Here is a 144,179-nt window from a genome sequence, read left to right on the forward strand (position 1 = left end):
GTAAGATACTAAAGAGGCTAACCTTGAACCTTTGGTAACCACGAATTTAAAGCCTGCAATGGCAATAAGTACATATCTTTCAATAGTCACCCTAAATGTTAATGGGTTGAATGCACCAATCAAAAGACACAGAGTAACAGAATGGATAAAAAAGCAAGACCCATCTATATGCTGCTTACAAGAAACTCACCTCAAACCCAAAGACATGTACAGACTAAAAGTCAAGGGATGGAAAAACATATTTCAAGCAAACAACAGTGAGAAGAAAGCAGGGGTTGCAGTACTAATATCAGACAAAATAGACTTCAAAACAAAGAAAGTAACAAGAGATAAAGAAGGACACTACATAATGATAAAGGGCTCAGTCAAACAGGAGAATATAACCATTCTAAATATATATGCACCCAACACAGGAGCACCAGCATATGTGAAACAAATACTAACAGAACTAAAGGGGGATATAGACTGCAATGCATTCATTCTAGGAGACTTCAACACACCACTCACCCCAAAGGATAGATCCACTGGGCAGAAAATAAGTAAGGACACGGAAGCACTGAACAACACAGTAGAGCAGATGGACCTAATAGACATCTATAGAACTCTACATCCAAAAGCAGCGGGATATACATTCTTCTCAAGTGCACATGGAACATTCTCCAGAATAGACCACATACTAGGCCACAAAAAGAGCCTCAGAAAATTCCAAAAGATTGAAATCCTACCAACCAACTTTTCAGACCACAAAGGCATAAAACTAGAAATAAACTGTACAAAGAAAGCAAAGAGGCTCACGAACACATGGAGGCTTAACAACACGCTCCTAAATAATCAATGGATCAATGACCAAATCAAAATGGAGATCCAGCAATATATGGAAACAAATGACAACAACAACACTAAGCCCCAACTTCTGTGGGACACAGCAAAAGCAGTCTTAAGAGGAAAGTATATAGCAATCCAAGCATATTTAAAAAAGGAAGAGCAATCCCAAATGAATGGTCTAATGTCACAATTATCGAAATTGGAAAAAGAAGAACAGATGAGGCCTAAGGTCAGCAGAAGGAGGGACATAATAAAGATCAGAGAAGAAATAAATAAAATTGAGAAGAATAAAACAATAGCAAAAATCAATGAAACCAAGAGCTGGTTCTTCGAGAAAATAAACAAAATAGATAAGCCTCTAGCCAGACTTATTAAGAAGAAAAGAGAGTCAACACAAATCAACAGTATCAGAAACGAGAAAGGAAAAATCACGACGGACCCCACAGAAATGCAAAGAATTATTGGAGAATACTATGAAAACCTATATGCTAACAAGCTGGGAAACCTAGGAGAAATGGACAACTTCCTAGAAAAATATAACCTTCCAAGATTGACCCAGGAAGAAACAGAAAATCTAAACAGACCAATTACCAGCAACGAAATTGAAGAGGTAATCAAAAAACTACCAAAGAACAAAACCCCCGGGCCAGATGGATTTACCTCGGAATTTTATCAGACATACAGGGAAGACATAATACCCATTCTCCTTAAAGTTTTCCAAAAAATAGAGGAGGAGGGGATACTCAGAAACTCATTCTATGAAGCTAACATCACCCTAATACCAAAACCAGGCAAAGACCCCACCAAAAAAGAAAACTACAGACCAATATCCCTGATGAACGTAGATGCAAAAATACTCAACAAAATATTAGCAAACCGAATTCAAAAATACATCAAAAGGATCATACACCATGACCAAGTGGGATTCATTCCAGGGATGCAAGGATGGTACAACATTCGAAAGTCCATCAACATCATCCACCACATCAACAAAAAGAAAGACAAAAACCACATGATCATCTCCATAGATGCTGAAAAAGCATTTGACAAAGTTCAACATCCATTCATGTTAAAAACTCTCAGCAAAATGGGAATAGAGGGCAAGTACCTCAACATAATAAAGGCCATCTATGATAAACCCACAGCCAACATTATATTGAACAGCGAGAAGCTGAAAGCATTTCCTCTGAGATCGGGAACTAGACAGGGATGCCCACTCTCTCCACTGTTATTTAACATAGTACTGGAGGTCCTAGCCACGGCAATCAGACAAAATAAAGAAATACAAGGAATCCAGATTGGTAAAGAAGAAGTTAAACTGTCACTATTTGCAGATGACATGATACTGTACATAAAAAACCCTAAAGACTCCACCCCAAAACTACTAGAACTGATATCGGAATACAGCAAAGTTGCAGGATACAAAATCAACACACAGAAATCTGTGGCTTTCCTATATACTAACAATGAACCAACAGAGAGAGAAATCAGGAAAACAACTCCATTCACAATTGCATCAAAAAAATAAAATACCTAGGAATAAACCTAACCAAAGAAGTGAAAGACTTATACTCTGAAAACTACAAGTCACTCTTAAGAGAAATTAAAGGGGACACTAACAGATGGAAACTCATCCCATGCTCATGGCTAGGAAGAATTAATATCATTAAAATGGCCATCCTGCCCAAAGCAATATACAGATTTGATGCAATCCCTATGAAACTACCAGCAACATTCTTCAATGAACTGGAACAAATAATTCAAAAATTCATATGGAAACACCAAAGACCCCGAATAGCCAAAGCAATCCTGAGAAAGAAGAATAAAGTAGGGGGGATCTCACTCCCCAACTTCAAGCTCTACTATAAAGCCATAGTAATCAAGACAATTTGGTACTGGCACAAGAGCAGAGCCACAGACCAATGGAACAGACTAGAGAATCCAGACATTAACCCAGACATATATGGTCAATTAATATTTGATAAAGGAGCCATGGACATACAATGGCGAAATGACAGTCTCTTCAACAGGTGGTGCTGGCAAAACTGGACAGCTACATGTAGGAGAATGAAACTGGACCATTGTCTAACCCCATATACAAAAGTAAACTCAAAATGGATCAAAGACCTGAATGTAAGCCATGAAACCATTAAACTCCTGGAAGAAAACATAGGCGAAAACCTCTTAGACATAAACATGAGTGACCTCTTCTTGAACATATCTCCCCGGGCAAGGAAAACAACAGCAAAAATGAGTAAGTGGGACTATATTAAGCTGAAAAGCTTCTGTACAGCAAAAGACACCATCAATAGAACAAGAAGGATCCCTACAGTATGGGAGAATATATTTGAAAATGACACATCCGATAAAGGCTTGACGTCCAGAATATATAAGGAGCTCTCACGCCTCAACAAACAAAAAACAAATAACCCAATTAAAAAATGGGCAGAGGAACTGAAGAGACAGTTCTCCAAAAAAGAAATACAGATGGCCAACAGACACATGAAAAGATGCTCCACATCGCTAATTATCAGAGAAATGCAAATTAAAACTACAATGAGGTATCACCTCACACCAGTAAGGATGGCTGCCATCCAAAACACAAACAACAACAAATGTTGGCGAGGCTGTGGAGAAAGGGGAACCCTCCTACACTGCTGGTGGGAATGTAAGTTAGTTCAACTATTGTGGAAAGCAGTATGGAGGTACATCAAAATGCTCAAAACAGACTTACCATTTGACCCAGGAATTGCACTCCTAGGAATTTACCCTAAGAATGCAGCAATCAAGTTTGAGAAAGACAGATGCACCCCTGTGTTTATTGCAGCACTATTTACAATAGCCAAGAATTGGAAGCAACCTAAATGTCCATCAATAGATGAATGGATAAACAAGATGTGGTACATATACACAATGGAATACTACTCAGCTCTAAGAAAAGGGCAAATCCAATCATTTGCAGCAACATGGATGGAGCTGGAGGGTATTATGCTCAGTGAAACAAGCCAAGCGGAGAAAGAGAAATACCAAATGATTTCACTTATCTGTGGAATATAAGAACAAAGGAAAAACTGAAGGAACAAAACAGCAGCAGAATCACAGAACTCAAGAATGGACTAACAGGTACCAAAGGGAAAGGGACTGGGGAGGATGGGTGGGTAGGGAGGGATAAGGGGGGGAGAAGTAGGGGGGTATTAAGATTAACATGCATGGGGGGGTAGGAGAAAAGGGAGGGCTGTACAACACAGAGAAGGCAAGTAGTGATTCTACAACATTTTGCTATGCTGATGGACACTGACTGTAAAGGGGTTTATAGGGGAGACCTGGTATAGTGGAGAGCCTAGTAAACATAATATTCGTCATGTAAGTGTAGATTAGTGATAGCAAAAAAAAAAAAAAAAAAAAAAAAGGGCAGTTCCTGTGTGGTAACCTCCAACGAGTTCTACACAAGGGTATAAAGGGCATATAAAAGTGTAGGCAAAGGGTCTGTTTGTGTTTATACAGAGGATCAAAGCCTAATTGGGCTACCCCGAAAATGAACTAAGATATGATATGAAAAAGAACTTCCAACATCTGCACCCTCTGGAAGACTCATGCCAGAAGATGATCATCAAAAAACCCCAACAAAGATCCACGCACTGCTACAGCTGTAGATGCACTCATCCCACCAGTTCCTGGACCTGCCATGGGAATGAGGAAGGAGATATCTAAGCTGGCCTGTGCATACAGTAAAACAACAAAATTGGACTGGATCTATACTGTTGGAACTCAACCAAGAATTTGGAGAAGTGCAAATTGTAGCGCTCCAAAGTCTTACAACTACAAACTATTTATTGTTAAAAGAACATATGGCATGTGAACAGTCCCCAGGAATGGGTTGTTTTAATTTGTCTGATTTCTCTCAGACTGTTCAAGTTCATTTGGACAATATCCACCATATCATAGATAAGTTTTCACAAATGCCTAAGGTGCCTAACTGGTTTTCTTGGTTTCACTGCAGATGGCTGGTAATTACAGATATGCTTTGGTTATGTAACTATACTCCTATTATGTTAATGTGTGTGTGCAATTTAAGTAGTAGCTTAAAACCTATACATGCTGAAGTTACTCTACAAGAAGATATATCAAAGAAATAATCAATCTTCCCATGTTTTCTTCCGCCTGCTACTTCTATAGCTTTTCTTCTTCCTTCCTAATTACAACCCTTAAATAGAATTCGTGCCTCATATCAAATTTACCGAGTATCATAATTCTTCCAAGTGGTAAAGATACCTCAAGACAAATGCTGGGCATAGAAGCCACAGGGCATAAATATGCAAAGAAGTAAAAAGCTAACTTTTTCAAACAATAAGGCTTCTCTCTCACTTACCAACTTTACATTTCCCTGTATGGCCCCGGAAGATGACTGGTTAGCCAGAGACGGGTAAGATTCCTCAAGGGAGGAACAACCTAAGACAGGCACAGTCGCAGGGGGGCCATCAGGTGAGAAATTGGGGATCAACAGAGGTGAGGCTTAGAACCTCACCCCCCCATTCTGAGAGAAATCTTCTGCATACGTGGATGTTTTATTGCCCTGGTCTAGCTTGGATTAACACATAGTCTACAGGCACACACCTGATCATCTACATGTGCTCTCTTACAACACTAAACTATGTTTTCTACCTTTATCTTGTATCTACCTACCACTTCAGCATTTTATTAAAAATAATAATAATAAAGAGAGAAATGTGGTATCCACATATAAATCAAGTATAAAAACCAAATCAGTATTCATATTTGAACTAACTGTTTATAGTTCATAATGTATGAGCAAAACCGAAAGTTTCTGTGATGACTGCCCTTGTACTGTTCACTATGTAACTTATTCATTATGTAAGAATTTGTTCTACATGTAAAAACTTGTTTGTTATGCCTCAGAAGATTGGAGACTGACAAAAATTAGGCTTGGGGTGGAATAATGATTGTGCATTGAGCATTGACTCCCCTATACAGAATTTTATTGTCGTTAACAACCATTTGATCAATAAATATGAGAGATGCCCTCACAAAAAACAAAAAAAAAACAAAAAAAAACAAAAAAAAAGGACAGACTTCCAATGGTAAAATAAATTAGTAACCGGGATGTAATGTATAGCATAAGGAATATAGTCAAGATATTGTAACAGCCTGGAAGGGTGATAGCTGGAACCTAGAATTATGTATATAAATGTTCTACCACTGTGTTGTACACTTGAAACTCATGTAATGTAATACTGTGTGTCAACTACCCTTCAATAAAAAATAATTATTAAAAAAAAAAAAAAAAGAGTACAGAATATGACACTAAAATATAAAGAGTGGAAAAGAAAGAAAAAGAAGGGAGAGAAAAAAGAATCATCATACTCTGTTTATAATAGCAATAGCATAATAAGTGAGTTAAGTTAGACTGTTAGATAGTAAATAAGCTGTCCTTGAACGTTTGGTAACCATGAATCCAAAGCCTGTAATGGCAATAAGTACATATACATAAATAATCACCCTAAATGTAAATGGTATGAATGCACCAATCAAAAAACAATAGAGTCACTGAATGGATAAAAAAGCAAGAACCATCTACATGCTGCCTACAAGAGATTCACTTCAAACCCAAAGACATACACAGATGAAAATGGAAGGGATGGCAAAGATGTTTCATGCATCTTATAGGGAGAAAAAAGCAGAAGTTGCAGTACTTGTATCAGAAAAAATAGACTTTGAATCAAAGAAAGTCACAAGAGACAAAGAAGGACATTACATAATGATAAGGGGGTCAGTCTAACAAGAGGATATAATGATTATAAATATCTATGCACCCAACACAGGAGCAGCTACATATGTGAAACAGATATTAGCAGAATTAAAGAGGAATACAGAATGTAATGCATTCATTTTAGGAGACTTCATCACTCCACTCACTTCAAAGGACAGATCAACCAGACAGAAAATAAGTAAGGACACAGAGGCAGAGGCACTGAACAACACAGTAGAACAGATGCACCTAACAGACATCTACAGAACTCTACACCCAAATGCAGCAGAATAAACATTCTTCTCAAGTTCACATGGAATAATTTCAAGAATAGATCATATACTAGGCCATAAAAAGAGCCTCCGTAAATTCAAAAAGATTAATATTGTACACCAGTTTCTCAGATCACAAAGGTATGAAACTAGAAATAAATTATGCAAAGAAAATGAGAAATCCCACAAACACATGGAGGCTTCACAATATTCTCCTCAATTACCAATAGATCAAAGACCAAAAAAAAACAGAAATCAAGCAATATATGGAGACAAATGACAAAATTAATTCAACAAAGCAAAATCTGTGGGATGCAGTGAAGGCTGTGCTAAGAGGAAAGTATATTGCAATATGAGCCTACCTCAGGAAAGAATAACAATCCCATATGAGCAGGCTAAACTCACAATTAATGAAATTAGAAAAAGAAGAACAAATGAGCCCCAAAGCCAATAGAAAGAGGGACATAATAAAGATTAGAGCAGAAATAAATAAAATCGAGAAGAATAAAACAATAGAAAGAACTAATGAAAGCAAGAGCTGATAAACAAAATAGATAAACAACTAGCCAGACTTATCAAGAAAAAAGGAGGGTCTACACATCTAAACAGAATCAGAAATGAGAAAAGAAAAATTTACTATGGACACCACAGAAATACAAAGAATTATGAGAGAATACTATGAAAAATTATGCTAACAAACTGGACAACCTAGAAGAAATGGACAATTTTATAGAAAAAGACAATCTTTCAAGACTGACCCAGAAAGAAACAGAAAATCTGAACAGTCAATTACCAGCAATGAAATTGAACTGATAATCAAGAAACTACCCAAGAACAAAATCGCCAGACCAGATGGATTCACTGCTGAATTTTATCAGACATTTAGAGAAGACATAATACCCATCCTCCATAAAGTTTTCCAAAAAGTAGAAGAAAGAGGAATACTTCCAAACTCATTCTATGAGGCCAGCCAGCATTACTCTAATAACAAAACCATGCAAAGACACCACAAAAAGAGAAAATTACAGACCAATATCCCTGATGAACATAGATGCAAAAATACTCAACAAATATTAGCAAACTAAATTCAAAAATACATCAAAAAGATCACACACCATGACTAAATAGGATTTATTCCAGGGATGCAAGGATGGTATAATATTAGAAATCATATGATCATCTCCATAGATACTGAAAAAGCATGTGACAGTATTCAACACCCATTCATGATAAAAACTCTCAACAAAATGGGTATAGAGCACAAGTACCTCAACATAATAAAGGTCATATATGACAAATCCACAGCGAACATCATACATAACAGTGAAAAGCTAAAAGCTTTTCCCCTAAGATTGGGAACAAGACAGGGATGCCCACTCTCCCCATGGTTATTCAACATATTACTGGAGGTCCTAGCCATGGCAGTCAGGCAACACAAAGAAATAAAAGGCATCCAGATTGGTAAGCAAGAAGTCAAACTGTCCCTGTTTGCAGATGACATGATTTGTACATAAAAAACCCTAAATAATCCATTCCAAAATTACTAGAACTAATATCTGAATTCAGCAAAGTTGCAGGATACAAAATTAATACACAGAAATGTTGCATTCCTACACACTAACGATGAACTAGCAGAAAGAGAAATCAGATAAACAATTCCATTCTCAATTACATCAAAAAGAATAAAATACCTAGGAATAAACATAACCAAGGAAGTGAAAGACCGATACCCTGAAAACTACAAGACACTCTTGAGAGAAACTAAAGAGGACACTAATGAATGGAAATGCATCCCGTGCTCTTGGGTAGGAAGAATTAATATTGTCAAAATAGCTATCCTGCTTAAAGCAATCTACAGATTCAATGCAATCCCTATCAAAGTACCAACAGCATTCTTCAACAAACTGGAATAAATAGTTCTAAAATTCATATGGAGCCAAAAAAGACCCCAAGTAGCCAAAAGAGTCCTGAGAAGGAAAAATAAAGCAGGGGGGATCTCACTTCCCAACTTCAAGCTCTACTACAAAGCCACAGTAATCAAGACAGTTTGGAACTGGCACAAGAACAGAACCATACACCAGTGGAGCAGAATAGAGAGTCCAGATATTAACCCAAACATATATGGTCAATTAATGTATGATAAAGGAGCCATGGATATGCAATGGGGAAATGAGAGTCTCTTCAACAACTGCTGTTGGCAAAATTGGACAGCTACATGTAAGAGAATGAAACTGGATTACTGTCTAACTCCATACACACAAGTAAACTTGAAATGGATCAAAGACCTGAATGTAAGTTATGAAACCATAAAACTCTTAGAAGAAAACATAGGTAAAAATCTCCTGAATATAAACATGAGCAAATTCTTCCTGAACACATCTCCCCAGGCAAGGGAAACAAAAGCAACTATGAACAAGTGGGACTATATCAAACTCTAAAGCTTCTGTACAGCAAAGGACACCATCAGTAGAACAGAAAGGCATCCTATAGTATGGGAGAATATATTCATAAATGACATATACAATAAGCGGTTAACATCCAAAATATATAATAATTTCACACTTCTCAACAATCGAAAAGCAAATAAGCCAATTAAAAAATGGGCAGAGGATCTGAACAGACACTTCTCCAAAGAAGAAATCCAGATGGCCAAGAGGCACATGAAAAGATGCTTCACACCACTACTCATCAGAGAAATGCAAATTAAAACCACAATGAGATATCACCTCACATCAGTTAGGATGGCCAATGTCCAAAAGACAAACAACAACAAATGTTGGCGAGTATGTGGAGAAAGGGGAACCCTCCTACACTGCTGGTGGGAATGTAAATTAGTTCAACCATTGTGGAAAGCACTATGGAGGATCTTCAAAAAACTAAAAATAGAAATACCATTTGACCCAGGAATTCCACTCCTATGGATTTACCCTAAGAATGCAGGAGCCTAGATTCGAAGACATATGCACCCCTATGTTTATCTTGGCACTATTTACAATAGCCAAGAAATGGAAGCAACCTAAGTGTCCATCAGTAGATGAATGGATAAAGAAGATGTACATATACACAATGAATATTATTCAGCCATAAGAAGAAAATAAATCCTTCTGCAACAACATGGATGGAGCTAGAGGGTGTTACACTTAGTGAAACAAGCCAGGTGGAGGAAGACAAGTACAAATGATTTCTCTCATCTGTGGAGTATAAGAACAAAGCAAAAACTGAAGGAACAAAACAGCAGCAGACTCACAGAACCCAAGATGGACTAACAGTTACCAAAGGGAAAGGGACTGGGGAGGGTTGGGGGGAAGGGAGGGCTAAGGGACATTATGATTAGCACACGTACTGTAGTGGGAGAATGGGGAAGGCAGTATAGCACAGAGAAGACAAGTAGTAACTCTATAGCATCTTACTATGCTGGTGGACAGTGAGTGTAATGGGGCATGTTGCTGGACTTGGTAATGGGGGGAATCTAGTAACCACAATGTTGCTCATGTGATTGTATATTAATGATACCATAATAAAAAATAAATAAATAAAAAGGAAAAAGAATGTAATACAAGCATTCAGTCCTAACATTGCAATTCATAAGAGATATTTCATAAGGGGGTGATGAAGAAGGAGAGATAAAATAAAATCAACTGAAGGCTCTGCTTTCAGGACAGGCCCCGTGTTTGACATGGGGCAGGTACTCAGTGGGAATTTGCTGATGGCAAACTAGACAGTGGCGGCTACTGCTGGGGCTGACTCAGGGAGCATTGCTCCATCTTTTGTCTTAGGAAGAATTATTTACAATAGGCCACCTGGTAAATAAGATGGAAGATGTTGTGCAACTTAGGGATTACAAGATGTTTTCCAGCCAAAGACATTTTTGTACTTGGCTAATTCTATTTTCACATGTTTCCTTCAGGACTTGCTCCTTTAATCAGTTCATAGAGCATTGATGTTTTTCTTCATGACTTTGGATGGACCCTAGAAACAAAGTGTACTCTCATGCTCTGTAAGTTGTATCATCTTGCCAGTACTCAATATTGAGGAATCATCTCTTGGAACAATTTGATTTTCAGCAAATATTAATAGTAGTTACTGTGTCTGAATGTCTTCTAAGGTTGGAGGTTTTAGGGCAGCATAAAGCCAAGTGATTATGAAGAATTACTTGGTAGACCAGCAAATAAATATACATCAAGTGTAGAAATGCTTCTTGAGCCATTGATGTAGCTTGTTGGAAGCCAGGCTCAGAGGAACAGTGTGTCCTACCCTGCTGTGTCCCCACCATGAAATAACTGCTGTTTCCCGACCTCACTGTTTATTCAATGTGGTCTTAGCTATTAATAACTGCCAATTTTCTGAATGAGATGATATCGGGGATCACTAAGGACATCTGTATCTTTTCTGCTCACATGCGCTAAAAAGGAAAAGGTCTGCCTAGTGATAATATTAGCCAAGTGGTCATTTTGAACCACATGATCTGGAAAGAATCAGTTCTCCAGCTTCAGTTCTGCCTTTGTTGACCATGTGACCTTAGACTAGTAAGTAACCTCTCTAACCCTCGATTCCTCACTTATAAGCATGAGTGATGTGTTGCATGGGTATCCCACAAAATTATGAAAATGAAAGGAAGTGAAAGATTCAAAACTGCTTTGATGACTGTAAAGCCCTATACCAGTGTAAGGGTTCTTTTTCATCTTTTCTAATTACAGCTAATATTTATTATTCATTTGTAAAAGAAAAAAATCCAAAGATCAAAAGTGCATGAGGTTTAAAAACCCTGTCCCCAGTACAGTCTCCAGAATAGACCAAATTTGACAATTTGGTGCTATCTTTATATACTTTATGAAGGTGTATGTGTATGTGTTTATGTGTTTTCAACAAAAAAGGGATATCTTACTAATGAGGAGACTACAATACAATACTTTTTTATGGAGTAAATTATTGCGTGTGTATATATACATATATATATATACACATATTATATATATACATATTATATATATACACACACACACACATATACAGATCAATGATGTTTTGTGTGAAAAGTTGCAGAACCACATATATAGATTAAAATATTTGTGTGGACACAGTATATGGCTCCCTCTGGGAAGGAAATATTGCAAAGAAATGAGGTAATTTTACATTTTACTTCACACAGTTTCTACCATTATCATTTTTTATCTCAAAACTATATACATGAAAAGTAATTACTAAAGACTGTGTAAGAGAAAGTGGAGCGTAAGTCAATAAAATAGAGACAATAAGATACTAATGAAGGTGTAAGTATAATGATAGACTAGAAAAACATATTGAAAGGGACAAATATATAAAAGAAATTGGAAAATGAAATAAAGGATGCAAAAATGAAAGTAAGCATATGATTTTCAAAAATTTTGGGGGGGATAGAAAATACCTGAGCATGCAGTTTCTGTTGCCAACTTCTTTGTTACCTCAACAACAGGATATTCAGCCTACTGACTAATTCTCTTTAATTGCCTCTTGCCACAACGGGCAAAGTGAAGCTAGCACAGCAGTCTGCCAAAAGAGGAAGAAGGACTAAATATGATTGGTGCTCAATTTGTTTTACAGTTAAAAGTTTTCATATCTCATTTTAAAACAGCCATAAATTTGGGGGGTAGGCAAGAATGATAATCTAACATCCCCTGCAAAGTCCTGCTGTTACCAAGCAACAAAATAGGCATCATCGTCAAAAAATTCTTGCTTCCTTTCTGTCCACAGATTTTATGATGTCCATGGTCAAACCTACCTTGAATCTACTACTTCTATTTTTATCAGCACCAACCGGGTTCAAATGCACTCCCACCTATATCCACCACAGCGACCTCCTGATTAGTCTCTCCATTTCTACCTTGGCTCTCACTTTTTCCCCTGCCATTCCTTTTTACACTGAATAGGATCAATTTAAGGATTGATTTTTCCTAAAATGATTATGGGATGAAAAGCATGACTTCAAAGGGCTGCAAGATCTGTCCCTTGCTTATTTTGTCCAGTTGCCTTTAGGCTTCCTACTGTGGTAAGAACTTTCTCACCCGTCTTTGTACATACTGTTCTGCAAACTGAAATGCTCTTCTACTCTACAGACTTCAGTTTCTTACAGACTTTCCCACCTCCCTCTTCCCCTAATCTAAATCAGGTCACAATCTGTATTTCTGTATTTGTTTGTATGGTATAGGTTTCATCTGACTTCCCCACTCTGTTGAAGCTCTGTAATAACTACATGAGAGTTCGTAATACTACCCTCTCTACCTTTGTAAATATTTAAAATTTATTATAACTGCTATCAAATTTTCCCTCTGACACTATAAACTAAAAATAAGTTATGCATACAACTATCCTAGTTTTTCAACTTTTTTATTTTAAAAAATTTATTTTCTTTTGTGATTTTTTTTGTATTTTTGCTTGAAAGCCATAAAATGCCAGTATTTTAAAGTTCCAAGCAAGGTGTCATCTGTAAGAAAGTGAATTTGAAATTGACATCATATAACCTAATAGAAAGGTCTGAAGTTCAGTTGTCCCTTCACTCTTTCTGCTACTAAAGTCTTTTATTTGAAAGCAGCATTTCTATTTAGTTGAAAAGGATCCTAGACTATGAATATAAAACTTCTGATCTAGTTACAGTTTGTCACCTTGAATGAATCATTTAACCATGTGTCCTTTTTTAGGAATGCAACAGAGAGGTAAATTTAAAATTCTGTTTCCACAATTTGAAAGACCAAAAAAAAGGGGAGGGGAGGGGCAGTGATAAACAATACCAATGTTTATTTTTTGAAAGTGCAGCAGAACTTTTTTCCTATTCATAAATAAGGTCATAACTCAGCACTGGTGTTTATACCAGGTGAATCTACAAAGCCAAGGACAGGAACCACTACGTCTCCTTCAGAAGACCTGATACTTTGACTCTTTTCTTTTCTGTTAACATATTTGTGCAACAGACTGTAGTACTGGTCCTTTGGATTGAAAGTATATAGTGATGAAATTTGCTGCCAGTCTTTAATACTTGGTGTGTTGTACTCCTTTGGATGTGAGCGCTCAAAGAAACACTTAATGTTCTCTTTTGCCAATTGCGTTGCATGCTCTGTGGCTTGACTTTTAAGGATCTGCTGCTCCTGTTCCAAATAGATTTTCCAAAATTTCAGCTGCATGAAACTAACTGGAGATAGGCACCGGGTAACAGATGTAAAAATCAGAAGCAAGATGGTAACAGCTGCGATCAGGATCCAGCCCAGCACCTTAGGAAAAAATAACAAAATAGCAATTTAGTCACATTTTTTATCAGAAATTTTTAAATCCTTAGAGTTTCAACTACTCAAAGTTTTGTTGATGATCAAGCAAGTTTTAGGTCCTAATCCCTTAAAAGAAAGAAGTAGTAGTAATCTCCCAAACCCCTTAGTACAACTGCTTGTTTGACCCGGCATTTTCCAATTTCTGTCAAGGACCCAGGGAGCAGCCTATGTGTCGCCTAGAACGCAAAAAGTGGAATTTCGGCTAATCTATGAAAAAAGCATTTTAAAGAACCCCCGAACCTTATAAGCCGAGAAGCAGTGTGCCATAGTAGCTTTAGAGCCAGGCGCACCCCTAACAAGTCTTCTGCCTTCTTCTGGCTGGCTGATCAACCTGACCTAGACTCAGTGTATTTGCTATAAAGCCCTAATAAATGCAGGAGTCAAAGGACCTAGCGTAGTACCTGGCACGGAGTAGGTGCCTGATACCACATCCTCCTTTGCTTTCATTTTATGTAAACATTCGCCTGCCGGCTAATTAGAAGCCAAGAGCCACTCCAAGTTTGTCTTTGGGTGTCGCAGGTCTGTTAAAAGGGCACCGATTTCTGCTTCACCTTGTGAGCCCCACAGTAGCCCGCCTTTCTGGGATAGGATCCTCCCCACCGCTTCCAGCGCCAGCACCTGACCTGAGACTGGGCCTTGAGCTCTTTCAGGAGGTCCTGCACGTTGGACTCCTTGGCCTGGTGGCAGGGCACCAGTGGCAGCTGGACCTCGCAATCGGGGTCGCGGCCAGCGCACAGACACCTCGCCAGGAAGGCGCTCCCGCTGGCGGCGCACTCGTAGAAGGAGCCCCCGAGCAGCGCCACCGCCACCCAGGTGAGGGGCGCGACCGCGGCGGTCGCGCTGAGCTGCGCGCACACTAGAGCCCCGCGCAACGCCGAGCCGCAGCCCGTGCGCGCGCCGCGCGCGCAGCAGCCGGTCAGTAGGCGCCACGTGCGCGCGCTCAGCACGTATCCCAGGAGGAAGAGCGCCAGCGCCGGCACCAGCAGGAAGACCAGGCCGTAGGCCGCGTTCCAGGTGCCGCTGCAGGGGCACTGGAACACCGTGGTGGAGAACAGGCGCTCCCCGCCCGCGGTCAGCAGGGTCACCAGGCCGTAGCCCAGCGCGCTGTGGTACTTGAGGTGCAGGTCCAGCACGGCCCGAAATTTATCCATGGCCTTCTACCCAGGGCGCCGTGGGCGCTCGTACCCCAGGGCCCGGGAGCTTCTGCCTCTTAACTGCCCAGCTACTCAGGTCTTTTGGGTGGACCGAGGGCTGGGGCTTTCCACTCTAAAAGCAACCTCAGAAAAAGGAAGAGGACTTAGCCGGTTTCATGATCTTTCGCTTTCATATTTCAGCCAAACCAACCCTAACAAAGAATCCCAAGCACTGACACCCTTGTCCTCCCCAGTAGGCAGCTCTTTCCGGAGGCATTGTTGACCTCTCTCCTCCAGTTTCGGAACTCGGCACAGGATAGACTCTGTTCCTTCGTTACACTCAACCGACAGCAAACAAGAGACTTCCTTCATGACTTGGGAAAAACACCAGATTTGCCTTTATTGACACCAGCCCCCTAGTTCCTAAACCAACTCCCAGTAAGACCAAATAATGACAAAAAACCTGGTCATTTCTAGAAGACATTATTCAAAGACAGATTTCTGTTTTCTGTTTCATAAGCTTGGTACAGTAAAGCCCAGCCCAAGTTACAGTGCCACCATGGTGTTCTGTCCCCTTCATGCCCCTTCATGTCCCCTTTGTGGACAGAACTACCAGCCTAATTCACACTGACTATTCTCTATACCGGATCTCCCACAGGACATTAGACTGAATATACTGTGTTGACTACTGCCTCTTTTTTTTTTTTCCCAGGTATGTCCTAACACTCAGTATCCAGAGTAGTGTCACATTTTTACTCAGTGACCACCAAGTTGATTAGGAGGGGTGGTGGGGGTGGGACATGATTGCTCCAAAAACACTAGTTGAACCAAATATTTAATATTTCAAACTGCAGCGAACCACAGCTGACCCCCTGACCAATGGGTTTGAAGTACATAGTTCCGCTTATGTGCAGGGATTTTTACAATAAATATATTGGAAAATTTGAGGGAGATTTGTGACAATTTGAAAAAAACATTTTCCTTTCTCTAGATTTATTGTGAGAACACAGTACTTAATACACATGCAAAATGTGTGTTTATGTTATCAGTAAGGCTTCAAGTCAGCAGAAGGCTGCTCGTGTTTAAGTTTTTGGGGAATCAAAAAGTTATACACAGATTTTTGACTGTGGGGGTTGGTGCCCCTAACTCCAGTGTTACTCAAGTGTTAAGTGTAACGTGGTTTCCTCCACTTTGTTTTCTCAAAGCAGCGTTGCTCTGACACAAACTTGAACCACTTCTGTGAAACTGAGCCTTCTCTGAACTGAGGTGAGTATACTTGAAAGAAGGTGGGCTTTGGAGTCAGGTGCTTTGTGTCTGAATTCAATAAATTAGTCCCTCTAAGACTCAGCATCTTCATTTGTAAAAGCAAGATAATAGTGCTCACTTCTCAAGATTGTTGGGACAGGTGAACTGAGCAACCTGTGTAAAAGCACCTTTACGTTGTGCATATGCCTATTAAATTGATGCTCAATGTGAGGGTTTACATCTTATTTGCATCTTTGATAATAGACAGCAAGTTACTGTGCATACGTAATTAAAGAATCAAAGTGCTCAATCTTAGACCAAGGGTTCTATTCCATGATTCAACAATCCTCTATGACCTTAAGAGAATTGGTGTGTCCTTAGCTGTCCACCTCACTTCAAGGAGGATGTCTGGAATGGAGTATGGATGGGTAGGTCACAGCAAACTGGTCACTGTTGGCACCCATCCACTATGTTTATTTATTTTCCTGTGAATAATAAATAGCTTATGGAATTGAGTGAGTTGTTAAAAGGGGGCAAGAAACCTATTATGCTTTTCTTAGCCCAACTTTCTTTCTTAGCTACCTCCCACCACCAGTGCCTGGCACAAAACCACCATTCCATAGCATTTTTATGAAAAGTCGGTGTGTGTGTGTGTGTGTGTGTGTGTGTGTGTGTGTGTGTGTGTGTGTAAAAAAGCCATCCCCAAATCAGGGTACTTGTCATGTAGATCAGTTGAGGCCCTCATCTTTGAGATCAGACCGAGTACTGCCCGGCTCCCCGTAAACTTGCAGCAAAGGTGCACATTCGAGGCAAATCCCTTCTGCTATGGCTGTCATCTCTGTAATCCTACGTTTCCGAAAAAAGATCTTCCTTTCCTTCCAGGTAACTCTCCTCTTATTTCTGGACTGTTCTTCATCCCCCCTCCACTCCTCTAAGATGTTGCCTCCCCTCTACACTTTTCATATACCATCCTGAACAAATCCCCTATATCCACAACATTTGTGCAGATCACTTTATCCAAATCTCCCTTAACTGTAATCTAACTAAAATGTACTCTTCTGTCCTCTCGAGTGAAGTTTATTTATTCTCCCACAAAACAAGAGGGAAGGCTCCCATTCTCCCATTACTGCCTTGTCAAAACCATGGCTTTTCCACCATCCTCTAATGGTTTATTCTACTCCAAGGCTTAAGTTCTTCAGCACACCTCCTGCCATCTGTTTTCATTCCCTTCATTTATTAAGACTTTTGCAACTGGCAACAGGCTTCCTCTTCTCTCTTGCCCCTGTTATTTAGTCTATGATTTGATTTATAGATAGTTTTAGTTACAGAAACTTTTGTCAGTCCTTTATCCCAGCTAGAGTAATTCATTTGTTAACAATTTTTTTAATCAGCTCATTTGTTCATTCAGTCATTCACCAACATGTTTAGTAAGTACCAGAATATGCTAGATACCTATAAAAGTACCTGGTATTATCGGATACAAGAAGAAACAAGACAAGGAGATAGCCTGCTTTCATTGAGCTTATATTCTAGTGGGAATATAGTAAACCAGAGTAAGTCCTCAAGGCTATGCACATAATTAAAATGGAATCATGTGGTAGAGCGAGTCCTGAGAAAGTGTCTATGAGGAGAGGACATATAAGCAGAAATCTGAATGATCAAGGCTCTGGGTGCAAAGGAGCCTGATATTCTATGGTGGAAAGAAAGCCAGAGGAAAGGGAACATGGAGGGTGAGAAGGAGGGTAGGGCATCATGAGGGCAGAGCTGCAGGTGGAAGGTCATGTTTAAGGACTTTACAGACCAGATGCAGTTTACAATCCTGCCCCTGAAACTTGTCACAGGCTCCACTGCATCCTGACCTATTATCCTGTTAGCTTGTGTCTCCAAACACCACCTCTTGGGGTTGCCACTGTTCTTCCCAGTTACGGATCTCCCAGATACTGATAATCATTCTACTTATTACAGGTCTCCATAGCTTTGAGAGCGCAGGTTCTACCTGCCAGCCTGAATTTTCTCCCAGTACCTGCAATTAAGTCTAGTACCTTGACATCTACCCCCACCACCTGAGTGGGTGGTTCTAGTCTGTGTCTATTGAAAATTCCCTGGCCCTTTATATTCAGCTCTGTTCTGAGAAGACATGGCTCAGAAGTGGAAATAGAGTAACATACTAATGGTGTGGAGAGGATTTAAGGATTTCTCCAAGAGTAGACTAAAAAGTATGTGAAAGACCTTTACACTTTTGAAAACCTATAGTTTAACACCAGTTTACTTTAGCTTTTAAAGAATGAGAGAGATTCTCATGTTAAGTACACTGGAAAAGCAATGGTTGTGGGTTTTGTTTTGTTTTAACTGCTGCACTTTGTTATTTAGCACTGTCCTTATCAGTGTCAGGAATGGGTTTCAGAAAGCACAAAACATTTCTTGGAAAAGAAAGCAAGAGAAACTCTTGACAGGAAATACGCATTCAAACTGAATCTGAAAGTTCCTTACAGTTGTCTTCCAGTGAGCTAGTTCTCAAACATTATTCTCTGTGGTCTTCATGAGAACTCAGACTAATATTATGACCCACTTGGAATATGACTGCCAGATTCTAGGAGAGTATTAGTCCTGGTCCCAAAACCCACTCACAAGAATAAAATCAAATAAAGATACATCTTTTAAGCATACTCAATGCGCAAGACAATTTTAGGTGCCAAAGTTAGCAAGTAAATTGAGAAAGTCTGACACACTCTTAATCTTCAAGAGTATCTTTCTCCATGTTATAATATGTGAATATATTATCTATGTACTTGAAAACCTGAACCCATTACTATCTCCAGATTTTTTAACGTTTATAAAGGTTCTTCAGACCCTTTCCCTGACACAGGAGGGTCATTTGTTAAGTAACAATCTCAAGTCATTTCAAATAACCTTTTTACAAATTATTTCCCCTCTCTCGTAGCATGAATTTTTTAAACCTATACAAAATTTTAAGTATTCACAGATTCACACACTGAAAAAAACATTTTTTCTTACAAAAGATGATTATTTTAACTCAGAAAACCTAGCATCATCATCATCATTGTCATTGTCATCATCTGACACCAGAAGGCTGTTAGACATCCTAGTTTTCCTTCCATGGTTCTTAAAACCTATGTCTATTAGGAATTTTGGTAAACTAAATTATATTTTCCTATCAATTCAAAAAAATTTTAGTAGTGATTTTAATGTGTGATAAAGCTTCATCATCCATGGCCACTTATTCTTTGCTTCAACACAAGCCCCCAAGAAGGACATATTCCCATTAAGTATGTGGCCAAGGAAGATAGCAAAGCAGACCCCTGCAGAGGGTGAGGTCACAAGAATCAAGGGTTTTCCACTTTATAAGAAGGCTCCAGAGAGCCTTCCATCAAGTGAGGACACAGCAAGGAGGCACCAGATATGACCTAGGAAGAGGGCACTGGAAGTGGTCATATGGTTCCTTGATCTCAGACTTCCAGCCTCAGAACTCTTTCAAAACATGGTTTTCAGATCTACTATATTCTGTTGCTCATTATCTCTCTCTCATGTTACAGGTACCCTGAGTAAACATGAGATTGTTTTCCTATGAAAAAGCCACACCATTATTTTGATCTTGGTCCTGGCTCTTTATCCAATAGAATATCTTAATTTTTTTTTGCTGTGAAGTTCCTTAATTTATTGAGAGGTATTACCAATAAGTGTGAAGAACATATTTTTAATTTGACTTTTTCACCGGTTTATTTTAATGGACTTTGTCTTAAAGGCTTCCTCAATTTCTCAATGTTTGGACTCTAAAACCTGTAAGGTGTTCTAATTTTGAAATGTTCAGTTCTCTCAAGTATCTGTATTCTCTTTCATTTCTGCTTAAAAAACAATGAATTCTTTTCTGAGCTGCTAAATCCTTGCCAAAACATAGCCAGTAGTAACCAACACACACCAGAAACATTATTTTCTAATCTGTTCGCCTAAAACTATGTTTTCTGTAGCTATGGTAATCTTTTTTCCAAGTTAATGTAGGAGTCAGTTTTATCAGCAACCACACAAAAATTCCCATCTCTGCAGAATCCATTTAGCAATTTCCATGCTGTCCACCATTGCATTGCTAAGCTAATGACACGTTTTAGGAAAGGAATCACATCTTTGAGGAATCTAAAAAGAAAATACAGAAAAATAGTTATTTCCTTTTGGTTGCTGTCTATAGCTAAAGTAAAAAAGAAAAGTCCTTCCTGAAAGGAAGGAGCAACACACAGCAGCAATTCACCGGAGAATTCTGCTTTATTAGGGAAAGGTGCTGGGTTATATAGGAAGGGGCATGAGGTGATTGAGGTGTCACTTCTACGGGGCTGGTGGCTATTGGCTAGGTGTTGGGATTGGGAGGGGGGTGAAGGGTGATTGGGCTTCAGGTGGCGCCAGCAGGAACTGAGGACCTGGAAGAGAAGCAGGAAGTTCGCCATCTTATGGGTGGGGGCCCTTCATTCCCCCCTTTCTCCTCTATGGGGTTGTGGACGTTGCTTTCTCTCTGAATGCTTCCTGCTGAACAGGGGTGGAGAAGGGAGTGAGGGCTTGAGGACTGGGAGGAAAGGGTTAATAGGACTCCCCACAGTAAGGACGAGTAGATGTGGACTTCTTCAGGTTGGAAATCAGTGAAGGTTCCCTGTAACCATAGGTTGAGGACTTGTTGATTCCAATGGTGCCAGGAGGATACAGGTGTCAGAAGCCAGGCGTCTGCAGCCATTGTTTCCAGGAACAGTTTCCAGCGGAGAGAGGGGTCCATCTCAGCGTGTGGTGAGGAGGTTACGTGAGTGTGAGGGATCTTCTGTGGCTAAAAGCTGGTAGTTCCTGGGTAAAAGCTGGTTGAAAGTTTGATTAGAGATTTTACTGACTTGGGATTTGATAAACTTTATTATACAAGGCAAGAAGAGACAGGCGAGGAGAATGATTATTATGGGGCCTGCAATGGGCCAGAGCCAGGTAAGGAAGGGGTTTGTTAGTATTGAAGAGAATGGGTTGGAATTGGAAGCAGAGTGGAGGCTGGAGGCAAGATCGGTGAGTTTGGTAATGTCAGTTTCTACAATGCCGGATTCGTTGATGTAATAGCAGCACTCTTCCCGAAGGAAGACGCAGTTGCCACCCTTTTCAGCTGTAAGCAGATCTAAGGCCCGCCAGTTTTGAAGGGTGACCTTAGCTAGCGAAGTGACCTGTCTTTGGAGAGAGGCCAGGGAATTGGCAGTGGATGTCAGGGCTCCCTCAAGTTTGGCGTTGAGATCTCTAATTGCCCATAGAGAGTGACCCAAGGCTCCCCCTGAAAATCCTGCCCCAATGGCTGAGGTGGTCAAAGAGATACCGACCATGATGGGAAGGAAAGCAGCCCTTTTTGTGCGCGAGGGCAAGGGAGGTTGGAGCTCAAGAAATTCTGCCATGCTGTAAAGTGTAAGCTGTGGGATTAGGGTGACGAGAATGCAGGGTGTGCTGGAGTTGGGAGGCAGTGAGTTGAAAAGACTGCCATTACACCAAAAGAAGTGTTCAGGTTGCGTAAAAGTCTTAAGAGCCGGAGGTAGGGGTGTAGATAGAGAGACAGTGAAGTGCGCTGGAGGGGGAAGGGGTCGGGCCTACACAGTGGTGGATGGTGAGATTGTTTGCGTATTCTGGTTCCCATAGGGGTATGTCTGCCAGGGGACGGAAGGGTGGTCCTTCTGCGTGAAAGGAGTAATTGGAAATGTTAAGGGGCACGGCGGCCAGCAGCGGGCGCTGTAGTGATGCACACAGGAAACAATTGGCGGTGTTGAGGGTGTGGTTGAGAAAGATGGTGGTGTCCTGAATAAGCTGTAACCAAGAGTAGGAGAAATTGGAAGAGGGGCGGGGATAAGAAGATGAAGAGGCGCCGTCAAGAGTTTGGATAATGACTTTTTCAGAATATCTGATATCTGATGCAACTTGAGAGATCTGGGAATGAGAGGGAACATACTCTCGAGAGATATGAAGGGTACTGTGGGGGGTCAAGGACCCCCCCCGTAGTAAACTGAGGCTGTGACTCCGGCGGCCCATCGAGAGTCCCAGGGATCTGGGATTGATAAGGAGAATGAGCTGTTGGGATATTTTATGAAATGGTTGGAGGAGTAATACTGTGGGTACCGGGAGTTACCCATGTAGTGAATGGCACAAGACCAGTAGGGACATCCCCCATAGGTGTCTGGCCATTGCCTGCAATAGGCTTGTTTTTGGTCATAGAGGAAGCAGAGGTAGGGAGAATAAAGGTAGCTGCTAGTGAACACTTCGGTGGAGGGAGGAAAGTGGAGGTATAAAGTCTCAGAGCAGCCTTTCATAGGGCAGTCTGATGTGGCAATGAGGACAGTAATTTTTGTTTGATGCTGTGTGAAAGTCTGTCTGACTCTGAATCGCCATACAAAGGAGGCTTGGGTGGCAGGGAAGATAATAGGAATGAGGAAAAAAAGCGAGAGAGCAGTAAAGGAGGAAAAAGTCATGATTCGGGTATGGATGGCAAAGGGGGTGAATGGGAGATGCGGAGTTTCAAGGGATCAGAGGGATGAGGCGTGGTCGAGTAGACAGCATCTTGGGCTGTATCCAAAGGACTCTGGGTTGTGACCGATGGGTCTTGGGTGTCCAGAGAAGGTGGGTCCTGGGTGTTTGGTTTCAACCTGGAGATATGAATCCAAGGGGTGACAGAGTTATTAGGCAGTGAGAGCTTGGCGGCTGAGGGGGTGCAGAGAATAACTGGGTGTGGACCTTCCCATTTTGGGGTGAGAGAGGGCCGATCCTCTGGCGGCTTATAAAACACTAGTTGGCCAGGCTGTAAGACAGGAGGGTTTTGGGAGGTGGATGGATCAGGAAGGAGCTAATCCTGATATTTCCACAATTCAGTGCGGAGGAGAGAGAGTAGCGGAAGGGCCATATTGGGAGGAATTGGTCTTTTGTGGGAAGGGAGCCCTGGGGGTAGAATTGGGTGGCCGTACATGATCTCAAAGGGTGACAAGAAGGAAGGTTTCTTTGGGAGGGCCCGAATGCGGAGTAGAGCTAAGGGAAGTATGCGAACCCAGTCAAGGTGTAGTTCTAGAGATAGTTTGGTCAGGATGTCTTTTAGAGTCCTATTGGCTCTTTCTACTTTTCCCAAAGCCTGTGGTCGATAAGGACAGTGTAGATGCCAGGGGAGTGAGAGCGACTTGGAGAGGTTCTGAATGATTTGGGCAGTGAACTCAGGGCCATTATCTGATTGGAGGGAAGTGGGCATCCCGAACCTAGGAAAGATCTGGGTGAGGAAGATAGAGGCAACTGCAGACATTCGTTTGTTAGTGGTGGGGAAAGCTTCGACTCATCCTGAAAATGTATCTACTAACACGAGTAGGTATCTGGTGTGCCATACAGGGGGCATGTCAGTGAAGTCTATTTGCCAATCTGCGGCAGGGACATTACCCCTTGCTTGACGAGCCGGGAAGGGTCAGGTCTTGAGGGGGGTATTAGGATTAGTGCGTTGGCAGATGGTGCACTTGCGGGTGATTTGGTTAAGTAGGGTTTTGTCTTCAGGAGAGAGAGAAAAAAAGGATTGTAAAAAATGGATCAAGGTTTGGGGGCTAGGATGGAACAGATCATGTAAGAGGCAGAAGAGAGACTCTCTGTCCTGGGAACAGAGGGTGTCTTGTGATAAGGCTAAAACCGCAAGGGCAGACGGATTGTTGTCTGGTGCTTCCTCTGATAGGGCAATCGACCAGGCTACTCTGTCAGCTTTATTGTTACCTCTTGTAACGGGGGAGTCATCCTTTTGATGTGATTTGCAGTGGACTATGCCCAGTCGGTGTGGGAGTTGTGAAGCCTCTAGAAGTTTAGTAATTAAGGCTGAATTAGTGATGGAATTTCCTTTTGTGGTGAGGAGGCCTCGTTCTTTCCATACTGCCGCATGAGACAAGAGAATGTGGGATACGTATTTGGAGTCAGTGCAAGCTCTGGTGGCTGCAATGAGTTCGGCTTGTTGATTGGTTGTACCGGGGGGTAGGGCTCATGCCTCGATGACGTCTTCGAGGGAGACTACTGCGTATCCTGTGTAATGGGTGTCCTCATGTTTAAAGGAGGACCCATCAGTAAACCAGATGAGGTCAGAGTGTGAGAGGGCTCCTTCGGAGATCGTGGAGTGGCACGGAAGGAAGATGTGAAGGGCTTCCAGGCAATCATGCGAGGGAGTATGAGGAGAGTAGGGTAGAAGAAGAAGAGTGGCCGGATTCAGGGGCTGGCAGGGGAGGAAAGAAATGTCTGGATTTTGGAGGAAAGAGGACAGTAAGGTCAGGAGTCTGGAGGGAGGGAGAGTCTGTAAACTTTTGTAGGTTAAGAGATCCTTTAGGTGATGTGGGGACAGAATGGTAAGGGGCGCCCCGAATGTCAGTTTATGAGCTTCCTTCTGCAAGAGCTGTCCAGCGGCTAATGCCCGTAGGCAGGGGGCCCATCCCGGAACTGTGGGGTCTAATTGCTTGGAAAGATAAGCTACTGGGGCAAAGGATGGGCCATAATGTTGGCCTAGGACTCCTAGAGCTTGACTGGACCTCTCATGAATGTATAATGAGAAGGGCTTCGACAAATCAGGAAGATGGAGAGCTGGGGCTTCCACAAGGGCTTGACGGAGCTTAATGAAGGAGTGTTGGGGTGAGGAGGATAATGGTTCTCCAGGGGGGCCCTTGCTGAGGTCGTATAGGGGTCTTGCCAACAGGGAGAAGTTAGGGATCCACGCTCTAAAATACCCAGCCAGGCCTAGAAAGGAAAGGATTTCTGTCTTGGTTTTGGGAATGGGCAGGTCAGAGAGGAGCCGTTTTCTGTCTAAGGTAATGGACTTTCTTTGTTGAGATAGAAGGAATCCGAGGTTAAGTGACAGAAGGGGAAGAGATTTGAGCCTTGATGGGGGATACCTGGTACCCTCTGGAAGCTAGAAGGTTAAGTAGGGAGGCAGTGTCAAGTTGAGACTTTTCCCACGAGGGACTGCAGAGTAGAAGATCGTCCATGTATTGTAATAAGGTGGACTCGGAGTGATCATGATGAAACTGTTTGAGGTCCTGAGCTAGGACCTGTCCAAAAATATGGGGACTATCTCGGAAGCCTTGTGGCAAAACTGTCCAAGTGAGTTTTTCAGAATGTCTTGTGTATGGGTCTGTCCAGGTGAAGGCGAAAAAATCTTGGGAGGAGGGGTCCAGAGGGATAGAAAAAAATGTGTCCTTGAGATCTAGGACTGAGAAGTGGGAGGCCGAGGCAGGGATCTGCGATAAAAGAGTGCATGGATTTGGGACTAAGGGATGGATTGGGACAACGGCCATGTTGAAAAGCCGAAGGTCTTGGACGAGGCGGAAAGATCCATTGGTTTTTTTAACAGCTAATATGGGAGTATTAAAAGGGAAGTGAGTGGGTCTGAGGTAATTTTTGTTTAAAAGATCTTGAATGATGGGTTGGAGACCTATGAGGGCTGAAGTGGTTAGGGGGTATTGGGCCTGACAGATATACTGAGAAGGGTCATGTAATTTGATAGAGGCAGGAGGACAGAGAGCCACGGAGGGGCTTGTAATGTCCCAAACTTTGGGATTTACAGGGTGTATGAGGGCAGAACTGGAGCTTTCATTGGGTAGAGGGGGGTCGTCGGCTATGAGGGCCATCAGAAAGGGAGTACTGGGGGCTGTGGGAGTGGATATAGTTATGGAAACATGGAGGAGAGAAAGGATGTCCTGTCCTAGTAAAGGGATGGGACACTGGGGCATAACCAGGAAGGAGTGGGAGAAAGGTATGGGATTGTCTTGGATTGTGCATAGGAGGGGGTGGTTTAAAGGGAAAATCTGTTTACCTCCTACCCCGACTATAGGAGTAATGGCAGGCGTGGTAGGGCCCCGGTGTTCCCGCAAGACTTAGAAGGTGGCTCCTGTATCTAGGAGGAAGGAGATGGGGTGACCGTCTACTATTAAAGTAACCCTGGGCTCCTGTTTGGTGATGGAAATGGTCGGGTGAGAAGCCCCCGGGCCCCGTCAATCTTCTTCTGCCAGCCCCACTACGGCGGGCTTAGGATGGAGGTTGTTCGTCCAGCCTCCCCTTCAGGTGGTTGGGCAATCAGACCCCCAGTGGCCCTTTTTGTGGCATCTGGGGCATGGGGTGGTAGGAGATCTGGGGTAGGGGCATGCCCTTGACCAATGTCCATCTTTTCTGCACTTGAAACAAGCTCCTGGTGGGGGGCTTGTTTGTAGAGGGGCGCCCAGGTTGTGGTTTTATCAGCTGGGCCAATATTTGGAAATTGGCCTGATCAGCCTTTTGTTTACGGCGTTCTTTTCCTCCTCCTGGTTATGGAGGAAGACTTTAAAGGCCACTGTTAGGATCTCAGTCTGTGGGTAGCGGGGCCCTGTTCTAACTTTTTGAGTTTAGCTTTAATGTCGGGGTAGCTTTGAGCTAGGAAGTATGTCATAAGGACATGTCTCCCGTCAGGCGTTCCTGGGTCCAGGCTGGTATACTGTAATAGGGCTTGAGGGAGTCTGTCTAAGAACTCGGAGGGAGGCTCCTCCCTCCTTTGAATTATGTCTTGGAGCTTTTGAAAATTGACTACTTTACGAGCTGCCTTTTTCAGACCTGCTATTAAGCAGCAGGTGAAGATATCTCAAGAGCGGACACCCACAGCGGTGTTGTAATCCCAGTGTGGGTCTTGTTCGGGGTCAGCGGTGGGGCCAGGGGGGTAGGTGGGGTCAGTCCTGTGGGTTTCAGTGGCGTGCGTTTGCACAAAGTCCCAAACTCGTCTACGGTCTTCAGGAAGGAGGGTATTGGCCAGGAGCATGAAAATGTCATGATGTGTGAGGCTGTATGACTGGAGGGTCCATTGAAACTCCCTGATATATGTCATGGGATCAGTGGAAAAGGAACCTAGGCATTTCTCCAGTTGGGCTAAATCTCCTAAGGAGAAAGGGACGTGAACACGCATGATGCCTTCAGATTCTGCTACCTCCCAGAGGGGGGAGATAATTTTGGGAGGCCCTCGGGACCGAGTCTGAGGGGGACTGAAGGGTTCTGGCTCAGTCTGTGGGGAAGAAACAGGTGATGAGGGTAAAGACGGAGGAGGCTCCTGGAACTTAGTTAGAGGGGTCTGAAAGGCTCAGGCTCGATCTGCAGGGTGGGGGAATCTGCGGGGGAGGAGATGGAGGCGGCGGTGACTGCGGAAGAGGGCGGAGGGGTTGTAGGAGAGGGAGGGGCTGAAGGGGGGGAGGAGGTGGAGGTGGTGGCGATGGCAGAAGAGGGCAGAGGGGTTGTAGGAGGGGGAGGGCCTGAAGGGGGAAGCCTGTATGGCGGAGGTTCGTCAGCTGGGTCAAAGGTAATCGAAGAAGGACTGGGAGTGTGTGCAGGGGAGGGAGGCGGCTTGCAGGCTAGGAGAACTTGGGGCGGGGAACAGGTGGTGCAGAGGCTGGGATTTTGAGGTAGGAGGTGAAAAGCCTCTATATAGGGAATCTCCTTCCATTTTTTTCAGGCACTGGCAGTAGTTAAAGAGTCGTGAGTGATGTTCCCCCTGCGGGCCATTGGTTGTGATTGTCTAGGGGGTATGTCGGCCAATCTTGGGAGCAGTATTTACAGAGAAGTTTTGGTTTTATATCAGGCGTCAGGGAGAGGGTGGTTAGATGCTTGAGCAGGCATTCAAGAGGTGAGCTTCCAGGGAGGGATGAGGAGGCTCCCATGGCTAAAGGACAGAGAAGGAGACAAACAGGGGAAGACGAACGGAGATCCTCGGACTGGGAGCAGACCGCAAGGAGACAAAGGGCGTCCCCGATGATCCTTGGGGGTCTGCGGAAACTCGTATACGAGTCGGTTTCTTAGGAAGTGTGGGTCATCACCCAGACTCCTCTAAGAAGGCAGAGTGCCGGAGTCCGAGGAACCTAGTACTAGGAATTTTCGGCGGAAGGAACGGAAGGAGGTGGGGGGGAAGGGAGCGTTCTCATCCGCAAAGGAGTCACCTCATTTATGGCTGTTGGAGGAGGGGCCTGAGGGTCTGCTGCAGCTGTGAAGGACGGAGGCAGCAATTTATGGCTGTTGGAGGAGGGGCCTGAGGGTCTTCAGTAGCCGTGAAGGCCGGAGGTGGGGAGAGTTCCCTCCTCATCCCTGAGCATCAGGGCCTTGCCGGACGATCACGGTCAATGGCGCTGCGATAGCTCGGGGAAGAGTGGCCCACTCTGGGGGAAAACTTACCTAAAGGCCAGAGAGGAGTGGTGAGTGTGAGGAGCCAGCGCCGGAAAAAGAGGACGAGGGCAAGCTGCTGCTGGTGTCGGGGGGAAGAAGGGGCCCAGTTGGGGTGTCCCGTCTCCCGGGTTTCGGCACCAATGAAAGGAAGGAAGCGACACACAGCAGCAATTCACCAGAGAATTCCGCTTTATTAGGGAAAGGTGCTAGGTTATATAGGAAGGGGCATGGGGTGATTGTGGTGTCACTTCTACGGGGCTGGTGGCTATTGGCTAGGTGCTGGGATTAGGGGGGCGAGGGGTGATTGGGCTTCAGGTGGCGCCGGCGGGAACCGAGGACCCGGAAGAGAAGCAGGAAGTTCGCCATCTTATGGGTGGGGGCCCTTCACTTCCCTTAAGTGACTCAGTTTTAGGTGGATACGGGAAGATGGTGGAGAAATGGAACAGGTAGTGGGGAAGATGAGAGATGGTTTTTATTAAAGAAGTGCCTGCTTCAGCTGCCAGTATCCTGACTAGTCATAGGGCTCCACCTAACTGCCAGGAAAGAGGAAGTATGGTCCTCTCACATGCCTTAAAGGAAGAGAAACTGGACATGGGTGAACGTGGGAAATCTCTACCACATGTTCTGTAACCAGTCTTTCTAAATTTCCCCATGAACCCCTTAATCTCTTTTACCTCATATTTCTTTCCTTCCCATATTAGAGAACTTTAGAATCTTTTATTCAATATCCCTTCAATTATATGTTTCATGAAGACAAAGATCATGCTTGATTTGACTCCTTTTTGGTTACACAGATCTTAGCATAGTGCCCAGGACATTATTATAGGTGTTCAATAAATATCTGTGGGAATAAAAAGTGAATCAATCAATGAATGGATGGATGAATGGATGGGTGGATTTTCTCCTCTTTTACTTACAAAGTCAACACTGGGCCTGCTTTATTCAGCTCAGAACTTGAGCCCTTCTCCAGAGGTCATGCCTATCTGAGCATTCTACCCACCTCCAATAATATAAGGCCTCTTAAATTGTCCACCTTATGACAAACAGTAGGTAAGTCTACCTAGAGAGGAACAGGACTACACCAGGGAGATGGTAGGCCCATTGGGCAGGTTTCAGGTGTAGCCGAAGGGCCACCTGCACAGCCACTCCCACCCACTTTCATCATAGTCACGAAGCCATGGTGGGGAATGGTGGAGCTGCAGGCCATGACAGAGCGGGGGCTCTCCCTCCCAGCTTCCTCCTGCCCTGCTGCTGCCCAACTCAGCTTGTTTGCCCAGTGGACCTGTCTGGTACGTAGTGCTCATCTTCCCTATTACCTGCCCCATTTCTCCACCATTTTCCTATACACATAACTGAATCACTTAAGGGTGGGATTTTTCTTTTTACATTAGCCATAGACAGCAACCAAATGAAAATAACTGTTTCTCTGTTTTATCATGAGATTCCTTAAAGAGGTTTAGCTTACTTTCCTGAAAGCAATGAGCCAAGCCAGAATAGGTCTGTTGTCACCTAGACTCAGAGCCTGACTCTACCTGGCCTCCTCCAGTAGTGCCAGGACCTGCACTTACTTTATTAATTTAAGTTTGGCTATTAATGACACTCTCTTGGCTCTCCTCCTAATTTGATGACTGTTCATCTAAGTTTCCTTCCCAGTTTTCTGCTCATTTCAACCATTAATATTGGTACCACCAGAGTTCAGTCCTTTCTACATACACTTCCTGAATCATCTTCACTGAAGATGTGTGACCTTGGGCAAGCTAATTGACCTCTTTGTGCCTCAGTTCTCTCATCTGTAAGAGGAAAATAGTCATACTGCTTGCATCATTGGGTTATTGGGAAGATTAAGTGAGTTGATACATATAACATTCTTAGAATAGAGCCTGGCACTTAGTACATGTTCAAAACGTGTCCTCAGTTATGATTATTCTCCTTTCCCATGGCTTTGACAACAAACTGCACATTATGCTTTCCAAATCATCTCTACCCCTTCCTTTCCTAAATTCTATGTGGGCATTTCTAACTGTCTAGCAGGTATTTCCCCCTGTATGTCCAGCAGCCACCTCAAGAGTCATGTGTGGGACCGCTCCATTTCCTGTGCATCTTGATTCTAACGCAGCATTGCTTTCCAGAGTTCTGTTTCACCTACTAATCTGGGGGCTTCCAGAGGGTCAGGACCTCTTCTTATTTGCCATTGCACCCCTCAGTAAAGTCAGTCATTCCCTGTCCACAGCTCTCTTCTCTCCTCACTGCATTGCATATTAGCTTTATCTCCTCACAAAGCTGTCTCAACTGATGTCATACAATTTTTGTTAGAATTAAAGTGAGGTAATATAAACAACCCAGGACAGTAGAACATTTTAGTTTCAGTTACATTTTGGAAGATTTTTTAACAGTGGTGACTCAGAAATCTGCTAGAGGGCGCTACTTCACCACCGTAGCAGGCTACTGTGCTGTATGTGCATTAACACTTGGCTTGCTCATCTAACAGAGGACCAAAGAAAGAATCAGATGTTCAGTGAACAAAATATTAACTGTCTTTACTCAGTGAAATAAGTCAACATAATTCAATCATTTAAGTCCACAATTTACTTGAAATTAGATTGCAGGAGAACAATCCAACAGCCAGACTGGTGGGAACATAAATTTATTTTGTACCCTGTTTGTTTATTCCCCAACCTAGGTTTGGTCCAACTTACAGTGGGAACGTCAAAGCAGGCAACATTGAGTTTAGCTTTGGCAATGCCCTCACCTGCTCTAAAGTGAAGAAAAGCCAAGCAAGGTATTTCCTCAACTGTAAAATGGGAGGGTTGGACTAGATGATCTTCAGGGTCCCTTTCTATTGTAAGATTTTCTGATAAACAATTCTAGATCTAGAGAGAAACAGGTATGACCTCCAAAAATACATTCAGCCAAGAAGTGACAAAATTCAATGAAAAGTGAAAAACAAAAAAATGTTTAAAACCTGACAAAACAAGAAAACAAAAACTGTAGTTCCATTTTGTCCTTTCATACAATGCTGGGGCTTAAAAAGCAATATGAATGACAAGGGATTGGCTGTATGAAACATGCATGTATTGTGGAACATTTTATAGCCTCCTGTATATCTCCATACATGTTAATTATTTCAGATAAATCTTTGTCTTACTTAGGAGAGGGTAATAAAGTATGTTTATTTTATGTAAAATATTAGCCAGCCAATTGAAAGCATTGTAGTTTTACAATGACTTCATTCATTTCAACCACCTGAAAAACCACACCAATTTAAGACTAAGGGCAAAGTCCAGAGAGTAATTCTAAATTAACAGATAGATACAAAAAAATTAGTAAATAACTTGTTTTGTGTTTATGAAGCTCTTCTATTTTAAAGGACTCAAAGTGACTCACAGTTTGGGTTTAAGGTGAGACTAGAAACGAAAAGCAGAAGTCTGATTTTGCACTGGTGGTATATCTTATGCTCTCTGTAAGCCATGCTGCAGGATCCTAAACTATGATAAATAGTAGCAATTTCTAAAATATGGAGATATCGTTTAGTCTGTCTTATTTTTTAAAAATCTACTTTGACAAAAAAAAACAAACCTAGCTCTTGCAGTTTCACAAGATTAAAGGTAAAAAATTGGCAGTGGGACTTTAGTAGTTTTGATATTATTATGGTCATACACTTTAAATGATTATATTAATAGTTCAATGATTATAATGTGGAATTTTGAGCATTCCAAATAATTAAAAGTAAATATTAAAACATTGTCTTATTTTGACCTTCATGTACCCATAATTACTGGCTGTGTGTTTTTGGCCACATTTCTTAACCTCTGTGAGCCAAGCTTCCTAATTTATAAGATGAAGCTGTAGCTTGTATCTTCTGTATGTCCTTCTGGAATCCGTGTGCAGATGCCTACAAAGTTCTTGTTCTATAGGCCTCAGTAAGATAGTTATTATTATCATTGCTATACAAAACGGTCTAACATAATAATGATGTAAAATAAATATGAACTAGGTAATGTTTTCATGAATTTTAGCACATTATGAGCCTAGCATGTGGGCTCTTCATATTCTATTTAAAAAGCAAAAAACTTAAAAGATACTCTTTCATTCCCTGCTTCTTCCCATGGATCTAAACATTTTTTTAAAATAAAAAAATGACCTCTCCTCAGCAGTGAATTCATAAAGGTCCTCTCATCATCTGTAAGGCTCTTAAAACACCCACCAGGCAACACATAAAATCTATTTAGCAGTAGAGAAAATATGCAGTAACTTACATGAGATACTCCCCTTGCCAGCCTTTCTCAGGAGGCCGTGTACTCCAGGGTGCCACGGTGTGACTCTCCATGTGTGTGGGTGTGGCTGCAAAGTCTGCTGAATAACCAACCTTCTGCCCACATTCACACTACATTGTCCTATGTTGTCTAGGGAGTTGCTGAGCTGGTGAGGCCTTGCTGTATTACACAATTTCGTGAACTCAAGAGGTGTTCTTATGGGCAGTGCTGAAGCTTAGCCACAGTCTGTTGATCACTAGAGGTTTATAACATCCCCCACAAATGGTGTGCTATTTGCAGTTGTACTTTGGCATCTGGGCTTTCTATCCCACTCAGGACCACCGCACGTGTAACGGCCATTGAGCAGCTGCATGAGCACCTTGTTAGCATCTGTCTCTCGTGTACCCTGTTCTGGAGATTGAATTATAGGGCCACCACATAGCCCAGAGGTGACAATGTTGAAACAGCTCCAGGATCTAGTTGGATTATCTCTCAGAGTCAAAATCCACAGCTATGTGGGAGGTCAGTGGCATCACCGAGCTCACTGTAAGGTCTGGGGCTCTGTGTACTGATGTCTTCCAGGATCAGTTGTCTGTGCCCCTTGCACATGTTCATTCAGTCAGTGTGTCAAGTATTTTTAGAGGACCATGTATGTTCCAGTACTAGGTAAGAACTGTGGACATACAGTGAACAAAAGACACAATTTCTGCCCTCAGGGAATCTCTGCTTTCCTCACAGTCTAGTGAGGAAAGCAGATAGAGGAGCGATTTTTATTATCTCTGTGTCTTCTTAAGTGGGAGCTACAGAAGGGCAGTAGCATTCAGTAATGATGTTTTAAACTGTTATTGCAATTTCTATTTCAACTTTGATAAAACATTCTGTGAAATTATCTTTCAAATTAATCACATTCTCCTTTCAAACTTTAAATATATATAGTGCTCCAAGAATTCTCCTTAGAACTCCAATAAATGGCATGGATCCATCCTTCAGTCAGTAAAACAAATTCCTTAGTGGGTGAAAAGCTAAGAAATCAAGATTATCTGACAACCGATGGGAATTTCTTTTATTTTACTGTCTCTTATCCTGGTAAACATAAATATTAAAAAGTGGTAAACAATAAACATTGAAAAGTCAAAATTAGGAAAAACTGGAAGCATGTTCCCTTCACACAGAATGGTATTTCCAGTGTCCTGTCATTACTATTTCTTTGAAAGAAAAAGAAAGTGCCTAAGCCACTGAAAACGGTTTTGTTCAGAAAATAATTCCTAAATATGTACCAAAATCACTTTTCATTGCTTAATTTGGAAAGTGCTGGGATGACTGAAATGTTTTTAGAAGTTCTTGCCTTAAGAAAATCTGTTAAACCAAAACCTCAAGGACCCATCCCAAACCATGAGTGTTTGCTGGGGACTCCCCAGTGAAATCACCATGACCCTCCATGACAGACTTCCCAGGAACCAATTTCTAGAGCCATGCAGAAGGAGAATCACTTTTACTTTCCCCACTTAGAGGGTCCTCCAACTGTTGGAGTTAATCAGATTGCTCACATAGCTGAAACTATTTTTTTAAAATTAAATGGATGGGATGAGTATTCATATTTGAACTGACTGTTTATAGTTCATAACGTAGGAGCAAAACCGAAAGTTTCTGTGATGACTGCCCTTGTACGGTTCACTATGTAACTTATTCATTATGTAAGAATTTGTTCTACATGTAAGAACTTGTTTGTTATGCCTCAGAAGATTGGAGACTGACGAAAATTAGGCTTGGGGTGGATTAATGATTGTGCATTGAGCACTGACACCCCTATACAGAATTTTATTGTTGTTAACAACCATTTGATCAATAAATATGAGAGATGCCCTCACAAAAAAAAAAAAAAAAAAAAAAGGACAGACTTCCAATGGTAAAATAAATAAGTAACCGGGATGTAATGTATAGCATAAGGAATATAGTCAAGATATTGTAACAGCCTGGTAGGGTGATAGCTGGAACCTAGAATTATGTATATAAATGTTCTACCACCGTGTTGTACACTTGAAACTAATGTAATGTAATACTGTGCATCAACTACCCTTCAATAAAAAATAATTATTAAAAAAAAAAAATTAAATGGATGGGGAGAAAAGGGACATCCCTTTCACCCCCATCTACCTTTCCAGCCTCATTTTCCACCATCCTCCACTATTCACCCTATGCTCCAGATACACTGATGTAGGTGAAGACTCTGAAACAGGCATGCTGAAAATAAAAATGGCAGAAAGTTTTGGACAATTTCCTAAGTTTATTAAGGTACAGTATTGGGGTAGAACCACAAGGAGGCTCGGGAATTAGCAGGTGCCTCTGAAAGTGGGGATGCACCTGTGTGGTGCACAGCCAGCCTGTGCTCAGACTGCATCAGAATATGAGGCTTTGACTGCCCAGCAGTGAGAGGAGGGCTCCAGTTTCAAGATAGCACAGCTGAGAGTGGAGGTGCCCTTCTTTGTCAGAGGATAAGTGAGTGTGTACTTACCAAACAATGAGACCTCTAGCCTCATTGCTCTTTATTCTGAGAACAAAAGCAGTTAGGTCTATTAAGCTACTTTTTCTAGCATCCTGCCACCAAACTAACCAGGGAGAAGATAGGATATTTTCTTTCTTGTTAAAATTGCTCTGTCTGAGAGAAAACTAGTTAACAGAACTCTCAATGGCAACACCAGAAATTGGAAGATCTGGGAGCCATATCTCCACAATTCTGAGGAAAAATTATTTCCAACCTAGCTTTGTTGGCTAAGTAATCAAGTGAAGGAGAGAATAAACGTTTTTTTCAGACATGGAAGGGGGCAAAATATTTACTCCCCATACATTCTTTCTCAGGAATCTCGGGGAGGATATGCTTTATCAAAATGACACATTAATGAAGAAAAAGGAAAGCATGGGATTCAGGAAAAGATTGACACAGAAAAGAGGCACAGAGAATTCTCAGTGATGGAGAAATGAAATCTGAGGATAACTGACAAGCAAGGAGGGTTGGCCCAAAGAGAAAAACAAACTGCCAGGTTACAGATGTGATTGAACAGGGAGTGGGGAGATTCATACTTAAATTGGAATGTTTGGGGATGAAATGAGACTGCTTGACAACTAAACAAATGTGAAAAAGAAATAACCATTAACTCTTGGGAAACCACAGTTGTATAGGGAAGTAAGAAAGACAGCGCTCTATGTGGCTGACATGCCAGTCACCCTTACAAAGTACTGAGCACTGACTCGGTCAAAGTCACAGTAGCTTTGCCAGAAGGCTGGGGCAGATGAAACAGGCATGAGGAAAGGGGACACAGAGGAGAGCTGGATCTTCTTCAGGAGCAGGGAGTTTCAGACCTTATCACAAACAAGGACACACTGGATGCCACATCTAAGACAGCCAGAAATTGATTACTTCTAGGAAGCAACGAATCAGGTGAAAGAAGGGAGCAGGCAGGAGATTTTTAGAAATATAAGCCTTCTGGTACTATTTTGCTTTTCAAAAGTAAATGATATAACTTACACCGAAAAAACAAAACAAAAAAAGAAAAAAACCCAGAAACTGTACAACCAAGAAAAAGAACAAGTCATAATGCAACTTCACTTTTAATTGAAATATAGTTGATATACAATCTTATGCTAGTTTTAAGTGTGCAACATGTCTGTTCAATAGTTACCTACATTATTAAATCTTCCCCTCCACTACAGATTTACTCTTCACATGATGACTACATGTCTTTTTTAACAGAGTTTTAATCTGTCTATTAAAACAGATGACCAAAGTTAAATATGTAGACTATATAGTGGAATCTCTCATTTCCTGAAAACTTGTCGGTACTTCATTGACATTATGTAACATAAAGCAAATATCTAGCTGAAACATTGCTGGAAAAACATGTTATCTTTACCAATAAAGCCAAATAAGCTGCAGAAGCTGACTTCTTCTCAGTATAAACCTAAAGAGGAAAGAATCAAGCCAAAGGACTTTGCCAATAGAAACGAAATAAGCACAGCGCTGGGGGAGAGAGAGAGGATAGACCCCTTTGCCTGCTTCCTCATCTGCAGATTTTGGAGGCTTGATCAGATAACCTCAAGTTCATTTTTAAGCATTAAACTTCATGTTAGACTTTCATACACTTCCCTAGCCCCTTTCATTTCCTAAGTTAATCTGTGACATAAACAACCATGGGTCACAGTTTTCCTAGAAGAGTTTTGGTTTATATCTGTTATTTGCATTTCCTTTAACTCTCAAAAGTGCCTAGTTTAGAATAAATTGCATGGCCCTCCTACCCTGACCGTACCCATTTTAGTATTGTTTTTATATTTCCAAGGAAAAACATAAATTTTTTAACTTACAAATACATTTCGTAACTTGCTTTCTTTTAAAATTTTGGAGAAATTTTTCATTCCTTTGTCAGTGGTTTGTGAACTATCAAGAATTTTTAAAAAATAATAATCATAATGTAAATTTTTTAAAAACCCATATTTTCCAGTGAGCATATATTGTAACTACTTACTAATAACCTTAGCATATTTAGTACTTCCTTAAATTATGACTAAAATATTTGTGGAAGAATTAATTCAATATTCTAGGTGATATATTTTAATTATTAAAAGTTCCAAAATATGGTCTTCCACCTGACTTTATTAACAATTATAACAATGATCTCAAAAATGTTCTCAGCAGATGACAGGTCTCTATCCATCATTGTGGCTACTTTATAAGGTAATCAGGTGCCAACCATGGAATATGTTGCTTCCACTGCACAAACAAGCTGTGTGCTAAATCCCAAATCTTCTTTAAGGCTGGGATGAAAAGTCCTGCCAGTCCTGTGAACAACAGCTCACATATTATCCAATGAACTTGAAACACTCTAGTCACAGTGCACAGCACTGAAGCAGATCCCATAATTGATTACTCAGTTATAAGAGATATTTAACATTGCTTGGTTTTCTGAAGAATACACAATTCCATACTTTTCTTCAAATATGCACTTTTCCTGATATAAAACATGTCTCATTATAAAGAGAAGTGATTTGTTTCCGCAGTCTTTTCTATTTTCTTAACCACTTAAATCTCTGCCTGTGGAACTTATTTTAAAGTGAAATAAATGAGGTCCATTAGAAGGAAACAAAAACATTTAGTTAATTTTGTTTTAAAGATACATCATTACCATATTTTTAAAAATGAACTACTGTGTTAGACTGGGTCATTCTATGGCAACTAATTTATTGTCTGCCCTAAACTAATGCAAACAACAGTAACACTGGATTTGGCACTTGCACTTTTCATCTCTTCTAGAAAGTATGCCTGAGTTTTTGGTTCTGAGATTAGGTTTGCTTGGAAGCCTCAAACAGCAATTTTCCTTTTTTTTTCAAAATTTGCTTCTGATCATTTCTCATTCTTTTGAATAGGAAAGGGTAGAAGAGAAGAATGTCAAATAAGGTTAAGTAAACAGAGAATCTGTCACATAAAGCAAGTTTAAATCCCAGTAACAGCATCCATGCAGGAAAAACGGAAGCATTATTCTTTTGAAAACATTATTCTTTTAAACAGTATGTAATGACATCCTCCCTAGAGACTTTTTCCATGAAAGAAAAAAAAAAACTTCCTCAGAAGTCTTTTTCTGGATTCCAACTGTAACCAGTGAAAGCACAGCTGAAAGTCATACTTCTGTTTTCTTTATCTAAGGTTCAAAATTGGAACTGGAAAAAGGAGCTCATAAGAGTTTCTGCCTGTGCTTGTTTTCTGTTATATACGGGTACTGCCACGAACAAAAAGGCCAAGTAAAAGGAAATCATCACATTATTTCCATAAATCAGTGAGTGCATCTTTACTTAAAATTTCAGCCAAACATATATTCTGTTTTCAAGGGAGAAATACATAAAACTCAAATATGCTAAATGTTAGATACTTTACTCTTAAGTTCCTTTCCAGTATGTTATTTTCTTATGCTGAAGTATAAACTTGGGAACATGTTTCCAGTACTCTGGGCTGCTGTTACCACCTGAGGACTTGATCGAAAACAACAGTGGTAATTTTATGTTTTTAAGTTTGATATTCCTTGAATATCAGAAGTTAGCTTTTTGTTTTAAACATTTAAAGTATGTTCAAACAACAAAAAGGTAAATAAGCAGAGAAGTTTTTAAGGCAAATACCACTTCAAAAGTTAAATTAACACATATACAGATAGACATTTCTCTTCAATGATTTCAAAATTGTTGCATGCATGTTGAATGTAATGGAACAAAAGAAGAAAGACACCATAGAGAAATCACAATTATTATGTTTATTTAGCAAAATAAACTTAAAAGAAAAATTTCTATTAAAAAATGTAAGAATCATATCCAAATTTCAGCATCTCCCCATCTTCTTTGGTTTTGAAATTGATATTCAGGATATAAAATATTTTGTTCTGTAGTTTAGTCATTAAGTCTACAACCGTTTTCCATATAAGGAAAAGAGAGAATTAAATTATCTGTAACTAATTTATTGAACAACCAATAGCTACATTATGTGTGTGCAGACAACAACATCATCAAGGAAATACTCACTCACTGATATATGTTTTCTACTGGAAATAAATTTTAAACTTTTAATGATTTTTTGCCATCATAGATCCTGTTTCTCATTTAACTAATGAACTACTTTTCAGGAAAGTTGATGCCACCATACCAAGACTTTGCCATTTTTGTTTTTCAACATGACCACACCATTTTTAAAAATTTCTTTATTTCTCAGAATTGTGTGCTTCAGTCATTTACATAAGATAGTATCTGTAAACTGCTAATGGCATTAAATTAATAATAATAAAACCCAATTATACGTAAATCTTTTTGTTTCTATTAAAAACATTACTTAAAATCAGATTTTTTGTTTCTTCTAAGTGTGATATTATAAGGACTGCTAAATTAGCCAAGTCAAACATTTCCAGAAATACCATGGGACAACTGAACTGCTCTTATTTCTTTGATAAATTCTTTGTTCCAATTCTGATTTCCACGTCTCTGCTTTCTTGTGTGAAAATATCTTCCCCTTAATTTGTTAAAATGAATCTGAGGGGAAAAAATCCAATTAACAAACAAAGGCAATTAATTTTTTTTGTTTTGCACAGACTCTTGGGACTACAAAATGATCAAGTAATTTATAGCGCCAGTGCTAACACTGTGACTGGGAACAAGAAGAGTACAACCACAATAAAATACAGCCATCTATTAGAAGGACTGCATAAAGACATCTTTGGCCATGTAGGCTTTGGGCCCTCTGGAAATAAGTCAGTTGCATTGCCAGCATGACAAAGAAAATAGCAATGTTCAGAATCAGGAAGAGTCTGGTGTACGAAGCAGACAGTGACGGGGCTCTGTGAGTAGTTGTCACCATCCGCACCTGTCCAAACTGGCCTTTCATCATGCCACCATTTTTGTGTTTCTCATATGTTACATCTGCAAAATCTAAAAGGTCTTTCATTTCCTCATCTTCATCGATGGGCAGTTCTTTCTGTGCCAAAATCTGGGCTTTCTGTCTAATCTTTTTTTCATTGACTTCAATCTGTGCAAAAATATCAGGGACAGCGTCCACAAACTTGTAGTGCTTCCCTGGCCGTCGGCTTCTCTTCGACTTGCTGTGCTGCTGTTGCTGTGATATGGCAAAAATCCGGTCGATGGCCTCCTCAGTCTGTCTCTTATCTGAAAACCTCAGCAGGCGCTCAGCGGTCTTCCTGAAACTAGCTGTGTTCCGGACTCGGGACAGGATCTGCTTCTCCAGCAGCTGGAACACTGGTTTAAAATGCTGCAGGTTCTGTCCCACAATAGCACTATAGTCCTCCACCTCAGGGACAGTAGTGCTCTTGATGGCTGAACTCTGGTCGAACAGAATTTTCTGATGATCTGCAATGACCTGTGCAAAGGCGGACTGTCCCATGGCCTCTGCTGTCCAAAGGTAAGTGGCATAGGCGTGCTCACTGGTGGCAATGAACACATCCAGTTGCTGGGAGTCACCATGGATGCTGAAGCTCTGAACATCTACAGATGGCCCTATGAAGAGGTAAGCTGTCCTAGTGATGGGACTTCGGAGGTGCATGGTGACATTCACATAGTTTGTCCCATTGTAGGGATAACCCCGAGGGTATGTCACTGAAGCAAAGGTTGCTTTTTCACTGTAACCAGTATCATCCATCCAGTACATTTTGTAGAGACCATCTCGCTGCCTGATGAAAGCCCCATGGACCCCGTCTACCACTGTCTCCTCAAAAGGAACATCCACATTGTGGAAGAAGCTTGCTGCTGTCTCCAAGGGGCTCTCCTCCCCCAGGTGTATCTGGTCCACAAGGAGGAGAAGCTGTGGATGCAGGAGGATCAGATTCCTCTGAACGTTCTTCAGATGGAGCTGTGGGTTATAAGCTCCCACACCTTCTCCTCGGATGAAAACCACTCCATTTTTCTCCACTGCTGCAACCACTCTCCCCTGACAGCTAGCTGCCAGGTCGTGCTTGTATTTAGACCATTTTGATGAGCAGTCTTCTGTGACCTGACCCTCCCAGGGAGAAAAGCAGCTCTTTGAAACAGCTGGGGAAAACATCAAAACATTGTTGAAGAAGGTATACTTTGGCCCATAGAGAGCCTCAGTAATGAAAGGCACACCATTGGGAGCAAAAGTAAATGAGTTTTGATCAGGATGTTCATGCCCTGCATTAAAATTTCTCCATCCTTTGATCCAGTCTTTGTATTTGTTTCTGTGGACAATGTCATATATTGCACGTCCCCCAAGTTTTCCTGACTTGAAGGAGAGAAAAGATCTATTGATTTCTATAGGCAGTGCACTTCCATAAGTCACAACACCCCAGTCTTCAAAATAATGCAATGTAGGTGTGCCAAAATCTGGAGGAGGAACAGATCTCAAGCTGGCATCATACCTGGAAGGATTAATTTTTAAAAATTAAATGGTTTTATGATGGATGTAAAGTAATACATCAGAACTGTGATGGCACATGGTAATGTGGCTGGAGGAAGCAATGCTCAAATGCTGCCCAGAGCACTGGCCATGCAGACTGTATGAGGGACATTTCTGGAAACACCAGCCGATAATCAGCATGCCCTGGGGAATGGGACAGGAGTGCATCTTATACACCCTGTAATCCTTGGGTTTTACCCTGAAGTAATTGCTGGGGCTAATCATTACATTAACAACTTCAGAGCTGCCATCCAAACAACAGGGCTCACAGAATGAAGCATTTCATCTAACGTTCTAGTTCAGGGGCTCCTATTCTAAGGAAACTCCTGTTAGGATCTGGACTCTAACAAAAGCCTTTAGTTGTAATGAAGTTATTTTCAACAAGTAATATTATTCAAAGTTTGGTAGATACTTTTTAAACTCTAAAAATATTAATTTAAAGAGAGTTGAACTCCACGAATTAGATAAAATTTACTGCCAATACTACATCTAGAAATATAAATGCATGAGATTCAGGAAAGTATTAATACTGATGGATTAATGTGGCTACCACTGCCAAGTCCAGATCCAAAGGCTTTGTTTTAATCTGCAAATGCTGTCATGCATTTTGGACAACAAATGGCCTCTTATTTTTATTTATGATAAACATTTATTTTCAAAGTAATGTAGCAATTAACATTAAACTTCCACAGTGATTAAGAACACAGGTTTTTGATTCAGAAAAGCCCTCAAAATAATAATAAACATAACTGTCTTTGATGATTTGAAATAACTTGACGGGTTATGCTTTCCTGCTGATAGGAAGAAAAGCAGCCCTGTGTAATTAGCTCTTAAATACCTTCGCCATAACCTATGGTAGAGTTAATCTTATCGGTATTTGATTTTGCCTACTTCATTTGTTGTTCTAGAGTTTGTGTCAGGACATCAGGAATTGCTTAGGCCTACTATAATAATGCTGCCTTAATTATTGTGATTTAACAAATTCAGATACAAGATGAATTGGCTGTACTTCTCTCAGTTTTTGGTCAGTTTGCATATTCCTTTAGGCAGATTTTGAACCAAGTTAGATTTAGCATTAATCTGACTCCTATAGTCAGCTTTATAGAACTCTCTTGGTTGCTTATTTATGGGTAAGTGAAAACACTAGTAAATAATTACTTCAGACCCCTAACAAGGAGTCAAAAATGGTTGCATATGCATATATTTAGTTAATTTAGTTAATTTGTGAAACTAGTTTTAAAAATGCTGGTTAAATTATACAGTTACCCCTTTACTAATTGTTTAAATTTAAACAAATTAAAATTTTAAACAAGGTTAAATTTAAACCCCCTTATAATTGTTTAAATTTTTAAAAAATAATGAAAAGAAGAAATCAAACCATAGGAGCTTATTTTGGAGTTGAATACAAATTTTAATAGGTAGAAAAGACATCAGGCATTAATGACTAACTAGTTCCCTGTAATTTTAATTTATTGGATGCCAACAACATGCTTGGCAGTACTTTCAAAAGGAGACCCTGGCTTCTCCTTCTGAGCTTAAAAGATTAAGGCAAAAAAATTACATGGTTCTTTTATTATCAAAGTGAAAGTGCCAAATACTGTCAAATATTTTTAAATAGTTTTGAAAATTTAGTAACAGCTTTGTTATTAGGTTATAATGCTCCATTTAGCAGAACAAAACAAAATACTTTTATACCTTATTCTTTGTGATTATCAGAATAACATAGTCTAAATTTTGTGGGTTTTCTCTTGACACGATTTCAAAAATGATGAAAACCAAAATATGCTTATCTATGAAATAGTGTGAACCTAGGACATCACTATAAGAAAACCAAAATCTGCAAACAGTAATTAGATCTTAAATGTAAGGAAATGTTTCTACCAGAGTTTTAAATACTGTGATATGAACTGAAGCTGCAAGCACTTAGGTGGCATAAAGAAAGGATTAAAAAGTGCTTTAGATTAGTTTTTATTTTTTTAATGCAAAAAACAAGCACACTGTACCTCTGGATACAGTTTCTTTTTAAAGCCAGCCCAATGTGTCATACCAGAGAAATTCTGTGTGAAGAGTACACCAGCGCTGCCCTTTGGATGGTGTCCCTGGACCTTCCATCACACGGTTCCTTCTGATTTGGTCAGCCAGCCAATTACCACTGCCGTTACGCATAACAAATTTATCCAGGAACACTAACTGGCTTTCTGGACCATAAAACCAGTTGTAATTTGAGTCTGCAATAGCCACAGTTCTTTGAAACCCTGGGGAAAGAAGTTTGACAGAACTAAGGTAAGTTTAAAACTGCATACTCCCATAAAGGTCTAAGTAATGACTTTCAGTGTTGGTTGCAAATTAGAATCAATTGTGTATCTTGGAAAAATAATTAACAAGACCATGATGCCCGTGCCCCACTCAGAACAGTTAATCTGAACCCCTCTGAAGACCTCCCACAAATCATGTGTGCAAGTTTGCATTATCCTTTGGCAACTTGTCTCTGATAGTGGGAATGCCACAACTATTTATGTACACTGCCCACCTTTCTCATTTTCTCCAATGTCCATGCTATGTGCAACTATGTGTGCAGAGATACACAGACTGTTCTCTTGCGTGTGGTGAGTTCCTGAACCCGGAATGAGCACAAGCTCTACTACATCTATGCCAAGATGCTTCAAGTTAAGGTGCATCCAATAAAGTGGGTGTTACAGGTTTAGGAGAGAAACTGAGTTTCCATAGGAAGAAAATGTAAGGATTCCCATAGGAAACACTGCCAAATACATACCTCTGAAAGTTTAAGATAAAGAGAGTAAAGGCAAATATCATACTGGAATAGGTCAGAGACACAAAAGCAAGTGATACCAAATGTGCTCTAGGCATTCTTAAAAAAGAAGAATGGGGAAAATTCTGGGCTAGCCAGGAATAATCATTACAAGAATCACCACACAGAGAAAAAGAGAGAAATGTTGAGAGAAATTTGATCCATCATATTCCAAGTTTATACTGACAACACAGAACCCCTTCTGAAATGCTACCATGACCATATTTACATAATTTACAGATGTTTTTGCTTCTACCAGTTTGGTAAATGCTCTTCCAAGTAAATCTTATTATAAAATATGATTTTCTGCATCTTCTATCCATCTATGTGATCCTTGAAAGCAGATAATGTTTTACTCTTCTTGCAGTCCCTTGCCTAGTACCCTAGTCGGGTGCCTGGTATATAGATTTTCCTAAAGTTTGTTGGGTTAATTGTCATAAATACATGAATGTTCCTTTAAGAGGTGTTTATATTGTCTTTTTCAGCTTAGGAAGTAGCCACACACAGCTCACAGCAGATGCAAGCCCAATGTGGCTGGTCATTAGATCTCAGATCAAATTACAAAGCATGGAGAACTCTTAAATGTCCCTTGATTTAGATGACCTTTGTTTATCAAGATAAACTACAAAAAAAAAAAAAAATAAAGACTTCTCCTGCATGTCTAAGAATAAGCAATAAAACAGCAGGGTCATGAATGTAAGTGCAAACTAAATCTTAATATGGTTCTTTTGCTCTACAGTATTTTTGTATAAGTAGTCCAATAATGAAAATTCTATCCAACCCATGTGTATACAACCAGGGCAAAAAGATTTAAATACTGAGTTCTTTATTGTAGTTGTGGAACCGTTATCTAAAAATTTAATTTCACTGGGGAAAAAAAACCCATCCTGATGAAAATTTGCCTCCTAACCTTTTCTGACATCTTAGCCCTGCTTGGAAATAAGGAATTATAAAGCTTTCCTAGGAATGAATAAATTCTTAAATCATATATATCTTTTCTTTAGAGCCAGCTCCCTTAGAAGGCTAAGTTATGCAGCAACAAGAATTTAGAACTTTTATAGTAATTCATTTTTGGATTAGTTTTCTGTTTTATAATATTTAAATAAAATATTTAAAGACAATACTAAAACTCTTACTTAAATATATAGGTTTAAGCTTTCATTTTGAATCATGTCTATGTAGTTTGAAAGGAAAAATTAAAAACTGGAAAACAGGATCAATAAGAAACATATAAGGGAAAATTAACATGTAAACATAAATGTTCATATTCTGTTTAGATTCATGAAAATGAATTTGTATATGTATGCAAGTTTTACATATACAGAAATAAGAGCCTATGGATGCACAAATTATATTTTATCCATCATGCTTCAAGATTTACAATACTGAATCACAAATCCTTACATTAACTCCCTAAATATTCTTGAGTTCTTTGTGATTTAAAAGAAAAAACCCTTTAATTGCAATAGGACTCAAACCACACATTTCTTTGCTTGGTCTAACCCATTTTCATAATCAGAAAAAGTTACAGTAGCTCATGTTTTCCACTTCCCATTCCTCACTATACCTGGCAGGATGGTTCTATACATAAATGCAAAGTGTTGTTTAAGCCATGGATGGCCAAAGTGGTTGATATCAAAGTGCCTCTGAACCAGAAACATATACTGGAAGAGTGATCTAGTGGTGTAGCTGCCATATGCAACTCCTTCATAGAGGGAGCCATCTGTCACCTCCTGCAGCAAGACCAGAGACTTCTCCATGATGGTCAGGACTTGTTTAGTCCATAAGTAGGCTTCTTGAAGATACCCTGAAGGACAAAAACATGTGGGGACAATGACTAAAGCTGTAATGAAGCATAAACAAAAAAATGGCCACATAAGACCCTCTGAGTCATCTGACTAGTTAAAAACTGCATTTTATAAAACTGTCACTTATTAACATTATAAATAACATCCTGCTAATCCAGGTTTGTGATGGGCCTATTATGTAAGTGAAGTTCTTGAATACAGGTCATTTATTAATTAAATGGAGACAGACCTTTACGTGAGTACCAGTCATTTTCCAATCTTCAGTAAACTGAAATCACATCAATCTAAAATTATATAACTTTATGTCTGCCAGAAAAGAACTTTCAAGACTTTTATTCAACTTACTTTAAACTATTACTTGAAAATGTTTTTTGAAGTTTATCACTTTATGCAACATTTTTTATAGGAACTGTAGTAAGCTGCAAATACTATGAAGGCTAAGCAACAGTCATCAGTATGTTCTGTCATTAGAGGACAGTCTTTTATGTGCTTTCAGATTCCACAGGATCTGAAAGGACAGCAGAGCAGGGTGGAAAGACGACTGGAGGGCTATGTAGAAGAAAATCAACTGGGAGTCCCGAATCTGCCAAAAATGAGTGACCTGATTTTGTTTAAGCACTTCTTTAACCTGTCACATTTTTCAATTAACTCAACTGAAAATTCATCTAAAAATTTTTATAAAATCCTTTTGAATCAAAAATCCTAGCTTTGTATAATTCTTGAAAGACTAGCATTTAGGTAACTATAACAACTCCTCACATTTCTGTACATAATTTACAATGGCATTGAACAAAACCTTACTAAATCCTTTTAACAACTCAATTATGCATTACTACTCCAAAGTTACCAAAAGGTGGACTTGTTTATAACCTCTGGCACATGACTAAACATGAACAGAAATTTGATCTGAACCTGGGTGTTTAGATTTAAGGGTTGTTTTATTTGCTTGTATTTAAACATACAACCCATGAAGATAAAATTAAGCTCATTGCTTCCTAATGTGGATGGAGTCATATTGCTTCACTTCCACAGACATGTGTGTGATCATCAGTGATGAACACCCAGCCATGACCTAGATATGCTGGATGTGGGGGCTTCCAGAGGCCCAAGGACCACCAGCTCCCAGCCAAAATTCAAGTGGGAGCATGTACTAAGACTAGTCATAAAGCTGCTTTGCTCACAACAAGGCAACTATGATGTCAGCTTGGGTATCCCCTCAGCGTGATCCCCTCAGCTAGTCCACACCCACCTTGATTCATCAGAACTAGGCTTCCTGTAAGCAAGGCCAGACAGTTGGTGGGCTGGTGATTGTGCAGGTACTGAAATCCCCATCCTCTCCTGTATGATGTTTCATACATATACCCTGACACATTGGCAATCACTTCAAGAAACTTCTCCTGTTGCGTCTTGCTTAGGTGGTTGTACAAGAAGTCATAGGCAGTGGCAAAACCAACCAGGGAGTGAGCGAGTGGGACTTCATCCCAAGGAGCATCTCTCACCAGCCTGTAGGAGGAAATGAACCATGCAGATGAGTGCAACAAGGCTCAGAGCTTTCACCACGCTTTTTATGTGTCTATTTCTCAGAATTAAAAGACATAATTGCAGATAACATCCAAGGAATTTAATGACACTGAATTGACTTCCTTCCATATAGACACAGCATAAATTTGTGTAATGTGAAAATTACAGAGATAACATTTTTCTCTCTCCTGCGTCTGGCAACATCAAGATGCTGAGAATTTTTACTTTTGTTTCTTCTCATAAAAGAAACTGCGTTACCTTTAAGGCACTTTGAATATCTTCTGGAGATGCCTAAAAGCAGATCTGTAAAGTATCAAGCTGTCACTTCCTAGAAGCCAAATTTCTGCCTCACTTGCTACATTATTCTGCAAATATTTTAATAGTGTGTGGCCTGTGTTAAACAGGAAGCTAAAAAGGATCTTTCACAATCAGAACCCTATGGACTTACCCAGAAAACTCTTCCCATCTGGATATATGTGAGCAATCTCTGAAAGAGGGAAACAAATGAAGAGCTGGCTATGCTTGTGGAGTGGCAGAAGGAAGCTTTCAATCATGGATTAAAGCTTAACGTTTTTATGCCATGAACCTCTTTTGGCCATCTACTGAAGTCTTAGGTTCTTTCTTAATATGTTTTAAAGTTCATAAAGATACAATATGTAGGGATATAAGGAAATCCATTACTTTAAAATGTAACTATACAGGTATTTTTTGAAATTGTGATATATGTACTTTTTTAAGGCATTAAATGACATGATTTAAAAGCAGTGATAGTAACTACCATATTTATAAGTAGTGATGAGCATAAACAATATTTTGAGATGTCCATGATAACTGGAATGTGGTATGAAAATATCTGTGACAAAGTTACAGATCCTCCCAGTATTATTATAGTTGGTTATCTATATTCATGATTTGGAAGAAATACTAAATTTCAGTTGGAATTAGTGAAAATTAACATGCTGTATTTTCCCCATAGAAACCACCACCAACACCTGGTTAAGAATACTTAAAAGTGTTTTCAGGGACTACCTCTTCCAGACTATGTTTGCTCTTTAGGAGCTTATATTAGAGGCATAATCTTTGTGAGGCCTTCTCTGGTCACCCTATCAGAATTACAGCATCACTCTCCAACCAATATCTTACTTTTATTTTTCCTATTGGCATTTATGTATATATATATATATATATATGTGTGTGTGTGTGTGTGTGTGTATATCTGAGTTTGTGTACATGTGTATATGCATATGTAGATCCTACTAGAATTTAAATTATACAAGTGCAGGGTTCTATTTTATCTGTTGTATTCACTATTAGATTCCCAATCCTCCATATGATAGACTGTCAATAAACATTTTTGGAAAACAAAAATGAAGGAACAAGCCTATAAAACTAAGCCAACACTGTTGACAGTGAATGTGTTATCATTATGAAATCAGAAATTTGGAGGAATCCCTTTAATATTTAACAATAATTTCAGTGTGTGGTTAGCTATGTTGGTGATACAGCCTCGGGCTAACAAGACTAAGGTTGATAAGTTTCTTAACCCTTTGGCCACAGATAACAACCACCTTACCATCCAGCTTGCCAGTGTGTACTGGTTGTAAATAGACTGTGAAGAGTGTGAATTAATTCCCCACTTCTAAGGAAAAAAAAACAAAACTCATACTGCAAGCTCATGCCATGAAGTTAAGAATACCATCTTCCCTGTCCATGGTAATTGGTGAGCCGGGCAGAGAGAGACTCCAGCCTTAACATGTCTGATTAATCAATGAGTTTATTTTTATAGACGAAAGAACATTTAACATAATTCTCATCCTTCAGGAAATATCACTATGCAATTTCTGTGATAATTTCCAAGCTCCCACATACCGTGGCTACTCCAAGCAGTTTCCAATTCAACAAAATACTAGCACACTGACCAAAAAAAAAAAAAGCTTATGGTACCATCAGGTTCATCACTAATCATTATGAAACCTGGCCTGTGATAGCTGTTAATCTAAAAGGCTTATCTAAATCTAAATCTTTTATCAATACAATCTTACCCAGCTTCAGATACCAAGTGCAATCATGGAAAAGAGCATATTTCACTATCATGGAAACCAAAGGAAACTGCTTCTAGCTCATAGATGGCAGCGAAGAAACAATCTAATTCAATGTGATCCTGACTAGTGGCTAGTATATCTACTGGAAAATTTGGTTAAGCGGTGAATCCTTAAGAAAAGATATAAGCATTAACTATGGACTTTACTTCAGCCTAAAATATCTACACATAAACACATTCACTTATCTTTTGAAGGTGAGCTAAAACTTTTTCTTTGAGTATGGGTCTATGAATCAGTCTCATTGTCCTTTCTTGCAAAGACAACATGTAATACATCACCACAATTTCCAGCTCTAGTTTCTTTAAATATAGGAAGAAATTAAAGGTACTTGTGAAAAAATGTAGACTCATTCTAGATTTTTATGCTTTCTCTAAACTTTTACAACTCTCATCCACACTTAATTATGACAGCAGTTTTTTACAATAAGTCATTCGAAAGCATTTAAGTTGGTTTTAGACACATTCTTTTTTTTTTTTGAACTCACACTTAGTCTATTTACATGATACTATAAACATTTTGTAATTACATTTATTAGTGAAGATGGCATAAACTAGTTTGAGAGCAAATACAATGGACATTTTGCTAATAAACATGTAACTGTACTGGAGGAACAGAGATTAATGGACATAGGAAAGAGCAGCTGGCCAACTTTGACATTCAGCATCCCATGAGAGTAGCTGCCACATTACACAAGGCATGGAGGATAATTTCACTGGCAAGTCAGCTGAAAAGAGGTTAGGAGAATGTTTACTGTTTTCCTATTTTATATAAGTTACACTTTCTCCCCTTAGTGGGCTGTACTTAAAGTAAGGTTCACTGACCCCTGGGGTCTCTAACACTCTTTTAGGTAGTCCACAAGTAAAAATTATATTTATAATAATATAAAGATGGTATATGTTGACACTTGCACTAATAGTGCAAAAGCACTAACAGGTTAAAAATGTTGGCACCTTAACAAGGAGCCAGGCATGGGCACCAAAGTGATCTAGTAACCCTTGTGTGATACTGCAGGATGCCATGCACTTTAACAAAGAAACAAAAAACTTTTTTCACTTAAGAATATCCACAAAGACCAATATCCCTGATGAACATAGATGCAAAAATACTCAACAAAATATTAGCGAACTTAATTTAAAAATACATTAAAAAGATCATCCATCATGATCAAGTAGAATTTTATTACAGGGATGCAAGGATGGTACAACATTCGAAAATCCATCAACATCATCCACCACATCAACAAAAAGAAGGACAAAAACCACATAATCAAAAAACAGATGTTGAAAAAGAATTCAACAAAATTCAACATCCATTCATGATAAAAACTCTCAACAAAATGGGTACAGAGGTATAGAGGGCAAGTACCTCAACATAATAAAGGCCATATATGACAAACCCACAGCCAAGATCATAGTTAACAGCAAGAAGCTGAAAGCTTTTCCCCTAAGATCGAGAACAAGAGAAGGATGCCCATTTTCCCTACTTCTATTCAACATAGTACTGGAGGTCCTAGCCATGGCAATCAGACAATACAAAGAAATAAAAGGCATCCAGATTGGCAAGGAAGAAGTTAAACTGTCCCTGTTTGCAGATGACATGACATTGTACATAAAAAACCCTAAAGAATCCATTCCAAAACTACTAGATCTAATATCTTAATTCAGCAAAGTTGCAGGATACAAAATTAATACACAGAAATCTGTGGCATTCCTATACACTAACAAAGAACTAGCAGAGAGAGAAATCAGGAAAAAATTCCATTCACAGTTGCATCAAAAAGAATAAAATACCTAGGAATAAACCTAACCAAGGAACTGAAAGACCTATACCCGAAAACTACAAGACACTCTTAAGAGAAATTAAAGAAGATACCAATAAATGGAAACTCATCCCATGCTCAAGGATAGGAAGAATTAATATTGTCAAAATGGCCATGCTGCCTAAAGCAATCTATAGATTCAATGCAATCCCTATCAAAATACCAACAGCATTCTTCAATGAACTAGAGAAAATCGTTCTAAAATTCATATGGAACCACAAAAGACTTCAAATAGCCAAAGCAATTCTAAGAAGGAAGAATAAAACTGGGGGCATTACGCTCCTCAACTTCAAGCTCTACTACAAAGCCACAGTAATCAAGACAATTTGGTACTGGCACAAGAACAGACCCATAGACCAATGGAACAGACTAGAGAGCCCTGCTATAAACCCAACCATATATAGTCAATTAATATATGATAAAGGAGCCATAGACATATAATGGGGAAATGACAGCCTCTTCAACAGCTGGTGTTGGCAAAACTGGACAGCTACATGCAAGAGAATGAAACTGGATTATTGGTTAACTCCATACACAAAAGTAAACTCGAAATGGATTAAAGACTTGAATGTAACTCATGAAACCATAAAACTCTTAGAAGACAACATAGGCAAATATCTCCTGAATATAAGCATGAGCAACTTCTTCCTGAATGCACCTCCTCGAGAAAGGGAAATAAAAGCAAAAGTGAACTGATGGGACTACATCAAACTTAAAAGTTTCTGTATGGCAAAGGACACCATCAACAGAACAAAGAGGCATCCTACAGTATGGGAGAATACATTTGTAAATGACATATCTGACAAGGGGTTAACATCCAAAATATATAAAGAACTTACATGCCTCAACACCCAAAAAGCAAATAACCCAATTTAAAAATGGGCAGAGGATATGAAGAGACAATTCTCCAAAGAATAAATTCAGATGGCCAACAGACACATGAAAAGATGCTCCACATCACTAATCATCAGGGAAATGCAAATTAAAACCACAATGAGATATCCTTACCTCACACCAGTAAGGATGGCCAGCATCAAAAAGAATAAGAACAACAAATGCTGGTGAGGATACTGAGAAAAGGGAACCCTTCTACACTGCTGGTGGGAATGTAAGCTAGTACAACCATTGTGGAAAACAATATGGAGGTTCTTCAAAAAACTAAACATAGAAATACCATTTGACCTGGGATTCCCACTCCTTGGAATTTACTCAAAGAATACAACTTATCAGATTCAAAAAGACATATGCATCCCGATGTTTATCGCAGCACTTTTTACAATAGCCAAGATGTGGAAGCAACCTAAGTGTCCATCAGTAGATGAATGGATAAAGAAGATGTGGTACATATACACAGTGGAATACTATTTGGCCATAAGAAAGAAACAAATCCTACCATTTGCAACAACATGTATGGAACTGGAGGACATTGTGCTCAGTGATATAAGCCAGGCGGAGAAAGACAAATGCCAAATGATTTCCCTCATTTGTGGACTATAACAGTGAGGCAAAACTGAAGGAACAAAATGGCAGCAGACTCAGAGACTCCAAGAATGAACTAGTGGTTACCAAAGGGGAGTGGTGTGGGAGGGTGGGTGGGGAGGGAGGGAGAAGGGGATTGAGGGGTATTATGTTTAGTACACATGGTGTGAGGGGTCAGGGGGAGAACAGTGTAGCACAAAGAAGGCACATAGAGGATCTGTGGCATCTTGCTTCACTGATGGACAGTGACTGCATTGCGGTATGCATGGGGACTTGATAATATGAGTAAATGTAGTAACCACATTATTTTTTCATGTGAAACCTTCATAAGAGTGTATATCAATCATACCTTAATAAAAAAAAAAAGAATATCCATGATAAAGTGGTAATAATGATTAATTTTATAAAATCTTAAACCTTTAAGTATGCACCTTTTCAATATTCTATGGAAAGAAATGGAAAGTATGTAAAAGGCACAGTGGGTACCAAAGTGCAACAGTGGTCACAAGGAAAAGAAATTGTGCATTAAGAGCTGGACTAGCAGCATTTTTTCATGAAATGTCATTTTTATATGAGAGAATGACCAATAGACAAAATATAGTTATTTAGAATTCGGTATTTAAGTTGTCTTGAAAATGAAGAAGGAAGCCTGCCAGTTCAAAGAAAACTGAAAGCCTTAGTTGCCAATGATAACTTTTGAGCTTTCAAGTGAAAATAAGAATTTTGGAAAACTTGTACCTGCTACAATGAGGTTAAGAATTTACCAATACTGACAGGCTTAAACATGGTGGTGTGAGAGGTGAAATAGAAACCACCTCCCAAAAACAAATATAATATAAAAATATAGCAAAAACAACTAATCCTCAGATTCCTTTTCCTAAGAGCAAAAGGAAAGAAAGCTGCAGCAAACTGCCTACACCTGGGGAACAGAGCAGATTTCATGGAAAAGTGTAACATACCAAAGCCATGATCCTTGGGACCCAAGGCTTTTCCACACCACAGGTCACCAACAGGAGGAAGAGAAATGGATCAGGGAGGCAGTGAAGGCCTAGGACTGCTGAACACCCAGCCCTGGAAATCTGCTCTGAGAGCAAGAACCCTCATTACACGGTGCTCTGGAGAGTAATGGGGTTGGAAAGCTAAGACAGGCAGAATACTTGGAGAGACCTAGATTCCAGCTGCTTGTGGAGAACAGGTACCCACAACAGGCTGCTCTGGGACAAAAGAAAGGGGGGCACTCTGAGAGACTTCCTAACAGCGAGAGGGCTGCTAATGGAGCAATGATTGCACAGAGCTTGCTGCTCAAGAGAAAGGACAGGTGGACAAAACTGTCCCGGTGCACTGAGCCCAGCAGATTGGGAACTTTCAGGAGCTTCAGGTGCTCCATCCCCCTGTCTGGCAATGCAGCACTGAGGTCCCCACTGTGATATGCAGCCTGCAGTTTCTTCCTTCTAGCTGGCACCGGATCACAAATGTGCTGCTCCCACCATTGCACCAAGCAACCCAGAGGGTGGCTCCACCTATGGCAGCTACAAGTGCATAGCATAGTCTCCTCCCTGCAAGCTCGTCCCACTGGCCCTGGCAGTGGAGGCAGGCACTGCAGCTGAGAAAGAGGAAGCAGCTCTTACCCCCCAAGGCACCAGCGCCGCTCACCTGTGACCCCTGCCATTGCTCCAGGGGCTGAGTAGTTATATAAAGGAGAGCTTCTGGGCACTAGAGGGCACCACCTACAAATATGAAACATCAAAGGAACCTGGTTCAAACCAAAATACCACAAACAACAGAAAGAGGGCCAAGTGAAACTGAACTCACCAATCTTCCTGAAAGAGATTTCAAAATAAAAATCATAAACATGCTCATGGAGCTACATAAAAATATTCAACACCTTATGAAGGAATTCAAGAATGAGATACAAATTTTGAAAAATGGAGTATCCAAAATGAAACATACAACACAGGGATTTGAAAGCAGATTACATGAAGTAGAGAAGAGAGTAAATGAAATAAAAATTAGAGAACAAGAATACAAAGAAGCTGAGGTACAGAGAGAAAAAAAAAGGATCTCTAGGAATGAAAGAATATTGAGAGAACTGTGTGACCAATCCAAATGGAACAATATTTGCATTATGAGGGTACCAGAAGAAGGAGAGAGAAAAAGGGATAGAAAGTGTCTTTGAGAAGGTTATTGATGAAAACTTCCCCAATCTGGGGAGAGAGAAAGCCTTTCAGGCTGTGGAGATCCACAGATCTCCCAACACAAGGGAACCAAGGAAGACAACACTAAGACATATAATAATTAAAATGGAAAAGATCAAGGATAAGAACAGACAATTAAAAGCAGCCAGAGAGAAATAAGATCACATACAAAGAAAAGCCCATGAGGCTATCATCAGACTTCTCAGCAGAAACCTTACAGGCCAGAAGGGAGTGGCATGATGTATTTAATGCAATGAAGCAGAAGGGCCTCAAACCAAGAATACTTAACAGGCAAGATTATCATTTAAATTTGAAGGAGGGATTAAACAATTTCCAGATAAGCAAAAGCTGAGAGAATTTACCTCCCACAAACCATTTCTACAATGTATGTTGGAGGGACTTCTATAGATGGAAGTGTTTCTAAGGCTAACTAGTTGTCACCAGAGGTAATAAAATCACAGTAAAGAAAGTAGAACATTTAATTACTAACCAAATGCAAAATTAAATCAACTACCCCCAAAGTCAATCAAGGGATAGACAAAGAGTACAAAATATGATACCTATTATATAAAGAATGGGGGAGGAATAAAAACAAGGAGAAAAAAAATAACCTTTAGATTGTGTTTGTAATAGCATAGTAAGTGAATTAAGTTGGACTATTAGTTAATAAGGAAATTACCCTTGAACCTTTGATAACCATGAATCTAAAGCCTGCAATGGCAATAAGTACAAACCTATTGATAATCACCCCCAAATGTAAATGGTCTGAATGCACCAATCAAAAGACTTAGAGTCACTGACTGGATAAAAAACAAGACTCATCTATATGCTGCCAACAAGAGACCCACTTCAAACCCAAAAACATACACAGACAAAAAGTGAAGGGATAGAAAAAGATATTTCATGCAAATAATAGGGAGAAAAAAGCAGGAGTTGCAGTACTTGTATCAGACAGAATGGATTTCAAAACAAAGAAAGTCACAAGAGACAAAGAAGGGCGTTACATAATGATAAAGGGGTCAGTCCAACAAGAGGATATAACCATTATAACTATCAATGCACCCAACACAGGAGCACCTAGATATGTAAAACAAATACTAACAAAATTAAAAGGGGAAATAGAATGTGATGCATTCATTTTAGGAGACTTCAACACTCCACTCACTCCAAAGGACAGATCAACCAGACAGAAAATAAGGACACAGAGGCACTGAACAACACATTAGAACAAATGGAACTAACAGACATCTACAGAACTCTCCACCCAAAAATGGCAGGATACACATTCTTCTCAAGCACACATGGAACATTTTGAAGAATAGATCATATACTAGGCCACAAAAAAAGCCTCAGTAAATTCAGAAAGATGGAAATTGCACCCACCAGCTTCTCAGACCACAAAGGTATGAAACTACAAATTAATTATTCAAAGAAAATGAAAAATCTTAAACACATGGAGGCTAACAAGGTGCTCCTAAATAAACAATGGAAGAATGACCAAATAAAAACAGAGATCAAACAATTCATGGAGATAAATGACAAAAATAATTCAACACCAAAGAAATCTGAGGGACGCAGCAAAGGCCATGCTAAGAGAAAAGAATTGCAATACAGGCCTACCTCAAGAAAGAAAAACAATCCCATTTGAACAGGCTAACTGCATAATTAATGAAACTAATAAAAGAAGAATAAATGAGGCCCAAAGTCAGTAGAAGGAGGGACATAATAAGGATTAGAGCAGAAATAAATAAAATTGAGGAGAATAAAACAATAGAAAGAATCAATGAAAGCAGGAGCTGGTTCTTTGAGAAAATAAACAAAATACATAAACCCCTAGCCAGACTTATCAAGAAAATAAGAGTCCATACACATGAACAGATTAGAAATGAGAAAAGAAAACTCACTACAGACACCACAGAAATACAAAGAATTATTAGAGAATACTATGAAAAATTACATACTAACAAACTGGAAAACCTACAAGAAATAGGTAACTTTTTAGAAAAATAAAACCTTCCAAGGCTGACCCTGAAAGAAACAGAAAATCTAAATTGACCTATTACCAGCAACGAAATTGAATAGGTAATCAAAAAACTACCTAAGAACAAAAGTCCTGGACAGATGGCTTCACCGCTGAATTTTATTAAACACTTAGTGAAGACCTAATACCGATCCTCCTTAAAGTCTTCCAAATGTAGTAGACTGAATACTTACCAACTCATTCTACAGGGCCAGCATTACTCTACAGGGCCAGGCAAGGACACCACACAAAAAGAAAATTACAGACCAATATCCCTGATGAACATAGATGCAAAAATACTCAACAAAATATTAGCAAACTGAATTTAAAAATACATCAAAAGATCATCCATCATGATCAAGTAGGATTTATGCCAGGGATGCAAGGATGGTACAACATTTGAAAATCCATCAACATCATCTACCACATCAACAAAAAAGAAGGACAAAAACCACATGATTATATAAATAGATGCTGAAAAAGAATTCAACAAAATTCAACATCCATTCATGATAAAAACTCTCAACAAAATGGTTATAGAGGGAAGTACCTCAATATAATAAAGGCCATATATGACAAACCCACAGCCAACATTATACTTAACAGCAAGAAGTTGAAAGCTTTTCCTTTTGAACAAGACAAGGATGCCCACTTTCCCCACTTCTATTCAACATAGTACTGGAGGTCCTAGCCACAGCAATCAGACAACACTAAGAAATAAAAGGCATCTGATTGGTAAGGAAGAATTTAAATTGTCACTGTTTGCAAATGACATGATATTATACATAAAACCCTAAAGAATGCACTCCAAAACTACTAAATCTAATACCTTAATTCAGCAAAGTTGCAGGATACAAAATTAATACACAGAAATCTGTGGCATTCCTATACACTAATGATGAACTAGCAGGAAGGGAAATCAGGAAAGCAATTCCATTCACTATTGCATCAAAAAGAATAAAATACTTTGGAATAAACATAACCAAGGAAGTGAAAAACCTGTATTCTGAAAACTACAAGACACTCATGAGAGAAATTAAAGATACCAATAAATGAAACACATTCTGTGCTCGTGGATAGGAAGATTTAATATTGTTAAAATAGCTATCCTGCTTAAAGCAATCTACAGATTCAATGGAATTCCTATCAAAATACCAACAGCATTCTTCAGCAAACTATAGCAAACAGTTCTAAAATTCATATGGAACCACAAAAGATTCTGAATAGCCAAAACAATCTTGAGATGGAAGAATAAAGCTGGAAGAATAGAAAGTGCAGATATAAACCCAACCATATATGGTCAAATAATATATGATAAAGGAGCCATGGACATACAATGGGGAAATGACAGCCTCTTCAACAACTGTTGTGTGCAAAACTGGACAGCAACATGTAAGAGAGGGAAACTGGATTATAGTCTAACCCCATACACAAAAGTCAACTCGAAATGGATCAAAGACCTGAATGTAAGTCATGAAACCATAAAACTCTTAGAAGACAACATAGGCAAAAATCTCCTGAATATAAACATGAGCAACTTTTCCTGAATCCATCTCCTCAAGTAAGGGAAACAAAAGCCAACATGTGCATATGGGATTACATCAAACCAAAAAGCTCTGTATAGCAAAGGACACCATCAACAGAACAAAAGGGCATCCTACAGTATGGGAGAATATTTTTGTAAATGACATATCCGACAAGAGGTTAACATCCAAATTATATATATAAAGAATTCACATGCCTCAACAATCAAAAAGCAAATAACTCAATTAAAAAATGGGTGGAGGATATGAATAGACACTTCTCCAAAGAAATTCAGATGGCCAACAGGCACATGAAAAGATGCTCCACATCACTAATTATCAGGTAAATGCAAATAAATACCACAATGAGATATCACCTTACACCAGTTAGGATGGCCAGTATCAAAAAGACTAAGAACAAGAAATGCTGGTGAGGATGTGGAGAAAGGGGAACCCTCCTACACTGCTGGTGGGAATGTAAGCTAGTTCAACCATTGTGAAAAGCAATATGGAGGTTCCGCAAAAAAAAACTAAAAATAGAAATACAATTTGACCCAGGAATTCCACTCCTAGGAATTTACCCAAAGAATACAAGTTCTCAGATTCAAAAAGACATATGCAACCCTATGTTTATTGCAGCACTATTTACAATAGCCAAGATACGGAAGCAACCCAAGTGTCCATCAGTAGATGAATGGATAAAGAAGAGGTGGTACATATACACAATGGAATATTATTCAGCCATAGGAAGAAAACAGACCCTACCATTTGCAACAACATGGATGGAGCTAGAGGGTATTATGTTGAGTGAAATAAGCCAGGCAAAGAATGGTATAATTTCACTTATTTGTGGAATCTAAAAACAAAACAAAATGAACGAATAGCAATAGACTCATAGACACTGAGAAGGGTTTGGTGGTTATCATGGGTCAGGGTTTGGGATGGGTGGGTGTGGAGCAGGAGAGGGATAAAGGGGCACAAAAATCTTCAATCATAATATGAGTCGTTTACAGGGATAGTAGTACAGCATGGAGAATATAGCCAATGATTTTGTGACATTTTTCTATGTTAAGAGATAATAACTGCACTAGTTGGGGTAAGAATTTGATAATGTGGGTAACTGGGGAACGAGTGTGCTATATTCTTGAAACTAATATAAGGTTGTGTATCAACTCTAATTCAGTTTTAAAAAATGGACAGAAGAACTGAACAGACATTTTTCCAAAAAAGACATACAAATGGCCAACAGGTACATGAAAAGTCATTCAAATCACTAATCATTAGGAAAATGCAAGTGAAAAAATTATAATGAGATATCATTTCATACCTGTTAGAAAGGCTATTATTTCCAAATATACAAAAGATAACAAATGCTGGTGATGATGTGGAGAAAAGGGAACCCTTGTACACTCTTGGAAATGTAAACTATTGCAGCCACTATGAAAAACTGTATGGGGTTTCTTCAAGAAATTAAAAAGAGAACTACCATATGATCCAGCAATCCACTTCTGGGTATATGCAAAGGAAACTAATCCAATAGCTTGAAAAGATACATATACTCCCATGTTCATTGCAGTATTATTCATACAGCCAAGGTATGAAAACAACCCAAGCATCTGTCAGTGAATAAATGGATAAAGATACATGATGCATATGCACACACACACACCAGGAATATTATTCAGCCATAAAAAGGAAAATCCTGTCACATGCAACAACATGGATGAACCTGGAGGGCATTATGCGAAATAAGTCAGACAGAGAAAGACAAAAATTGCATGCCATCACTTATGGTCTAAGGATCTGATGTATAGCATGGTGACTGTGGTTGATAATACTGTATTTTTTAATTGAAATTTGCTAAGAGCATATAACCTGTGTTCTCATAAAAAGAGCAAAAACAGAAAGGTGAATATGTGATGTGATGGATGTGTTAATTAGCTTGATTGTGGGAATCCTTTGATAATGTGTTTGTATGTCAAGTCATCACGTTATACACTTTAAATATATTGCAGGCATATCTAAGAGATATTGCACATTCAGTTCCAGACTACCCATAATAAAGTGACTATTGCAACAGAGTGAGTCAAATGAATTTTTTTGTTCCTCAGTGCATATAAAAGTTATGTTTACACTATAGTCTATCAAGTATACAATAGCAATATGCCTTAAAAAACAATGTACATACCTTAATTAAAAATGAAGCTAACTATTGCTAAAAATTGCTAACCATCATCTGAGCTTTCAGCGAGTTTCTGTCACTGGTCACAAGAGATATAAATATAAAAAAAATTGAAAAATTTGAAATATTGCAAGAGAGACATGAAGTGAGCAAATGCTGTTGAAAAATTGTGTCAATAAACTTGGTTGATTCAGGGTTGCCACAAACCTTCAATTTACAAAAAACACAGTATCTTCAAAGTGTTAGAGCAAAACACAATAAAACAAGGTATGCCTGTATAATTTTACTTGTCAATTGTACCTCAATAATGCTGAAAGGATTGAATGGGGAATAAAGATGTAATTTTCAGATAAATGAAAACTGAGAAAATTACCAGCAAACTTGGACTACATGAAATGCTAAAAGAAGTCCTTCAGGCTGATGGAAATGATATTAAATGAAAGCCAGACTCTATATAGTAGAATCATAAACATTAAAAAGGATAACTATGTGGACAAATGTAAAAGGCCTTTTTCCTCTAGTATTTATATTTATTCATGTGTGTGCATACTCATTATTCCAAACTTCTAACAAATATATTGTAAATATTGTAATTCATAGCAACCACTATGGTCATTCAAAGAAGTATAGCTAAAAGCCAATAGAAACAATAGAATGAGATAGTAGAAAATACTTGACTAACTCAAAAGAGGGCAAAAGGGGAAAAATAGAGAAACAAAAACAAAAGAGATAAACAGAAAACAAATGCCAAGAAAGTGCATTTAAACCTAATCATCAATAACTACAATAAATGTAAATGGACAAAGCCACAATGTAAAGAGATTGCCAGACTGGATTTTAGAAAAGCAAAATGGAAATATATTTACAGGACATACTTTAAACATATAGACACAATCAGATTTTAAGTTAAAGGATGAGAGCTGATAAATTATGCAAGCACTAAGAATAAAGATGCAGGTATCAAGGTAGGCTTCATGATAAAGGGTATTTCCAGGAACAAAAAAAATATATTTTATAATGAAAATATATCAATTGACCATGAAAATATACCAATCCTAAGTATTTGTGTATCCTACTAAGTGACATTAAAAAATATATAAAGCAAAAATTTGCAGAACTAAAAGGAGGAAAAGACAGACCTGCAATTTTGGTTGGAGATTTTAATGTTCTTCTCCTATAAATTGATAGAACAATAAGACAAAAAATTAATAAGAATATAAAAGATCTGAACGGCACTATCATTCAACTTGACTTAATTGATCCCTATAAAACATTACATCCAAGCCAGTAAAAAGAATATAAATTCTTTTAAGGGCACATGAAATAGTCACCAAAATCTCCTTAGTGTTGCAAGGCTATAAAACAAATCTCAATAAATATCATAGGACTGAAAACATTTTAGTATGCTTTTACAACAAGGGCATAAAAGTAGTACTCAATAACTATTAGTGAGAAGTCAAATATATATAAAGAAACACACTTCTAAATAACTCAGGGGTCAAAGAAGAAATCACAAACAAAATTATAAGTGATCACAACTGATAAAGAAAACTACAAAATGTCTGTAGTTGTGGCATATAGCTAACACAGTCCTTAGAGGAAATTTTATGGTCCTACCAGGTTTATATTGGAAAAGAAAAGGTATAATACCAATTATTTAAGCTTCCATCTTTAGAAGCTAGAAAAAGAAGTACAAATTAAATCGAATGTTAACAGTAGAAAACAGATAATAAAGATAAGATAAAGTCTATTAAATACAAAACAGACAAGTAATAAGAGAAAATCAACAAAGGCAAAATTGGTTCTCTGAAAATATCAATAATGGTTTAATTCAGGAATTGAGTAGGTAAGTAGATATTAATTACATAATTCTTTAAATTCCATGCATGTTTGAAATTTTTCAGATTAAAAAGTTCAGAAAAGAATGACAATTTATAATGTTGGCTTTGACAATAACTGATTAGTTATAAAAAGTGTGTATATCTATATACTTATCTTCTAAAATTCAATATAAATTTTATAACATGCAAAATTAAAAACATATCATCTACTGCCATTATAATACAACACATTAAGGGTAAGTACTCTATAACTGAGAATAAATATCTCAAGATGTTGACATCATAATATATGACAAAGGAGGCAAGAATATACAATAGGGAGAAGACAGTCTCTTCAATAAATGGTGCTGGGAAAGCTAGACAGATACGTACATGCAAGAGAATGAAACTAGACTACTGTCTAACTCCATACCCAAAAGTAAACTTGAAATGTATTAAAGAACTAAATGTAAGACATGAAACCAGAAAACTCTGAAAACAAAACATAGGCAAGAATCTCTTAAACTTTAGCATGAGTAATTTTTTTCTGTATACATCTCCCAGGGCAAGGGAAACAAAAGCAAAAACAAGTGGGACTACATCAAACTAAAAATCTTCTGTACACAAAGGACACCATCAACAGAACAAAAAGGCAGCCTACAATATGGGGGAATATGTTCCCAAGTGATTTACCTGATAGGGGGCTAAAATCCAAAATATATAAAGAACTCATACAACTCTGTACCAAATAAAGAAATAACCTATTTAAAAAGTGGGCAGAGGACCTGAAATATATTTTTCTGAAGAAGACATACAGATGACCAACAGGCATATGAAAAGATAACCCACATCATTAATTATCAGGGAAATGCAAATCAAAACCATAGTGAGATATTACCTTACATCAGTCAGAATGGCCACTACCCAAAAGACAAGGAATAACAAGTGTTGGTGAGGCTGTGGAAAAAAGGGAACCCTCCTACACTGTTGGTGCAAATGTGAATTGATGCAGCCACTATGGAAAGAGTATGGAGGTTCTTCAAAAAACTAAAAATAGAAACACCATACAACCCAGTAATTCCAGTTCTGGGAATTTATCAGAAGAAAACAAAATCCCTGATTTGAAAAGAAATATGCACTACTATGTTTATTGTTGCATTATTTACAATAGCCAAGATTTGGAAGCAACAGAGGTGTTCATCAATAGATGAATTGCTCAAGATATGGTACATATACAAAATGGAATGTTATTCAGGCATAAAAAGGAAAGAAATCATACCATTTGCAACAACATCGTTGGGCCTAGATGGTATTATACTAAGTGAAATGAGCCAGGCAGAGAAAGACAAATGCCATATGATTTCACTTGTAGTTGGAATCTAAAAACAAAACAAAATAGCTATTGCTCATAGACACTAGAAGTGACTAGTGGTTACCATGGGTGGGGCGGGTTGGGGTGGGTGGGTAAATAAATGAAGGGGATATACTCTCAATCATAATATAAATTAGTCATGGGGATGAAAGTACAGCATAGAGAATATAGTGATCAGTTCAGTAACACCATTGTATGAGGACAGATAGTAACTACACTTACAGGGGTGATCATTTAATAATGTAGATAACTGTCAAATCAAGATAAAGCACAGATTCTATGCTGTATACTTGAAACCAATATTGTTTATATACACTTCAATAAAAAATAAATATCATGCTATAAAAATAGTGTTACCTAGTTTAACTAAATGTATATCTTTAAAAATAAAATAAATAGAGATTCTGACATCAAGGGTTTCCCAAGGTAAAGGTTTAATCAAATTGTTATCAACCTTACAGTGCACAGAGCCCCATCCTCACCACCTGCCCCACCCATACGCACACACACAGAGTGGACAATGAGCTGTTTAAAACCTATGGTAGGCAGAATAATGGTCCCCTCAAAAATGTCCACATCCTAATTCCCAGAATCTATGAACATATTACCTTCCATGGTAAAAGGGACTTTGCAGATGTGATTAAATAAAGGACCTTGTGGTGGGGGATTATCCTAGATTATCTGGGTGAACCAAAACTAATGACATAGATCCTTAAAAGCAAAGAATCTTTCCTGGCCGTTGTCAGAGGGAGATGTGACTAGAGGAAATATTAGAGAGACAAAATGTGCTGGCTTGAAGATGGCAGAAGGGAGCCAAGAACAAAGGAATTTATGTGGCCTCTAGAAGCTGTGAGAAGTTAAGGAAATAAACCTAGCCTGAGAGCCTCCAGAAAGTAGTACAGGCCTACTAACACCTTCATTTTAGCCCAGTGAGACCCACATTAGACTCCCAAACTAGAGAAGTGTAACATAAGTCTATGTTGTTTTAAGTCACTACATTTGTGGTAATTCATTATGGCAACAATAGGAAACTAATATAAAACCCCACTCTTACATAGGAGTAAGCAGTCAATGACCATTAGAGATTTAAGGAAATCCCGTAACAGGAAAGAGGAGGACCAAATTAACAAAATGATAAATGCATCTTGGGAGGAATTAAATTACACAGTTAGAAAAAAATTTCAAATCCAAAATAAGTCTTGAAAATGGAAAGAAAATAGCAGGGAGACTAGCTTAACAGAAGGGCTGAAGGAAAGCTGAAGAAATTTCAAGAAAGGAGTGAAATCAGACAATGCAATAGAAAAAGGTGAGGAGAGGAAAGAAAATAAGAGGATTGGTCCAAAAGGTTGAATATCTGAATAAGAGAACCAAAAAATAAAACAAAGAATAACAAAAGGGAAGAAATAAAATATATTGAGAAAATTTCCAAGAACTATGAGGCATGAGTTTCAGACTGAAAGAGACCATCCAGTGTTTATTAATGGATGGAAACAGACTCCCCCAGACAAGGACATGTTGTCCCAGAATCTCATATCTCTGCTGGCATGGAAAAAAGGCTCAAAGTTTCAGAGAGCAATATCAGTTAAGACATATACTAAAAAAGAACACAACATGACACTCATGTCACAGAGGGGGAGTGGGGGGGATCTGACACAAGCTAGAAAAGGAGAACAAGCCATGTAGATCTAAGTCGCAGCATGTCAAAAGGCTCTCGCAGTTACCTCTTCAAGATGACGAATTTTTAAGAATACGGGTATCCTCCAGTTTTTAAAAGTGCATATTATACCACTTCACTTTTATTAAAGACCTACATTAGGACCTGTTTTCACCAACTAAAAGAAATCTGAAGAGGATTTTTGTCTTTATGAAAAAAGGTAAGGAAAAGGTCACCTTTATGAAGAAGGTCAACACTGTTTTTGCAGTGAGCTGTTCTGGAGGCAGTTGGCATCCTGGGCAGGGACTGGCCCCACCAAGCTCCCTTCCAGGAGCTACACTCACCTTCTCAGTAACAAGCTGCCCCAGCCTGGAACTGTGTCTCTGAGAATCTGTGCTTTATCTTGATTTATTTTGTGCATCTATTAGCAAGATGTGTCCCTAAGATATCATGAAAGCCTAAAAGACATTTTTTTGGGGGGTCTGGGAGTGCTCCAAAATTTTTCCATGTTTATTAGTGGTAATTGCTTCTTGGCTTTATGGCACTGCTGCTCATGAAAGCTTTCATAGGGACACTCTACTTCCAGATAGCAGGAGAAACTTGTAACGTCTTATTAAGAATATCTGGTAAGAATGGATTCAGAGAAGAGTTACATAACTGAGTGAAAGTCTGGTTGGTAATTAGTGATAAATATATAGGACACTAGGCAAATAAAACAAGAAATTGTTTTTAATCCTAAAGAAAACAAGTTGTGCACTATTGAAAAGCTATCAGTATGTATGATATGGTTCAGTTGTCAGACAGAATAGCCCAACACCTATTAAAATAGGCAAACACTTCATATTCATCTCATCAGACCACAACAGACACACTGGAAGGATGGAGGGATAAGCAGCACACACGTGCTGCTGGTGGGTGATGTGCATGAGAAGCAGATGTGTGCCTACACGCCAAGGAGCACCACGGGCTGCCCGCAGCCACCTGAAGCTAGGAGAGGGGCCTGGGCAGTTTCTCCCTTGGAGCCTCCAAAAGGAATCGATCCTGCTAAATATTGATTTCAGATTTCCAACCTCCAGAACTATGGAAGAATCAATTTCAGTTTGTTTGAACTACCGGATCTGTGGTATTTTGTTACAGCTACCTTAGCAATGAATACACTGGCCTTAAGGACTCTGACCCACCATCACTGCCATCTCGTACCCACCATCCCTCTACTGCTGCCCTAACATGCAGTTAACTCCCATTTAGTTTAAAGAGCAATCCCTTAAACTTATGACAATACAGTTTGCAAAAGGACAAAGAAGTTTAAAAAGTGAGGGACACCATAACAATGGCAAAGATTGTACTCACATTGCTAAGTCTTGTTGCCCTAATGGCAGGAAAATATGAAACCAACACGAGGGATAACTGAAGGTACAGGAAACATGAAACAGTATTTGATTTCCTCCTACTGTCTCTCCTTAGTGAGGTTAATATTTACCCAAGATTCCCAGTTTTTAAGACTTTATCAAAATTCTTCTCTTTTACAATATACTTTTTAATGGTTTTGCTGAAATTGTCTTTTCAAAAGAGTGAATCAACTGTGGCTGATTTTATTCTGGGTGCCAATAGGAAATAAAGTGGTACAAAATTTATTCCACTCAGCCCTGGAAATCTGAAATGTAATCATTAATCACAGACTTACACTGTTTCTTAATGAAAAAAAGATGCTTCCTAATATATTTTCAGAACAAGTACTCTAAACTCTAGAATTATTGAATAAAGAGGCCACCTCAAAGAGTGAAGCAGTCCCCTCACCAGCGATATTCAAGAAGAGGGACATTTAAAAAGAGTTCTCTGAAAAGGAATTGCTTATTTATCAGAATTTTAGGCAGAGTTTTCAAATAATAAATCATAAGCTATTAAAAGATTATGGATGATTATAATGGGTTATGACCAGCATATTTTCAGTGGAATTTAAAATGGAATAGAATAGAAAATAGTAGAGTGCAAAGCATGACTTAAATGCAAGGGATGATTTTTGACATCTTTAGTTATATATTTACATATGTAGAGTTAAAGTTATATGTATTTTGGGTCATTATGTAAACTTTGTTTCCAACTTTGGGTCACAGTCAAAAAAGGTGTGACAACCACTGTCTTAAAGGATAAAGATGATGCGACCAAGCAGCTTGTCAGATGCATCCTGCAGGTTGAGACCTAGCTGCCCAGAGAACTTTCCAGCACAGGGTCTGGAGCCAGCACTGAGGGAAAATCCCACTGTAAGGTCACCAGGAAGCAATCCAGAAAACCAGAGATACTCAGAACATACAAAGTGGAGGGCAGAGGTACTGTGTAAAGAAGGAAGATGAGAAACACCAAATAGGCCCAGGCAGTCAATTCCGAAACAAAAATGAAGGTATCATTGTGCAGAAAAACAAGAAAACATCTCTCACTACCCAACTCAACCCCAAGGCAATTTTGTTTGGCTTTGAAGCCATTTACATTCAAGAGAGAATAAAATAATGCCTATGGACAGCACCCTGTACCCATAACGTTTATTTTATGTCATGTCCTAGGGACACAGTTTCAAAGAGTACCTCTTAGGAAGTAATTTAGCAATAAAATGGAAAAAGCCACGATTTTTATTTGTGAATCATTAAAAAATTTGGAGATGTGCTATGTCAGATGTTGGTGCAAAAGAGAATGAATAAACTAAAATTAAATTATAAGCCAAACTTATGAGCTATCTTGAACATACCTTGGGTATTAAACACTCCCAAGTTTTAGATCTAGAGTTATCTGTTGTACTGAAAATAAAAGTTGACCCTACCCCAAAGGCTGAATGTGATCTCATTCTCTCCATTTTCTCGGACTAAGTGACAAGTCATGGTAGAAAAGCAGAGAGGAGAAGATTCAAACTGGATTTAGCAAAACTTTGAAATTTTTCTCATGTCAACAGATTCTGCAAATAAGGCAAAATAGTAAACTCCATGCGCTTTTTTAAAATTATGGCCAAAAGTTTAGGGCAGGAAAATATTAATGTTAATACAAAGTTTTAGCAATATATGTAGATTTATTCATAGCTCCTCCTTTCCAAAGATTTTTTTCTGGTAATAGTGAATTCACAGTAAATGAATCACAGAAATAAACTTAATCGCTCAATAATTGTTACAAGTCCAAACCCCTATCTACAATTACAGAAGTTTTTCTCCTTTTTTTTTTTTTTAACTTCAGAAGAAACAGCATGATGCACTCAAGCTGATGCTTCCCCCCTGGAGTGTTGCCTGGTTGGGTTTTCATTACGGCTTCACCTCCAGGAAGCAACTGAAGACACCATGTGGCTGTGACGCTGCATTGGCACCTTGCCTTTTCTTTCCGTTCTGCTGGTTGTTACTCAGTTATTTTTTGTGGTAGACCTCCTTTAATCATATCTGACCTTCTTTGAACTTCCTTTCTACAATTTTCTATCATCATTTTACTGAAAACATTTTATATTGGATAAAATATTTTTTTCTGATGACATTTTTTTAAATGAAAATACACACCTGGCAAACAAGAAATAGCTAAAAATTATGCTTGAGAGATGTGAACTTGATCTCTCTGGGGTCTTCAGGCACTTCAGACTCAGTATATCCCAAACCAAACCCATTATCAGCATTCTGCAACAGTTCCAAGTGCTGCAATCTCACTGAAAGGTCCCGCCATCCTCTCAGCATTTTGTAAAGAACTATCCTTCATCCTCAAATACAGTTGTCAAGTCTTATACATGCTAATTCTTAAACCTTCATAGAACCCATCATTTATTTCCATTCTCAGGGCTCCTATCTGAAGCTCTTATCTGGATAAACACAAAAGGCCTAAATGGTCCTCCTGGTTTGACCTCTGTAATTAACTCTCCATGTGGGGTCAGAGATTCTTCCTAAGACACGCATATGTCACATGAAGAAACCAGCAACCATTTTATGCCTCCTGATGAGAGAGCAGCCACCACCTCTGCTTGTGGCAAGAGTGATCAAAACTGAGTTGGATTAAGCCTCAGAATCCAGCTGTCAGTTTGCAGGAAATACCAAGGCTGGAAGACCTCTGAGAGCTGCACCTTGAGCATGCAATCAACAATATCAAGACTGTGGGAAGTCGTGCAGGTCAAAGGATTGGGATTCTTCCACACATAAATTGTAGCAAAAATTTAGTTTGCTTTAGTTGCTTTATGAAGCTACACATTTGTTTGTCTGGGGTTCTACTTTATTTTGCAATGAAAATATTAAAACACACACACACACACATAAATCTGATCATATCACTGCCCAGTTAAAACCTTCAGTGGCCTCACAATGTTTGTAAGGAAAAGTCCAAGCTCCTCCAAATGGTGGACAAGGCCTTGCAACATCTGGCTTTCTACTTAAAGCCTCAACTTAAAGTCTCCTCCCTCCAGTAGAATTTCAGTTCCTCTAAAGCATTCTGCTTTCTTAAGTCACAGCCTTTGAACATCAGTTACTTCTGCTTGGAAAAAATGCCATCTTCCCCCTCCAGTTGATTAATTCCTATTTAGTCTTCAGGCTCAAACAGGGGAAGCCCAAACATTGGGCAAAATACCTCTTTGTCTTCCCACAACACCCAGCACTTCCTGAATCCCAGCATATAAACTAATACTGCCTAGTAGTTTATATCTTCTATAGATCAACAATTTAAGGCACGATGTTTAATTTGTCCTCATTTTCTTTGTATTTCTAATATCTAGCACAATGCCAAGAACAGAATAACTACACACAAACTTATATAAAATGAATATGTGCATATACTTATTAAAAATGAAAACTGCCATTGTTAGCATCAATTTATAAGAACATAAAATATAAGCAAAGTAATAGGTAAAGATAAAAGTAATGCTAACATATTATGCCAGGTACTGCTTCAGTACCTCATTTAATCCTCCAAACAACACTGTGAGGTAGGTGTTTATCACCAATTTACAGGTGCAGAAACTGAGCCATAGAGAATATGCTCCCATTCGCACAGCTCATAAATGGGATTAGAATACAGGCAGCTGAAGTAATCAAGACAATTTGGTACTGGCACAAGAAGAGACCCACAGACCAGTGGAACAGAATAGAGAGCCCAGATATAAAGCCAAGCATATATGGTCAATTAATATATGATAAAGGAGCCATGGATATACAATGGGGAAATAACAGCCTCTTCAACAGCTGGTATTGGCAAAACTGGACAGCTACATGCAAGAGAATGAAACTGGATTGTCTAACCCCATACACAAAAGTAAACTCAAAATGGATCAAAGACCTGAATGTAAGTCATGAAACCATAAAACTCTTAGAAAAAAATATAGGCAAAAATCTCTTGGACATAAACATGAGCAACTTCTTCATGAACATATCTCCCTGAGCAAGGGAAACAAAAGTGAAAATGAACAAGTGGGACTATATCAAACTAAAAAGCTTCTGTACAGCAAAGGATACCATCATTAGAACAAAAAGACATCCTACAGTATAGGAGAATATATTCATAAATGACATATCTGATAAGAGGTTGACATCCAAATTATATAAAGAGCTCATGCACCCCAACAAACAAAAAGCAAATAATCCAATTAAAAAATGGGCAGAGAAGCTGAACAGACACTTCTCCAAAGAAGAAATTCAGTTGGCCAACAGACACATGAAAAGATGCTCCACATCACTAGAGAAATGCAAATTAAAACCACAATGAGATATCACCTCACACCAGTTAGGATGGCCAATATCCAAAAGACAAACAATAACAAATGTTGGCAAAGATGTGGAGAAAGGGGAACCCTCCTGCACTGCTGGTGGGAATGTAAACTAGTTCAACCATTGTGGAAAGCAGTATGGAGGTTCCTCAAAAAATTAAAAATAGAAATACCATTTGACCCAAGAATTCCACTCCTAGGAATTTACCCTAAGAATGCAGCAGCCCAGTTTGAAAAAAACATATGCACCCCTATGTTTATCTTGGTACTATTTACAATAGCCAAGAAATGGAAGCAACCTAAGTGTCCATCAGTAGATGAATGGATAAAGAAGATGTGGTACATATACACAATGGAATATTATTCAGCCACAAGAAGAAAACAAATCCTACCATTTGCAACAACATGGATAGAGCTAGAGGGTATTATGCTCAGTGAAATAAGCCAGGTGGAGAAAGACAAGTACCAAATTATTTCACTCATCTGTGGAGTATAAGAACAAAGCAAAAACTAAAGGAACAAAACAGCAGCAGAATCACAGAACCCAAGAATGGACTAACAGTTACCAAAGGGAAAGGAACTGGGGAGGATGGGTGGGAAGGGAGGGATAAGTGGGAAAACAGGGCATTACAATTAGCACACATAATGTAGCGGTGGGGGGCGGGACACGGGAAAGGCAGTATAGCACAGAGAAGACAAGTAATGACTATAGCGTCTTACTATGCTGATGGACAGTGACTGTAATGGGGTATGTGGTGGGGACTTGATAATAAGGGGAGTCTAGTAACCACAATGTTGTTCAAGTAATTGTACATTAACGATATCAAAATTTAAAAAATCAAAGATAAAAAATAAAATAAATTTAAAAAAAAAGAATACAGGCAGTCGGGCCTCATAGTCCTTACTCTTAATTCCAATAAAGTAGCACTTCCCACTGCCTAACATCACTACCATTCATTTAAAAGATTGAAGCAGATGGTTTTAAAGTGAAAAAAATGATATTGAGGTTATATACACACAGTGTCAAGATGCTGGACGCCAAAATTTCAGAGATTAGGGAGGAGAGAATACCAGGTGGAGGAGAAGCACTTCAAAGACCCAGTAATTCAAGACTGCCAAACTGTCCTGACACCTCCTACTGGCCTCCAAATGGGCCAAAGGTGCAGTATGTGTGTGATCACAGGCTGACAACAGGCAGGCCTTCAGAGTAACAGTGAGGCCAAACAAACATGAGCACACACGGCACAAGAGGCACCAAATCAGATTCAGAGGTGCAGACAGACCCAGGCTGCTGCTGGTAAGCTCAGACGCTCAGTCAAAACAAGGTCATTCATTCACTCATCCATTCAATGTAATTTATCATATTGTGTCCTTGTGGCCAATATACCATATTTGGCTCCCAGGACTCAAAGGTAAAACAGGATGATGGTGCTACTCTCAGGGAAGTTATGTGCCAGTAGGGGAAGCAAACAAATAACCAAGAATTGTAGTAGGGGTGAAACATCCTATAAGAGTTTGCATAGATTTCTTGGCATATCTGAATCACACTGGCCAAGGTATGGGTAGAAATTGGAGTCCAGGAGGTTTCTAGAAAGAAGTTTCTTTGAGGTTGCATCTTGAAGACATATACTCCTGATCAGAGAACCAAGTAGAAAATAACCTACTTACAACTGGAAACCAACAAGTGACATGAAAATTAATAAGTATGGGAACTGAGGGGATAAAGGGTTAGAGAAATTAACCAAGGAGGAAGGAGAAGTTAAACTGGATCCTAAAGTCTGTGTTGGGTTGGAAGGAAAGGAGGAAGGAAAGGGACGGATAAGTGTGGGATTCCGGCAGGCACAAGAGCCAGCTCAGAGCTGGTCTGTAAACTTATTGCCACCAGACTCAGGCAGAGTTGAAAATGCCAGTACAGATGGTCCCAGTGGGCCACTAGTGAGATACACATCAATGCCTATAAGTGAAAAGCTTGAAACCACAAAATTCTAGAAAATAAAGATTTAAAACATCTCTAAGTTTTGCATGATGACATGTTTTATGGTGATTCGGATGACAGGCTGATCTTTCTTTTTCACCTAAAGATACTTTTTCCTGAAGAGCTCATCCACATGCATTAACGACACAAACAACAATAGCAAAATGCATTCGCAGAGTAGCAAGAGTGAAGAACAGAAGAGAGGAGATGGAGGGAATAAATGGCTGGAGGTACAGCCTCTGCAAAGCCTAGCAGCAGCAGTGCAAAAGCCACCAAAGCAGGTGACAGTGCAAGATGGAGTTCACAGATATGGCCAGGGGGTCCAAATCATTACAGTAATAAAAACGACCCAAGATACTTGTCCAGGGTACCTATGAGCCTTTGTAATGCTAACAGGGGCAGAGGGCTTTGAATTCATCTGTCCATACAGTTGATAATACCAACAGAGACAAAGTGAGACAGATGAAGAAACAGTGACACAAAAAGACACATAAAAAAGTGAAGTAACTTCTCTCTCCTGTATTTCCTATCTTATATGGGCATCACTGTGCAACCATTCACCCAAGATAAAAGCCAAGTACCATTCTTTACACCTCCCTTTCCTTTACTATTTAAATTTTAGTGTGCTTCAGAATCACATGGGGGACTTGTTAAAAGGGTAGTTTCTTTGGTTTATTCCAAGAGATGGTGATTGACTGAGTCTGGGTAGAGCACAAGCGTCTTTCCTTTTAAGGTATCAATGTGATTCTGAAGAAAGAGCCACACTTTGAGAAAAGTCTCCCATATCCAATCGAACTCTGTGTAGTTTCCCTGTCCCGGATGTCTCTTAAATTCCTTTTTCTCTGCACCCTCACTGTCTTAACAGGGGTATTGTTTCCTTCCTAGAATAATATAATATTCTAACTCATTCCCCTCCTCCAAGCCATTCCGCACACAAACCTTCTAAACCACAGGCTTATGTGAGATAAGCAATGAGGTCTTTGACTATGTTTCCTCCTGCAGTCCTAAGACAGCATGCAGACACCAGAAAGGAAAAGGAAATGAGGATGACAGAGATTGCGTTAAGCATGGCTAAAATGTGTCCCTTCAGTGGATATGGCAAAAGGAGATGAAAAGGTAAAAAGCCATTCTGAAGATAACAGGTAGAACACACTACCTGGCTGTGGAAGAGACTCCCTGGGTAGACTCATGTCATTAGTACTCTCTAGTAGTTGTAAAGCTACACAGCATTAGTAAGAATTTAATGTCAGCAAAACCCTACATCTTAAGTGGTATTAGAACTGAATACTTATTTTACCTGGTAGATAAACCCAACTTTTAAAAAGTGATAATGAAGCATCACTGAGAATGTATATATACATGCAAAACCTGCCAGTTAACATTTTCCCTCAAGATATAGGCCAAGGAGTGCACAAAATTCAAACATGTTTTGCAAGTTTTTAATATTCGAAATTTAAGAAGCAGACTATAAAGACTATGTGGACCATTCCCATTGCCCTTGTTTATATATATGGGGTGAGGGCTGCTGATGTAGAACCCCATCAAAGAGGGACAAGGGTTCCTCTGGTCTTAAGCACAGCCCCCTCTGGCAACTCTGAAAGATCACATTGTGTTCAAATAGGCAAAATCACACTGAAAGAGCAGGAGATGGGAGAGAGTGAGTAGTTGAGGGTGGCAGCAATACTGCATCTTAGAATCAAACAACAAACAGATCCCACAGAGAACATTATTAACCTTGTCCTTCCTTTCAATTGTGTATGATTGTTGTAAAACATCTTAAATCTGTTGTTAGAAAGAAACAGACTATATCTTCACTTGTATTTGAAATAGTGGAGATTTATTTGAAACAGATGGCTATGTGTGAACAATCACACTCTACAGGAGATGATCAGCCAAAGACCTGAATGTAAGTCATGAAACCATAAAACTCTTAGAAGAAAACATAGGCAAAAATCTCTTGAATATAAACATGAGCAACTTTTTCCTGGACACATCTCCTTGGGCAAGGGAAACAAAAGCAAAAATGAACAAGTGGGACTACATCAAACTAAAAAGCTTCTGTACAGCAAAGGACACCATCAGCAGAACACAAAGGCATCCTATAGTATGGGAGAATATATTTGTAAATGACATATCCAACAAGGGGTTAACATCCAAAATATATAAAGAACTCATATGCCTCAACACCCAAAAAACAAATACCTGGTTAAAAAATAGGCAGAGGACTTGAACAGACACTTCTCCCAAGAAGAAATACAGATGGCCAATAGGCACATGAAAAGATGCTCCACATCACTAATGATCAGGGAAATGTAAATTAAAACCACAATGAGGTATCACCTCACACCAGTTAGGATGACCACTGTCCAAAAGACAAGAAATAACAAATTCTGGTCAGGATGCAGAGAAAGGGGAACCCTCCTACACTGTTAGTGGGAATGTAAACTGGTGCAACTGTTGTGGAAAACGATGTGGAGTTTCCTCAAAAAACTAAACACAGAAATATTTTTATTTGACCCAGTAAGTCTACTCTTAGGAATTTACCTGAAGAAAATAAAATCCATGATTCAAAAAGACATATTCATCCCTATGTTTATTGCTGCACTATTTGCAATAGCCAAGATATGGAAGCAACCTAAGCAGTCCATCAGTAAATGAATGGATAAAGAAGTGGTGGTACATATACACAATGGAATATTATTCAGCCATAAAAAGAAAATAAATCCTAATTCTACCATTTTCAATAACATGGATGGATCTGGAGGGTATTGTGCTCACTGAAATAAGCCAGGCAGAGAAAGACAAATACCAAATGATTTCACTCACTTTTAGAGTATAAAAACAAAGCAAAACAGAAGGAACAAAATAGCAGTAGACTCATAGACACCAAGAAGGGACTAGTAGTTACCAAGCAGGAGAGGTTGGGGAGAGTCGGGAGGAAGGGGAAGGGGATTAAAGGGCACAATAATTCACAATCACAATATAGGTTGGTCACAGGGACAGTAGTACAGCATGGAAAGTACAGTTAATGATTCTGTAACATCTTACTGCATTGATAAATAGTAACCGCACTAGAGGGGGTGAGGATTTAATATGGGTAACTGTTGGACCACTGTACTATATATCTGAAACCAGCATAAGATTGTATATCAATGATACTGAAATTTTCTTTAAAAAAAGGAGATGATCAGCTAGCCTCAGCATCTGACTTCACTTCAATTAGCAGCTCTTCACCTGTGTCCTCCAACCACAGGTCACCTAATCTCAACCCCTGCCCAAAGTCTTCATCTGGAATAATGCTGACAACAATCTGCTTATGAAATAGTATTCAAGGTGGGAATTGGCCAGGTTCCTAACATGTGTTTCTCTAAAGTTTAAAGAATCTGATCATCATAAAAAGCCACGGTAGTCACCACCACTAGCCTTCTATTACTTTCTTCAGTCACAGAATGCAAGGAACAGAGAAAAAGAGAGGCAGAAAGGCAGGGAGAAGGAAGGTAAAAGAAAGGAAAACATGAATGAGAAAAAGCTAGGGGAATTGAGGCTAGGTTTTCTGAGAGCCCAGCATTTGTTTCCACGAGTCTACTGGATTTGTTTCCTAGAATCCAATGGATTCCAGGTGCATTCTGGGTTAAGCCTGCCAGTCTTCTCCATTGCAAAGTCATGAGAGGGAAACTTGATCTTTTTACTCCCAGTGCTGTGACTCCACATAGTAGGACCCAGCCACACCCTCCCCACTTTGATTCCCAGCCTTAAAGTGTAATTTAGAAAGTGAAAAGCCTGCGCAACAGCTGTAGGGAACTGCATTTGGAACCCAGCAGGAGAGGCTGGGACAGGGAGGCACACTCTTCATTTTGGAATGTACAGGAATGAAACTCATTGGTTCATTTCAATATGCCAGAGGCTTCTCTTTCTTCTTTTCTTTTTTCCTCTCCTTACTTTGCTTTTATTATTTTATTTTATTTTGCAAAACACTCTCAGCTATCACTCTTCAGAAGTTGTAATCAATGGGCAAGAATTTAATACCGAGTCTGCTGCAAATAAAAATCTAATTACTTCTCTGTCCAAAAGTTCAACTTTCTTTGTTTCCCTCACCAGTTCTGATTTCCTGTAGCTGACTGGCTCCAATGCAAGAGTGAAGTAATTTCTTTCCTCTGTGATTTATTTTGTGATGATAAGTGAGCAAAAATACCATAAAGGGGGAAAGAATGATTCACAACCAGTGCTTCTCAAAAACACAACTCCAGAGTGACACAGCAGGTAAAATAGAGTACTGTGTAACAAGAACCTTGAGAATAAAGCTGCACGTTCATACCTATTTCTGTGTAATAACTTTTTAGTAAAACTACGTGCCAGGTACATAATGCAAGGAGCTAAACATGCATTAACTCATTTAATCCTCAGAACAGCCTTGCATCAGAAGAGCCTTCCACATTTTATAGATGAAGAAATTGAGGTTCACAGAGGTTAAAGAAACTGCCAAAGAATGCGTGCTTAACAAAATGGCAGAGTCAAGATGCTAGCACAGCTCTGCCTCCAAAGATCACCATTCTAGGCCCATTCAGGAGTCATACTGTTTAGATAAAAACCTCAAAAAGCCAGTGATTGGAAATACACATGGGATAATCGTGTGCTATCAACTGAAGCTTGAACAAATCCTTTTTATTACAGTCCTATCTTAAATCTCTTTTAAATATATTCATCTCTTCACACTATTAAGTAAAATATGGTCAACTTAACTGTGCCTTTCTTAAGTGATTCTGTAGTGTTTCCAATAATCATCTGAGTTGAGTTTTTCATTTGTTTGTTTTTAACTACAGATCACTGTAAGAACTTGCTTTGGCGTGTAATGGCAAGCGCACCACAACCCATTCACCATGAGCTCAGCTGAGATACACAATGTATAGGGAATCTGCCTGAGAAATATGCAGCCATTTCACTTTTCTACTTATGCAAAATACTAGTGAAGGATGAAGCTAGACTAAGGGAAGCTGAACTAGCTTGGAGCTAAACCCTATGTCCCTCCTCTTCACCTTCATTTGTGAACTCACTTTGGAGATTCTCCACCCAGGGATGTTATAGTATTCATTCATTCATTCATTCATTCATTCATTCGATGGAAGCCTACTTGATGCCATACTAAGAGCTAGGGAATACATGCATGAGCAAAACAAACATGGCCCTGCCCTCAATCCAATCTGGCAAAAAAAAATTCCTTCTGATCCTTATAGTTCTACAGAGTAACTGGTATGTTTTTAATCCCATCGGCACTCAATACTTCAAACTAAATAAGTCTAATTTCTTTGCTGCTAACAAAACTCTGGGAGTCTTGCAACTTATTCATGGTAGGTAAGATGCATTTCAGCAACTGGCTTCTTGCTAGTCGAGGAGATGGTCCCAATTTTTTTCTTCCCTCTTTTCTTTCTCATCTACTTCTAATTTGAATCTTGTATTTCATGTTGACTTAATTTCAGAGAAGAAAGGTAGAGTAGAAATAAGTATAAATAATTAAATAAAAATATACATACATATGAAAATTTTAGGTAAGAGTAACATGTGCCAACTCCAAAAATTCCAAAAATTTATTATTTAGGAAATCTCTTTTAAATCTCTACTGAGAAAAGTTTTTTTTATTATTTTCCTACCTTAAAGTTTAAGCTCTTGAGGGAAAAAAAATGAGGGAGAATTTTTAGTTATTTGAGGTCCAAATGTGTTCTTAGTTGTATAAGGATTGAATTCAGAAAGCAACCGTTTATAAATGAGAAAACCCCATGCGCCAACTGGCATACATATAACTTGCTCTCGGGACTAGGTGATATTACATAAAAAAATGAATTCACCTTAAGTGCAATAAAATGCATTTTGTATTGTTACCAGCTCTAGATTTATGATCTCAGCTCATCAGGCTTTCTTAAAGTGGTTAAGTATTAAGTTCAAATCAAGGTTTTATATGACACAGAACCAAATGCTACCCAAATCCTAGCTCTCATTTGGAAGCCAAGATGTATAGGGAAGAAAAAGTCTTGCTTCGAAGATCAAAGACATTACTGTTGATGCTGAAAACAATTTGCTATTTTGTATATATAGTTTAAAATAATATCTTTTTAAATTTGATTTTTAGAACTAAGTTAAGAACAATCTCAAACCACTCTGTTACCGTTACGAAGAATGTATCGGCATTAGCAGAAGGCAGAAGAACAAAAGGAGAAAGCTTCTAAGAGAGAATGTAGGCATCTCTGCAAAGGCAGATACAGCACACAGATAGATCTTATCACTCTGTGGTGCCCAATCATCTGGGTGCTTGGAGATATGCAAAAATATAAGGCTAAAGAAGAAAGAAGTTCTGCACAGCGATGTTTTTTAACCACTACCATCATCATCAAGATTCCTTTTCTACTATGTAGTATGTTCTATTAGATGGACATATAAGAAGATCTGTATAATTAGATAATATTTTCCATTTAACTTTTCTTTTGCAAAGGTCTAAAATTCTTAAATAACGAATCTATAGATGGTACCTTTTAGCTCTTATTGACAAAGTATTCAAGTGAAATGAACCACATTAATAACTTTATATGCATGTATTATATCTTAGATGTATTTCTTTTTAATACCAGACAAAAGACACATCATTGTTACTCTCCCCTAAGCCTTGCTCATTGGTGCTACCATCAAATTTGTATATGCATAAAAAAGAGCCCAGGGGAGCATCCTTGGAAGTTTTACTGGAACAAAGCCAGAAGGAAAATTTTGTCATTAAACAGATGTTCTAGTTGTGAGAGCAATTTGAACAATGATGAGTAAAGTCTCCATATAAATCTCAAACACTATTTCTTTAGAGTCTAATATACCAAATTATAAACCAAACAGGGTTTAAGTACTCAGTAAATAACAGTAACAATAATTAACATTATTAACATTAGTGTCAGTATTCTGATTAACAGAAGGCTTATTATGTGACATGAACTCTGCTAAGTACTTTACATTATCTCATTTAATCCTCCTAACAACCCTATGAGGTAGATACTGCTCTTATTGCCACTTTACACATCAGGACACTAAGGCCCAGTCAAATTAAGCAAGTTAGTTTGAAGTAAGATAGCTGAAGAGTGGGGAGCTGGGATTCAAATCCAGGCACTGTGACTCCAGAGTTAGTGCTTTTCTACTGCCCTGGAGTGAAACATGATACACACCTTTTAGCAGGTCATGAGCAAAAACTAATAAAACCCCTTAAAAGTGATCCTAATACTCTTTTCTAAGATGAAGATAGAGCCCTAGCTACCCAATGTCTGCACCCCTTACATTAAGTGCAAATTATAAATTATTGGGCTATTTCTTAATCTTTGAATCTCCAATACCCAGCATAGTGCATGTCATGTAATTGATGCTCAATAATTGTTACTTGAATGCATGAAAGAACTCAATTTAGTCACTGGTTTTCAATATAGTAGAAATGCTGTTCAAGGAAAATGTAAATGTATTCGGTCTGATGAAGCCTTTATAGGGACCTATATTTTTCAATTCCATAATATTAATTATTGATCTGTTTGGTAAGTAAGAGCTAGTCTTTCTTTTTTTGTCTCTGAAGCCAAAATATAGGTGAACTATATCCTAAGACAATGACAACACCCACAACATATTTCTTTGTGCATAGTGGGGGTACATATGATTTAGTTGATTTAAACTGGGATAGTTGGACTACAAAAACATTTAACAGTGCTTTAAGTTGTCAAAAAATGGCTACGTTCAACTACAAACTAAACAAAAATTTAAGAGTCTAGGGGTTGGGTGAGGTAGCTTTCAAAAAGTTAAAATTTCCATAAAAATCATTGAACATTACAACCTAGTAGCAGTACTTGCCAAGAGAAAATGTTTCAATAGCTCAAATTTTTATGCTAGGATCACTTCTGAAACTATAAACCTGATAAAAAGGTAAATTCTCAATTTCTGACCTTCAGCTTCTATGAGGTCAAGAGAAAGAAGTCGACTGTTCACTCTACTAAATCACAGACTGGCTTTTGGGTTACTGGTTATGGCATAGAGTTATACTTATTTTTACCAATACTACCACGAATAAAGTACCAGTTATCTAGTAAATTTATATACATCTCAAATAATCAATAAATCTGAACTTGTAGAAGCTGTAAGAAAGTTATCATTTTTATTTGAAGTTATTTATTTTCCTTCTTTTATCACAGGAGTCTAATCATTTCTAATGACAGCACTCATCCAAGCTGGTATTTATATGCTTGAATGTTTTACATTACAATAATAAAATTACAGTGGTCTTGTGCAATTCTCCTAATGTTACTGTATTTGTGCTAAAAATCTCAGTGAAGAAATGACGTTTCACAGCTACTTTTTCATGATGTGAAATGGTGAGTTTTTTACAGTAAGTATCTCTTTGGGACATTTTCATCCATATCTAAATCTGTTAAATTTCACTTATCTATCTAAATCAATAAGAATCTTACAAAAAAAAGTAGCCTTGTAGACAACAAAGGTGGTTTTCTAAATAAAGTAAACATGATTGCCATTTTTAGCTAATTGTACAATGTCAAATGAGTAATTTCAACATTTGATAATATATAATCTTGTGTTCAAATATCAAAAAATTTTTCATATATCTTTTATTTCCTTTCTTGGTTTCAATAATAGAATAAGGTCAGTTAACTAGTGTCAAAATCAGACACTATTGCATACATGGTTTAGCTTTGAAACAAATCAAATAAAAAGATTCTTTTCAACCTAAAACATTATAAGCTTTAAAATGATCATACATACTTAACAATAAGTCTTAAAAAACCAGCTCTGACATAGATTTAATGCCAACTCTTCCATAGTCTTTTTTATTAAGAAACTGCAAAAAAAAATCCTTCAAACTTTGTAACAAACAGCACTCCTTAACATACTGGCAGAAAGTTAGGAATAATTAAATTTCTTTATCAGAATTCAGGAAGCTTGAAACTACCCCATTCTTTACCACTCTGATACATGAGATGTAATTCATCAAAATATTAAATGCATTCACTTATTTTTCTAAGCATTTAAAAGTGAGCTCTCTCCAGCCTTATGATAAGTAGTAGCTTACATAATTTTGAAAGTTTTAGTTTATTTTTTAGTAATTTGGTAAAATACTTAGTAGTTTTTTTAGTATAACTGAACCATGAATGTGTATTAAATCCCAGTTTAAGTAAGAATACCCTTAGAATCTAACATCCTTCTCTACTGGTAGGTAATAACTGCACTAGTGGGGGCAAGGATTTAATAATATGGGTAACTGTTAAACCACTGTGTTGTATATTTGAAATCAATTAAGATTGTATATCAGTGATACTTCAATTAAGCAAAAAAGAATATTCATAGAATCCTTAGTTTTATCAATTCATCCCATCTCTTTTTAACAGGTAGACACATTAATTATAGACAAAATAAATTTAAACTAATCAAAAAGAGACAAAAAATTTGTTCTCAAATCTTGAACTTCTGAAAATAAATCATTACATGCTTAGAATCCTTTACATAATTAAACTGCAAAACTGGTATTCCTACGGTTTGGACAATTTGATAGTTATTGGGTAAGGTCTTGTTTATAAATTGCCAGTTAAACCTATCACATTTACTTTTAGCTCCTAATTGTCAATAAAGTGCAAATAAATATTAATTGGCTGATATCTCTTGCTGGCAAAAGGTATTAGCCAATTTGGGGTCTATCAGAATGGGAGGCCAGTTGATGGCAATATATGTTTGTTAAATACGGGGGAAAGAATTCTCAACAACCAAGATGATACGATTTACTTAATCCAGCAAATTATTTTTCTTTGGTTAGGTTGTATCTAAACACTTCCCTTCTAAAACTTTAAACATGAAATTTTCTTGGTCTTTTGAAACTATGGACAATTCATAAGCCACTGGTAACACAAATTACAAGTACCCCCTCCCCTTCACTCATACATACACACACACACAAAGAATGTGAAAATCCAGTCTCTGAAATTTCATATGAATATGAATTCAGTTATTTAAATTGCACAGTCAATACAGTAAAAAGTAAAAGACAAAAATCTACCAACTAGGCTGAGCCGCCATCCTTTCCATGTAGTCCTTGGCCATGTCTCGGGCTTCAATGTTCTCAGGATACAACACACAGAACATTGCCAAGGCGCCCAAGTTGTTGCCGTAAATTTCATTCCAGCGGGCACTGTAGTCCCTGGGATCCCAGGGCGGGAGGTACTCCAGGGGACTGGACAACATGGTGTGCACAGCCTCGGTGAGGTGGGCTGCAATGTGCTCATGTGAGCTGGTGGCCCTGAGCTGCAGCTCGGCCACCTCGGCCTGGGAGAAGTACAGCATTGGGTGGCTGTCATAGTTGGCATTGGTGAAAGGAATCATGACTTCTGGGTTCTCGTCAGTGATGTAGGCTGACACAAAGTAAAACAAATATATGAAAAACACACTGGGAGCCCCCCGTGTATGAGTCCTCATCGTGGCATCAGATCTCCAAATCTCCAAGGCAGCCAAACCATCTTCGAAAGATCCTACAGAAGGAGAAAGGAAGAGAAGGACACATTAGCCAGGGAACATGGCAAAGTAAGAAATACGGTAGTAACAACCTCCCTTCTTGGAAAAGGTCTAAGTGTTGACAAATAAAGCTTATGAATTTAAATTTTTAAAAAACACAAAAAATTTTAAACAAGGAAGAAACTTACTAAAACATAATGATTTAATTAATTAATTAAACACGACACATCAGACATGTATTCATTGTGGAAAACAGAACTTTGAACTTAGGGAAACAGTGTATTTCCTCAAATAGGGAAGACAAGTTCTCCTTGGCGTTCATCTCACATTTTATCACACAAAATTTTAGATTTTACAGTATTTTTTAGACATTAATATGAAAACCACAAAACCAAAAGCTGGTGGTGAAACATCATCTGGGAATGTGAATGGATGTTAGGAAAAAAGAGAAAATCCTGTCCTAGTTAATATAGTCTTCTTTAACTTCTCCCCACTTCCCAAAATTCTACACTTTGAAACAGCTATAAGGATCAACATATCTCTAAGTGTTTCAGAAGACAAAACACTATGAGTATGGCTAGATAACTTCTTTGTGTCAGCAGAGGGTGGGGACAGAGAAGCTGAATGCTGCTGATGAACATCTGACAGCCCCACGGCTTCCCTGATCTGACGTCAGCAAGTGTGCAGTGAAAGGCCAGACGTGGAGTGTCCAAGACTCAAAACTGACATGCCCTCAGCAAGAAAATAAAATCCCAGAAACCAAAGGCTGAAATAACACACGTGATTTTTCCCCTTAGTATTTGAAACTACTGTCTTGTTCATTTTGCATATGGGATTTTGGTGTAATTCAGTAAGTCAGACGTTTAAACCAAGCTCACCAAGCTTACATATTTTAACTACTTAACTTTCTTAAAAATCATTTTCTCAGTGCCAGCTCTGCTCACACATTAAAAGAATGTCTTTCAAATGTAGGAACATTGGAAAAAACCCTCAGCCTAGTCTATGTCCCACATCTGGGATAAAGCAGGCATAAAATCCCCTAGAGGAAAGTCAGGGAATTCTTAAAATTCTTTAGAGGGGAAAGGTTATAGAAAGCAGACCAGAAAAAGACAGTTTTATGTAAATAATGAACAGTAGTTTTCAATTATTAAAGAGAGAGACTAATGGAGAAAAATCAAATACCCCAGCTAAACACAAACTATTTTTCCAGGGAAAAACTGCCTCATCAAATTCAGAAGAAAGAAAACTAAGGACTTGACACACATTAGACGTCAACCCACATTCTCAACTTGATGTATCTCCATGAGAAAGGCAGTATGGCAGTGCTTGCGGATGCTGCCATAAATTCTAGTATCCCTTTTATTTCTGAATGTGCTTTAGGCTATATATATGAAACTCTCTGGCAGAGGGTTTGTGAAGCATTTTAAATTTACTTCAAGAGTAGAACTTGTGATGAAAAAAAATTAGTAGAGCCATGCTAAATAAAATATATAAAATAGAAATAACTCTTGGACTCTACCCATATTATGACTAGCACCCAAAGCTTCAAGACGGCTGGCTGGATCTTTCAAGGTCAGAGATCTAGCCAAAAGAAATAGTCTTCTGAGGAGGGGTGTGTGGTATCTGGCAACACAGAGATGTAGCTGGGTCTACAGTAATGCTCAGTCCTCACTTTGCCTCCCCAACTCCAGGATTTACTTTTCTAGCTCTTTTCAGAAAATAACTGTGCTAACAATTAAAACAAAACACCAAGCCCGTATATACTAAATCCTCAAAAATCTAAGATTGGATGCAGTCATCAATGCAATTAACAGTGTGGTATTTTAGGGACCCAGGCTTAGCATGGGTTGTAAGTTTCTCCTTTAACTGATCCCTACATGCATGGAATTGAAGATTTTCTCTCTACTACTGGTATTTGAATGGGTAGCTCAAGTTCTCAGTGGGTTGGCAGGGTTTGGGTTATTGGGGAATGGATAAGAAGCTATGGAGAGACCAGAATTTCTCTATCTCAGATTCTGTACAAACATTCCCTAACAATGGCTAAGTCTACTTTGTTTGATATCCTTTCTCTTCCCAATGCATACCATCCTCTACCCAGGCCTGGAGTTGCTCAGATAGTTAGGGATGCTACAGAGTCCTTCACAATGTGAGACTCACACTATGATCTCAGCCACTTCTACCACTTTGCTTCCAATTGCTCAGGACATGCCTAAGTGTACTTAAATTGGTTGTTTCTGAAGCATAGAACCTCATTAAGATGTTGTTTTGCAAATGACGCCATCTCAACATGCCAACTGTTATTGAAGGTTCTCTAGTTATTACTTCAAATTCATGTGAGGGTGTCAGGGCAGTAAGGATGTACCACATATTTAAAACATTAATTCTTGTTGGGGTACCATGTGGGCCAATGCAAAACCCACAGACATTCTGCAGAACAGTCATCTTTGAAGAACGCCTGAGGAAAAAGGACCGCAGCATTTACAGTGGCACAATTGTGCACTGCCTTCCTCATGTCACACCCAATGTGCTCAGCCCCCATTGCTCTTCCAGCTATATGAAGGCCTTTGCTGATCTACCCAGTTAATTTCTCCTTATCTGACACATACCTGTATCTCACTGGACTGTTTCATGTGCTGTGCCTTCCAAAGGCAGGACCACAGCTTCCTCTTTGCATCACAGCTTAGCACTGTGCTTGACATACAAAAGGCAGCTCACAGATACTGTTGAACTGAACTGACTCTTGGGTTTAGGAGCTGGTAAAGTATCACCACTAAAAAGAACAAGGAGAAATTTTATTTCCCCTTATTTGAAGCCAAAGCAAGTTCAGACTTATTCAGAAAAAAATAATTTGTTTTTCTGGGAAACTAATGGAGGAAAACACTCACAAGGCCTAGAAACTCCTGGAGCTTAAAAACTGTTCAGCAGTTTTTCCATAAGAAAAAGAAATTAAACTTAATTGAAGTCTACCCCAAAATTGCATTAGGCTGATAACCCAAAGGAGACCTAATTCCCATCTACCATCTTAAATCTGTCCAGAAAATTCCACCAAAAAAAACCCCTATTTCCAGTCTTTGTGTTTCCCCGTCAAACTTCTACCTTCAGAATTCTGTGTACCCACTCTGTAAAGAGCTAAAGTTAGATGAATGGAGCATTTCTCAAGAGAATTTTAGATGGAGCACAGAGGGGCAGGTTTTATGCTAATTTTATGTACTTATTTTCCATGTACATTAGGAAAACCTACAACTAGCACATGAAACCTGAGATTTCAACAGATTATATAAAGTTCCTGTTTAAAATAAATTTAGATTTAAAAGTAAGTTTAAAAAAAAATTGGTTAAAAGCAAAAAATGTTGAACGTGATGCCCAAATAACTAATGTTGGGGAGATGCTGAAACTGCTGAGTGAAACAGTGGCTAGTGAGGCTAATGAGTTTACCAGAATGGCCGACTCTGACTCTCCTACTGCCCCACCACAAAACGCACATGCTCTCACACACACATTCACATACACACTCCCACACACTCTCATATACACATACATACACTTATTCACACACTCACACACACACACATACACCTTGGACAAATAAGTCTGTGCTTCCAGATGTCTGTGGTCAGTCTCTCAAGACATTCTTCCCCTCGCTCAAAGTGTTACAGAAACGGCAGAGCACCACTAGTTCCCTTAAACCTTTCAGTTGCACTTGGCTCAGTTCAAGAGCATGGTATTTTCAATATGGCAAAATCAGAGGTTACCCTCTGCAGCTGCCTCTAATACACACTGTACCCATAACTCAATTCTCACGGTATTTCTGAAGTACTCTGTTGGGCCCCATTCCTTTAAAGTCTTTCTTCTTTTCCTCCACTATAATGCACTAACTTTCCTAATCCCATTTTCCTTCCTTTTTTTTTTGTCTTACTCTACACAACTTAGAGAACAAAACATTCCTAAATATTGACCTAAACAATGAATACAATATAAGTCATTTAAGAAATAACCTGCTACTACAAGACAATTCAGATGGCGGTTTGATCATTTCTCAGCCTTTATGCCCTACATAAATCTGCCTCAGTCCAAGTTTGGCATTATGCTTAGGCCAAGCCAAATAATACAAAAAGTACTTAACAAGATGCCTGCATTCTAATTATCCTCACAAAGCAACAATAAGCCTAAAATTATTTTGCTTTAACTCAGGTTCCAATAGTCACTGCAGCCATTATAACTGTAGCATACAGAGAAATTTTGTGTGAAACGCCTTTTAACATAAATGATTTTTTACTTTACAATAACTTAATGAGGCAAAACAGTATTAAGAGTTACTATATACTGTTACTGTAACAGTATCTTAGAGTAATTTTCAGAGGCAGAATTAGAACCCAAATCTCCTAAATCCTAAACCAAGTTTCTTTGCTTTAACAAAACATTTTAACAATATTCAACATTAAGGGTCCATTTTGTCATCCTTACACAAAGAAAACCCAGAAAGACTATGATGAGAAGGAGAAGAATTGAAAGCTAGGATAGGACACTGAGTTTCAAAAATGAGATAGGTTTCCAAATGGTCTGGGACTATTTATAAATGAAATACCCGGTAGTGCAAAAGTTCTTTCAATTCCTCTGAAATTAGAAAATATAGAAAGTATAAGGAGGAGAGATAGATCACCCTGTAGAAAGTAAAACATGTCCTATATTAAGATGGATTAAAAATGTTCTCATAATATGTGCCTAGTGTAAAGAACACAACATTAGATTAGATTAAGATATGGGTGTGGCGTTTAGCAGAACTGAGTAAAATCCCAGCTCTGCTGTCTACCAGTTTCAATCAACTGACTTCTGCTCTCAAAGCCTCCTTTCTCTCATCCATAAAATGGTTTCAACTTCAGGGGGAGATTAAATATGTGATGTATTTATCACAGAACCTGACCTGAAGTAAGAAATCAGTAAATGTTATTTTTAATAAAAAGGGAAGATAGACAAGATTATGTCAACCTATCCTTAAAATACTTTATTTGAAAGAAACTAAATATTATAAGCAAAAGAATGAGACCCAGAGATGTTAGGGGAAAGTCATGCCACTTGTTAGAGACTTGGCTGAAACTCAAACGCAGTGCTCCTAACTCTTTAACACATCGTTCCCAGTAAGCTCAGCGCTCACTGGAAAGAAAAGCATACGACCCTTGCAATTTTTCAAGTATTTGTTGGAGGTTTCTTCCCCCCAAAGTTAAGAATAACAAATAAACTATTATTTGAGTTTGATTGCTTCCCAAGACTAGCAATTCTTGGTGTACAAAAGGTGATGGTTTCTTACTAAGATTTTTCAAAAGAAAGGCCTGGTGACACAACAAGGCTGGAAAATATAATCTCTGACTGGGAAGCTGTTTCCTAGTAATAAATTAATATTATGGAAATTAATATTAGTAATAAATTAATACATGAGTACCTAGGGGACATCTGCTGCCAGAGTTGATGAATTAACCTTAGTTCAGGATCTCAGCTCAGTCAATGCCATCCGTGTCTCAGCTGATCATCCTGGGAGATGCCACATGAGGTTAATAAAACTAAAACTTCTTCTCCAAAATATATAAAAATGAGAATGCCAGTGCATTCATTTATGAGAAATACAAGCAGATAAGGAAATATTTTCTGGCTTCACTGGAAAATACAGGAAGTTAAATTATTAAATTACCTGGTGAACAAGGAATCAGAACAAAGATCGTGTGAAAGGCCCTGTGCTTGAGGCAAGTCAACCAATCAAGGTCACCACAACTGCACTTGAGAGGACGCTGTGTTGTCAGCATCTGTCACAGATGCCCTTGGGAAATAACTGAGAATAAAATATTTTTAATTGAATTGTACTGTTATTTAGGAAAGAAGAGCAAAATGTATATCCCCCACAGCTCCTGGCATCACCCTCACCAAGCTCAGCCCAGGAGTAGCTGTCCCAGTTCACCCAACCCAATGAATGGGCACAGTAGTTAGTTACCCAATAGGAAAGTGAAATACCTCCCATGCTAACGCTAGATGTGCCCACATCCATGAAGGGCTAGCACAGGCTGGCAGACCCAGACACCTAAATGCCCTGGATGTCAGACCCTCCCTTGGAAAATGTACAGACGCTGCAAAAGTCAGCATTCTTCCTTGGTCATGCTTCCATCAAAACCCAAGTTGCCTCTGTCCTTAGGTTTCCAATCAGGTTTTAGGCAAACTCTGAGGTCTTGACAGCACTAATATCCTAATTCTAAAAGAGCTACACATTTCCTTCTTTGATGTATTTGAGGATTTACCTTTCAGAGAAACGTATTTCTAAGTGTTTCAGAAAGATTTTGCCATGGTCTCACACATACTACACTACTGTATTCAAATACTTTAATTAATGGAATTTACATATTTTTTAAAGTTCTCCTTACTTTTCTATTTCAATTTTATTAAATATATACTTAGGATAATTTTTTTGAAAAATAATTTTTCTTCAATGTCAAAATAAAACCTTGTATGTCCTTGGTAAATTTTTGTAGTGAAATAAATGTGACATTATTCTTTAGGATAATCGTTGAACCACTGTGTTATATACTTGAAACCAATATAAGACTGTACATCAACAGTACTTCAATAAAAAAAATCTGACATTATTCTTAAATATGTCAAATCCTGAGAAAACATATGGTTTTGGTACTATACAATCATTCCTAAAATTATACTCCCTCATGTGTAAAGCCTATGGACTCAGCCAAAAAAGAAAAGTTTAAAAACCAAGAGCTTTTAATCAAAATGAGGTTCCTTTTATTATTGTTTCCTTATTTAAGGGTAAAATGAAATATATCTCCTCCAAACAGTCATTTCCAAACAAAAATCCACAATATGAAATCAGAGCATATGAAATCCCCAAGAATTTACACAACTACTGAGGGAGTAATTATAACCTTGAACCCACACAGCAAAACCACACCGTGTATAATAATGGTGTTCAACACCTTCACACTCAACATTAGACAACCCTTAGGTTAGGTCTGTAAGCTAAGTGGAGCTCTGTACAGTCAAAGAACACTTCTATGTTGTTCCCAAAAGTTTTTGTGAAGATAACACACTTTATCATAATATAATCTGAACTTCACTTCTTTCCTATACCAACAATGATAATGTATAACTTCCTTATATGAGAATAATTAATCTAAATTATGTCTAATGTCAAGTCTGAAGGCTCCATCTCCCATTAACCGGAGCCTACTTAAATGAGTAAATTCGTGGCTATCAAACTAGAGGGGTAATTTAGTAGTAGAGTTTTGCCTGATACACATTAATACAAAACTAAAACCACTAAGGTCCAGCTTTTGAGAGAGTGGTTGTCTTACACAGTATGTAGAAAGAAAGTAAAATCTGTATCATTTTCATGGAGGCAAAAAGAAAGCAGGGTAGAGATGGGGGTCTAAAAAGTCATTGATAAGATTAGGAGTATTTTACTTTGCTTACAAAAAAGGCTAAAAGGTAAAATGGAATGGTTATACTTTCTAAAATAAAGCATAAGTAAATTCTAGCTTATCTAGCAGTCTAACAATTGGATGTCTGATTGCTACTTCTTTATTGCAATTTTAACTGATTTTCTTGATGAAGTGCTGGAATACAACATCCTAAAGTATTTTCAGAATTTTTATTCTGATACTTTCAGAATAATTTAATGGTGAATATAATTAAGTATATTTCTTCTTGATACTTTCAATCTTTTAAATAAGTAGTAATTTATGCTTACTAAGTTTTCCAATGCATTGTTTTCCAGAATTGGAATATCAATTTCCTATCTATGTCAAGAGCAAGAATTTCTTGTAGCTATAAATTAATCCAGTTATGTATTAAACATCTATTAAATCCAGGAACTATGCTAGTTATAAGGTTACAAAGAAAACAAGAAAAACTATGCTCTGCCTTAAAAAACCACAGGATAAAAATCTAAGAAATTGGTGTTTCTGAGGTGTTTTTTTTAACTGCAAGTGCTTTATTACTCTGACAATAAAAATGAATAGGAATTTTCCCTTAGTCCAAAGCAATTTAACTCACTATACCTAGCCCCAGAAGAAAATTAGCAATCTTTCTTTTCAAAATTTTCTAAACAGTAAGTAACCAAATATTTTCTGGAAGGGTCTAGAAAAGCAGCTATGGTTTTCTCAGCAAAAGCTTTAACCATGAAAATACACTTTTCTGGCATTACTGGCTAAAAAATATGAAGCATAAAAAAGAAGATGAATAAAGATAACGAAGCCAATAGCTAAATATAACCTCAAACAATTTCATATAAGTTAAACTAAACCATGAAAAACTAAGGTAAAATTTTTCTTTCAGCCATAGATTTATGAGGTTGACCAGTGAGGTGGTTAAAAGGCCTGGCACAGGGCTAAGCGTAGCTTTCTTATAGTAGTATAACTATTTAAATTATCTGAACAAGCCAACTAGCTAAACCTTTTCCTTCACTTAAAATGAAGGTAAAAATTACATTTGTCTCAGACTAGCTGGGAGATTAAATGAGATGAACACCTATAAAGCACTGAGTACTTTCCGGTAAGTGTTCCAAATAAATGCTAGTTATCACCATTCATCTCAGAACATGATTAGTGGCTGGCTGACAGCACAAAGCTGGAGCCAGACTTCTAGGAGTTGAATCCCAGAGTCACTGCATCCTGTTTCCTCCTCCATAAAGTGGATAAAGTAATAATACCTTCCTTCACAGGGTTTCTGTGATCTTAAATTAGCTGATATACATGAAGCATAAAAGGGTGCCAAGGATTTAGGGAGTGTTTGATAATTGCTAGCACTCATTATCTTCTCAATGGGAACACCAAGATCAGTCCAACTGAAAGGAAGTGGCCATGATACCAGGAGGAAGTGCTCACAAAACTGTCACTCACAGGAAGTTATTTTTAAAATAGGAGCATGGCACTGTGTATTCATAACCTTGCAATCTTCAAGAGCCTAAAAATATCAAATACTTTGACAAATATAAAGCATTTGATGCCACAGGTTTCTCCTTCCTGCTCTACAGCACATTTATAACTTTCAGGCTACATATTCCAAGCAACTGAACACATCTGAGGAAAATAGAAGTCTATGAATCTAATACAATTTCCTCATCAAAATTGAGAGAGAGCTTTACTAATACACCACACTGATATATGTGTGCTTAAAAGTCAGAAAGACATCCTAAACATAGAAACATCCGTCTTGATGAAATTTAAAAGATGAAAAAATTTACTGAATTTAAATAGAATTTTTGGAAATCTTATGTTTGATCAAAATATATTTTCTATGTCCCATAAATGGCAATGTACATGAACTTTCATTTGGTAATGTAACTCTTTGAGTTTGTGGATACAACTATCTTTATTTCTGTAATCAAATCTTCCCCTTTGATTTTTAGGTATGTGACTTCTTTTTTTAACAGTTGTGATAGCTAATTTTATGTGACAACTTGTCTGGCCACAGGGTGCCCAGATATTTGGTCAAACGTTATTCTGGATGTGTCTGTGAAAAGGTTTCCAGAAAAGATTAGCATTTGAATTAGCAGACTGGGAGAAGCAGATGGCTCTTCCTGATGTGGGTAAGCCACATTCAGTCCACTGAGGGTCTGAGTGGAACAAGAAGGCAGAGGAAGGGAAGGGAGAATTCATATTCTCTCTCTGCCTCATTGCATGAGCTGGGACATCAGTCTTCTCCCACCCTTGGATTGGGACTTGAACCACCAGCTTTTCTGGGAGTCCGGCTTGCAAATAGTAGATCATGGAATTTCTTGGCCTTCAGAGTCAAATGAGCTAATTCCTCTGCCTCAGATCAACTTCCAGGCCTCCTTTTCTCCTTTCCACCTCTTTCCTGATTCCAATCAATATCGCATATACTCGTAGGTCAGTGCCTCTGCTCTTCTAGCCCAATATCTGCAAAATTCTGTGAGATGAGTCATGACATCAATAACAGATGTTCAGGTGAAGCACCACAAAATGTGTTTAGCCTCTCATATGTAACCTACTCTGGTTCACTAATTTATGAATTTAGCTATAACAATGCTTATCTGGGGTATTTCCTTATATCATCTCCAGCATCAGGTCCTATAAATTTACCCTCTAATAATAATGACTCTAAGAGGCACTAATACCATGTTCATGCTATGCAGGAAAGGGTTAACTCAGCAGGTCTATGGCTCAAACCCCACACATTTCCAAGAAAGGCCTGTCTTCAGGACTGGCCCTTGTCTGGCTCAAGGGAGATGAGCTTTAAGGCCTTGTAATATTCTGCCTGATAAAGAGTTATTTGTATGCCTGAGGCCTTGGGCCATGTGGTACCTATTTGATTAGTTAGTTTATACTAACAATGTGATTTATGATGAACTCCTATCTTTGTACTAGGAGGCTAGAGTATGAATAGCTTAAGTCAATCATAAAGTACTTCATGTCTACATGACTGAACCCCAATAAATGCCCTGGACACGAAGGCAAGGGTGAGCTTCCCTGACTGGCAACACGGCTTTACACATGTTGTCACACACTGTCGCTGGGAACGCAGCTCCCCTAGGACAGGACACCTGGAAGACAGAGCCTAGTCTCCACTGGACTTGCCCCATGTGCCTTTTCCCATTGCTGATTTTAATCTGTATTCTTCGACTGTATTAAGCCATATGCAAGATTATAACAACTTATTGTGAGTCCTTCTAGTGAATCACTGAACCCCACAGTGATACTGAAGACCCCCTCAACTTCATTTTAAAATATCATCTAAATTCCTGTTAGAATTATGAGAGTCCTTTTGTAACACTCTGTCCCAGTAGAAAAGGAAATGTGGCATTTTTCACCAAATCTCTCTCTTTACTCAACTTCTGCTATTTTTCTCTTCTACTGAGAAAAACAATTCTCAGTTGCTGTTGAAGCAAAGGACACAAAAGAATATACTGGACTTACATATTGCCTAAAAGCTTTAGTTAATGTAAAATGAAACAGATAGATATTAGGTAAAAGGCTTAAAAGAATTTCATGGGAAAGCAATTTGCTGGCATTAAACCTATAATTCAAGATCATCTAATTAAAACTAAAATGCCATTTTATTGGATGAGTATATATGGAGCGATGCTTATGTCACTGTACATGAAGCTCTTTTTCATTCCTTATATTCTAGCATTCTCCCATTTTTTTTCAATCTTTAAATATCATGTCAATGATAAAATTTTTTTTTCACTGCCTTTCACATTCTTTAACATTTTTATGTTTACTTCTTTTTATTCTCATTTTTGACTCACAGATCATAGTTTTTTGGCATCAAAATCCCTCAGTACTTTCAAAATGTTCTGAATCATAATAAAAACCCGGAATACCACAGTTTTGGTTTGTAAAACAATCATACATAGATATAATTAACCCAAAGACACAGGCACTACTGCTTTTTCAGGACCTCCCCATCTCAGTTCCTTGCAACCAAACCTGCCAGCAATTCAGGCCCAAACACCCCCTCCTTCCTTTCCCCACTCTGACCACGTATTCCAGCCATCAGCAAATTCTGTTGGCTCCATCCTCACAGTACAGGTCTCCCCATGTCCCGTCGCCCCTCTGCCTTCTTGTCCTACAGGTCTCCCTATGGCCCATCGCCCTCTGCCTTCCCATCCTACAGGTCTCCCCATCTCTTACCCCACTCTAGCTGTGCGGCCTCCTTGCTGTTCTTGTACACGTGGGGCGTGCTCACTCCCTCAGTGCCTGCGTGCTTGTTCCCTCTGCCTACAGTGTTTCCCCCAGGCATCCACATGGCTTGCTTCCTCACTCCTAAGTATTTGTTCAAATGTCACTTTCACAAGTGAGGCCAGCTGCAACCATCCCATTTAAATTACATCCTTATCACACACAACTGCCACCATTTCCTAACTTGTTCTGGGTTTTGTGTTTCTTCTTTGTGGTTATGACCTTCAGATCTACTATATAACTTACTTAGTTCTTTTTGTGTGTCTGGTTTCCCCTTTACAGGGTAAGCTCCATGGGACACTTTGCTTTCTGCATCTTCCCCAACACCTAGAAGACTGCCTAGCACTTCATACACACTCAGAGATTATTTATTGAATGGATCAATGCATGTGTCAAGATGTAAACCTTTAAAACTCAAAAGATAACTATACATATAATTACATCACTATATAAATGTAACTACATAAAAAGAAGCAATAAAAATCTTTGTGTGCCAAGGCAAACCATTCGAAAATAAAACGTACTACGGTGCTTAAACCTTTCAAGAGTCCTCAGGGTGATTATCACAGAGTCACTGAGAGGTGCTGCTTCATCAGCTCCCTCCAGTCCTCCCTGAGGCACAAGGCTCTGAGTTGGTCCCAGCTGTGGCTGGCATGCTGAACGCCCCTGTCCCACCATGCCCTTGTGAACATGCAGACCACCCCCTGAGTGTCCCTTGCTGTTTCCCTACAGGCCACAGATGATTTTCATGGAGTCCTTTCCTAAATGCCACCTCCAAATTTGCAGCCTGTCTAATGGGCAGCATTAGACAGGAGCCACTCTTTCCATCGACTCATGCCTGGACCAGCCAGGCCTCTCTTTCTACTAGATGATTGTTTCAATGCTAAGACTTTTATCAAGGTTCTGTTTTAAAATTCAAAGTGATTCCCTCCATGTCTCCACTTTTAACCATATTCCCAAGGATTTCAATTGTTATTTAATGGTTCAATATAAGGGCTTTATTAACGCTATTATTTGCGAATTAAAAAAAACTTCCCGTACGGCTAACATTTCTTTTATCTGGAGAATTCAAAAGAATAAGGATTCTATCTAATGAATTATTTTATGCCTATACCATTCCTACATGAGCTTAAAAAAACTTACTATAGTGAATTTTTATAGACCTACAAAGTGTTAGTAGTCCGGAAACAATTCTTGAGGAGAGGAAAAGGTTTACTAGACCGCCGGAGACTATACATGCTGTGCAGAACGAATGAATCATCTCTGAATTGCTGGCCACAGAGCCACAAGCTCATGTCTAATGCCAGAAATACAATTCAGAGTCTGCAACATAGCCAGATATGTAACGTCTGTGGGTATATCCAAGGCCATGAATGTTTAGCTTGTTGTCCAAATCCTTGTCTTGTAAGTCAACTGCTTGTACTTCATTCTGTCTTTAGCATCCTACTCTGGTAGTGTTGCCGCAGCCTTTGCATCTCCTGATGCAGGCATATACCCCTCCTACCCACCCTACCCACTTTACTCCATCTCTGCTCACAGCCAGATGCCACCAAGCTACTTCATTTGGCCAAACCTGATGAAACTCTCTTCATTCATGCTGGAGAAAACTCCTTTTGTACTGATCTTATTTTTAAACTTTCTTCTCATGTCCTGTCCTAAATGAATGTGAAGACTAGATGACCAACTGTCAGGTGATTGCTGAGGCAAATGGGGCAAGGGAGAGGAACCAGATGTCATTTAGGATCCTTCCAATTTAACGATTTTATAAAGTACCTTTGACTCTTTCAGTGACACCTTACCCCCTGCTGCCCTCGCCCACGAGGCCACATCTCTCACTCCCCAACCCACAGGCAAACTGCAGTAGGCGCTTCAGTTCCTGGGGCCACCCTGGAGTTACTCTTAGGGACTCTCCTGGCACTTTAGCCTCTTGAATTCACCATTTGACTCTTTTTGGTCATCACAGGTAATTTATTTTGTTTGGGGATATATTCAACTTCCTCAGTGATTAAGAATGATATTTGTCTAGTCTACCTCAATCCTTATGATAAACCTGAGAGGAATCTATTTCTGTCTTACCTCTCAGCTGCCCATCTACCTGCTTATTCATCTCCAATTGATTCTTCAAGCAAAATCCATACTTTGATACTTCAGATTTTCCAAAAGTATTCAATTCTTACTTTCTAACCTATACCTTGGGACAGCGATATATCATCCAAATTTATAGAGAAGACTGAAGTTATCCAGTAAAAGTATAATGTCCCTAAACTTACCTTAATATCTTTATCTCCAACCCCAAAATAGAAAGAAGTCACAGAGAGTGCCATGCAAGAAAGAAGGAAGAAACGCAAAAGATTCCTTTCAGCAGAAAGGGACACACCCATGGCATGTCCGTCACTGTGGCTCTTCAGGGAATGGTGCACTTCCACAACAGGAGAGAGTAGAGCCAAGCCCAGCTCATTAATTGTTTCTCATATAAACCTACAGATTCCTCCTCTTTTCTACAACCCTTTTGGCACACTGGTCATAGTAAACACTCAAAAGATCTGACTCAGGGTCTGTAATGGATTTAACTGTGTCCTACAAAAGCTCACGATGTTGGGAGTCCTAATCCCCAATTAGAATGTGACCTCAGAATGTGACCTTATTTGGGAATGGGGTCATTTCAGATATAACTGGTTAATATGAGGTTATACTGGAATAGGATGGGCCCCTAATCCAATATGACTGGAATCTTTATAAAAAAGGAAAATTTGGACAGGGACATAGACAAGGAGAGTGCCATGTGACAGTGAAGGCAGAGATAGAGGGGAAGCATCAACAAGTCAAGGAATACAAAAGACTGACAGAATCCTCCAGAAGCCAAGATAGAGGCATGGAAGAGATTGTCCTTCAGGCCTCAGAAGGAACCAACCCCGCTGACACCTGGATTTCAGGCTTCTCACCTTCAGAGCTGTGAGGCAATAAATTTCTGTCGTTTAAGACACTGAGAGGCATTTTGTTACAGCAGTTCTACCAAACTAATACAAGGTCCTAGCTCTACGATTTTTTCATTTCTAAAAAAGAGATAGTAATTCTTACCTCTGTACCAGAGGCTGCTATAAACAATAACTATACAAATAATGCTTACCAAGTAGCAGGAATTATGCTATGTACTTCACATGGATTAATTCATTTTATCTCCACCACAGTCCCATAATGCAGATACTAGCAATACCCCCTTTTCACTGCTGAGGAAACTGACACAGATGAGCTGAGTTACTGAAGGTCACATGGAAACTGAAGGAACCAAGATATAACCCCGGCAGTCTGACTGTACTATCTATGAAATAATTATCTTTGGGATCCAGAAAGTTCCTCACAAATTAATCACCGTCATCATATTACTTTTCTACTCAAAGGCCTCTATTTCCCACAGTAAAATGAAAAACTTTCTCATCCAAGAGCTTCCACAATCTAGGACTGGCCTACCTTTTCAATATTACCACTCACTTTCTCCTCACACAAATGCTCCCTTCACACTTATTTGCTCTTCCTTGCTTGAGCACAGCTCACATTTTTAATCCTTTATTCCCACCATTACTCTCTTTCATGGGTTCCCTCTTTCTACCTACTCCACACCCAACATCCTATCTTCCTCAAAGAGTGTTCTTTGAGGCCTTCCCTTCCAAATTCATCCATAAGGGGTCTCCCGTGTGGCCTCATATGTGCATTGTTCAATATTTTTTGAAAATTCAGGGGTGATGCCAGCCAAGAAGGTGCTTATACCATTTTATTAGATGGCAAAAGAAATATTTAAACAAACCACTAAAATAAAAGGAAATTAGCATGAGAATGACAAACTGTTATTGAAATGAACAGAAGTTAAAATTCTGGCTAAGAAGAAGGATGCCCTGAGGAGGTAATGTCCAAGTTGTGCCTTAAAACGGGGCCCACAAGAATGTTTCTAACTTTAACTGTCTCTACTAATTTATGCGTTTCGTACTAATCACACACTTACTGTTATTTGACAGTACACATTATCTCCCTTTCTCGCATTTATTCAGTCCCCTCTGGATCCAAAAGGGATTTAAGATAGATCTCACCTGCTCAGGCAGGTATAAGCTGCTATGAGTCAGGGGTCTTAGTTTTCTTTGTCTTTCCTACAGGGTCAAGGACCACTGATGACAAGCAATACAGGCCTTCAAAATACATTTGTGGAAAACAAAGAGAGAACAGATGAAGAATGAAGGAAGAAAGGAAAGAGAATATCATAAATGGAAATAAATGAATTCCCATAATTTTTCCAGGAAGTTCTCCTCAACCTGGCAGCCACTCCATTTCTCTGCTCTCTCTACCAGTGCCTTCACACAGCTGGACACCCTGCTTGCAATGCTTTCTTCCGGCGCCCGCACCCCCTCCTCCCTGCCCCTTTTTAGCATAAAATCTTCTTGAGGCCTAATTCATACTCCCTTCCCAGTTGAGTATTTTCTGCCTGTGTCACCCTTACAGATCTCTTCCATCCTGCAATTCTACTGCATGCATTTGTCTCTTCAGTACTTAACTGTTCTCATAAAGTTTCATACTCAGTTATCTTTCTCCAACCCCATTTTATAGCTCCCCACAGCTGGAAACCATGTCATGTTTATTTTGCACGCCTCCCCTCTTCTCCTCCACCCAGATGTCCCCTCAAACACAGAACTACCTGGCAATACTTGCTGAATGACTAAGTCCTTTCAGCATTTCTATCGCTAAAGTATAAGGTCCTTTCACCTATCTCTCTAGGCTCAAAAGTACATTGGAAAAAATTATATATCAAAGCATTCATTTTGAAGTTAACAGTTTTATCTTTTCTGAAGTTTGCAATCACTGAACCAAACTTCGGCAGCTTCACCAAGAAAAAAGGGTGTAAGCAAACAAATAAGGATCTATTATATAACCACCCTAACACTACTAGTTCAATCCAACTTCTTCAGGCAGGGGATTTATCATTTTATGGCAATTAAGTAATGTAAATACTGACACACATTAATAAGAATAAATGTGGCCCAACTTATCCTAAAACTTGAAATATGAAATTTAAAAAGTAGAGGTAAAAACTGAATTTTTAAAGTTCCCAAGTTACCACAGCAGATAGTCAAATACCATTTGTTAATTTGAATTTTATAGACTAATTCTATGCAATTCACAGTAAGTCTAAAAATTTTAATGCTGGAAATATTTGACCCCAACATAGCACACAGTTAACAGGAGGAATCCCATCAGAACTATACTGGTTTGTTTACAACAAAATGATGTATCTTAAAATTGCACACTAGTGTTTAAGAAATGATAAATTGAACTATTACATAAAAGCAACAGATCATTTTTATTTTGCTCTCTACTTTGCCTGGGTTCTTATTAGAACAAGAGGCTCAAACTTGTGGAAGGCTTAGTAAAGACAGAGTTTTTAAGCTCACAGCCAATGGTATCAGCAAAAGACACTCCTACCTAAGATAACTAGTTTTTTCACTACTTCCAAGAATTAAAATTTCCTTTGAGAAAGGTAATTGTGAAAAGTAGCTCAAAATTACTTTAAATGAAGTTGAAACTGAATTTTAAGTACCTAAGACATTTCTGTTGAACTCCACTTCTTGGCATCCTCCAAGCCCACTGACTCAATAATGGCTGAAAGTGCATTTTCCAACACCTTTTGCTGCATCAAAATGAGCCTACTTTTAGGAAAATTATATCTTAGATACGATCTAATTTTAATACTGAGTAGAAACAGAACTGTCCTTAAACCATGTAATCAATCATAGAGATTCTATCTTCTTAAACAAAAATGAAACAAAGTTCACATTCTGTTTCTATAAATATCATTATTATTCTTAACCATTAATACAGCTGCAAGAAGTTTGGTATATGAGAGAGGCTTCTAGACTCTAACACAGGCAACCTCTATATTTTGACCACATGACTGATGAATGTCCTATATGTTTATATGGCCCCTGTTGCCAGTCTAGTTCTATTATAAAAAATGAAGCAGAGAAATGTAAAAGATATTACTGAAAATTCAAATGGAACATCATAGTCTGTTGCCAAGACCCTTTTAAATGATTTTCTAGAATGAAAATAGTATGTGGAGAAAAGTGACCCATTCAGGGAGAAAACAGATTAAGCATACAGAAGTGTTCAGATACTATTATGTGTACTAGAATAAAATGCTGAAGGAATCTTATATGAAGAATATTTAACTACTTAGCATATACTTTGTTCTAATTATTAAAAATGCTAAGTGGAAACTATAACAGCACTTGTATGTCAACTAAAACTGACCCTTTCTTCTAGATTCACATATAGTTAAATCGTTTTTAATTCCTAAAATTTTCAAATCCAGATGAGCAAAAGTCATAAAATCAAAACCCCAGAACAGGGAAGAACTCAAAGGCCTCCTTCAGAAATTCATTCTAAAGGTTTAAACACTCAGAAAAACTTCCCCATATTTAGCATAAATCCCTCTCCATGCTTGCTGTACATTGATTTCCTCTTCTTTTTCAGGGAGGATGGAAAACAGCTGTTCAACATTCCCTCTCAGTATACTTTTTCCTTCCTGCCAGGCCCATTCCCCCCCATGGGAGAAGTGTAAACACTGCAGGTGATTCCCAAATCCAGCAGGCCCATGCCTGATTATCCACAGGGTTGATGAACCTGGCCCCATTTGTACTTCCTAGAATAGTATCATTAGATTGCAAAGGCCCCAAGAAAAGTTCTTTGCCAGAATTTGTGGAATTCTGGAAATCCATCACTTATAACCTTTCCTCAGATATATTCAAACAACAAAAATAGCCCTGTTTCAAGAAGAAAAGTCTACAGCCAGAACTCTAAAGAAGGTAAGCAGTGTCACCCTGCGGTCAGGCCTCCTCCCAATGCTCTGCCCCTTGTGTCAGGGTGCTGAGTACACCCTGGCATCGCATACTTTTAAGCTACTTGATTTTCATAATGCAATTTTTGATTCGTCATGACACAATTATCTGGATGTAAGCTAACTTTAGAATGCAAAATAACCCTTTCAATACTTCAAAGTAAATGAAAGTGCCAATTTGTAGTTTTATCTATTTTAATGGGTAATCTCTGCTAGATTCACAACATAATCTGCAGATTACCTCATTTTACACTAAAACATATGTAATCAACCTAATGTTACCTCCTATTTCAGGAATTGCTGACAAATGTCACCATTTTTCTTGCAGTAGCCAGTAGAACCCAACAGAAAAGCCAGTATATTGCCTGCATACTTCATCAATAAAAATATCATAGACCCACAAGTTTGGTGAGCCCATGCCCGTTACAAATTCCTTTTCAGATTTACTAAGTGCTGATTCATCTTTATTGTGGTATAACATCTGCATGCATTAAATGCCTATTGCTTAGTAGTTGTTTGTTATACATAAGAAAAATGCAAAAGCCTTGGTTTAATCATCAAATACAACTTTATAGCTCTATGGCATCTGTGTATGCAATAAGTATTTTAAATGGGAAGACTTAAATGACAACTTTTTAACTGATTGTGGACCTATTCAATTTCTACTAAAAGGGCAAGTACACTAATTTAAACATATAGAGGGAATATCACTATGATTATCCTGCTATTTTTCACATTAATTGGAGATAAGAGAGGCACTATTAATTCCATAAATAATACCAAAAAAAGTTATTTTGGCATTTAGACACATACTCTCAATTGCAAGTTCTCTCTGGCAGTGTTTAGGACAAAGCAGATATACACACCTACAATAGATAGGTTAACTGTACATCTCTCTTCTGTTTTATAGTTTAAAACAGAGCTAACTTTATAACTATTCCCAAATACAAAATACCAAAATAAAGCGTGCTTATCATAGTATGTTTATAGTTTCTACATATCACTGAGGAGACAAATTCTGTTCTTTCAGGAGTTGTTTACTAACATTTGATGACAATACTTAGCAAGATCATGTTTATAGAATATCTGAATGAAGTTGAAACAAATAGAAGGAAATCCAGTGGGAATCTTAATGCACATTAAAATTCATAGTGTTAACTCTGAATTAAGAACTAAACAAACTACTCCATTCAAGAAATAAACAGAAGGCCTCAACGATCTTTTCTTCTCTTGCCAAATTAAAAGCATTCCCTTTTCTTCTTTGTAATCTCCACCAGGCTCTCTAAACACTCTGCCTCCTGCAAGTTTATATTCTTCTAGGCATCTGAACGAGGATCTGGAACGCACACCTTCAACACACTGGAGCTTGCCTAGATAGGCAGAAGCAAGCAACACAATTGGCAAAGCTACCAAAGACCTGAAGCCAGTGAATGAGAACTGAACGACCAGCCCAGGGCTTTGTAGGCATTAGAACAGGCCCCACAGTGAAATCCTTAGAAGGCATGAGAAGAGACAGAGCCCAAGGGAAGAGAAGGGCACTGTGGGAACGGGGGTCTGTAAACTGCCAGTTTACAGAAGCCGCTGCAGCACACAGGCATTCTAGGAAGCTGACAGACCATGGGCAGTAATGAGTAATCAAAGGAATAATCAACTAGATCTACAGAAAATGAAATGTAAGTCTGTAATAACATGAATTTGGAGTCATAAAGGAGAAAACCAGAATTAAGTGTGCAGTTTAGGTTCATCTCATATTTAAGATAGGCCACCAATTATTTGTAAAATGATAGACAAATCTCTTACCTTCACAGTATTTTCTTTTCCACACCCCTAAAATGAGGAAGACACCTCCTCTACATCACTTTCCATTTCTATAGGCTAAAATACGGAAATAGTAGAATTAGCTGAAAAAAATTAAAAAGTACTGGGCAATTTTAAAATGCAATTATTCATGTAGCCATCTGATCTACCAGGGATTTTTCCTTTCTTTCAACTGTTTAAACATGTATGAATTTGTAAGCAAGAGTTTATTAACCCTAATGGTCCCTATTTATCCCATCCACAATACTTTCTACTTCTCTTTTCTGCAATACTTCTCCACCGACAGATAACCAATTTACATAAATAGAAGGTGTGAAACAATAAGTTTTGATGGGTCAGAATTTGGAGATATATTTATTCACAAATGTATATGGAAAATTTTCCTTTTAAAGAACAATTATATCACTACCTAATGCAAAGTTTAATTTATAAAAGGGAATTTCTTATTAGAATTGGACATTACAGTTGGCATAATTTTTGAAATTCATCCATTTCTAATTACTGATATCCCCAAATGGAAGCATGGATTAGTGCCTCAGGAATCTAGAATTTTAATCTCTACTTCCCATTCTCACACTAATTTACATAAGAATTTCAAGGGCAAATCATTTCTCCTTTTGGTACTCTAGGCTTTTTTATTTGCCTTATTCCCACACTAGGCACTGACTCTGGGTTTTGAGAACATTTATGTCATGCAAACACTTGTTGGTAATTTGGTGACCCCCAAGGATTTTATTCTACAAATCACTATGGGGAAGACGATGTAATTCCAAGATGAGAAAACCCTAAGGCTTAGTAGTAAGAACTGTTCTGCCCTCTGCTTCGACACATTGTTTCAGAAGGTTGCTGGTCATTGAATCTCATCAGGTGCCTTATCCACTCCAGAATAATAAAGATTCAGCCTCAGTCAAGAAATAAAATGACATGTACCATGATGATGAAGTTCCCTCTACCCCAGGTTCTTTATCCCCTCAAAGGCCTGCCACCTATATTCCAGGACAATTACAGTATTTCTCTTTTTACTGGGCAGGGGTGGGTGGTAGCGGGAGAAAGTGGGTTGAAAACACTAACACTATTACTATATTTACGACTCAAACATGCTAACAGTTAAGTAGTATTTCATATATGCTGCAACTACAAAATGCTGGCTTTTACAAGTTTCTTTATTCCTTTTGAAAACAAAGATTTCTGATATATTAAAACCCAGTTTAAGATTTTATCTTCCTTTATTCCTCTCCAATCACTTGATGAAATCATATACTGAATGTGAATCATGTTATTTCTTTCATGTAATATGTGATTCAAGGCAGTAGAAGTAAATACCAAAATAATCTACAACAAATAACTTTAAGAAATGTTTATTTTATTCTTTAATTGCAGAATGCATTTCCACTTATGATCTTAAAACACTGTTCTAATAAATTTAAAAATTCAGAGATTAGAAAATCTTTATAATAACACACTGGGAAAGGCAGGACAACATCTGTGAAGTTATGAACTTGAGGTCATGGATCACCAGAGGGTCCACACAAGGCAGCATTGCAAGATTCTAAACTGGATAGACAGCAAATCTCATTGCAAACCTGTATCAGCTAATTTGTGGACTAATTTTATAAATACTAAAGCAGATGCACAAATTGTTAGTCACTAGGTGGTCCTGACCTCACATGGCTAACCTAGTTGACTTCTTACCCTGCGTCTTCCTACTCTAGGCCCCTAACCCCAGAGGGAGGAACTTAGACAGCTTCTACACAGTAGGACCAGGTAGGTCCTAACATTCCCAAGGCGGCAAAAGCCTATACTGTGTTCTGTTGGAAAGTCCCTCTTTGTCCAAGTTGGTTTTTCTTTTTCTTTTTTTTTGAGATTTCCCTTTTACTTGGTCACTGTGCTATGAATATTTTTTAACCTGGATATAAAAATGTACTTTGAGGCCACTGTTTTTTAACTAATTAACTAAAACTTGAGGAAACTGATACTGACATGATATACCCCTCAGTGAAAAAATGATCCCTCCCAAACTCAAACTCTCATATGCTGCTTTTTTATGTTTTTCCCCTTTCTACATTAGCAGTTACAAAAGAGGTAGGGCAATTTCTTCTATATTTCTGAATGTCTCCTAAGTAACCAGAGCTGTCATGTACTTTTTGCTGAACCCACAGAGAAGAGTCACTAGATGACGGAGGCATTAAATTCCATCTTATCTCCATTTTTATTAGAGCACATTGTAACTACACACTTCATAAAAAGGCCTAATGTTTGTCTGGTGACCTTAAAAGAAAAAAGTAACACATGATGGACAAACTTAGATATATTCCTGTATTTGATTTCTTCCACGGACTTTATGTGATCCCATTTTTGCAGTACTGTCTGAATATTCTGCAAAATATTGCACATGGTATTTCTGAGGTTATCATTTGTTGAGAAATTTTTAAAAAATGAAGGAAAAGGAATTCCTGAAATTTTAAATTCTAAGATGTGAAAAATAGAATACTAAAAAAACTATTTTGAAACTATTTCTGAAAATGTCTATTCTCAAATTTAATGTAACATTAACTAAACCGTGGCTAATGACAATAACTTTAAATAACTTTACTGCACCAAGATCCCTAGAATTAAGTGACATTTCCTCACCTAAGGAATTTCAGGTAAATGAGGTTCACCTCTTGCTTTTAAGCAACGGATTCGGTTTCAACCTTCAATGCCAGCTGGCCTAAGCGGAGGCTGCTGCCTCACAAGAGCGATGAAAATGAGTTCTCAGGTCACAAACCTAGCTCAGATTACAGCTGAGACGTATCTTGAGCTCCCCGTAGCACTGTTTACAGAGCTCCCCAGACTGTGAGTCAGGCCCCCCTCCCCTGAGGTCTGCCTCGCAGGGAGGTTTACCAACAATTCCGCCGACTGACAGCGGAGCCGAGCAGCGCTGGAATCCAGTGGGAGGCTCGCGACGTGCTTCCCGGGCTTCCGCAGCCGCACAGGCGTGCTGCCAGAGCCAAGATCAGCACGCGCGATTGCCACCACCCCAATGGGCAAGGGAGGCAGCGGCAGGAGGACTCGGGGCTGTGCACCCAACCAGGTAGAAGGGGGCCAGGGCCCCGGGAAATCGCGCCTGTGACGGTCAGATCTGACACACCGAAAATGATCTCCAGGTTCTTACCGTGCATCCGGCTCAGTGCAGGGCGCCCAAGGGGTGCAAAGGGACTGAAAGCCGGCCCCGAGGCTGCCCCTCCACCGGGAAAACCCACAACCCAGCTTCACGCCTTGGGCGCCCTCCAGGAGCCCAGCTGAGCTGGGCCCCGGCGCGCAGCTCCCTACGCCGGGCGCCTGGCCGGGGACGTGGCTCCGACCCGCCCGAGGCTCCGGAAGAAAGTTGCGAGGCGCGGGGCCCAGGGCGGCGCCCGCCCCGCGCCCCTCCACTTACCTCTCCCTGCCGCCGCTTCGTCCTCCCGGGCGTCGCCTCCCCAGTCTGGGCCCAGGCTCCGGGGCCCCTCACGCCAGGGCGCCTGGGCCCCCCGGCGCCCTCGGAGCCGAGCCACACGGCCCCCGCTGCCCCTGAGGTGTCGGAGGGCGCCGCGGCTAGGGACCAGCCGCTGCAGCCCCGGGCGGCGCTCTGCAAACCGGGCGGGGTGTGGACGCCGGGGGAGGAGCGCGGGACGCGGCGGGCGCTGAGCTCGGCTGGAGGGAGGGAGGGAGTGAGGAGGAGACCGCAACGTCACCGGAGACCCGGGAAGGCGAGGACTGGGAGGGGAAACGGGGACCCTTCCCCACCCCGGACCCCGACCTCCGGCCCGCCCCGCCCCGCCTTCTCTCCGGGACACACAGCTCCGCGCGGCGGGCGGTCTTTCCTCCACTCGGGCCCCGACTCCACGCACCCCTGCCCCGCAGGGCCTCTTTGGCTTTAACTTGCTCTAGTTTACAGTGAGCCATATGCTTCGGGCTCCAGTGACCCATATGCTTCGGGCTCGACTCTGGAATCGCCCCCAACTGAAAGATACTTTTGGAGGTTCAGAGGGAGAGGCTGATGCTTCTGGACAGCCCAGAGAAGAAAATCGTGGAAAATGTTGAGAACCTTACCACCGGGGCTGTTGCCCTCCCCTCGCCTTCTCCAAAATAGTTACTCCTCGGATTCTCCTGCATTCGGTTTTGCTCTTTTCAGAGAGAAGGGAAGAAATAACTTATTTAGAAGCAGCTCATGCCTTAACTGTACTAACGAAATAATCTAAATCCAAAAGCATTGAACCCTGCAAACTGAGTGGATTTTAATCATCAAAGGTCAGGAACAGCATATTTGATGTACGCTGCTTACCAGAGAATATTTCATTTATGTTTTCACCCAGGCCTGCAGGCTGACCTGGGAGCTCTCTTTCACTTGAGATTTTCAGAGAATTTGTACCTTAGTTATCTCAGCCCCCTTGGAGAAGTTTCCTCCCTTCTTAAAGCAGCAACTATACACAGCCTGGTCCAGTCTGGCTCCAGGGAAATGTCAGATGTAACCCTGGCCATCACCTGAGGCTAACTTTGCCTCCCTCGATGTTAGTACGTCATTAATTTAGCAGAAGTAGATGGGACAGAAGCAACAAGTGTTTACCTAGTCATTAGAATTGGAGATGTTTTACCTGGAAGCAGTGATTTTCTCCTTTGCTTCAATGTGCTTTTAAGTTCTAAAGGGCAACCTCTGTCCATTTTCCCTGTCCTCAGAGGTCCTTAAGACCTGCAGAGGAGTTTCCATCAGGCCACATTAGGAAAAAATTGTGGATGTCTTATACTTTTATGCTTCTGTTTTTCAGAAGTTGCATATGAAGAAAGATTGCTCATAAGCAGGTCAAAAGGAAGTGGTTTTATTGAATTGTTTTAATGTTACTCAAGTAAACCACTGATTTACATAGACTTTCAGCCATTTTAGATGGCCTGTGGAAAAGAGAAGAGGCTCTAGAATTTAGAACTAGCTTTAATCTGGTTTGAATCCTTATTTTATAATTAGAATGAAGGGCCTTAGAAAACGTAACTTCAGAGGCTCAGTGTCCTCACCTGTGATGTAGAGCCAGTACCTCCACCCAACAGTTATAGAGGGGATAGAATAAAAATAGCTAATATTTGAGGATGCTAGACACTACTCTAATGGATTTACATGCATTAATTCAATTAGAATTACTTGTGAAAGCGCCTACCTGTAGTATATGGAAAGCATACTACTTGAAAACATCTGATTTGACTTATTTAATCTCTGAACCTGTAGTCATCTAGCTCTGTGATTCTCCAACCTAAAAACATTGAATCAGCAGGGGAGCTTGAATAAAATACTTTTTAATTGGGACCCCACACCAAATCAATGAATCACAATCTCTAGGATCAGAGTCTAAACATCAGCATTTAAAAAATTCTTCCCAAATGATCATAATGTATAACCAGAATTGAGAACTCTTCAAAGGAGACAGTATCCATTGTCATTTGCTCCCTTTCACTACCAGTTTTACCTTCCACTGACATGGAAATCTGTGGATCTACCTCTTGCAAAGGGAACCGCAAAAGGTAGGCCTCAAAATTCTGCAATTATGGTCTCTGGAGTCTTCCAGGATGCATCTTGCTTTTATTCTACAGAAGAGTCCTTCAGTTTGCCTGGGTACCTATCAACTCCATCAGCTTTTCCTCTTCCTTTCTGAAAGCCCTTGGAAGGTGGGTTACTTTGCCATCACCCCTCTCAAAATATAATCCCAATAACTGAATTCAGGATTTCATCCAAATAACAGAGTAAAAACACGCTTAATCGTTTTGTCCTAATTATTGCATTTCCTCCAAATAAGTCCTAGGAGCTATTATGGCAGTAATATTACTCTAATGACTCCAATCTACTAAACTCTGAGGTAGTAAAGTCTTTTTTACGACTGCTTCAAACACACCTTAAGCTAGTGTAAGCACTAAACTTGCAATTCTATTAAATTTTATTGTGCTGAGTTAGGCCTCCTCTTTTTAGTTTGTTGACATGCTGGGTATCAATCATTTAATTGAGCAATTCTACCTCCCAGTTTCGTATCTCCTACAAACTCAGTCTGCATGCCATGTCATCATTCAATTTCTCATTTTCTGGCACCTTCCACTGCCAAGTAACATTGAATTAGCACACTATTGACTAACATTCTCATCAATTAAGGGCCAACGTGTTACTTAAAGTCTTCTTTCTTTGTCCCAGAGCAGCTAATGTGCATGGATGCATGGCATCTTAGTAGAAATTAGGAAAAGGTACCACAGTTACCTAGGGAGTAGGAAAAAGGCACCCTTTCCTCCTAGATACAGCCCTAAACAGATGTGCTTTGTCTGTTAGATGTCCTCACTCTACTGGTATAGCAACATTGTCAAAAAAAGGAATTGACTACTTAGTGAATTCCTGTAACTTTTGAATTTCTTCCTTTCCTAAGTGCCCAGATACTACTTTAATAATAGGTTTATTAGTTTTGTTCAGGATCTGTGAAAAGGCCCTTGTCAATGAATGAAGCTGTTTCTTTTTTGAAAACTGGAACTCCATTTGTCCATGAAAAGACCCCCATTTGTCTTTTAGTGTCCATTTCCCTCTGTGCTACTTTAAAATGAAAGTCCTTATGTATAAACTCTCCTTGCTGAGGTATAATTTTTATGCAAGAAAAGTTAAGTTTTACAGAGCTAGATATGTTCTTACAAGTTCTTCTATTTCAGTTTTCAATCATCTCTTGTAGAGTTCATTTTACTATGTCAGTAAAAGGATTTTTTTCTTTTTTTTTCATGATAAGGAAAGGAGAAAAGAGAATTCGCTCTGGCTTGTCATCCATTTGCTCTTCTAGGAACAAAACAAACAATGTATTGCTTTTGTTGTTCTTAGTTTACTCTTGGCTCTATCCTGATGGAGCCCAGTTTTACAGGGCTGTTATAAATACATGGTTTCTGTTCTCACTTAGGTTAATTCATTAAATTAAACCCAAATTTGCCCTCTAGGTTTTCTAACCAGCCAGCTAGTCCAGGGCTGTATAATTTCTTCAATTCTAGAAGTGCTTTTTTTCTTTTTCTCCCTCAGGCTGAATTAGTCTATCTACAGCTACACCTAAAAGAGTCATCCTTGAGTCACTGAAGAAGTATGATCATTTTGATTGGCTCAAGCCTGTACCTGCATTTACTCAGTGGTAATCTCCTCAGCTTCCCCTTCCATTTCTGAGCATTCAGCCCTGAACCACACAGGCAGACACATCCACTGTGGGCTTGCTTCTCCAGCCTCCCTTACTGGGCTCGCTGTCTCCTGACTGCCAGTGCTGACCTGTCCTCACCATTACCTAGACTGCTACAGCTTCATCTTCACAGGGCTTAAGAAGCCCTGAAAACTTTATTTTCATCATTAAAGCAAAAGGATACATGTACCTATATTCTTAATCATAACAGAGTTGCCACCCCCTCCACCCCCAGTCACAATTTGAGTCTTTTGTATATAATTCTTCTTCCTGTATATATTTCCTGGCCTCACAATCTCCTAACAAATCATAAAGTATGCCAGGCTCCTCCCCAGGCATCTCATTTTATCCTTACAGGCACTGAACTGACATTAGTATTACTGTGCTCATTTGATTGATGAGGAAGCAGAGGCTCAGAAAGGTGAAGGGAATTTCCGAAGATATAAATGGTGCAGACCACATATGATTCAGTGTTCTGATATCAAAATCCAGGCTCTTTCCACTAAACTACTCAGCTTTTACCAGTTTTGCTGCACATTAGAACAATCTAGGGAGCTTTTAGAACTTCTGATACCCAGGTTGTAGCCTGTACCAATCAAAGTATGGGGACTGGTGTGTTTGAAGCCCTGTGATTCCAATACACAGAAGTTTTGGGGACCACCTTTCTATAAGAGTGGTACTAAATGGACACTTGAACCAAATTAAGCATTATATTTAGATGACCATTTATTTACCACGTTTATACTGCTTTAACAATTACATAAAACATTGCAAAGATTGGTTTTCCTTTATACCAGTTCACAAATACACTTATTTCTAAGTACATTTGTTGGACATACTAGGTCTAGGGACTTAATACTTGATTTCAGTATTGGCTGAACTAGTGAAGTTGCATTCAGATTATAGTCAATGCTTCCCTTCACATTTCTGCTGCCCACGTATTAAAAATAATAAATTCCAAGAAAACCTACATATTTAACAGCCAGCTTATTTAGACTTTTTCTTCTGCTGATGAGGCTAACTGTATCAAGCCAAGAAAATCTTGGCTGTTTTGCATTTGTTAGTATTTTTCAGATGAGGACTAATTGACAGGTTGCTGATGTTAAACCTAAGTATGTTAAACCTAAGTAATCCAATGACATTTTCTATATCCTTTTCTAACTTAACTCCAAAAAATACAAACTGTTTCTTCTTCTTTTAATTTTAATGATTTTTTAAGAGTGCTATATTTAGATGGCCATTTTTACTCTTCATAGCCAAATGTAAAACACTGGTGCTTTTAAAAAATGCTGCAACAACAAAATTTTAAATTCAAACTCCAGCTAACAGACAAATGCATTCCTTAAGAGCACTTATCATCTATGCAAGAAAGATAAAAGGAAACTTGAAATAATTATATGCCAACCCTTTAATCTGAAACCGAGGTTAACCAAGGTGTTGATTGTTACCAGTTCCTGATGTTAATTACTGATAGAGATGGGAAGAGAAGTCAAGTCTCCTAGTTCCTAGGCAAACTCTTTTTTTCCACTTCTCCATGCTGCATCATTGGCCAAAAATATAACTAATTTACCCTTTTAGGTTATCATATTTTACATGAATTGTAGCAATTTATTTAAAAATGTAAAGATGCATTCTTTCCATTAACAAAATGTCAATACATAAGGAGGAATAAACTTTACTTTTGGAGGAATCAAATGCCTACTCAAATGTAAAAGGGATGGCCCTTTTGTTTAGCATTACTAAACTTGATGGTGTATGTTATAAATTATAAATAATTTTCCACTGATGTGGCAAAGTAAGCTCAAAACTACAATACTTACAATTCCTACCTAACCAAACTCTTGCTTTTGAGGTGATATCTTCAGTAAACTTCTACCTGTCTTGATTCATGTATCCTCATTATACCTAGGATTTTTAAAGCATCCAAAAGTTTTAACAAATTTTCATCCTTCTTTTGCATGAATTGATTTTCTAAGTTTCTTGCTATTATACAAGAAGGATGCTAGATACCTGTGTTTCTGATTTGGTAGGCAGATTAATATTATGATGTGAAGATCAGCCACATATATGCACATATACACATTAGTAGGTACATATGTGTATATATATAAAATCTTGCTTTCTGATCAGTCATGTTGTACATGTTGTAACATGTTGTAACAAATAGCAGTTGTTATGAAGCAGACAGAGAACAAAGCATACAACATTGTTGGCTTATGCTGTAATGGAAAAGTCACTAAAATGTGCCTGAATTAAACAAATTTTAATTGTTTGGTGAGAAATGAATCAGTTAATACTGGAAACTGAGAGTTCTGGGCTCTAGGACTGAGTCTTCCACATACTATCAGTGTGACCCCAGAAGAAACTGACTCTTTTTTTCTCCTATAAATTTGGAAAATTCAGCAATAACATACATAGTAGCAATATTCCTTCTCTGTAAGCAAGTTTATATACAACATAATTTGGTGGAGAGTTGTTTGAAAATAATGCTGCCATATGAATTTTGCTTTTATTGGATGCCACTAAGAATGACCATGGCCTAGCAATTTAACCTAAGAAAACTTGCCTCACGAATCAGTGGGTATCATTCTGTGAGAGAAAAGCGAACTACATAACACTTAAAACAACAGATGTGCTGAGATTAACATATGCTTGAAGAGAAAAGGAAGTATTGTAGAATTCTGATCTGTAGTAATATTTCAAAACTCCCAGTTGTTTCCATTTAACCACATTGCCAGTTATATATACTATATTGAAATGAAAGATCTATATTACAGAGTTTCTATTCTAAGTTTGAAAGAATAATACTAACTTTTATATGTCCCTGGTCTGTCAGATATCATTTTCTGAGAGCCAAAAAAGCTTCTGAACTTAACTCATGTTAAAACAGTATTGCTATATATAGATACAGGAAAAAAGACATGGAACTATGGTAGCTGACCTAAAATTATAAATAGGAAAAAAGAAATTTAAATTTGATTATGATGGTTAACAATGACTACTGAAATCCATAAAATTATGATAATAATGGTTATTGTTAAATTGCATTTGGTTACTAAGAAGCTGGGTAAAATATACTGTTCACTTTCAGTGAGGAAGTTGCTAAAATAACATTCTAAACATAACATTTTAAAAAATTTTTATTGAAATCATCATTGTCAGTTAGAATCTTGTGTATTTTCTTTGTTCAGAAATACATAAGAAAGTCTTATTTGCTGCTTTACCAGGAACTGGCAGCTGAGTGTGTCTATATCTTCCTTTCCCCATTGAGCAGAATGGTTCTAATGAAGGATAAATCGGAAAATATCAATTACTTTTGGCCTCTATCTTTGTAGGTGACTTGTTGCTTCAGCATTGAGATGACAAGTGACAACTCAATTATTCTGGATCGACAGTTAAAGAACTGCCAGATTCTACATCCGGAGTGGGCAAATGAAGTGCCAGAACCGTATATAGGGAAACACTGTTTCTTACGACACCTTCTTCAGAAATCATGCTCTGCTTTAGATAGCATTATAAAGTTTTCACTTTAAATTTCTGTTACTGTTTTTGTGTTTCCTACTGCTCAGAAGTGTAAGCAAGTCTCATTGGCTACTGGTCTCCAAGCACACACTTAAGGTATGAAAGACAGTGTTTGAACAAGTGCCTAAATTCTTCTACAATCTCTTTTATTTAATGCCCCATTGACAGGTAGTGCCACCAAGGCAAGACCTCTGAGGTGTCAGTGTTCCACCTGCCTCTTTTGCTGGATGGCTCCAGGGTTGGGGAACATGAGCCTGGTCTGGCCCAGGGAGCCTCAATCCACCCAGGCAAAGGCCTCTGATAATTTACCTAGATGTCTTTAAGACTCAGCAGTATGCCTTTTCTAAATGTCCCTACACACAGTTTTAAAAGGAAAGAAACAAACAAACAAAATAACATGAGAACTGTGGGAGTAAGTTGTGAAAGAAGGACATCATCACATATACAAACTTAAAGGAAGTGTGCCTTATTTCGTTTCTTGAGAAATCACAAGAATTGTTACAAAGTCTAATAATCTGTTTCTGACAGTTCCCTCAAGACAGATTTTCTTCAAACCCTTTTGTTTTTAACTAAAACTAATATGGATAGATGATGATAGGTAGAGTGATAGATAAATGATGAACATATAGAAGTAGATATGTATAAAAGTTTCAGAAATCAATTTTTATATCTTTTTAATCTATTTCTTTAGAAAAGACAGTTTTTGATCAACTAAATAGATTTCAAGACCCACTAAAGGATTGCAACTTGCAGCTTAAATACATTGCACTGGGGTTATTGTGTATGTGTAGAGAGATGTTGGATATAGACCTCTAAGCAATATGATACTGAAACAGTGGATTCTGAACTCTTTCTAACCCACGTAAATCTTCCTGTTAAACACGTAAGAAGATACCTTAACACTTTAACTAAACGAGAAGTAGAGACAACTGTGCTTAAAAACCAACACCTCATGGCATTAGAAGCCTGCTCATATTGACAGGAGAAGGAAACAGAAGTAAATAGATAAGGTTTTTAAAGCAATGCACTACCTTTAAGATTTTTCCAAGGGCCGCATAGATCTTCTAACATGAAGATTATGTGTTCTTGAGGCACACCAAGAAATTTCACAATCACTAAAATTGTAAGGCACCAGGGCTTCCCCACAGACTAGAAATCGTCAGCTCATCAATGAGAAGGCCCAGCTGGGTGGTAATGATTCATTAGATCCTGCCACTGGGAAGGATATGTCCAAAGACTCCACATCCCAGACCCAAAACACCAAATTCCCCCAGTACTTTACCTCCTCAGGTTTTTAATACCTAAAGAATAGCTCTTCCCCTCAACAAATCTAGAGAACTTTAAAAACTCTTCCCACCTCCTCAATTTATAAATAATTGCATGGTGTGTGCATACCGGCATAGGTTGTAGTCTTCTGCTGCAGGTGATGTTGATACCATAATCTCTAAACCTGTCATCTATGATTATTTATTTTCACAGTGACTCTCTCTATGGTCAGAAGGAATCAGTGGCAGTGAAGGACTCTGGTAAGTAATGAGGGAAGGGGGGCCACAATTAGAGATTCTGCTGTACTGGATACAGGACTTTGCAGCCAGGCAAGGACAACTTGCTTGCTTTCTGCCAATGTTGGGGATTCAACTAGACAGTAGGGACTGAAATTATAAAGCATTTCAGTGACCTAGTCCTAAGAAATCCTAAAACCCGATTTATTCACATAATCTTATTTTACTAAATCATGTTACTTAATCAGTGCCTTGGGTTAATTATTCTCTATAAATTCTGTTTGACAGCTCAGTTTAAACCTAAAGAACCCAGGAAGTATATATCAAAATGCAAGACATTAGCCAGGCATTTCTCTGCACCTTCACTGACTTTGACACACACAAGCAAATGGATATTCATACACCTCGGGACATGTACGTACATGGATCTCAACAGGCTTAGAATCATCCAAGAAAGTAGGTCCCTGGAATGCATCATTCAGAACAGCAAATACTCCTGTATGGTGGGGAGAGATTCTAGAAACATTTTAGATGCTACCAATGACACTTAATTTTTTTAATTCTCAAATATTTTGTTAAAGGGTGAGAAAGAAGGAAAAATATTTTTCAGCTTCAAAAAGTCTTACATAAGCAAGGTCTGCTGATGCTGTGTAAAAAATAACTTGTTTTTATGGTTAAAGGGCAGGAGCCAAGGAATTGCTCACCATCCATCAGTATTTGTTCCTTCCAAAGAGCGAACTAATACTAGAGGAGGGAGAAGAGAGAACATTGTTTTGTGAGCACCTAAGAAAATAGGATGTAGTAAACACTGGGGGACAAAACATCATTAATGAATTTCAGTGGTTCTCACTTCTCCGTTAGCTAGAGGGCTTTTTGTTGCTGTTGGTTTTGTTTTGTTTTTTGATCCATGTTTTAGAAAGATACCAAGACCTTGCTAAAACCACAGCTCCATGTGGAGTCAAAACTAGGAATTAATGTGAGATTGTGAAAAAACGGAGACATCAATTTAAGGCCCAAATACTGCTCTTCAGCAATGAATTTTGGATGCATGAGCTATGCAGATGGGATCTGGTGAGACTGTAGGACGGGCATCATGTGGTAAGCCTTTCTATGCTCCAGAATTTCAGGAAACCTGAAACAGTGTGGCTACTCCAGCCAAACATGGGCAGCACAGGAGGGGGCAGTTAGCACTGGACGATGGGGATCAGATATGTGGGATTTGGGGATATCCTGGTCCTCTCACCAATGTAGGTGACCTGAATAAGTCACTTCACCCATCCATCTGAGTACCAGCATCCTCATTTATGAAATGAAAGAGTTGTATCATCAACAAGATTCCTTGGACTTGAGAATTTTAAGACTCAAAATTCCTAAGCTGTGGGACAGAAGCCTTCTAGGGCAGGACTGTCCGATAGAAATATAATGCAAGCTCCACATGTAACTTTAAAGGTCTAGTAACTATGTTAAATTATGTAAAAACAGGTTAAATAGAGTTTATAAAAGTTTTATTTAACCCAACATGTCCAAAATATTGTTATTGCAACATATCTTTGAAATCTCAAGTAACCACACACACAAGTACTCAATAGCTGTGTGTAAATAGTGGCTATCATCTACCATATTCGATAGCACAGCTCTAAATAATAGTGTAAAGTTCATAAGATAGGCACAAGGAGTTGTATTTTTCTTTGATGTTCTGAGCCATGGTTCCAGAAGCTAGCTATTCAAGAAAATTACTGGAGGAACCTAAACAAAATTTCTTCTAAGCCTACCCCATTCCTTGGGCATGGGTCATATCTTAGGAAATCTCACTAGATAAATTTATATTCAGACAGTTTGTATTAGCATGCAGGGCAGTATTTGAAAACCTCATCACTAACAGACTTCATGGTGTTCAGAGGTGGGTGGAGTAAGGACAACAATGGCCATGTGGTCAGCATCCTCTCTGGAGACTCTCCAGATACATACCAAGAGGACTATCTTCTGTCCACTGTGTGGGCTGGAATATTTCAACACTGATCCTGATATCATGGGATGCTTTCAGTTATTGAAGGCAGCTTAATTTTTTAAAGTTAAAATATATTAAAGAATAATGTGCAGTTGTGGCAAAACAAAGGAGGTCAGATTCTACTTTGCCAGGATGTATCCAGCTGGTGACTTGACAGAGTTGCATCTATAGTTACAGATCTAATTTTGAGCCTCTTTAATGTTTGTATGTAGATTGGTTGCCCACAAACCAGACTGATACTCACTTTCAGATGTCTTCAGTTGAATAGCAACAGAGTAGTTGAGAGAACTTAGCAAAGTGAAGAGTTCATAATGATTTCATTTTACCCACATAAAAAAGAAAATGGGCACATGTATTAAAAGTCTGCTTTCCAGACTTCCAAAATCATTTAAGCATGGACAAAGGGGGCTACTAGGGAACTTTCAGAAAACAGGTTAGTTGAATTAGTCTTAGGCAATGTTATCCCAAAGAGAAAGGAAATGAGTCTCAAATGTAGAGGAAGGTATCTCTAGCCTAATTGGAGCAGAAGGTTTAAAAATCAGCCAAACATCAATAGGTGTGACCAAAATGGTGACACAGAAGACCCCATCTCCTTCCCTTCACAAAGATAACAATTAGACAGCTATCTGCAAACAAAATCAGCTCTGCAAAAGCTCTGGAGTCCACTTAAGAAACTTTAGCAAAACTTTGGAATAAAAAACCTGAGAATAACTGCATAAAAAGACAATTAAGACAAGTTCCTTTTGCCTGCATCATCGCACTCCACAGCTGGCATTTCTCAGTGCCAAGAATGAACTTCATAGCTAGAAAGAGTTCCCTTTGCGAGGAAAGGATTAGCGGGGTAAGCGACCCACTTACCCAGCCTTTTGGGACCCTAGAGGAGTATCTTGCTTTGGTTTCACCTTACCCAGCCTGGCAAAGCTGAGACATTAAAAAAAATGGAATGAGGAAAAAGGAGTCTAGGGTCTAAGAATAATAAGGACTCTTATCTAAGAATAAGGAAGTAAAGCAGGGGCTTCCAATAGAGGAGCCACATAGCAGAAGCTATCACAGTGATTGTGACAGTGTTTACCACCACACTCCCCTGCAGCTAGCCCAACAAAGAAAAGTCCAGGACAAGTTGCTTTCACTGGTAAATGCTACCAAATATTTTAAAAATTAACACCAGAAAAATATCATCCTTCTCTGAAGTGGAAAAAGTGACGTTTCTTGAGCTGCTTCCCAATCTGACTCGCTTTAACTGAAGTTCTTATTGTGCAGCAATTCCATGAGCTTCCTCATTCATTTTTGTACAAACCCTCCACTTACTTCTCTTAAAATTACTCATGACTTTTGAGATAACATGAAGGAGCAGTGTTATTCCTTGCAAATAAAAAAGCCTGACTTGAGAACAATGGCTGAAGCTTAGAGTAGCTGTAAGGTCTACATCAGCTTATGTTGTCTAAGAACCAAGCAGCACATAGCAAGTAAGAGACTTTTCAATAAATAAAAACGTATTATCGGTTGGAAATAAAAATATTTTCCAACTTCCTTAAAATTTTTTAAAAGCGGTTTTGATCATTAAATTTATGTAGTCTGGATCAACATTTACTTAATGAATCCCCAATCCTTGACTCACATTTCAAGGACAAATAAGAGGAAGGAGACTCTTCCTGTGTAGCCTGCACTAAATATCATCCTCATTCTTTTTATGAGAAGGAGGTACAGAGAGAGATATGTCAGCAAATATTACCTCTAAATATTGCTGCATATGTAGGTGTATATTTGGAAGCTATCTGAAATCTAGATTCTAGAAAATGATTCCACATCACTTGTTAAAAGTAGATAACATTATGATTCAGTATCTGAAGACTGCTTACATCTACTCTAAAACCTCTTCTAGGGACCATGGTATATTATTCAGTACATGGTATCTGAGTAAGTTTAGACTGACTATAAGATTTTCTTAAACTTAAAATAATTATTATCAAGTTATTTTACATTAGTCATTCTAGTCCCCAAAAAAGCAGACATAGAGACAAACTCTCATCAAAGGAGAAAAATCATAAAATAAGCCCCATATCTGAATTCCTTTATGTTACAATGGCAAGTATACTATGACTAGAGATAGTCAGATCTATGCTCAAGTCAAAGCTGTACGATTTATTTGCTCTATAACTTCAGGCAAGTTGCTTAGCCTTCCCAAATCTCAGTCTCCTGAGGATGTTAATGTCCATCTTTTGAGGTTATGAGGATAGGACATAAAGAATGTAAATGTTGGACACAATGCCAGATTAATATTCAGAAATGTTTATCAGTAAGGTCTTTAAATAGACTTTGTTTTATTAACAGTAATAGCTACTTTTAAGATTTTCTGGAAATTAAGAAAACTTTCATAAAGATATTTATTCCCAGTAACTATCCATGACATAAACAGCTTTATTTGGAATACTAATGAAGGAAAGGAATCCCTAAAATTTCTGCCCAGTATTACCTAACACTCATACATTCACACACACATGAATGTTTCTGCACCCTCCTACCACCACCCTTAGTAATCTTTTCATTTCTCCAGAGGAAAAGTAGAACATAAAGTTCCTTCTTCTAAACCACTAATTAGAGGTCATTATCAGTTCATTTGGAAAAATATCCATCATTGTTTATGCAAACACAGACCCACACACATATACACTTCCTTGTATACATATACATACACATTTACTCATATGTATATTTAAGCAATAAATTTAAAAGGATCCTAATTTTTGTACTTAACTAACATAAATGAATGAGGTAATGCCCAAGAATTTACTATGACTACCAGACTCCTACTTCTGTCTTACTCTTAACAATTCCTGATGGACTTGTCTGACAAACATATTCTACATTCCCACAAATCATTCTGGAAAAGAGTGGGGGTTGGGGTGGGGAGCAAAGAATTAGAAGAATAAGAAAAGAAGAAGAATTGGTGAATAATAAGAAGAGGGACAGAAGGATGAAAAGAAGGGGAAAGGGAAAAGGAAAGAAAAGAAGGCTCCATGTGTGGGGCACGTGTGGGGGTTGGCTTGTCAAACCACATCAGTTTTGGGAAGCCAATTTTTGCCTACTCATAGCTTGCCCAAGACTTGCTTTGTTGCAAAATGGGTAGTGGTTTCTCTGCCATGCATATTATTGGAATGAGTGGAGCTCCAGAGCTGACTGATTTTTTTTCTCAACTCTCTCAGTTCTTTAACATGAACATCTAAGGCTTTGGTGGTTTGAAGTGTGTCCCTCAAAGCATCCCCAAATTCCTGCTTTTTATTTTTCAATTTCTTGATGTTTACTACCCAGTTTAAGAGCTACTGACCTCTGTCCCACCTAGCACTAACCCTGTGGATTTTAAATCCTTTTGCCTTTCAGAACCACCACTCTAAGCTACCTCCATACAGAGTCTAGACATTAGGGTCAATGATTCATGCCAGTTCAGCACCATGTTGAGAGATTCTCCTGGGACAGGTTCTTTATCATTTAAGGCAGCCTCATGTTTGGGGAAATCCTGTGACTGAGAAAAAAAATGGTTCTGACTAGTCATTTTAGTTGAACTGATCCTTTGATGTATAAACAGGATAAGCTAAGGTCTGAAAGGATTGGTTGTGCCAAGGAAGCTACGTGTATGTAAATAATAGTTGATTTGCTCACAGTAACATTCAGTAAGCACCACTATGTATTGATATTGACTCCAAGAATGTATAAATGCCTAAAATCATGAAATGTTATAGCTAGACATCTAGTCTGACCCTTTCATTTTATGTATTTACAAACAGACTTGAGGTCTAGAGATTTTAACTAACTTTTCCTAGGTGATGCGCAGAGACTAAAATGGGCTTTGGTTATGATCCAGTGGAAATTAAGTGTAACCAAAGAGGTTATACACAGTTAGTTAGTAAAGGTTTAATGATGGGACTTAAAGTTCTCATAAACGAAGAGTGGCACTCTGGGATAGGAAAACTGCAGTCACTAAAAAGGTGTGTAATTATTAAGAGACATTTCTCTAGGTTCTAGAGTTGAGATGAACATTCTTTGAGCTCTTTGTCTCCATTGATAGCTCACCAGGGAGCTTTCTAATTACAAACTCAAATTCCTAAATATCCAGAGATCAGAATTGGAGTACACTGATGGCAGAGAAGAAGGTGCTAATCAGTAAAGACTGATCATTTGATTTAAATCGTTAAACTCAAGTTTCTAAAATTAAACACTCAAAGACACTGGATTCATGAAAAATAATCCAAGATGGTAGAAAACATTCTTTTCTCTTTGTGAAATTATTAAAAATTTCAGTATTTTATGTAACTATTTTATAATGAGGTAAGAATAATGAAGTTATTAACAAATAACAAGCACTACTATAAATAGAATGTAATAGCATGTGGCTATGATATATTTAGCCTTATAATAAGAATGTAATATAATCAGCTATAAATATGATTCCTAAGAATTTAAATGTTAATAAGGTTACCAATTTGTTAGCACTTTTCTTAAACAAAAAACAAGAGTTTTAAGATGTAAAATGAAGTATCAGGTTTGTTTTTATCTTCTACCTCAGACCCTTTGTTTCTCTCAGGAACCACCAAGGGTCACCCTCTTGCTGCCAGGACATCTGGTTATGCGATAGCCAAACTGAAAGCAGACAGCTGTTCCCTTAAAGTAAGGGTTCTGAGACTGTGGATTCTTGAGACTGGGGCTTGAGCAAGAGGAAAACATCATATCTCGGTTACAGGAAAGTTACTGATGGTGTGTCCTATTTGTGAGAAAAGAGGAAGGTAGACAAAGAATCAAAATCATGCTTAATCACAACAAATGGTCTACTAAACACTAAGAAAAAACAACCTCCAAAGTATGAGTAACATTAGCCAATTTGAATGCCTTTTAACAAAAGAACAATTTTTTTTTTCTAAGACTGTAAGTTCTCTGTAAATTAATAAAATACAGAAGAGAGACTAGAATTCTTCATGAAGCAGGACTTTCAGGACTTTCTTTCTGAAAGTAAGATATGCCAGGAAAATCATTATACAATGAAATGTTCATGTCCAAAGTCATGGAAAACACCCAAATATTGCTCTAGCTATTTTCCTTACTTAGAGGCAGATAGTATGTTTACATGTAGTGTACACGTTTAGTGAAAATACATGCATGGAACACAATTCCCCTTTGAGAATACCATATAATAGCAAGAACTTGACTGATATTTAGAAAGCCATTACTTGCTGTTTAAGAAACAGTCTTAAATATCAGAATCATCAACTGAGTACAACACAATGTGTGACTGTGTTCTTTGCTCTCTCAAACAGTAGACAATTATGTCAGTGGATTGTTATATGATTCTTTGGCTAATAATGATCAAGTCCTGTTTAATACTTTTCCCTGAGAAAATTTGGATAGAAGTTCAAAACCTATATGAATTTTTCAATGTGCTGAAATGTGATTTTCTAAATGTGATTTTCAGATTGGCTTATGAAGGGATCTCTGGAATAATTTTTTGTGATATGAAATGGAGATATGCAAGTTCCTTTCTCTGAAGAATGAGCTCTGATTGTAATTATGCTTCTTTAAAAGAAGCTTATTGACACAGAAGTTAAAGAATAAGATGTTTCCACTCTGTAAGGAAGTAAGTATGTCCTAGAATAATGTAGATTGATACTACACTGACCTTCATACTATTCCTCAACCATATCCACTTAACAGTTTTTATGAAGGCATAGGAAATCACTTTTCAATTTTTTTATTATCCTACTCCTTTATGACATACAGTTCACTTTGCAATAGAGAAAAAGTTTGATAAAAAATTTGAAAATGAAACTTGGATCTGGTAAAATTACAAGCTCAGATTCCTAAACATTGTAAAAGGGAAAAGTATATTGAGGTATTCTTTTAAAAACTTTTATGGATGTAAACATGAAACATAATTAATATGTAATTCATTTTTTAAGACAATAAGTAAATGAGAGCTTCTGGTTATGACTATGTCAGGAGACTGACAAATGTTCTCTCCAAATTGCAACTAGAAAGCTCGATAAGATTGACAAAAACAATCATTTCAACATTCTGAAAATGTTGTATGACCAAAGGCATACACCAATCTGAGAAGTGTTTAGGCTTGAAAATTGCTGAACTTTGAATAAGAATAATGAGAGTCTGTGGCATTCTGGCCTGGAGCTGCTTCCCGGCCTGCTCCCCACTCCATCAGGACAGAGATTTTATAGGGGAAGGGCAGGCCATGAGGACTGGCACTCTGTCATGGTAAGTGTGAACTCACTCAGTCTGGAGTGGTGTAAGACAACCACTCCCAGTGGCATTTTTAGCAGAAATAATAATCTCTTAAGTAGGTGGACAGAGAGAGACAATAGTTCTACTAGTCTGAAGTTGAGGTCAAAGCTAGTCACCCATTCCGGGCGAATCCTGGAGTTGTGTACATGCACAAAGGATATAAGAAAGGGCCCAGAAGAAAGTAAAATCTAGAGCTGGAGTAGACTTGAAAACAGCCTGACCTTTGAGTGAACTACCCTACACACATAGAGATTGACCAAAAGTATATAACAGAGGACAGAAGCCTTGCTGGCTTAAGGTGTTGCACACAAACCTCTGTCCAATCAGTAAGCCATATGTACACAGGGAAACCCTCAGGAAACAGGCTTGAAATAAAAACAGCTGTGTGTGTGTGTGTGTGTGTGTGTGTGTGTGTGTGTGTGTGTGTGTAAATATACTACATATATACATACACATGCATATATACACTGATATACAAATATACATGTATAAATATATATAAAAGTGCTCAGTAAAAACATATATGTACATATATAATAAGATATATATAGTATGTAAATATGTATATGTGTATCTATATATACATATAAGTACATTTATATATGACTTAAAACTGAGCAGCGATATCCATGCATACTAATGTCAGGGGAGAAAATTTTCACAAATTTAACCTAGGCAAGTTACTAAACAAGTGAACAAAAATTAGCAGCAACAATAACCTTCAGAAGTAGGAAAAAAAAATCAGAATCCAGACTTACTGCAATGCATTGTCTAATATGTCCAGTTGTAACAAAATAATTATGAGATGTGCAAAGAAACAAGAATGTGTGACCCACATTCAAGAAATAATGCTGTCAATAGAAATAGTCGCTGGTTGTCCTAAAAGTTGGAGACATTTGCAGACAAAAAGTACAAAGCACTCATTTTAAAGAGAGCTATTTAGTTTAAATAACTAAATTAAACCTAACTAAAGAAAAGCATGACAGCAATGAATCAACAAAGAGAAATTCTCAGAAGGGTGATATAAATTAGAAAAGAAAAAGAACCAAATGCATGTTCTGGATTTGAAAACTGCAATGAAAAATTCACTAAAAGGACCCAACAGCAGATTCAAGATGACAGGAGAATCAGTGAACTTAAAGACAGATCAGTAGAAATTATCTAAGCTGAAGAACTGAGACCTATAGAACAACATTAAATGCACCAATATCCATGTAGTGGGAGCTCCACAAAGAGAGAACAATGAGAAGGGGACAGAAAAATGGAAAAAATAATGACTGAAAACTTACCAAATTTGTATATAAAAACAGTAATCTGTGTATCCAAGAGGCACAACAACTCAACAAACCCCAAGCAGATAAACCTTCTTCCTGAAACTCTCCTCCTTGGCTTTCTAGGACTGTGTACTATCACGGGTACCCTCACGCCTTCATGAATGTTCCTCCCTTGTGTACTTTTCTTTTTCAATCTTTCTTTTCTCAGTGAGTATATTTTAAAATACCATGCAACTCATCTTTCTATACTATACACTCTTACAGAAATTTCATACATTTTTTTTATAGACTATTAGTAAAGTGACTTTCAAATCCTATAAGGTGGCTTCAGTATTTCCACTGCCTGGCTAAATGCCTCTTCCTGTATATTTCACTAGCTCCCTAACTGCAGAATGGAAATGATTCCACATTTATATAACAGCATTAGCACTTAGAGTGGGCAACAGACAACCTGAAACCTCATTTATGTTTTGCATTCCTTCTCCCCTCCACTTTACTCAGTTAAGTCCTGATAATTCTACTGATAATTTTCTCCTTTCTACTCATTTCCACTGCTACTTCCTTAGTTTAGGATTTCATCACTTTATGACCCAGACTGATAATAAGTGGCTTTCATGACCTTGTTCTCTTCTTTCATTATTCCATCAAAAATATAATAGACTAATATTTCTAAAGCATAGCTCAGATCATTTTGCTGTTAAACAACATGTTAAAACAACAAAATGAGTTTCCCATTGCTCAAAAAATAAAATCTGAGCAGAATACTGCTTTCTAAACTGTATTCACCACTTCCCTTTACTAACCCCAAATTGCAATTGTGAAAAAAAGTTAGAATTTTTTTCAATTCATCTGAAATAAACCATGACTTTTAAAAAAAAAGAAAAGTGAAAAATGGGGGAAAAAAAAGATTATTATTTGTGGGTGGGAACATGTTCCCTGACAACTTGTAAATGTTCTAAGATTTAACATTATGTTAGATCTTGGAAGCAGAGAGTGGCCACATCAGCTATGGGAGAAGAAAAGTCCAGGACACATGGCCATGGAATATGGTGAACAAATGGACAGAGTTGGGATGGAAGGGATCCCACCCTTGACTTTTTTAGCCAGTTACAGACATGAAGACAAACTAATTATCTACTGAACAGGACCAAGTTACTGGTAATAGATAGAGATGAACAGAGATTCTAGCACAGGGCATGTGAGCCGAACACAATGAAGATCAGAGCAAACCTTTCTGGAATACTTGGTTTTGTTATTTGTAACCATAGAGGTACTTGTAGGTCCAGACAGACATGCACAAGGATGTCCGGGCAAGCCCTCAGAGGTCCATAGACCCTTGACAACAAGAAGCTGGAGAATCTTGAGTAACTGGCAAGAAGCTGCTTGTTTTTATAAACATGCTGCTGCTTGTACAGTACTTTGCTGGAAAGTGGAAAAAGCTTTCCATCACTCTACAGCTTTGTGAATGGGATAAGCTACAAGGGTTTTTGCAAATTAGGTATCAAAAACTCTGCTGCTGCTGGTTGGTTGTGGGTCAATGCTTAGCTAGGCTCTCCACTCACCTGCTACTTATGTCAAAGGTAAGCTTTGATTCAATCCATGAATTATAATGAATTCAGAATTCATAGGATCCAAATTTTAAGAGTTCACTATGAAAGGATGATATTAATTGAAGATAAATAGAGCAAAACATGTAAGGTTAATCAGGACACCAAACAGATATGAACAATAACAACACTCTTTGTTACAGGGAAGAACTGATGAAGTTCATTCTGGGTGGTTATGGTAGTTTCTCTTACCTGACAGAATCAAGGTAATTGCAAAATTTCTGCTGCATTTGCTGAAGGTATAATCTTCCTAGTTAAACCACATTTTGTGATGATCCTTCAAACTTCCAAAGGTGTTAGTGAATGCAGGAGTAGAAAGTCTACAGAAATCAGAGCAGACTTAATTTACATTCAATGTCCTCAGATTCATTTCTAAAAAAATGAAATCACACAGGCCATTTTTGCTCACTAATAGTCACTAAAAAGTATGTAAAACCCATTTACTATGTGATATGTCTGAAATCTCAGACCTCATCAAAACATTTTTTTCTAAATATTTGACCTCAAGACTCTGTAATCTGCAATACCAATGCTTTTCAATTCATCCATATTCTGTAAGTAAAGCATTCCTAATTTTAAATGATGAATAATGATACTATGGCAAAATTTAATTAAAAATAAGTCCCTCACAAAGCAACTTTACTTATATATGTCTTTTCACATATATTAGGTATTTAGCATGGCAGTGAGGAAGAGAAGCTCTGGAATTAAAGTATTTAGATTCACATACCAGCTCTACCACTTATCAGCTGTGTGATTGAGCAAGTATTTGTTGTCTATGCCTCAGTTTCCTTATCTATGAAGTAGGGGTTATGATAGTATATATAGTTCATAGGGTTATTGCTTTAAAAAAGGTAAAATGTAAAACGGACATTTCTAGTTTATCACTATCATTAGCTATTTTCATTATAGCCATACATATTGATATATGTATCACATAGTCATTAGTATTTTTTGCAACAAAGACTATATTCTTAGCCTAAACTGCATAGATATTTTGAGTACAATATAATTATATTAGTAGAACTTGATATTATTTTTCTTTAAAAAATGCAAGCAAATACAGCAGATCACATGTCACTCATGTAGGTGACATTATAGCATTAGTTTTAAAATGTTTATTTTTAACACAACTTTTAGAAATTACAACTATTACATTCAGATGAGCGTGACTTTGGCTAAAATTATCTCTATCGCATTTTTAGCATCTTGCAGACTTGTATATCATTCTCTTATTCAAATGTTTGAATTCTTGTAGACTTGTGTATCATTATTTTATTCAAATGTTTGAATTCTATTTAGGTCATTATGAATCTTTTCAGCAGAAATTTATTTTCTGTTAATATACTTCAAGGTACATATTTTTAGATCTCCCTCTATAAAACAGAGTTTTTTAATTATTAAGTATAGCCAAAATTAAATTCTTCCTGGATTCCAAATGAGTTGACATCTGAATACAAATATATAGAAGAGATGTTCATATGCTAACATAATTCTGACAAAGAAGAGGACACAGAAACAATACCATCAGCAAAGAGAGCCTTACTCACTGGATATAGTTTGTGAACTTGGGTAATATATGAATTAAGAGAGCAACAAGAAGTGGAATTGTTTGTGAATCACTTCAAATGCAAAAATGAAGTTGAATTCTTACCTTTCAGAGCATAATTTGGCTTTAATTCCGCTGGAAATTAGCAGAGTGTTTTCAAGCTTTCTTTAAAAAGGTTAAAATGGGAGCTTGCTCGCTCTGAGTCAAGTTGTTGAGGGTTAACATTCATCCATTCAGCAGACATTTGTGTCATATGCTGTAGATAATAAAGACATAACAATAAGAAATTGCCTTCAAAAATAGAATTTAATAGTGAGAGATATATGTGTAAACAGGTTAGTACAATAATGTTCACTAAGTAAAATATAATCCATTAAAATAAACCAGCTAGCATGTAGACCAACATAGCAAAGAATTGAATTTCTCTCACAGATCACAGTATTTTCTAAACTGCAGTCTTACCTGTGGGTAAGGAGCAAAAGGCATCAAATGTAATTAGAGTGATATTTTTAAATTTGTTAAAAGAGAAATTTATATATTTCTTTTTTAAAAAGAAAGGATAGCACTTTAAAAGGATGCTTTTATAGATATGGTGAAAAGATAATAATAAAAGAGTTAAGAGTTGAAAAGACCTGGTATAGAGGCAGGCTCTTTGACTAAGCAGATTTATAGATTTATTAAAGATGTTTGACTTTTCTGAGCCTGACTTTCCTTATTTGTAAACTGGAAAGACACAGTACCCACCCTGAAGGGCAGCTGAGACAGGCATTGGTCAGTGCTTGCTGGTTCAATGCATGAATTGACTTGAAACATGTTGATTCCACTCTTTTTTTATGGACAATTTACCAATTTTCATTCTAACAGTGAATGAGAATTCCTGTTGGTCCAATTACTCACCCATACTTGAGATTGTTAGTATTTCTAGTGTTAGCTATTCTGGAGGAAATCTAGTGGTATTAGACTGTGGTTTTGATTTGCATTTAATTTAATTTGCATTTCCTTGATTATTACAGAAATTAAAGACATTTTCTTTTATATGTTAGCAATTGGGGTATCCTTTTTTTGTGAAATACCTGTTCTAACCTCTTGCTTATTTTTCAGTCGGTTGTTTTATACATGGATTTGTAGATGTTTTTTATATATAAGCTGGATACAAGACTTGCATATGTGATATGTTCTTCTACTCTGTAGCTTGACTACAGGTAATTAAAGACGTCTTTTGATAAATGTAGGTTCTTAATTTTAGCATAGTTCAATGATCAATCTTTTCCTTTTGTTTTTACTTTTTGTGCCCTGTTTAATACATAGACAATTTATTTCAAAGGTGTTGTCTCCTTCTGGACTCTGATATGTTGAATTTATATTTTTATCTGTTCTTACCCCAGTACTACACTATCTTATTATTGACATACAATAAGTATTAATATCTAGTAGAGCAAATCCTGCTACTTTTTTCCTCCTATTTAAGAGTGTCTTGCTGATGCTTGGTCCTCTGAGTTTTCATATATATTTTTTAGAATATTTTCAAGTTCATTTTTCTCTTTCTTTGTTTCTCATATACATATACACATACAAATACACATATACACATAAGCACACATATGAACGTTCTAGGATTTTAATCAGAATTTCGTTGAGTCTAAAACTCAATTTCAGGAAAATTAACATTTTTAAATGCTGTCTTCCAGTACATAAATGTGGTATAGGCCTTCATTAATTTTTGTTTTTCAGTGTCTCTCAGGGATATTGTATGTATCACAACTTCTTTTATACTTACTCCTAAGTTTTAAATATTTTTTATATTATTATAAATTTTCTTTCAGTTTTATTTTCTGTTGTTACTTGTCATAGAAGTGCAATTTTAAAAACCTATATGTAGACATTTCAATTAAATGAGTTTAATAAGGTTGTATTCAGCAGCCTTGTTAAACTCATTTAATTCTAATATCTATCTGTAGGATCTTTGGAATTTCCTATACACAAAGTCACACCATACAATAAGCAGTTTTATTTCCTTCTTTAAATTCTTTTTCTGTCCTTACTATGCTGATTAGGACCTTTCTCAGTATAAGGCAGACCAGAGGTGGTGATAAGTCTCTCACTTCTCTTACTCCTGATCTCAAGGAAAGCTTTCAAAATTTCTATGGTGTTTTCTGTTGGTGTTTTGTAGATATCCTTTGCTAGGTTAAAGAAATTGTCTTCTTAGTTTGCCAAAAGATGTATTGTAATCATAAACAAATGTTGACTTTAATCAACTGCTTTTGTTAGGAAAGAGTATAAAACCTAAATGTGATTTATTCCCACTAGGATGTTTCAACATTTTAACAGTAAGGTATGAACAAAGGACCATGTGGTGGAAGCTGCTCAGGCTGAGAGTGGGGGTGGGGGAATTGATATGGGTCTGGCATACCTATTTGGGTTTTTTTAAACCTACCAATAAGGTTAAGACAAATGTAAAGGAAAGATATAACTGGTGACATCTGGGAAAGAATGTGAACCCTGTAGTACTCAGCCAATGAGGAACCAGGGGAGGGACTTGCGCACTAGGAAATAAATTACCGGCGCCAAACTCCCCAGGTGTGCCTGCCCACCAGAAACCTGATCTTGCAAGACTGTTATTAAAGCCTCGCTCTGCTGTTCTCTTTGTCTCCATGTCCACTTATTGAATTTGGACCAGTGACTGTGTTTCTCACACTTTTCTAGTATGATAATCACATAATTTTTCGCTTTATTCTGCTAGTGGAATAAATTCTACCGATTGATTTTCTAATTTTAAAGTAACAATGCATAATTACAACAAACTCAACTAACTTACTGGTGATGTAATATCATTTATATGTGTTATTTGGTTAGCTGACATTAAGAATGTTGGTATATTTGTTGACTCAGTTTGCCCAGAAATTTTTCCTCATAATTTCCTGTTTTTGTTTTGGTATCAGGGTTATAAGGGCCTCATAAATAAGTTACAGAGTGTTTCCTGTTTTTCTATTTTCTATTTTCTGAAATGAATGGCATAAATATATTTATTCCTTAAACATTGGCTAAAGTTAAATAATGAAACTATCTGGACCTGGAGTGGAAGGTTTTAGTTAGAGAGTCAACATATTTCAGTTGTTATTAGATATTCACAATTTATGTTTCCCCATGTTCAAATTTCACAGGCTTTGTTTTTTTTTTCATCATTCTAAGTTTACGCAAAAATAGTTAAAACATAAAGCATTATTCTAAATATAATTTTTACCCAAATCTATAGTGGATGAAAGCTGTATTGAAGAATAGTTCTTTCTATTTCTTGGTTACTATGACTTTGCCTTATTAAAATGAACTGCTTTTTGACATAATTTTCAAAAACATAGTTGTGGTACTAAAAAGGAATGCATTTTGTCTGTTTTGAGTTAAAATGAAAAGATGGATGCAGTGACATAACTAGTATACTTGCCATCTGAAAGGGACCATTTTTGGCATTTCTTCCTCTATATAAGAAAAGTATTTTCAGTAATAATGAAGAAATTAAACAAATAACAATTTTATCTCTAGAAAAGAAATGCGGTGAAATTTTCATTCATTAAATTTTGCATATATAGTAATGCTAGTAAAAATTAATAAAATGAAAAAAGTAAACCTTTAATGCTTTTTAAGTACATTAATATTTTTTTAAAGGAGAAAAATATTTGTTGCTCTGCCATGGTGATGAATAATCCCATTGTGTTTCTTGGCTTTGAACCTTCATTTCTGCAAATTTGTCAATGGCTTTGTCAAACTGATCTTCCCACATTTATGGGCCAAGAAACAGTATACCCAGATCTGTCAATGTATCTACACTCATAGTTGGTTGAAGGACACCTCTTATTTAATTTCAAATATTTTAATTTGAAATTTAAAATAATTTAATTTCAAAGTTCTTTCACATGAAGAAACAGATCTACAAACAGGACAACTGTAAAATAAAGGTCAGTTTATCAGAGTTTCATAAAAATCCCATTTCACAGTAAATTTCCAGAAACTTCAATAATGTCCATGTCTTTGTTCTTTGGGATCAGTTCTATCAGCTTTCATATGTTTCTGCAGCTGAAAATTTCTACTAAAACACCACCAGAAAATACAGCATAAATTTCTATTATGTCTGGTATAAGTCTCGAAAGTTTGTAACAGTTGTGAATCATTTGAGCTCACTTTAGGCTCAGTTCATATCTCTAACCCCTGTGGCACTATGTAGGCCTGTGTTTAAATATAGATTCAAATTAAAAAATCATAGGACAGTGATTATGAAAATGAAAACACAGAACTTGGCTGTTTATTCTTGAAATAAACATTTTTAGCTGAGTTCACATACAGAAGAGTTAGAATTACTTCCATGTAGAATATAATGTTTATTACAGGAGAAGTAATTTTAAAACATAGTAATTTTCAGCTTATATATCATTAAATTTCAATTGCAGCAGTTGTTTAGAACTGAGACCAACAAAAGATTTTTTTCAGAAAGGAGGAACATCATTGGCAAAATTATATTCTCAGTGCATAGTGATAATAAAAAGCAGACTGGCTTTTGTTATTATTTTATTATTTTATGTTATTCCTTTTACATTTTCTATACACAAAGCACTTCCTTATTGCCTGTACCAGAGTTGGACTGATCCTACCATCCCATCCTTGGTGCACCACTGGCTGGATGAGAAAAATAATGAGGGAAGCTGAAAAGGAACATTGATTTCCTTTGAACCAGCAGGCTAAATAGTCTTCTGGAATCAAGAGATTCCAAGTAATTATAAGAATAATGAAGTAGCTTTTGATTTATTTCTGGAAATTTTCATTAAAAATACAATTACATTCCCTCTTGCTCCTTCACTAGGCTGGTTTAAATCATTAAAATGTGCTGCATTTTTGCTTATCTGCCATCACTAGCAGTGCAGTAATATACTCTGATGTAATGGAGTGGATAACCAACTGCTATGCCAAGATTACAAATTCTAGTAAGGCAAACAAACCTCTGAAGTACCATCTGAGGTATTTCCTGGCCTTATCTGACACTTTCAGCGCCCTATCACAACCTGAGGAGAGGTGAAATCATTCTGCTTAATTGTGCACACCCTCCTGGATCTGGAAAGGAAATAGCTGAGAAATTTAATTAAAGGCTCAGTGAATCATATGGAAATTCTCAACAAGCTGCAGCAAATGTTACATTTCTGGTTCACAGTTAAAAAATATATATATATATATATATGGTAAAATTCCAGTATCTTAAGAATGTAGTATCATATAAATTGTAGTAAGTAAAATAACTGAAAAAAACAACTTTAAATCTCTTCACAATCAGAGTTTAATCAAAATGCTACACGTAACATGTTTTCCATGATTTATTGACAAATTTGGTTGGAAAAACTAAACTACATCTTTCTTAGTAGTCACGAAATAAATAGAAGAAATGACCCTTTAGTGTTTCCTGTTGGGTTCTGTTGATGGTCTAATGTTCCCTCCTGCTGCAGCAATTGAGGACGTTTGTGTTTTGACCCCTCCACAGGGAAGCAGGGAAGAATCTGAACTGCGATGACTTGTTGCCCTTCTGGCTTTGAAGTGCTGCTCTGGCCGCTGTCGCTGTCGGGCAATGTGCAGAGGAACAGACCTGAACTTGTACTGAAAGCAGCAAAAGTGCCCATTAAGAGTCTAATGTTAAGCAGTTGTCTCTGAGTTTACTTGTGTAAGAACAGAACTTCTGTAGTAACACAAATAATGATTTCAACTGCCCTCAATATTAACCAAATAAAATATACAGTAAGACATTTTGTGAAAAGTATGTAAAATGGCCAGTAAGGTAGGAAGCATACACCAATAATGAGCCCATCAACAACACATAGAAATAGTTACTGGGAGCATTTTGGGGATGGGTACTAGGAGAATGCTTTGCAGTTCTGAACTCTAAATGAACTGCAATCCCAGTGATTTCTATCCACCGGACACCAGCTATTGTTCTTCCAGCAAATCATTTGCCCAAGACCCTGACAAGAAAATTTATCCTCCTCCAACTTCATCTTTTCTGGAACCTCAACCTCATAAAAGACAGCGCTGATTCAGACACAGCCTCCCAAGGTCACATCTGGGAGCTCAAAACTTTATTCTAACCCTGTCCTTTAACGTACCCTCCCTTCCATATTTATTTGTTCACCTTGTGGTAGATAAGAAGGAGTCATTCATGAAACATTTAATTTTTACTAGGAAATAATCCTGTAAAGTCTTTGAATCATAATAGATTATTCTTCAGTATGTGCTGCATAACTAAGTAACATAAAACAATCTGTTCTAGAGAAGGATGGAAATACCTTCCCATGACTGGTCTCTGTTCTTTCCTTTCTTTACTCAAGAACCCGCTAATATCAGGGGAAAGCCATCCATTTCTCCAGGAGCTCCAAGGCTAATGTATAAGGCCTGCATATTTGAAGAACACACAAATGATTCCCAACATCAGCATCAAAGCTACATTTAGGAGATGTGAAACATCATGACAACCCAACTGCCTGACTGTAATCATTCTAAAGAGTCTACTAGGGTTATATTTTGATTTGAGCTTTCCATATTTATAGACTATTCCACTGGAATGGATTTAGGAAAATATGTTATTCTCTCATCTCTCTAGTGATCTGTCTGCTTCACTTGCCCTTACACACTATTTCCCCCTTTTAAGTGTAGATATATTTTACTTTTCTTTCTATCCTAATTCATGCTCTGTAGCTCAGCAGTAAGTTTTAGAGACACCCAATATCTTTACATTTGACAAATGGAAAGAGAATGTTAACAGTTTTTCTTGGCCAAGCAAAAGAGAAAAGGAGTATGATTATAGTGAGTCAGTGTTTGGCCTCTTCAGCATCAGCCAAAGGACACCAGAGTGCCCACAGCATGGAATGAAAGGGCTCGGTAATCAGTGTTACATTGGCATCATTTAAATGTTATCAGCAAGTTCTTGAGGTGAACTAGCATGAATATCACAGTAATTGCCAAAAGATTCATAACTCTTGGCACAAACAGCCCCTAAGATATTTCAAACATAAAGGTTTTCCTTCCGAAGAATGAGCTGAAGAAAACCCTTACCTCAGATTTTCCTTTCTTCTCTGTAGGCTCTTACTTCTCAGCCTTCCATCTTCTCTGTGCTCCTCCAGAATGTGGGCTCTCTTCTGGTTGCTCTAGTGGTGGGCCAGGAAAGTATCTGAATGCATGTTGTAGGTCACACAGAAAATTAAAAATGGGTTATGCATGTAAAAAGGCAGAATTGTAAAACAGAGTAGTGGTCTTTAAGTGGAATGCAGAAGAAAATTATATAACATGCATCAGAGCATCACAGTGTGACACACAAAAGCTGTATAAACATCTTAACTTTGCAGGAGACTGTGTATTTACCCCAGATGCAATGCAGGGCATCAGATTTTATGAAGAACTATGAAAAGTACAAGAAATTTGGGGAGGAAGGCAAGGTAGAGTTACGAACAGATTATTTTATATAATTTCTCTAAAAAAACAAGGGAGAGAACCCATATTTTTACAGTGAAGCCTGCCTCTTGAACTAGAGTTGATGGGACTTTGTAGATGACTTACTGCCACAACCCTTATCCAGTAGTACACATCACAGCTTGTGATGGGCATCTTCAAAAACAGGCCTGGCCTCTCCCCAGACCTGCTAAAATGATATCTGAAACTTTACAAAAATCAGACAACTAGGAGTCCCACTCTTCCAGGTTTTCTTTTGTAGAAAATCCACCTCTTTCCAGTGACTTGAGGATTTGAGAGCTTTGGTGTTTGAAGGACTCTTCTGGTGCCACCAAATATCATCCTGGGCTAGCAAACACCGGCCCTAGATTCTCAGGTGACTAGCCCCCTCTATGGGGGTTGTTTCCCATCCTTGGTGGGCCAGTTAAATTCTGCTGCTTCCTACCACATATCACTGGTCTCCAATTGTCATGCAAAAGGGTCATGGGCAGTGACCCATAGCACAAATATGAAATGGGATTAATTAAGAGAATACTTAAAAGCAGACAAGTAAGAGAGTGCACCCAACCACCTGTGCTTTCATCACTCACGATTTAGGTCAGGACTATACAAACCCTCAGAAGAATGACACCTGGCCCCTGTAAGGTTCCACACACTGACAGGGATGGGGTGGGGGAGGGCAGTGAACATATGTGCAATGGAAGGACATAGTCAGTTAGCAGCCTGAGGGAACTCAGGTTGACTGGGTTTCAAAATTGGCGGGGTAAGGGGGTGATAATGGGCCTCAAGGGCCACCCGGATTTGTCTACCATTGGTGTCTGACAAAGCCAGGCTCTTTTTGTACTTTATATTATATATCATTGCATGCAATCCTCCATCCTCACAACAATCTTGTGACGATTCCAAAGCTAAACAACCAGCACCCACCATGTTCTTCCATGTGCACCATGATTCCTCTGTCCTTTTGGCCCATGCAGACCTGAGACTGAAGGGTCAACTCAAACAGCTGTCTGGGGTGGAGCTGGAGTCACAACCTGAATTTGACACCCAAACTCATGTCCTTGCCATGAATCCAAACGACCAACTCCCAGCAGGTTACACTCATTCCCAGCTATTAAAGCAGAGTAAGCAAAATATCTTTGTTTCCTGATCATGCCTGCTACTGCATGTACCCTGAAGTCAGGCTGAAAACTAAGGAAAATCTGACCACCTAAAATGACTAAATAAGATCTAAATAAAGTCACATCAAAATCACGGTGGAATTAATAGGAAAGGCCAGCAGCAGGCATGGCTTTGGTAATTGTACCTCCTGTGTGTTAGCATAAAGAAAATCCCTTTGAAAGTTGGAGGTGAGGAGTGGGAGGGACATCTACTGACTGCTGAGTTCATATACAGTACTTTTATATGTCACGTTTAAACTGAGATATGAGTGGAATAGGATTTAGTTACGTGGAAAGGTGCAGACTAAATATCAAGTGCAAAGTCCTGTGAACAAGAGACAGAAGAACATTTTCTAAGAAGCTAAGAGTTCACTAACATGTCTGGAGAGAAAAAAGTAAAGGGAAAGAATAAAAAACTGAGGTTGTGAAAGTGAGTAGACACAAGACCATGCAGTCTCACAGGCCATGTTCAGTTTACTTTGTCCATTCTAATGGCCATGAGAAAGCACTGGAGGATTCTAAATAACACTAGAATATGATGAGATTCACATCTTCTATTTCCATTCTCCCCTCCCTATTTTCTGTTACTGGCATTTACCCTAATAAATTTGTTGCATATTTCATCCTGAAATGGCATCTGCTTCTTAGAGCATAAACTCACATAATTTGTTAAAGTAAATGAGTGAATGAGTTAAGGTATCTTCACAGTAATTTTAAAAAAAAAGGATGTTCAGTTTTACAGGTATATGTTAAATACATTCTTTACTGTAATTAGTTTTAGGATGAGTAAGTCACCTACCCCATCAGCAAATAACAATCTTACTGGGCTAGCTATTATTTCCAGTCATTCTGCTCCATGTTCCATTGCATTGCTGTGGCAAAGATTATCTCATGATTTGAAGGGATAACGTCTCACCAGAAAAGTACTTTTTAAAAATACTACTTATCTAGTAGCGTGTGGATCATTAACTAAGAGCTGTGAAAGAAACAATTTCTTAATGTTCAATCCCAGGGGAGGGCTGGTATGTCCATCTATTGTTAGACACAGATATCTGAAAGGGAACAATAATCTTGAAATTATTCATTATTGTTTTAATAAAAATAATAGCATTTTCTATCAGAACATTCCTCATTACAGTTATTTTTCTTAATGGGATGTTAGAGTCATAATTTTGTTTCTTTGCTGATGCAAGATTATTGAATTCCTTGTGGACAAGACATAAAATATATTCAATGTAATAGATATATATTATTTAGAATAATATATACATAATAGACTATTATTATCTTTTATAATATATAATATGCCATTATATATTAAATATTATTATTAGAGAATATATATTTAATACTTAAGACAAGTGGTTAAAGCACTACATGATTAAGCCATTTACTTTAAATCGTATAGATTATTATTAGTTCATTATCAGCCTATAGTAAAGACTCTAGTTATGAGTCATGGGCCAATGTTTGTATCATTTAGGACTAATTGGTAAATTTCTTTTTGGTATCATTAATCTACAATTACATGAGCAACATTATGTTTACTAGACTCCCCCCATCTTCAAGTCCCCCCCACATACCCCTTACAGTCACTGTCCATCAGCGTAGTAAGATGCTATAAAATCACTACTTCTCTTCTCTGTGCTGTAAAGCCCTCCCCATGCCCACTCTCAACATTATGTCTGCTAATAGTAATTCCCCCCCATTTTTTTCCCCTTACAGCTCCCTTCCCGTCCATCCTCCACAGTCCCTTTCCCTTTGGTAACTTGTAGTCCCTTCTTGGGTTCTGTGAGTCTGCTGCTGTTTTGTTCCTTCTGTTTTTTTCTTTGTTCTTATACTCCACAGATGAGTGAAATCATTTGATACCTGTCTTTTTCCACCTGCCTTATTTCACTGAGCATAATACCCTTTAACTCCATCCATGTTGCAAATGGTAGGATTTGTTTTCTTCTTATGGCTGAATAATATTCCATTGTGTATATGTACCACATCTTCTTTATCCATTCATCTACTGATGGACACTTAGGTTACTTCCATATCTTGGCTATTGTAAATAATGCTGTGATAAACATAGGGGTGCATATGTCTTTTTCAAACTGGGCTGCTGCATTCTTAGGGTAAATTCCTAGGAGTGGAATTCCTGGTTCAAATGGTATTCCTATTTTGAGCATTCTGAGGAACCTCCATACTGCTTTCCACAATGGTTGAACTAATTTACATTCCCACCAGCAGTGTAGGAGGGTTCCCCTTTCTCCACAACCTTGCCAACATTTGTTGTTTGTCTTTTTGATGATGGCGATCCTTACTGGTGTGAGGTGATATCTCATTGTGGTTTTAATTTGCATGTCTCTGATGATTAGCGATGTGGAGCATCTTTTCATGTGCCTGTTGGCCACCTAAATTTCTTCTTTGGAGAAGTATCTGTTCAGCTTCTCTGCCCGTTTTTTAATTGGATTATTTGCTTTTTGTTTGTTGAGGTGTGTGAGCTCTTTATATATTTTGGATGTCAATCCTTTATCGGATCTGTCATTTATGAATATATTCTCCCATACTGTAGGATGTCTTTTTGTTCTATTGATGGTATCCTTTGCTGTACAGAAGCTTTTCAGCTTGATATAGTCCCATAATTGGTAAATCTGTATAGAAACATCCTTGAGCTCAACCATGAACCCAACTGTAAGCCAGATCATGACTGTAACTCAGAAGCAGGCTCTGGTCCTACTCTCTTCCATTTGCCTTTCTGTCTCCAGCATAGTCTGAACTCCTTTCGTAATAAATTTCAAAGATGTATAAAATTAAAGGATTTACTGAGATAAAGTTTAAGTACTGATTCTCTACTTTAGATGCCAATTAAGTTCACTTGGGAATTTTAGGACAAAATGTAGTGAGTGACTCCAGACCCACTAAAGGGGAATCAGAGTATTTAATGGGAGTGTAGTGGGGATTAGTAGGCATCTGTATTTTTTAAAGTGCCAGATATAACTCTGATATGAAATCAACATTATGAGACATAGCTTTAAAAGCCATCAACTGCCTAATTTTACACATTATAACACAGTTTAGAGTGTGGGTTCTGGAGATAAACAGCCTGTGATCAGTTCATAACTCTGACTTTTTACTAGTTTCATCAGCATCATTCATTTCATTAGTGAATTATTTACTCTCTATAAACCTCATTTATTCAACATCCAATGAATATCTCTTGAGTGCCAGCCTATGTTCTAGAGGTATACCAGTGATCAAAACCAATGGGAATTCCTGCCCTTGTGACATTTATATTCTATAGCAAAGACACTGACAAAACAGCAACATAACAAATAAATAAAATATGTGCATCAAAGTGATAAGACAATAGAGAGGAAAAGCAGGGGCAGGAGACTGAGAAAGTATGTGTGAGTTGCACTCTCTACCCTTATAAAATTGTTGTGAAGAATAAACATATTTCACATGTAAGGTGCTTGAAACAGTGTTTGGCACTTAACATTAAGTAAGTCTATCTGCTATTATATGTCCAGACATCCAGAGAGGTAGAAGAATCTGGACAAGTAACTCTAGGAGGTGACTTAGGCTTGGGGTTATCCCCATCAGACCCCCTCAACTCACTCCTAGAAGAATTTCAGTCTGTGACTGTAAGACAGATGTTAAGAAAATGTGAACAGAACCTGCCTCTTGACAGATTCCTGTACCTGAATGTAGCTCTTGCTGATGCCATAGTTTAGAGGTAAATACTGTTAAACACAGCTTTTATTTGACATCTCTGAGGACGTGGGTAAGAAGAAGGGCTCACTTTGCCTGTAGCTCCAGCCACCTCCTAAAGCATCTTTATAATAGCTTAAGGGCTACTACTGGTCTCCATTTACATCATGAATAGGTAAACAATGGCTAAGGAAAAATTTAAAGGATACTATAAAATGCATTTTTACAAACTATTATTAAAATTTTCCTTCGATGATATAGCTTCTATATTGCTAATAAAGAGAATCTGATAATTTCCCCAAATATATTTAAGCCACAGCATTATGCTAAAGAATTTTTAGAGCCTGATAGAACTTAGAAAACTTATGGGAGATCCAAAATCAGGAGAGCAATAATTGAAGACATTTTCCTGAGAAAATGTATTATTGTTGTAACTTACCTGAGCCAAAGTCCTATGAAATGTCCAAACAATTCTTCTAACCCATTGTTAAAATGACTAATATTTGTTTGAGTTACAAGATAACCATGAAGATTAAAATCCAAATGAAGTGACTAAGTTTAAGGTTATTCCCATGACCCTCAAGTCTAAAAAAAAGTAAAAAGGCAAACTAATTTTAACTTTAATTATTAATTAAATTGAGGTTGAGTAAAGAAAGAGGGAGCAATTTAATTAAACATGCTGCAATCCATACTATCACCTTTCTGACAGGCATAGTTTGCTCAGAGTCCTGTCTTATGAAAACACAGCAAAATCTTCTTATATCCTTATTGTGAAAGCATGAAGACCAGAAAAAAAAAGCCCTGAATGTAAGTCATGAAACCATAAAACTCTTAGAAAAAAACATAGGCAAAAATCATTTGGACATAAACATGAGCAACTTCTTCATGAACATATCTCCATGGGCAAGGGAAACAAAAGCAAAATTGAACAAGTGGGACTATATCAAGCTGAAAAGCTTCTGTACAGCAAAGGACACCATCAACAGAACAAAAAGACATCCTACAGTATGGGAGAATATATTCATAAATGACAGATCTGATAAAGAGTTGACACCTAAAATATATAAAGAGTTCACACACCTCAACAAACAAAAAGCAAATAATCCAATTAAAAAATGGGCACAGGATCTGAACAGATACTTCTTCAAAGAAGAAATTGAGATGACCAACAGGCACATTAAAAGATGCTCCAAATCTCTAATCATCAGGGAAATGCAAATTAAAACCACAATGAGATATCACCTCACACCAGAAAGGATCATCACCATCCAAAAGGCAAACAACAAGAGGAGGAGCCAAGATGGCAGCGTGAGTAGGGCAGTGGAAATCTCCTCCCAAAACCATATATATTTTTGAAAATACAACAAATACAACTATTCCTAAAAGAAAGATCAGAAGATACAGTACAACAGCCAGGCTACATCTACACCTGTGATAACCCAGAGCCTCACAAAGGGGGTAAGATACAGGTAGTGGCCTGGCAGGACACGAGCTTCCCACTAACCCAGCTCCCTGGTGGGAGGAGAGTAGTCAGAGCAAGGAGGGAGAGGGAGCCCAGGACTGCTAAATAACCAGCCCTAGTCATCCACACTGGAAGAACAGACACAGTGTGTGGTGTGCTGGAGACTAGGGAAATGAAACAGTAAAACTTGTGAGCGGGTCCCTGAAGGCAGCACCCCTTTGACAAAAGAAAAGCGAGTGTCTTTTGAAAGTCTTAAAGGGATAGGAGCCTCACAGCTGGATGGAAGCATCTCGACACACACAGCCCAGCAGCTGGGAATCCCGGGGAATTCCAGGTGCCCTAACCCCCTTGGCGGCAGCTCTAAGGCCCCTCATGGTGACAAACAGCCTCCCACCAGTTCCTCCGCTGGTGAAGCCCTACCATAGCAGAGAAGCAGCCTGAGACTGGCCACACCCACAGCAGCCATGCAGAGCCACATCCACAGCCACGAGGTCCAGACTGGGACACTGTCCACATGCAGTGGCCCAGCACAAGGCACTAGGGGTCACCATTCTTGCAGGACAGGAAGGCTAAGAGCAAGAGGGAAGGGATTTGTTATCCCAGCTGACACACATGCCAACAGCCCAT

At 38.3% G+C, this 144,179-nt stretch overlaps 1 protein-coding gene across 10 annotated transcripts; it reads right to left on the reverse strand.

Moving 5' to 3' along the window:
* Window positions 1-13,397: 13,397 nt before the first annotated feature.
* Window positions 13,398-108,503, reverse strand: DSE (dermatan sulfate epimerase). 10 transcript variants are annotated; one of them, XM_036893534.2, is made up of 7 exons: window positions 108,246-108,379; window positions 90,117-90,254; window positions 83,982-84,450; window positions 47,793-48,046; window positions 46,303-46,542; window positions 43,974-44,181; window positions 39,252-41,888 (listed from the first exon to the last, which is right to left on the reverse strand). In XM_036893534.2, exons 2-7 carry the CDS (start codon window positions 90,226-90,228, stop codon window positions 40,136-40,138), a joined length of 3,036 nt encoding a protein of 1,011 aa, XP_036749429.2. In that variant the 5' UTR covers window positions 90,229-90,254; window positions 108,246-108,379; the 3' UTR covers window positions 39,252-40,135. The 10 variants fall into 10 exon arrangements, with proteins under 10 accessions (XP_057345304.1, XP_036749437.2, XP_036749429.2 ...); XM_036893535.2 differs by lacking the exon at window positions 108,246-108,379 and adding an exon at window positions 89,871-89,959 and having other exon boundaries at window positions 90,117-90,255; XM_036893538.2 differs by lacking the exon at window positions 90,117-90,254 and having other exon boundaries at window positions 108,246-108,503.
* Window positions 108,504-144,179: the final 35,676 nt, after the last annotated feature.

This window comes from Manis pentadactyla, chromosome 12, assembly GCF_030020395.1.
Source record: "Manis pentadactyla isolate mManPen7 chromosome 12, mManPen7.hap1, whole genome shotgun sequence".
NCBI classification, from domain to species: Eukaryota; Metazoa; Chordata; class Mammalia; order Pholidota; family Manidae; genus Manis; species Manis pentadactyla.

Excerpts from the sequence above, each read along its gene's own strand:
- DSE (XM_036893534.2), bottom strand. The coding sequence starts at position 90,228 with ATGCTGACAACACAGCGTCCTCTCAAGTGCAGTTGTGGTGACCTTGAT. Across the intron at positions 84,451-90,116 it reads TCTGATTCCTTGTTCACCAG|GATCTTTCGAAGATGGTTTG; the intron begins GTAATTTAATAA and ends CTCCTTCTGTAG. Across the intron at positions 46,543-47,792 it reads CCTAGTTCTGATGAATCAAG|GGTATCTTCAAGAAGCCTAC; the intron begins GTGGGTGTGGAC and ends TTTGTCCTTCAG.